This window comes from Manis javanica, chromosome 5, assembly GCF_040802235.1.
Source record: "Manis javanica isolate MJ-LG chromosome 5, MJ_LKY, whole genome shotgun sequence".
In the NCBI taxonomy this organism is placed as follows: Eukaryota; Metazoa; Chordata; class Mammalia; order Pholidota; family Manidae; genus Manis; species Manis javanica.
In genome coordinates, this window is record NC_133160.1 from 25,889,673 (window position 1) to 26,032,097 (window position 142,425).

Below are 142,425 nucleotides of genomic sequence, written 5' to 3' on the forward strand. Positions count from 1 at the left end.
TGCATGTGGCCAACACCCGTCAGGAACCTGTGCAGCCCCTGCTGTCCAAGCAGCCACTTTTCAGCCCTGGGACTCGCCGCACGGTGCTCACACCTAGTCGCCGAGTTCTGCCTGGCCCCGGCCGCCGGCCGCAGCTGGACCTGGACATTCTTAGCAGCCTCATCAACTTGTGTGACAGCCCTGTGTCCCCTGCAGAGGCTAGCCGTGTCCCCGGAAGGGCAGAGGGAACCCGTCAGGACCCCCCAGCCACCTCCCAACGCCCGCCGCCCAGTACGACTGCAGTCCGCCGAGTGGATGTCCGTCCCCTGCCTGCCTCACCTGCTCGGCACTGCCCATCCCCAGGCACTGCCACTGCCTCCAGCCCAGCTCGGCCACCAGGATTGCAACGCTCCAAGTCGGACCTGAGTGAGCGCTTCTCGCGGGCAGCTGCTGACCTTGAGCGATTTTTTAACTTTTGCGGCCTGGACCCCGAGGAGGCACAGGGGTTGGGTGTTGCCCACCTGGCGCGGGCCAGCTCGGACATAGTGTCCCTGGCTGGACCCAGTGCTGGGCCGGGCAGCTCTGAGGGGGGCTGCTCCCTCCGCAGCTCTGCCACTATTGAGGAGCGGGCCCGGGAGCGTGTCCCCTATGGGGTGTCGGTGATAGAGCGCAACGCCCGCGTGATCAAGTGGCTGTACGGGTTGCGGCAAGCGCGGGAGACCCCAGCAGCTGAGGGCTAGGCCTCCAGTGGACTGGGCATTAGCCACAAGGCCCGCCTTAGGCAGGCAGGTGGCCCCTTGATCTCTCCTGCGTCTGTTTCCTGGCTTGGGGCAAACCAGGGGCCGTGCCTTGTGTGAACTTGGTGTTGAGGTAGAAGCTCAGAGGCTGGACCAGCATCTACCTGACAAGGAATGACCCTGGAGACAATTGCCTCTTTGTCATGGACCACTCCCTACCCTTCACATGTAGGGGTGTTGACATGAGTGTACCGCTGCTTAGGTGGTCTCAGGGGTTTGGATTTAGGGCACTTAGCCTTCCCCTCTGAGAGTGAGGGCCAAGGGAATCTCACCAGGCCTGGCTCACCCAGCAGCTCTGTTTCCTTCTTCCTTGGCCTCTGTCCTTTGCTGGCTTCCTCTTCCTTACCCAGGAGGCCCTGTTTCCCCGGGAACTCACCCTGGGTTGGGGGCAGGGAGGAGTGGCCTGTCCACTGTATGTCCAGGGCCTTGGCAGCCTGGCCCAGATGGGTAGACTATAGGAGGGACTGATAGGAGTCTGCAGTGCTCCAGCTTCCCTCCCTTTGGTTAATAAACACAAATGCTTGTTTTTCAAAGGCTGGGTCATCAAGCTCTTCTGTGTTCATAAGGGGAAGGGGTGGGAGAAGTCCTGTGGTGGGGCCTTCAAAACTCCCTGTTTACCACAGGGTCTGGTGGGCATGAGGTCAGTGCTGGCCTGAGACTTGCCTCACAGGGGATCATCACAACCCCTCTGGGAGATTGTGGGCCTCCTTCATAGAGGAGGAAACAAGGTCTGGCCACAGAGTGAGTCTGGCTAGAGCTGGACCTGGGGTCTTTCCCCTGTACCAGGAAGCAGACCTGCAGGGGAGAGGCTTATGGGTACATGGACCTTCCCTCCCCCTTCTGCCCAGTTCCCAAGAGGGCAAACCCTCAAGTTGTGGTTACACAGGCTGTAGATTGGGGGTTGGAAGTGGGAGTTCTTGCAGGAAGAGGGAGTATGGGGGGAACAGTGCAAAACAAGTGGCCCTGCCTCCAACTTTGGGGGACCCTGGACAGGATGAGCTCCTTCTCTGGTTCTCCATGGGAGAGTTGGAGGCATAGACATATCTGGGTTGCAGGGAGGGGAAGGAGTAGGCTGGTACTGCGCTTTGAGGTTTCAACAGTTTCCTGTCTCCCTCTAGGTTAGTTACCTGCTGGGAGGCTCCACCGTGGCTGGAGCTAGGGCTAGGACTGGGCACAGTGAAAGCCTGGGTGGCCTCTGCCCACCCCTGGGGTAGGAGTGCAGAGGGCCTGGGTGGTGCTTCCTCTCTGCAGACTGCCTTGGCTCCAGCACTCAGTAACAGGAAGCTCTAATGGGGGCCCTGGTGACAGGTTTGATGTAGGTTTTATTTTAGGCATAAAGAGGAGATTTCCGTTGGCTGTTGACAAACATCCAGGTCAGCCCAGCTGCCTGTCTGTCTATCTGACAGTCTACCACCAGCCCCCAGGGAATTGGGCTGGGCCTGGGAGGTTGGGGGAGACAAGGGGAGATAGGGTTACGGAAGAGTTTGGTGTCCAAGCTCTAAGAATGGAGTCTACCCCCTCATGGTACATATGAGGAGACTGAGGCACAGAGAAGAAGATGACCTGCCCACAGGCACCCAACAGGTTTGATACTGCAGGAGCTGGGCCTCCTGGTCCTCACGTTAAAGGAGTCATATGGTCAGTGTGATAATCTGGGCAGGCTCTGCAGAGGCACTGGCCTTTGAAGTGTCAAAAAACCAGCAGGCAACCAATCCAGAATTCTGTGCTAAGCCTCACCCTGCCAGTTACCTAAAAACTGCCAGTTACCTAAAAACCCAAGAAAGTGGGGGTGTTGGCTGCATTTTACATGCGAAAAAATTGAGATTCAGTTCACAGGACTGGTGGGTGATGGGTCAGGAGACCCTTGTTCCTGGAGGAGGCTTCTCTGCCGAACTCCGACCCTTCACATGCATTCTGTCACTGAATACTCTAGGTGACCTTTTGAGGGTCACCTTAGAAGGCTATCTCTGTGTTAGAGAAGGAGGGTGGCTTGTGGGCTGTCACAGAGAAGGTCTGCACTCCAGCCTGGGGTCACACCCTGCCACTGGACACCCCACAGTTAGCAGCAGTCTACCTCCCTGATTCTCCCGACACAGGTGTTTCCTCCTGGTCACTTTCATGAGCACTTACTGGATTCCCAGTAGTGGGTAAGACAGTCATGGGTCTGTCTTGGAGGAAGAAAGGGCAGCTAAGAAGCAAGCACATAGTCAGGTAATCTAGAGCAGGTATGTTCAGTGACTCTGCCCTAACACCAGAGCTGTTCCCAGGAGCTGGGCTGGGGGGTCAGCTGAGAGGTCATGGGAGGGTCTGTTGGGAAGAGAGCCGGGGCGGGGAGGCGATTATCGGAGGTGGAAAAGGTGCCTATTGGAGCTTTGACTTCCCTGACAAGGGTTTCCTGCCTCCAGGAGGGCTTCCCCTCCACCAGGATTCTGAAGCTTACCAGCCTCCCACATGGAGATCCGTGAATGGAGCAGCTGGGGGCTTCTGCCATTCGTCACTCCTTCACCCAAAACCCCAGCCCGCTAGTCCCATCCTGCTAACCTCGGGGATCTGCAGAAACAGCCCCTCTATTGTTCTGCCTCTAGTTGGAGTGTGAGGGGCAGTAAGCGCAGCCGCTGCGTTTCAGCCCCTCTGAGGGCCTGCAGCTGCTGCCCCATCCCCTGGGGCTGCCTGGCCTCTGTAGCAGCTACCCCAGGACAGACTGGCCCCAGCTGCCTAGCCCCTAATTAGAAAGAAATGAGATCTGCTCCCTGATCTAGTTCCCACCAGCTAATTATATACACATGGGCTTGGGAGACCAGCGACCTGGCTGCTTGCTTCCATCATGAAGGTGTGATGGGTCCCTGGGAAAGGCACCTGTCCCCACCTGCCAGACCTCAGTTTACCTTTTAGGCAGAGGATGGGAGGTAGCCCTAGAGGGCCTTGTTCCTGTCCCTGGTGAAATAGTTCTGGTTCTGTTCCTGAGGCATTCATGGGGAGGCGACTCCCATCCTGCCTGACATCCTGTGTCCAGAGGGAGCAGTGAGGGACTGAGAAATTAGACTCTAGGGTCCCAGCTTGGAGTGGAGACATATGCGAGAGCATGGTGACAACTGCCCCAAGATGGATATGCACACAGGAGGGCTAGTGTTCATTCAGGCCCAAGACAGAATGCCCCATCCAGGTTTTTAAAAATGTAGTAGTATTTTTCAGGTAATACATTCATATATTTCACCCAATACTTTATTAAGAAAAATGTAAAACTTAAAGTTGAAAGAATAATACAGAGAACACTTCTGTACCCACCTATTGGATGTATGATTCTTAATATTTTGCTAGATTGCTCTATTAGGCATCTATCCATCCTATTAAGACAACTTATTTTTGAAGCTTTTCAAAGTATGTTGTAAACATCTATACCTGCCCCTTAAAGGCACCTCAGTGTGCATCTCACTTGTTAGAGTTCAATATTTGTTTACAGTTCTTTTTTCTTTTGCAGGTATAGAGGAGGTAAAATTTACATACAGTGAAATGCACCCACCTTAAGGGTACCATTTGCTGAGTTTGAACAAGTACATATTGTATCGCAAACCCCAATTAGGGCATAGAGCAACACCATTCCCACGGAATGTTCCCTGGTCTCTTCCTTGTCGCTTCCTGTCCCCACCTCATGGATATATGTATGTGTCTATATAAATTAAATAGTACTAGTACAAAAACATTCCCTTGCCCTGTCCTTCTCACTCCCAACCCCAAAAGCAACCACATTCAATTCTTTTAACTATTTCTTTTGATACTTTGATCTGTATTTCTAAGTAACCTGCTTTTCCTGCTGTTTTCTTTATTAATTTTAGGCAAATATTGACCAACTTTCTAGTCTATGCCTTCACTGCGTGGTTTCTGTAGCCTGACTGCCTGGGTTTGCACCCCAGCCATGTGACCTAGGGCAAGTAACTTAACTTCTTGTGCCTCAATTTCCTCATTTGTAAAATGAGAGTAATAAGAATATTTAAATTATTGGATTGTTATAAGGATTCAGCATGTGCCTGGAATAATGCACATTATCCAGGAAGTGGGCAAACCATTTCCTTTCGTAATTATTACTGCCAAGGAAGAATTAATTTTTCTCCCCCTTCTCTCCTTTCAATCTACATTTATTACAATTTGCCATTGAATAAATATTTAGCATGATTTATATTGTAACTTTATAAATCCTGTTTCCTGCCAAGCCAAATCACATGTATCACATATTATGGTTACATTCCCTTCTTTGTGAAACTCCTGGTTATTCCTGGAGTCACTGTCTGCTTTACCTGCTTTCCCTTAGTTTCCTGTTAAGCCATTCTTAATTCTCTGACATCCTCAATTTCCCCATCTTTCCACACAGAAGGTTAATTTATTGGTCCCAGTTTCCTTCCTGAGACCTTTTCAATGATTTTTAAACCACCCCCACTTTTTAAAAAGAAAAAGTGGAACAAATTTTAAAAATAGAAGCCCAGGCACAAGTACAATCTGTAAGATAATCATTTATGGGCACCCACGGTAAGTCCCTGCCAGCATGGGTCTCCAAGAGGGATGAAAAGTGAAGCTGCAGCCCCACCACCAGGCCTATTTACCCACAGGAACCCTCAGCACCCTCTGCTCACTGGGGCCAACCTATGGCTCCTTCTGTGCCCTTTGCTTTATTCATCCATTCATTCCACAAAAGTCTGCAGGGTCCTTCTCCATGCCCTGCACTGCACTGCAAAGTGCCAGGGACATAGAGCTTAGGTATTGTTGACCCACCCATCCCCAGATTGGCATTTACATTGACATGTGAGCAGCCAGGAGAGTGGTCTGAACAGGGGTGTGTGTGGGGTCGTGTGCATATGTGACCTGTGAGGAGCATGTGGGTGTCTGTGTGGGTGCCAACAGATTTTCTAGCAAGGCCATTTGTGTACACTTATGTGCATATGTGTATGTGTATGTGTATAGGTTTTGTCTGCATAGTGAGTGTTCACCAGGTAGTGTATCAGTTAGTATTTGCTGTGTAATAAACCCCCCTAAACCCAGTGGTTTAAGATAATAATTTATTAGTCCAAGATTCTATGAATTGACAATCTGGTCTGGCCTCAGCCAGGCAGTTCTGGTTTTTCTCAGACTCACTCATGTAGTTGCAGGTAGCTGGGTTTGGGTGTTGTAGAGGGCCTCACTCACGTGTCTGGCAGTCGACAGACTATTTGCTGGGGTGGCTCAGTTAACCTACACGAGGCTAGTTCAGGCTCATTCACATGGTAATCTCAGGGCTCCACATTTAGCAAGAAAGGACAAACACTAGTGTACAAGTGCTTTTTAAAGCCTCTGCTTGTGTCATGGTTATTAATGTCCCATTGGCCAAAGTGACATGACTAAGTTAGATTCAATGGGTTGAGAAATAGATGCTATCTGTTAGTCACATTGCAAAAGGGCATGAATGCAAGCATGGAGGAATTATTGCAGCCAGTTTTCAATGTACCACATCCTATGTGTGCCAGGTAAAGTATTGGGGAAAATTCCTAGCATTGGAATCAGAAAAAGCTGGATTTCCAGGTGCTACTACCTACATGCTCTCCAACTTTAGTCAAGTTGCCTCACCTCCCTGAACTTGGTAAACCGAATAAAATTGAATGAAATGAGATGATATTTATAAAGTGTCTATGCTGTTCCTTTGTTCATTAATATAACACATCTTTATTAGGGCCTACTATATGCCAAGCCCTAGGCATGTCCTGGGGATATTGTAGTGAACAAAATGTGCCAAAACACTTGTCCTTGGGGAGCTCAGTCTAGGTTGCAAGTAGACATTAATTAATTGATCATCCCAGTAATTTTATAGTTACTAACATTAGGTTCTGGAGGAAAGGATGAGTAGTTGACCTGGCCAGAGAAGTCTGAAAGCCTGAAATAATTGAACTGAGGTATTAAGGATAGGTAGGCATTAATAGGAGAAGAGAGGATAGGAGTGGAAAAGGATTCCAGATTGAAAGAACAGCATGTACAAAGGCCCTGTGGTGGGAGGATCAGATTCTAGGAACAGAGAGAAAATGGGTGAGGCTAAAGCTGGAGCACAAGGGCCAGACCATGTGGATTATGGGGTTATTTGTACAACATGAGGGTCCATCTTGTCAGGCAGCCTGAAATAAAGCACAAATGTCTAACTATGATCTATGAGGCCCTCATGACCTGGATTCCTGTTACTTCTTCCACCTTCCCTTTATCTGCTCTCCTACAGCCATACTGCCTCCTTGACATTTCAGGAGTACACCAGTCATATTCCTACCTCAGGGCCTTTGCACTTGCTGTTCCCATTGCCAATATCTATCCTACCCCAGACATCTGCATGACTCATTCTCTTACTTCATTCAGGTCTCTGGCCACATGCCACCTCCTCTGAGAGGTTTCCTCTGACCTGTCCTCTTACTGCCTCCCCAGCTAAACCATCAGCATCCAACAGTTGATACTTCCCCACCCTGGTTTAGTTTTCCTGATAGAAAAATATACACCATCCCCTGACTTACAGTAAACAGAGGCTACATGACCTGTTTCTTGTCTGTGTCCCTCACCAGAATGCAACTCCAGGAGACAGGGATTCTACTGTGCTCTGTGCTGTGTCCCCACCCTCTGTGGGGGGGAACAGTAGGTGTTCCATAAACGTTCATTGGATAAAAGAGTCAGTGAAAATGAGTGTGTGATTGGTATGCTGGAAGAAACGGGCTCCTGGAAATTAGGAGGTCTGGGTTTGAGCCCCAGCTGGGTGACCTAGATAAACTGTTCACTGTTCTGCTCCTTGGTTTTCCCGGCTGCGCTGTGAGGTATTGTGGCCTATAGGTAGGTTCTGCATTTGGAAAGGAAGACTCCAGGCTGTGCAGGGGACAACCTGTCTGGGCGGAAGGGACTGGGCCCCATTCCTGTCCCTTCTGGGGATGAAAATAACTAGCCCCTAGGCTGGCCCCTACTCTCACTGTGGCATCCAGCTGGAGCCGAGGGAGATCTGCCTGAAGCCTGCCAACCTGGCACTTGGCTGGGACCGAGGCTGCCTGACAGCTGGCCCAGCAGCACTGGGAGGGTGTTAAGGGCAAATCAGGCCTGTTGGATGCCCTCAGTCTCCACCTATCCCACCTCCCTCGGTGCCCATTGGTGGGATAAATCCCTTAATCTTCTGCATGCCTGCAGCCTCTGCAGCTTGCAGAGCTCTTTCTTGGCGTGTGTCTAATTTCACCCTGCATAGTAGCTGTTACCAGTGGGGACACTGAGGCTCAAGAAAGGACCACTGCCTCATTGGGGGTTACACAGCTGGGATGTAGTGTAATTACTATTGAACCCACGTCTGGCCCAGTCCTGCCCTGTGTGTGTGTATGTGTAAGTATTTAAAAATGTAGTTAAGCATTTAAACCACTGGAAGAATCACATACACAAACCAACTGATAAACATCTATGAGGCCCCAATCACCTACTGTGTGTCTAGCATGGAGCAAAATGCTCCCAGGGGAGCTCATTCCTGGGAGTGGGTACCATTGCCACCCCCTCCAACAGTCTCAGAAAGGTGAAGCCTCATGCCCAAAGTCACACAGCCAGTGGGGGTGAGGGAGGGCAGGAGCAGGGAGGGTGGCAAGTCGAGGTGGCTGAGACCTCAGCACTCACCCCTTCCTGAGACTCAGTGGCATTTATATAGGCAGATGTGTCACTTACTGTCTGGGTCTTTGTGTCCCTCTTGGCAAAATGGGGTGGGGCAGTGGTGAAGGAGATGCTCTGCCCTGGCTCAGAGACAGTGGGGGCCCTGTCCCAGTCCACTGCCACATCCCAGGAACATGGGCTCAGTAGGGCCAAAACTCCTGAGTTCTCATAAGAATCAGTACCTCAAAAAACAGTATGTTATTCTCTCACTGTTTAAATGTGGGTATGTAACTATTTAAATGTAAAAACACCCCCCTACAAAGTGTGTAATGTTATTTATTATGCCATTGTTTGTAATAGCAAACAACTGGAAATATCCATCAATGAGAGGTAGTTACATCAACTCCAGTGCAGCTGCACAAATGGAATCCCAGACAACAAGAAGTCTAAAGTAGACAGACAGACAGACATGAGGCCTATAGGCCCAGTCGGCTCCACCAGGGCTCTGGGGCGACCGCAGGCTACATTCTGGACTCTGCCCAGTTTGGTTTTGTGGCTCCACCCTCCATGGTGATATTTTGGTTTCCACATGCACAGCACCCATGGGAAAGCCCAGCCAATGGGCCTCAGGTTCTGGACTGGGCCGCCTACCAAGGTTAGTGGTGGGCATGACACAGGCCCAGGAACAGCGTCGTTCAAATGCCTGAGTGATGGCGCAGCCCTGGGTGGAATGATGACGCTTCCCACGGTCTCACAAGCCCTTCCATTCTGGTGTTTGTCTGGCAGTCTCCAGGAGGGTATATGGATGCTTCAAAACAGCTGTCCTTATCAACTGGCTGTGATCCTTCAGGAGCTGAACTCATCCATCCCTCCCTCCACCCATCCATCCAATATTCATTAAGCACCTACTATGTGCTAAATAGTCTTCTAAGTATTAAAGATACAGCGGAAATCAAAAAGAAAAAAAGGCACCCAAATAAAATTTCCTGCTCTTGGGGTGCTAACATTACAGTGGGGAGACAGGCAATACATACAAGAGAGTGGAAATGCTGTGCAGAAAAATGAAGCAGTGAAGGGCGGCAGGGACTCTGGGTTTCTCCTTTTTGTTGTGGTGTAAGTGATACACAGCAAGGTCTACCCATTTTAGGGATATGTTTGATGAGTTTTGACAGTTGTAGACATCTGTGTATCCACCACTACAGACAAGTTAGCAATCTCCATCACCCCATAGAGTCCCTGCATGCGCCTCCCCACTCCCACCCCATTCTCATCTGGGAAACTACTGGGCAGTTTTCCTTCACAGTAGACTTGATTTGTGTTTCCTGGAGTTCATACAAATGAAATCTGGCTTCTTTCATTCAGTATCATACATGTGCGATTCATCCGTGTTGCTGAGTGTTCTTCCCTTCTTAGAGCTGAGAAACAGTCCGTGTCCCATGTCTTGCTTATTCATCCAGACTGCTGATGAACAGCCAGGTCATTTCCACTTTTTGGTTATTATTACAGATAAAGCTGCTATGAACATTCGTGTACAACTCCTTGTGTGCACATATATTTTCATTTCTCTTGGGCAAATGTCTAGGAATGGAATTGCTGGGCCTAGTAGTGCATGTATATTTAACTTTATTAGAAGTGGGGAGTGTGCTTTTAAATAGGGTGGTCAGGGCAGGCTTCACTGACTGGGTGACATTTTAGCAGAGACCGGGAGGTAAGGGGAGCCTCGTGGATGTCTGTGGGCAGGAGTGTTCTGGGCAGAGGGAACGGGGCAGGGGCATGCCTGGTGTGTTTGAGGGACAGCATGGAGGCCAGTATGGCAGGAGTGGGATGAGTGAGGGGGAGAGGGCTGGATGGTGCAGGGCCTGTAGGTTACAGTGAGGACACATAGGAGGGTTCTGGGCAGAGGTGGGACAGGATCAGACCCCTCTTCCCTCAAGGCTGCCAAGCAGGGTGGTGAGGAAGGAAGCAGGGAGGTGAGGAGGCTGCTGCCACAGTCCTGGTGGGAGATGAAGGAGCTGGACCGGGATGGAGGGGTGGAGGCTGTAGGGTGTCAGATTCTGGATCTACTCTGCAGGTGGAGCCAACAGGCCAGGACTGGATGTGGGAGGAGAGGGAAACAGGGACATGAAGATGACTAGAACCTGAGGTAGCCTGCAGGGGTTGAGACTGACCCCCAGCCAGCAGCCAGCAAGGAGATGCACAACTCAGACCAGAAACCACCAGAACTGAACTTTGCTGACCACTGGAATGACCCTGAGCCTCCACAAAGGAACACAGTGCAGCTGACAGCTCCATCTCAGCCTGCTGAGACCCAGAGCAGAGAACCCAGCTATGCCGTGCCCCGACTGCTGACCGATAGAAACCGGCAGTTTATTGTTTTCAGTCACAACGTTGTAATAAACTTTTGCTCAGCAATAGATGACTAATACAGGCATCCTATAATCCTACAATGTCAGAGCTAACAGGATTCTTAGCAGCCATTGAGTCAAACCTCTTCATGCACAGATGGGGAAACTGTGTCCCAGAGAGCTGGCAGGACTTGGAACCCTGGTTCCTGCAGGGAGGCAATGTCAGGCAGAGGCTGTCCCAGCCCTAGAAGTCCTGCGAGGTCCAGCCTCTCATCTCCCGGGAGGCTGCAATACCAGCCCCTCTGCCGGCTCCTCCTCTGTTGGGGCCTCTGGCCACCTACTGAATACCCTCAGCTCCCAGGGCAGCAAGCTCAGGCAGGCTCTCCCTGGGCCAGGCCAGGTGGGTAGGAGTAGAGCCCTCGCCCCACAGCAGAGCAGAGCCCCTGGGTGCAGGAGCCAGGCCCGAATCTGGGACTTCAGAAGAGAGGGACAAAGTGCAGGCATTGGTCAAAGGGACCCTGGATGGGATCTCAGATGTACTCACCCGTTGTAGGACCCTGGTCAAGGGATGTCCCTTTGCTGAGCTGCAGCACCCACATCTGTGAAAAAGGAGCAGGCATGCTTTCCTCCAGATGGTCAACAGGCTAAGGCACATGAAATTTTTGGTGGGAGCTCTGTAAACATACAAGTGCATATCCCCAACTGTTTCCTTCATGTGGGCCTCAGTTTCCCCATCTGCTAGATGATCTTGTGCCCTAGATATGTCTTAGGGCCCTTGTAGTTGGCCATTTTAGGGATCAAATTCTGGCTTCTTGCTAGCTGTGTGACCTTGGCTAAGTCACTTAAGCTCCCTGAACCCCAGTTTTCTCACCTGTAAAATGGGACTATTAATGATACTCACTATTACATGAGAGATGCAGGTCAGGTAGCTAGTTGAATGCCTCAAAAAAAAAATGCCAGCTGATTTTATGACTGTCACTATCATTCTGAGTGTATGACCTAGAATGTGGCTGCTGGAAGAGGCAGCAGGACAGAACTTCCAAGGGAGCAAAGTTTGGTTTACTTGGAGATACATGTTTGTGGGATGGGCCAGAGCCTGCATTTCTGGGAAACAAATTAGTTCTTTGCCTCCAACCTTCTGGCTCTGCGCCTATCTAGAGCCACGCCCCAAGTGTCACTGTTTATAAATAGTAAGCCCACAGGCAGGTTTTAGGAAACAAAAATATGCATTTCTTTCTGTTCTGTTTATGGAACTGCCTGTAAAGGGATGGCAATAGCTTTGTGCAAATGGCTGGGGTGGGAATGTGTGTCATAGAAACACACTGGGGTGGATATCATTATGGTATCCCCACCAGCCACGTCTGAATTATGCATGTTGTCCTCTGAGCATAGCTGATTTCTCTGGTGGTGACAGACACCTGAATGCAGGCTAGGCCGGCAAAGTCTCTTCTGGGAATTCGAAACTTGAATGGAGGGTGCACAGGCAGAGACTGGCTGGAGATGCATTCCTGGCCTGTTGTCTAGAGAGCACAGCCATAGGCTGTGCCACTGAGCCTCCAGGTGTCTCTGAGGAATATTCATGTTGGAGTCTGTCTTCCCCCATCCTGGGAATCCCTTCCCATAAATCCCCCTTGGGCTCCTTGGTTAGTCACTTTCTAGTGTTTGCCATCCACCTCCCCTTGGCTGATGTGACTGGGGGAACAGAGCACTGTTGGGGGTTGAGGGCAGACTGTGGGATGGAGCAGTGGCCCCTCTGGTCTGTACAGGCAGCTGTGGGGTGTTTCTGTGCAGAAAGAGCACTGGACTTAAAAGTTCGGTTCTTCATGACTTACTGGCAGTGTGACCTTAGGCAAAGACAGCCTCTCTGTGTGGTCCAGTGGGATGGAACCAGGGGGTCCTCAATGAGCAGATGGGGAGACTGAGGACCACAGAGAGGAGGGACGTTACATAAAGCCACACAGCAGGTTAAAGAGATCCTGGAGGGCTGCTGAGTTCCCCTAATCCTGGCCCTAAACAGGGGTAATTCCTGGAGTTGGGAGCATGTCTCTAGTTAGTAGCAGAACCTGTTTCCCCCATATCAAGCTTGGGTCCCCAAGCAAGTCACAGATAACAAATTCCTTTCCCAACCAATTGTCACATTTGGCCTGGCAACAGTATCAATATCCCACTCAGGGGCTGAGCAAACAGCCCAGAGAATGTCAGGGACTTGTCCAAGGTCACACCATAAATTCATGGCAGAACTGGGGTCTGAGTCACATTTGAAATGCCTGTGTCTTTTGCTCCAAATCAGTGTTTCCCAAGGTGATATCTGGGGATGTACTGGGGATGGTGGTAAATGAGTTTGCCATAAGGATTTTAAAATTATTAAATAATTTTGTTTTGATGATAACCCTAAAAAAGTAACTCGGATGTATCATGAATCATCTGCATGACTATAAGTGAGTCCTGCTTGAGATTTATTTGGTCTTGGAATGACACTGGCACCAAAGAACAGCATTTATTGAAAATAGCATTTACATGGGCCGGGCACTGTGCTTTGCCAACGTCAAGTATTATTCATTTCACCATCATAACAACCCTATACGATAGGGACTGTTAACATCCTCATTTCATGGCTCAGGATGTTGAGGCACAGAGAGGTTAACTAACTTGCAATAAGGTCACACAGTGAGTAAGGGCTGTAGCCAAGGTTTGAACCCAGGCTGACTCCAGAAACTGTGGTCTTGACCACTATGCTTTTCCACTGTATCCAGCTCTGGGTGATGAGGAAAGGGCAGACGGTGCCTTGATGTGTACAGATGAATTCCTGGTAAGTGAAGCCCAAATTATGCAGGAGTAGAGGCTGGGAAGGAAGTTTTACTGTGAACATAGAGCTGAGTCATGGGAGAATGAGGTTAGTGCTCGGACTTGGGTTGACCTGTGTGACAGACCCGGAAGAAACAGCATGGTTGATTTTCCCCCATTCACACTGCTAGTGGCAATTCAGGTCTAGCAAAGCAACATCATCCATGTCACTAAAGTAATGTTAGTGATGCCAGGGCAGTATCCTTAGTAGTCAGGGCCACAGGCTTAAGAGCCATGATTTCCGAGTTCAAATCCATCTTCCTCCTTGCCTAGTCTTCTGACTATGGGCAAGTCACTCAACCTCTCTGAGCCTGTTTTTCTCATTTCCAAAATGGAATTATAATATCATATGAAAGCCTGCCAGTTGACTATGCAATTCCTTCCTCTCCATTTTCTTTGTTGATCAAACCCTAATTTTATTCCTGGTTGCAAAGTATGCACCTAAAAGACTACATTCCCAACCTGTCATGGCTATTCCCAGCATGGCTATTGGTGGCCAAGAAGTGGAAGTTGTTAGGTGAACTTTCTGGAAAATAGCCTTAGAAAACACTCATGTAGCTGGGAGGAAAGCTAATTTGCCCTTCTTTCTCTTTTTTTTCCTATATGGGACTCAGGCATTATGGCTAGAGCCTCAGCAGCTATCTTGGATCAAGATGTGATTTTGAGAATGAAGCTGCATGAACTAGAAGGAACCTGAGACATTGATAACATCATAGAGACCACCAGCTCCAGTCTGGATTGACATTTCCAGACTTCTTTTTAAAAATAAACTTTTTCAATTTACAGAATTATTGCAAAGATAATACAGAGTTTCTATATACCCCACACCCAGTTTCCCCTATTATTAACATCTTATATTAGTATGATATACTTGGCCTATTTAATGAACACTATCATTGTATTACTATAAACTAAAAGGTCCACACTTCATTCAGATTTCCTCAGTTTTTCCTAAATATACGTTTTTCTGTTCTGGGGTTCCATCCAGGATACTACATTACATTTAGTAGTCATGTTTTCTTGGCCATATCTTGGCTATGTCAGTTTCTCAGACTTTCCTTATTTTTATGACCTTGACAGTTTAAGGAGTACTGGTCAAGTATTGGTAACTGATAATATTTTTCTTATAATTAGAACAGGGTAATGTGTTTTAGGAGGAAAACTACAGAGGTAAAAGTAGCACTGTCTTCACATTTACTCAAAGGTAGATACTGTCAACATGCCTCACCAGTGTGGATCACTATCAGGTTCAACATTCTAAAGTTACTCTTTTTTTCTCTTTCCATTCTGTGCTCTTCAGAATAAGGTCACTATGTGCAGCCCACACTTAAGGAGTGGGGAGTTATGTTTCCCTCCTTAAAGGTGGAGTATCTACATAAATTACTTGAATTCTTCTGCATGGGAGATTTATTTCTCCTCATTATTTATTTTTCCTACTTATTTATTCAATCATTTATTTGAATTATATTCAAATATCCATATTTGAATATATCTATATTCCAGTATGGACTCATGGATATTTATTTTGTTTTTTGAGTTATAATCTTTTTTTTTTTTCTCAAATTGTTCCACCTTTGGCCATTGGGAGCTCTTTCAGTTGGCTCGCCAGGCTTCTTGATGTGAATCCAAGTAGATATTTTGCAACAATGGTCTCAAATTCCTCTCATTCCTGTAAGCTCACCCCTTTGCAGTGTGACTCTGCAGCTTCCCTCATCAACACCTGAATCTCCTCCATCCCCAGAATCTGGGCTGGACCATGTGACTTGCTTCAGTCAATGGAAACAGGCCAACTCTTGGAAAGGGCTGGGTGTGGGGCTTGCTGTATTAGGGACTCTGAGACCATCATGTGAGTAAGCCTGGGCTAGCCTGCTGGAGGTTGAGGGGCCAAGTGACTCAGTTACCTCGTACCCTTGCCTAGAACCAGACAACAGCCATGTTAGTGAGGCCTTTGACCACAGGTGACTGCAGATGGACGATGACCCTGAGACAAGCTATCCCCACAGAACCCAGTCCAGACTGCCAACCCACAGAGTACTGGGCAAATCAATGGTTAGTTTCAGCTAGTAAACTGAGGGGTGATTACACAAGCCACTTTCTTTTTAAGTCTGTGTTTAATTTTTCTTTTACATGAAATCAAACCCAATCCTAAATGGACACAGATTTCATTTTACAGGGAGGTTGTGAGAACTGAATGAGAGAGGCAGGGACATATGTATAACTGACTGGGTGGATTAATAATAACATAATAATAGTAGTTATTAGTATTAGTTTTATAGTGTGCTAGTATTTAATTTGTAGTTTCATTTCAAAAATTGAGCATTATAAACTTAAGGAGCTGAGATCTCATTTTATAAACGTACACAAATAAATTATTTTCTGTCCATGCCCTCCAGCCCAAGACCTCCAGGAGCACACTGTAGGTAAACAAGCTGGGTTTGTTACTCATTGCAGCGAGAGCGAATGCATGCCAGGGGGAGCCCTAGCTCAGTAAGGGGGTATTAGATAAGGCTTATTATAGGACTTGGGCTGTGTTGAGTGATTTTAGGGGAGTTTAAGGAAGTGGGATTCTTCTCTAGATTGGGTGTTGACAGGAAGCAGGAGTAATTAATTATATGGTTGGGATCTTGATAAATCTTCCCTAGAGAGAAGGGAGACTGGAGCCAGGCTAAAGCTGTAAGTGGTAAAGAAGTGGCAGTCATTGTATTAGCCAGATGGGAGGATGCGTGGTCATTTTTGTGGCTTGGAAATGTTCAGGCTTTTTGTTTGGAGTGACCTTGTTTCGGTCTTGATTCATCTGTCACAGAGTGCCTTGTCTGCGCTCGTGTTCTTTGCGCTTACGTTCACCAGAACATCAGCTGGAGCCTGTGAGTGTCAGGCTGGCTGACTGCCACCTGGGCCAGCTCCTGGATGGCACGCCTGCTCTTCTCTCCTCAGTTTAAGTCAACTCTGGTGGGGCTGGGGGGGTTCCCTGTCTCTAAAGACCTCCAGATATTACTCAGGTTGAAGCAAAAACCTCATTCCTGCTCAAACTGGGCAGGCAATTTCAGGTACTTTTCTTCTCCCAGAAGTTTTTCTTTTCCATTTAGATATTATATTAACAATATATTAACTATATAATTATAGTATTAGTTTTACATAAATGGATTATATGACTAATAAGATATAGCAATAATAATAATATTTATCCAGCACTTTTATGTACCAGGTGCTGTTCTAAGCATTTTATATGTAATTCATTAAAGGATTCTTAACCTGGGAAATACTAGGGGCTGAGATGGAATTTCTCTTCACTCACCTTTAATTAAATTCAGCACTTCCCTTCAATTACGAATGTAAGTCACAAGCCCCAGTACTATCAGCAATGCCTAGAACTTGGTCACTTAGAAACCATAGCTACTTTCCTGTCCCATTACAGTGGTTAGGGATAGCTCAAAATACTGTTAACCACTCATCATTACTTTGAAATCGCAGTACTTACTAAACCTACCACTAGATCTTATTTAAGTGTTGAAAAAGAAGCATACATGGTTCTTTATCAAAACTGTGTTCTCCACAAATATTTTGATGACCATGTTTTTTTTTTGAGAGGGCATCTCTCATATTTATTGATCAAATAGTTGTTAACAACAATAAAATTCTGTATAGGGGAGTCAATGCTCAATGCACAATCATTAATCCACCTCAAGCCTAATTCTCATCAGTCTCCAATCTTCTGAAGCATAACGACCAAGTTCTTACATGGTGAACAAATTCTTACATAGTGAATAAGTTCTTACATGGTGAACAGTGCAAGGGCAGTCATCACAGAAACTTTTGGTTTTGATCATGCATTATGAACTATAAACAATCAGGTCAAATATGAATATTTGTTTGATTTTTATACTTGATTTATATATGGATCCCACATTTCTCCCTTTATTATTATTGTTATTATTATTATTTTTAATAAAATGCTGAAGTGGTAGGTAGATGCAAGATAAAGGTAGAAAACATAGTTTAGTGTTGTAAGAGAGCAAATGTAGATGATCAGGTGTGTGCCTGTAGACTATGTGTTAATCCAAGCTAGACAAGGGCAATAAAACATCCACGGATGCAGAAGATTTCTCTCAAAACAGGGGGGGTGAGGTTCTAAGCCTCACCTCTGTTGATCCCCAATTTCTCACCTGATGGCCCCCCTGCGACTGTGCCTGTCTTAGGTTGTTCCTCCCTTGAGGAATCTTACCCGTCTCTGGCTAACCAGTCATCTTCCGGGGCCATACAGGGAAATGTAAAGTTGGTAGGTGAGAGAGAAGCCATATTGTTTGAAAAGGTTAGCTTTTTACTTCTTTGCAGATTTATGCCCTGTGGCTTCTATGCCCAACATTTGTCTTGAGGTATCTTTACCACTTGGAGGTATTATGATACTCAGTAAATTCGATATGAGGCACGAATTCTATTTAAGGGTTGTAATTAGGAAGGAAGAAGAAAAGCTATAGAAGTAGCAGGCAGAAGAAAACATGGGAAGATTGATTATTTCTTTGACATATCTTCTTGTAGAGTAACTTAAGCATGTATAGGTTTTAAACTACTAATTAAATTGCACACACACATTAACATAATAGGAATACAGTTACATAACCAAAGCAGATCTATAATTATCAGCCATCTCCAGTGAAACCAAGAAAACCAGTTAGGCATCCTAGGCATTTGTGAAAATTTATCTATGAAATGGTGGATATTGGATGACCATGTTTTTAATATAATTTGTTTCCTTTGTAATGCAATGCATTCTATTTCAAGCATTTGAAAACATGCTGAGAAAGGCTCCACTAGGTGCCACAGGGATCCTCGACACAGCACATGTGAAGACCCCCATGCGCTGATCCAATGCCAGCGACCCCATGAGCGTGTCTTATTACTGGCTTCTTACAGAGGGGGCATGAGGCCCAGCAAAGGTGCATAGTCTGCTTAAGGCCTCACAAATACTGAGGGGTTGTGCATTATGAAATCTGTCCGCTGGTTTTATAGCTCATGGGCTGCTGTGGGCTTGCTCTCTGTATTATCCATATGCATGAACACCCCAAGGTGGGTAGCAGGCTCCTGGATGTGTGTGTGTCTGTTTATGTGTGTGTAACATGTATGTGTAGAAAAGGGAACCACAAATACCTGTCCATCTTGTCTGACTTCTGGAGTCACTTTGTTTAACAGCCTCCCCACATCCCTTGGGCCCTGAGGGATGAAGGGCTGGGCTGGGGGAGGATGGAGGCCCAGGCAGGGGTGAAGGAGCAACCTGTGGAGAGGGGTAGGAGGGCACCTATAGCCCCAGGGCTCAGCCTCTGGTCTGAAGTTAGTCCTGGGACCTGGGACAGCTTGGGTGCAGGGTTGTCTGGGGAACAGGGAATACAGATTCCACAGTAAGCCCTTCCCTGGGGACTTGGGACTGAGAATACCTGGGACCTCCGTCGCTGCACCAGGCTGCCTGTGGGGAGCCGTAAGGGAAAACCGCACTCTGCTGCTCCCCTGCTCCCTGTCTCAGCTCAAACGGCTTCAGGGCTGGTGCCACACATGCGGGCTTTCCCCCCATCAAGTCTGCCACACCAGCCATATGTCCTACGACTCAGTTCAGACACTGTCTACCTGGGGTCAGCATCAGATCCCACAAGACGGCCCTCCCTCTCCTCACACACCAGTCTCAAGTTCAGGTTGTCACCTGTGCTTCCCGAGCCGGATGGAAGAGCTGCACCGGGCAAGGCGTGGGGGAGGGGCGCAGATTTCCTGCACACTCTGGGTGCGCCGCCCTCCCGGCACCTCTCTGTTCACCAGTCCAGATGCTCTCCACACCTCATCCTTTTGGGTTTTTATGGAGGCTTCCTTACATAAGCATGGCTGATTACATCATCAGCCTCTGGAGATCAATGCAACCTGTAGCCTGCCTCCCCATCCCGGGAGTCGGGGGTGGGTGTGGGTGTGGGTGAAGCTGAGAATCTAATCCTGGTTGGTTCCCAGGCAACCAGCTCCCATCCTTAGGGGTTTCCAATAGTCGCTTCATTGACAAAAACTCAGGTGAATAAAAATATATTCCTTTCTCCTTTACGGCTCTGCAGCATTTTCAGGAACCAATGACAAGAGACCAAATATGATAAAAGATACTCTCATTGTTCTTATTGCTCAGGAAATTCCAGGGGTTTAGGAGCTGTGAGCCAGAAAATACAGAAGAATACAGAAGACCAAATCTGTATATTTCTTATTATAATCACAATTTCACAGGAGCCTAATACAGCCTGCCTCCTACCTACCTGGGGGTCCTGGATTCTGTAGCCTGAAGGGAGGGAGTCCCGGGAGGGAGTCCCGGGAGGGAGTCCCAGGAGGGGTGTTGGGATGTGGGCCTTCTGAGCCAGAGAACTAAAGTCTCCTCCCACCACATGGCTCCTGGGACAGGAGTTTCCAAATGGGTGCCTTTGGTAGCAACTCCTGTCTCCCTCTCTGCTTTCCAGGTGTGCCTCAATATGTCTTTCTAAAAATGCCAAGTCTGGTTAATTGTTTTCTTCCCCAAGGTTAAGTGATGTCAATAAAAATAATACATATGTGGCACGTGGATTATTTGTGGTCCTCATCTGCTAAACCTCCTCTGTGCTACGCAGAATCAATTATTAATACTTTGTGATGTGCTTTATAAGGAACAGAGACAAAATGGAAAAATCAAGGCAAGTCACTTTATCTCACTTTAAAGAAGAGGAACAATTACTTGCTGAGCTGTGAAGATTAAATGAAATCTATTTCCTTGATTATAAGGAATATCTATGTCTGGTCGGTGCTATGTCTGAGGAACTTTGGGCACAAAGAGAAAATAATTACTTGTATCTTATCTAATGTCTAATTCAGTATTTTAAAAAAAGTTTTATTTAAGTAAAATTGACTTGCAATAAACTGCACATATTTAAAGTGAACCACTTGGTAAATTTTAACATATATATACACTCATGAAACCATCGCTGTAGTCAAGATAATGAACACATCCATCATTCATAAACATTTCCATCTGTCAATCAGAGTACGGTGTTGCCTCAGAGCAAGGGCTCTGGGAGCTGTTATTTGTCTGTGATTTTCAGAAAAGATGAGAACAGTTGTCTGGTGTCTGTCACCATATCATAGCTCAGTTGCTAAGCCTGGATAGACCTGGGCATCCTCCGTTGACTTCCAAAACCCTTTAGAGCTGTGCTTTTGTGCCATATGGGCTTCTTTAAGCTATAGGAGACAGAAACCCAACTCAGAGTTGCTTGACAAAAACAGAACTTTTACTGGTTCAAGGAGCTGAACGGTTCACAGTGACACTGGCATCAGCTTGATTCAAGCCTCCGGGCATCCTCTCTAGATGCCTGCCTTTTCCTTGGTGCTCTCGCACGGCAGACTCTTCAGGGAAGCAAGATGGGGGCAGCAGTTCCAGGCAACGTGGGAGATGAAGCTGGGAAGGGAGGGAGGGGTCAGACCCCTACTCTGGGGTTTTCTTCTTTACTCTGGAGTCAGGCGGCAGGGGGCAGCCCTGGGAGGGGGTTTTTAAGCATGAGAATTTTCTGATTAGAGCTCTGAGAAGATCAACACCAGCCGCGGCACAGAGCCAGATGGGTAATTAAAAAGAAAATATCCTTTCTTTAAAAAGCCTTTCTTTTTTTTTGAAAGATTCACAATAGGTTTACCACCAGGCAGCATTCTGGGCTTTTTTTTGGATCTCATATCTTCCCACAAGTCCCTGGGAAAAAATATATCAGTTAAGATTTTAAGTCTCAAACAACAGTGGCTTAAATAAGATTAAGTTTGTTTTTCTCTTGTTTAAGGTGGTCCAGGGCTGGGTGGCAGCTCCACGATCAAAAGAAATCCAGCCTTCTTTTATTGTTCTGTCTTACCAGGCCAGTTAGTGGCTTCAATCCTCAAGCTTACCTCATGGTCCAAGCTGCTGGTGCTCCTATCATCACACCTGCATGCCTCAGGTAAAAGGAAAAGGGGAGGGCAAAGTGGTTCATCTCCTGGTTGGGTCAGTTTCCCATTTTCCTGACATGACATCTCTTCTTACATCATTGCCCAGAATCTGGTCATATGCCATGCTTTAGTATCAAAGGAGTCTGGGAAATGTGACCTTTATCTGAGCACATACCATCCAAAATGGAGAGTATGTGTGTTTTTATAAGGCTGTACATTGTTTTACACTGTTCTCATTGAGAGGTGGGGTCTGTGGCACCCCCTCCCTGAATCTTGGCAGGGCTCTGTGACTGCTTTGACCAGCAGAATAGGGTGGAAATGATGCTTTTATAATGTGAGTTCCCATGTTAGGTTATAAAAGGCCATGCAGTTTCTGTCTGTTTGACTTGAAACCAGGACTGGCTTCATGGGCATATGACCCCTTAAGTTGCACAGAGCTTTGTATTCAGAAGGGTCATTCACTTGTTTTGATGCTCTGCTGTCTTGAAATTCTTAATGATTGCATCTTTGAACTTGCGTTTTGTAAGTGAAGTCTGGTAGAGCAATAGCACATGTGTCTATGCAAAGGATGCATGTGCCCCATTTCCTTGCCACCCTATTAATACGTGTGTTTGTGATGGCTGCTACACAGCTTCCATTACACATTTCCCTGTATGTAGGGTCCCATGCTTGGAAGGACTCCTCTCTTGTTTTAACCTGCTGTTACATCTTGGAATTCTTAATTTTATCTTTGAATTGTACATTGGAAGTGAAGTCCAAGGGGACAATAGGTCATGCATGTGAGTAGAAGACATACATGCAGTTTGGGTGTCCACTGCTCACATAGTGTTTATAATGCCCCATGAGCACAGAACTCTGATGAACCCACACAGCACAGACAGCAGCAAGACTCAAAGTAAGTTCAAGGTGAGCATGTGATGTCTATGATTGAGTAGACAGAGGCACAACTCCAAGAGGCCATCATTTCTGTTTGATCCAGAAGTTCTTTTGGTCACAGAAGAAAGACAATGGTGTTCTAAGAAACACAGACAACCAAGGAAACTTATATCCTTCTTATTTGTGTTGCCTTTCTGTTAGCCAACCTCTTACACCAAAAATGATGACACAGAAGGAAAGGGAAAGACAGGGTGCCCTTTCAGCTGTCCTTTCTCATCAGTAAGCAGGAAGTAGAGAGCGCTGGTAGAATATGTGGCTGTCAAGAAATGAAATAAGAGCAATTTATCTCTATTATCCTGGTAAGAATGAAATACGCATACATGTATGAGTTGTGAACCACTCATGTAATTTTGGTGATTCCACATGTGAGTTAAGTGCTCTACATTAAAGTGGTCATTGCACAGTATAAAGATTAATGGGAAAATTCATGCTAGTAAGTTACAATTTTAACTTTTCTTTACTTATAACAACATGAAGAAGTAAATAAAAACAGCATGACAAGTTGAGAGAGAGACCGTAGCAGAAGGAAAAAGCTTTGTACTTCAGTACCCCCACTGGTTCTTTTCCTCCTTACTTTTTGCTCAAGGGGCCCCACATTTTCATTTTGCACCGAGCCTTGCAAATTATGATGCTCGCCCTGTTTGAGAGGCTTGCTCTCAGATTGTTGCCTTTCAGTCACCATGTTGTGAGGAAGCCCAAGCCATACAGAAAGCCAGCCTTTGTGTCCTCCCAGCCCAGGTGAAAGAAATAAAGCCTCCAGGCAATTCTATTCCCACTGCTTCCAGCCATTCCCCAGCCTCAGCCAACTTCCAGACACCTCCATCCATCTGGGTCTTCCAGCTGAGACTCAATTCTCACAGAGCAGAGACATGCCATTCCCACGATGGGCTGTCTGAATTCCTGACCTACAGAATCTATGGGCAAAATAAATTACATAGTTGTTGTTTTTTGCTACTGAGATTGGGGTAGTTTGATATGCAAAAATAAATGTACCATAGTTTATTTGTTTGGGTTGGTTCCAATCTGTTGTTGATACAGATGAAGCTGCAATGAATAATTATGGCACATACATTGTATATATTCAGGGCAAGATTCCTAGAAATGAGGATTACTATGTTAAAGGGCAAATGCAAATATCATTTTTTTTAGCTCCTATCAAATTCCTCCCTAAACCCTTATTTTTTCCCAAATAGTTTTCTTTGTGTTTATAGTGTATTTGTAACACGTACAACTTTCCTCTCAATATCCCTATCTACATATGGAGAAACTTAGATGCAGAAAAATGCACAAATAAAGGTATAGCTTCAGGAATTCTCACAAACTGAACATGTGTGTGTAACTCTCACCCAGGTCAAGGAAAAAACAGTCCTAGCTTCCTAAAAGCTGTCCTAGTGTCCCTTCACCGTGAATACTCCTTTCAATGGTATGAGTTTTCCATTATTTATCCATTTTCCCCTTGACGTTTCCAGTTAGGGGCTAATATATTCTAAATTTCTTGGTTTCTGTTGTGTCATCAGAACCTGTTGCACACATGCCAGGTTTGTTAGCAACTCCTTTACCTTTCTGTTGGGTTACTCTTCTCAAACTAGGCTCTTGTGGAACCAGGGGTCCTTTCCCAAATGACAGGAGAAAACAAATGCATGGCTTGGCTTCTCTCAGTTTAAAATTTCCCCTCAAACCTCTGGGGTCCACTCCCACATGTCTGTTACCAAGTTTCTGTGGTGACAAATGTTCAAGAAACAGGAAATAATGGGAAAACCCAGAAAAACCATACACTGTTATATTTAGAATAACAATAGTATTGTTTATGGAGCAGGTTTTTCATGTCAGGATAGGTGTCCATTGTACAGTAGAGAGATTTTCCCTAATGCATTGGCAAAATAGGAATCAATCCCTATTTCATAGGGAGTAAGCACCCAGGTTCTGAGAGGGGAAGCAACTCAAGGCCACACACTCACAGGGGAGGATGGGAAAGACTGCAGGCTCTGGGCTGCCCCATGGCACTAGCTTTCTGCTGCTTAGACCACATCTTCTTGTGTCCTGTTCTCAGTCTGGCACCCAAAGCCCTGCCTACCTTAGGCCTTCACCAAATCTCTGGCTTCTTCTTCCTGAATGCACTGAAGCTTTACTTTGGACCAGCCCCTGGGCCTTTGCATGTGCTGTTCCCTTTTCCTGGAACCTCTTTCCTCTTCACCTACGTCCTCCTCATCCTGCACAGATGCCCTCCCTGTCTAAGTTGGTGTCCTTGCTCCAACAGCATTGCAAATTCCCCCATCATATACATTGTACTTTTAATTTTTGTTTAATTCCTACTGAATTTCTGCCTCCTTCTGCCCACTTCAGACAGCAAGCACCTTAAAACAGGGATCAGTCTGTCTTGTTCATGGCTGAGTACCCATGGCCTAGCACCTTGCTGGCACATAGTAGGTACTCAGTAACTATTTGTTAAGGGAAGGGACCATCTGATTTGATTCTCCCAGCAAGCCTGTGAAGCAAGCAGGGCTGGACTGCTCACTCCCATTTTATGAGTAAGTAGAGTGAGGCCCTGAAAGGGGAGGCACTGACCCAGTCTTCTGATCTGTGGCCATAGCCAGACTGTGGTCTTGACACCTCTCCCAGACACCAAAGGGCAGGTGAAGGCTGAGGGAGGAGACCTCAGCCAGCCAGGGGGCTTCCAGGCTCCCCAGATTAGAATCAACAGGTGTGGCCTGTCCCTGCCCCTCCCTGCTCAGGTCACAGCAGGGAGACGAGAGAGGTTGACACTGAAGAAAGCTAAGTCCCACTCAGACGTGGCAGGCCTGTGGCCAGGTGTTCTGAAGCCAGGGCAGGGCAGTCAGGAGGTCAGAAACAGGAAAGAAGGTCCTGGCCCTGCCCCAGGAGGATCTAACGGGGACCATGGGCATTTATCTGCCTATGTGTTTCAAGTACTGGCCAGCATGAACTTGGCAATTGCTTATGTATTTATTTTCCTCTAGCCTTGGTCCCAGGGAATGTAAGATCAAGTTGAAGCATGCTCTGGAGCAGGTGATTTGGGTCCAAAGCCATTTCCATAAGTTCCTGCTGTGTGACTTTGGCAAGGTGATTTCACTTCTCTGAGACTCAGTTTTCCCATCCATTGAAAGGGGATGATAATAGTACTTACCCCATAGGGCCATTACAGGGCTTCCATGGATAGTCTCAGGGAAGTTCTTCACGTGGTGCCCGACACAGAGAAATAACTGGGGATAACATCACAGAGAGTGGACTGCATACAGGCCCTGTCCTAGGGGCCTTACAATTTTCTGAGCCCTCACAGGGATTTTGGAGGCTCCAGCATTATCCTTTAAGGGGCAGAAGTGGGACTTGGATCCAGCTCTCAGGAGAGCCAGAGGGCTGAACCAATCCACCATGTTACTTAGAGCAGTTACTGCGAGCTAGGCCCTGTGCTCTGTGCCACAGGGACATACAGGTCAAGTGGAAAATGGGCAATTCTTCCAGGACAACCGACTGGCCTCTGGGACCCTTTCTCCAGAAGGAATGCTTCAGGCCCGAAGCCTCTGAACTCCAGTTTAAGAACAGAGCTGAGGTGGAGCTGGGGGAAGGCTGAGCTTGCGGGTGAGGAGCCCTGGTTGCAGGCTGAGTACAAGGTACTGGGAGCTGCTGAAGCCTCTAGTGACATGCCTGTAGGCCAGGAGGGAGCAGACCTGGGGCTGGGGCTCTATTGGGATGCTGCTGGGATCTTCCAGGCAGAAGACGGGGCCAGGGTGAGAGAGCAGGTGCTGGAGGGGAAGCAGTGCTGTGTCCTGTTCCCCTTGCTGTCCATGGGAAATGGCAGCTGCTGTTGAGCATGGCAGAGCCACCCACCAGCCATCGACTGCTCAACTCCAGACTTACATAGAAGAGAAATATTTAACCCACTGAGTTTCGGGGTCTTTTTGCTACAGCAGCTTAGCCTGTACCCTATCACTGTGTGATCTTAGGCAAGCACTTCACTTCTCTGAGCCTCAGTTTCCATATCTGTAAAATGGGGGTAATGATAGAACCTAGTAGGATTCAAGGATGGTGCAGGTAGGCCTGGCAGTGAGGAGGGGTACTCGATGCCCCGTATTCCTACCAGCTCCTCCTGGCTGGCCTCTTCTAGGAGAACTTTCAAACTCCCCACTCAACCTGAGGGCAGGCCCCAGGATTTCTCTTCCTCCTTCTGACCCCCACAATGACACCCAGCTTGGGCAGTGGACACAACAAGTCCCTTGACCCAGATTTATACAAATAACAGGATCTGGATGACTCTCAGTGATCCCTGTCTTGCATTTTACAGATTAGGAAAATGAGGTCTAGAGGGAGACAGGAATTTGCCCCAGTTCCACAGTGGCTCAGACAGAGCGGTGCCTGGATCCAGACCTTGGTGGGCATTGGGGAGGGGAGTCCATCTCTGATGTAGGTGCTCAGAGGGCACATTCTCCCACCACTCTTCTGTGTTTGCTGTGCTCCAGCTACACTGGCCTCCTGGTAGTTCCTAGTGACCACCTCAGGGCCTTTGCACTTGCTGTTCCATCTAGTGGGCCTGTTCTTCCCACAGCTCTTCCCTGGATGCCGCCTTCTCACCTTATTGGCCCTCAATTTAGGTATACCTCTTCAGAGGGGGTTTTCCTGATCACCCTCTGTTGGACCCTCTGTAATCTCTTATCTCTACCTCATGTCTTCTTCCTTCATTTGCAATGTATTAGTTTCTTAATTTGGTTTTTAAATTTTTTAAAATTTGCTTTTGGCCAGTCTCCTCTCTAGCCTGTTAAGCTCTGTGAGTACAGGACCACGGATGTCTGTCTTGTTCACTGTTCCATTCCCATCACGGAGCCAGGCCTTGGCCCAGGCAGGTCCTTAATGCTGACTTGCATGGATGAAAGGATGCAGATGAACAAATACATGAATGAATGTGCTGGGCCTGGATGCCCACCATGACATTGACTTGCATGACTTCCTTGTGAACTGGATCCAGTCTCCTCATTGTGCATATGTAGAAAGGGAGCGCAGAGAGGGTAGGGCAGGTAGGGCAGGAATGTGTTGGATGTTATTGGGTTTCCCTGCCCTCAGGACCCCTGAGAACCTCAGCTGTGCAATCCCATATTAATCTAACACTAGAAAGCAACACGTTTATGTTGGACACAGCCTGGACCAGAATCCTGCAGAAGGGCTATTCCTTCAAAAGGTGCTGATGCTGGTGTTGCCAAGGCAACACTGTTAGCTTTCTGGAGCATCTTTTATGAGAGACGTAAAGGCCCATACAGACACTGGGTGGGAGAAAAACCTGGAAAAAGGGGTCAAATTCTCTAGCTACCGAGACAAACCATCCTAATGCTGGCTGCCCCTTTTCCCCTGCAAGGGCCACTTTCTCCTATGCCCATGCTCATCATTTCTGGAGCATGCACAGAGAACTCTCTCCCCACTGTGGAAATTGTCTTTGCCAGGAACATGCAGAGATCTCAGGAACAGTGTGTTCTGCCTGGCTGGCTCCATCAAGATCTACAAGGTGCCAGCGGGAAAGGCAGAATGGTCCTTGGAAGGCTTTCCAGAAAGCTCCTTCAACCCATGATACAAGTGAAGGGGATACCACTCCTGCATTTTTTTTTGTGGTTGGTGCCAAGATGCTTCCAGAGAGCTCTGGACAAGGGAAGCAGCTCATAGGTGCAAGTGCACTGGATGTGGTGATTGTCTGTGCTGCCTCACGTTAGACTCCTTCCCTCTCTGAGCTCTATTTCTTCATTGCTAACATGGGGAGAACACTGGTCTGATGCAGGGAGAGGTGACAGGATTTTCCATAGGAACCTGTAGATGCAGGTGTCCCAGAAGCCAGTTCCCATAAGTAGCGGTCCTCCAGGACACCTGGCCAGGGCCACGACCACACCAGCTATGCCCACTGGAGGCTGTTATGCTACCCAGAGCCTTTCATCTGGTCTTGTCTGCAGCCATTGTGAGTCAAAGTCACCATCAGAATGGCTTTTATAAGTCAGCAGGTGGTCCATCCTTATTGCACAGACAGGGAATGGAGGCTCAGAGTGTCAGGGGCTATGCTCCAGGGCAGGGCCAGGACTGCAAACCAGGATTGGACATCCCTGGGCAGGACACAGCTGTGTCCTTGATAGGTTGGGGCAACTGGCGATGAGCCAGAGGCTGGGGCCAGGCCTTGGGGCAGGAAGGCTGGAGATGGAGCAGAGATGGAGAGAGGAGAGGTGGGAGTCAGAGAGAGAGAAAAAGTGATCACAGGTTTTTGCCTGCCCAGCACTGCTGCTTCCTGAGACAGCACCTCAGGTTCCCCTGCTAGATCCATGACTTGGATGGGACTGGCCCTGACCCTGGTTCTGAGCATGACCCTATGACCAGATCTGGTCACTGAGAATCACAGGGATAGGTGCAGGGTGGACACAGGGCCAGTCCTGGCTGGAAAGAATCATGCCTTTGCTGGAATCACTGGGTCAGGGGAGCTTTCTGTCTTAGGGGTGCGGAGCTGGGAGGACATGAGCCCAGGCTACTGCAGACATCTGTTAGGAGAGAACCTGACTGAGAAGTCTGCACAGCAGATGCAGGGCTGAGAGATGAAGAGGGACATCTTTTGAGCTCTTAGATCTAACTGCACCTGAATCCACCTGAAGACTTCCTGGTATGTGAGTTAATCCATTCCTTAGGCGAGGGCTTCTATTCCTTGTGCTGGAGAGTCCTGGCATGGAGGGGGCAGGCAGGCAAGAAGGAAGAATGGATATTTAAGAACTGGTGTCCCAGGGTAACCCAAATCAGCTTCTTGGCCTTTTTAAGGGAAACAAGTGCAGACAGAGATTTGGGCCTTCCCCACACCCAGAGTGGTGTTTCTGCAGGGCTCAGAGCTGTGTCCTCCTCTCCTCTGCAGCACGCTGCCAGCCTACAAACTGTAGTACAAAAATAAATGCTTACCTTACCTGGGGCTGGAGAAGGGGTGGCATGCACTAGACATCGATTTCCTCACCCCTCTCACCTCTTTGGGAACTAACATTTATTAGGCACCTGCTCCATGCCAGGCTCTGTTAAGAGGCTGACATACATGGTCTCACTGCCACAGTCCAGCGAGAAGGGAGTATCATCTCTACTTCTCCAGACAAGACAATTGAGGCTTTGAGAAGCTAGCCACTGGCCTCAAATTCAAGAGCAGGGTTGGGTCTTTCTTACTCCAAAGCTCTGCCCACAGCACCACTCTGCACACAGTAGGTGCTAAACCAGGGCCTGAGGAGCAAACACTGTGTAAGGCCATGTGAGCATTTTGGGCAGGAACCTGCCCTCCCTCCCTCTCCTCTTCCTGCCTGAAATGCCCATTAACAACCACATCCTTTGGTTTCCCTGAAGGAGGCCGGCATTGATGTGCGCTGGGTTTACTCAGAGGGTTGGCTGAGGTGGACCCGGGCCAGGCCAGAGCTGGCTGGGAGAAGGTGTCCTGCCTCCACTGCCCCAGCCTCATCCAGGAGGACATTTCAGGACAGAGGCACATCCGGCTTGGTCAGTCCTGGCTGGCCCAGGTGTCAGCTAGAGATGACAGGACTGTGGTGGCCTCATCAGGACTGAGGATGGTGACACCGTGATGGGGGTGGGTGGCAGAGGGTCTGTGGCTCCTCTCTTACCCGATCTTCTGAAAGAAGCTCAGAGGAGCCTCTGGTCTCCCAGGCTCAGGCAGAGGCCCAGTCTCCTTCGCTTCCACCTCCCATGGATGCCCAGCTGCAGTGCCACAGCTGGATGGGGCAGGAGGAGGGGCTGGGGTTCCAGCTGGGAGGCAGGAAGGATCTGGACCTGGGAACTGGTGTCCTGCCTAAGGCAGAGAGGCCAGGTGAGCTGGGGTTCCAGGGTGTGCTGAGGGGCAGTCCCCAGGTAGAGATCTGGTGTCCTAGGGTCAGAAGAAGCCTGGGAGGACACCAGCCAGCACAGAGAGGACACTGAGACCTAGACCTTCTTCAGGGATGGTGTGTGTCTGCCTTAACCCAGAGTTTCCTTCCAGTTGTTTCCAGAGGCTGTTTGAGGCCATCATTGTAGCCCTTGTAGCCAGAAGTGGTGAGTGCAGGTCGGGGTGGGGGCTGGGCCTCCTCATGACAGTGAGGACCGGCTGTTTCCAAGGGCATCCACAGCCCTAAGAGATGCTCTGGGATGAACGGGGCCCATTTTCAAATGAGTACATTTGGAGAAGGCTGCCCACTCTAACTCCTTCATGGGCGTTCACAAGGACCACATTTAAGGCTCTGACAAATCCTGCAGCTAAGACTGTTGACATTGATTTAACCTGGTGTTCCTCTTTCTCACTTGACCATTGTTACTTTTAGAAGGGAGCCTGAGTTATTTTTTCTGAAACAATTCTAGGGCATGCTGAGGGCAAAGGAATTCCTTTTAGATCTCCTGGAGCCCTTGAGATATCAGGTCTGAGCTCCAGATGCTGGGGCCTAGGAGGGGTGGATGGTGTTGGCTGGATATAATGATGCCCATTATGGGGTGGATGTAACCCCTTCAGCCTTGAACAGAAAGTTCAAAGACATCTCAAGGATGAAACAGGAGATGGCCTTCCCACCAAGGGACAGAATCTGGGCCCCCATCTGAGTAGTTGCCTGTTTGAAATACTTTACCACCTGCCTGAAATCCCGCCATTAGTCCTGTATTCCTCTGAGGGGCCAAATCAAGTTTGTAGCTCATTCAGGGTATTGTGACCCTCAAGCTGGCACATGACCCCTGCAGGAGACAGGAGGAAAGAAGAAAGAGGGATACTGCAGAGGCAGGGACACCAGATGTCCCCCCATTTCACAGCTTGAGGGGAAGGGAGGAGGCAGCTGACTCTTCTGGTCTCCGGGGTGAGGAGGGCTGGTTCAGGAGACCCAGTGTGTCCAGGACAGGGCCCTGGCACTGTGTCCTGTGTACTGTGACCATCTTGTCCAGGCTGCCAAGTCCTGGCTCCTCCTGTGGGTCCAGCCTCCGGGCGCCGCTGCTTGTTAGATGCCCACGGGACGCACCATCATGCGAGTGGCCCGCAGCGAGTAGCTGGGGCCCTGGAAGTAGTGCCAGCGGATGCCGTTGAGCTTGCGCACGTGGTGGCGAGCCGGGTAGTAGATGCCGTTGAGGTTTGAGAGGCCGCAGGCATCAAACCACCATCCTGGTGGAGGGGAGGGAAATGCTTTGGGAAGGTGGGGGTCCAGCCAGTGGGGTGAGGGCCACCCCCTACCTCAAAGACCAATCAGGGCTATTGCCTCCTCCAGGAAGCCACTTCCAGAGATGGTGGGGGCAGGGGATGGGTAGTGAGTGGGGGGAGACTCCCAGATCCTCTGCTCAGCCTGGGGCCTCTGGAGTGCAGCCCTCTGATGGTCTCTCTGTGTGTATCTCTCTGATGTCTCTGTCTCTCTCTTTGGCCTCCATTGCCCTGCTTTTCTGGGTCCCTGCCTCACATATTGCGTCCATCTGTCTTTCTGTGGTCTGCATTTCTCTCCATCTCTCTCTCTATACTTCTGGCCCCATGTAGCTCTCTGTCACCATTGCTCTATGTCTCTGTCAGTCCTGGTGTCTCTTGCATCTCCATCGGTCCCTGTCTCTGTGTCTCAGGAAGTGTCTCCTTCTATCTCTATCCTTGCCACTCTTTCTGTCCCTCACTCATCCCCATCTCCCACTCTCTGACCTCTGTCCCCCCAAGGAACACAGCCCAAGCAACAGTTGTGGGGAGCTGCCCCTCTGCCCTCGTCCCGGTTCCCCCATCCTGGTCCTGCTTGGCCTGGGTGTGGGGACTTCTCAGGCCTGGGGGGGACTGATGGGGCCTTGTGCCTCCCTCAGGTGCCTCCTGGGGCCCCACTCTCAATGTTCTCCAGCCTGGTCTCAAAGGAAACTGGTTGCCCCAGTTTTAGGAGGAGGTGAGACCCTGGAGGTAACCTGGAGGACCCAGTGGGAGAAGGTATGGATGGAGCACAGCCAGGCCAGCCAGTGAGTGGGTGAGACCCCGGCTGCACCCATGTCCTGACAGCACGAGGCTGCACAAGGACCTGGGAGGGGAGGGAATGGGGGCGTCCAGCTAGGTGGGCCTGTGGGGAGATGGTGCTTCTCCCCACTCCGCACCCACCTCCAGACAGCATCTGGGCGCACTTGCAGAGACAGTTGTCGTTGTCTGCATCACGGGTGCTGAAGTTGGTGCCTTGCAGGACCAGGCTGCTCTGGCGCCCAGCTGAGCCACTGTACCCACTCAGAGAAAGCCTGGAGGCCACCAGAGGTGGTGACAGGAGAGGAGCCCAGAGTCAGGATGGGGCTGGTTAAGGAAGAGCCTCCCAGGAGGCTTTGTCCCAGGCTGTTCTGGGAGCTGTAGCCGGGCGGTCTGTCCCTCCTGGGTTGCCCTCCTTGCCTCTGCCTCCCAGGAACAGAGCACCAAGTGTGTGCCAGGCCACCCTCATCTCACTGAACGTGAGTCTTGGACAGTAAGAATGATCATGATAATAATAATGAGGACAATGGCTAACATTTTTTTGAACGTCTACTATGTGCCAGGCATTGTTCAAAGTGCTTTATATGGGTTAACTCGCTCGTTTAATCCTCACAACACCCTATTATTCCAATTTTACAGATGAGGTAACAGAGAGCCCGAGAACCAAAGAAGCCTGCCTGAGGTCTCAGAACAATTGAGGATGACTGCCAGACCCCAGCCTAGTAGGCATGGCCTGACTTGGGAGCTGTGTGCATTTTGCATCCTAGCTGACCATCCTGCAGCCCCAGCCCCATCACACCTCCTGACACCCACCACTGCCTCCGGGAAGCCTTCCCTGATCACACCAACCTATATGGATCTGTGCCTCAGCACAGCCCCTCCCCCTGTGACGTCCACTTCTACAGCTAGCTGGCCATGGTTTATATTTCTCTGCCAGGCTGTGAGGCCCTGGTGGGCACATTTAAGCCTGTGGGATGTTTACAACTGTGAGTTTTGGGGGCAGAATGCCTGGATTCATTGCCAGTTTTGCCACTCATCAGCTGCATGGCCTTGGGCAAAATGATTCACCTGTCAGCTTCAGTTTCTTCATCTGTTAAAATGGTGAGGATAGTAACACTAACTGATTTGATGGCTCCAGCGTGATAAGCACAGAGCAGTGCAGCACGTGGTAAGTGCTCAGCCCAGTTAGTCCTTGTTATTCAGCAAGGCTGTGTTCCCAGCCCTCCGCACACAGCTGCCACAGGCTCCCACTGGGCCTGGCCCTAGAGGATGTTTGGCGCTTGTAGCAGGGGCGGGGCTGCACTGGCAGCGGAGGCGGGCAGCCAATTTGGAAGCAATTAAGGAGGTCCTATGAGTGGAGGCAAATGGACACCAGATGCAGCCAGGGGAGCTAGGGGAAGCTCTGGTTCCCCCAGGCCAGGACCTGGGAGATGCCCTCAGCAGGATCCAGAGGGAACATGGGGTCAGGGCATCTGTCCTGGCTCGGTCTCTGCCCCTTCCACCCATAAGTTTTCTATCTGTGGTGAGTCAGAGGCATGGCCCTCAGGGTCCAGACAGCTGTGGCCAGCCGCAAAGCCCCAACCATGCCCTTTAGACATGCCACCCTGTGCTCACATGACTGGCATTGCAAACCCCCTGCAGAGGCCCGGCTGGGGCTTCCTGGGGTGGGAACAGGAAGGCTGGCCCAACAGCTCAGTCCTTGTTTCTCTTTGTGGCCACTGAGTGCTCCCCTTGAGGTTTTAGTGATATTAGTTCAAGGCCAGGCTTGGGGGTCAGGCTGAAGTCTGGGGTCACATTCTGTCTGAGGCTGTGTGAAATCAGGGCTGGACAAAGTGGTCTCATGGGGTCACTCCAGCAGCACTGCCCCACCCTATTGTCCCCAGACTCCAGCACAGGCTCTGCCTCTCTTCCCTTCCCTTCTGGGGGATGGGATCTGTGACATCTGGGGCCCCTCAAGTTATGGACCAGGAACCCCCTTTGACCCATTGTTCAGATGCACTTCTGGATACAATTTTGCATTCCTGAGTATGTGTGTGTTTGTTCTGAGTTTGTGCTGGAATATCTGTCGTGGGTCTGAGCTGTGCTCAGGAATCTGCTTTGTGCCTGGGACTGTATGTGTGTGTTCACCTGTGAGGGCCTCTGTGAGGCCCATTTGCACATGTGTCTGGGTGTGTGTCTGTGTTTGTGCAGCAATGCTCCCATGAGTCTGTGTGTTTGTAGGCCCAAGCATGTGCCCCGGAGTGTGGTGAGCCTCTTCACATTTGCGTGTGTGTCTGCTTGTGTATCTACGTGTGCATCTTGCATGTGTAGTCAGATCTGGGTGTGTGGCACCTCTGGGAGGCATGTGCCAGTGTCTTTATGTGCCTGCGCCTTGTCTATGCCTCCCTCCATCCCTTTCCATGCACCACTTCCTCTGCAGACTTATGCATGCACCCCAGCCAGGCTCCAGAAGGCCCCCATTATTGTGTGTGCCAAATAAGGGCACCCCTCCTGCAGCAGCTGTTGACTGCCCATGCTTTGCCACCTCTGGGCTTCCCTATGACTCTGAACAGTGGGTGTACAGGGATCAGAATTTGCTCTGTCACTCTCCCTATGGCCTTTCTCTGGCAGCTTCCAGGGCCCTCTGTGCTTTCTAGGATCTCTACTCAGTCTCCCAAACTTTTCCTGAATAAGCGGGGACTCTTCCTTATGACTCCACCAGCCCTTGAAAGAGCTTTGGGGTATCTGTGGCCAGCTGGGTGGTCCCCTCTCTCTGCTTTTTTTCAAAACATCCCCACTCCCTGAGATGCCCTTCCTATCCTCTCTTTGTCTGGAGAATGCCTACTGTTCATAGGTATCACCTCCTCCAGGGAACCCTCTCTGAGGGCTCAAGCACCTCTTTGCTCCTGTACTTTCCCCTTAGGCATCTCCTGTCTCCCCGGGGGTGTGGGATTGCTTGTGGACATGCTCACCCCCAGATACACATGACACACTGGACTGTGAACAACTTTGAGGGATGGGGCCCAGGTCTGATTCTCCTCAATTGTTCTTTCCTGGTGCAGGACAAGGGTTCAATATACTGTTATTATTTAGGGCTCTGCTGAAGGCCAAGTAGCTGTTCCTTTGAGGCCTGGGAATAATAGTTTGGAACCATGGGTAGGAAGTGCTCCATGGCTCAGATAAAAAGCCAGAGGCAGCATATCAAATTCACATATGAGAGCATAGCAAGGGGTTTCAAAGGTCATAAATATGTTTGCATAGATGGACATAAATTACAGAGATCTACATAGATGAACAGATATTATATTTCTGTCTTGGAATACACTGTATATCTCTAACACTTATTTAATGTTTACTTTATGCTAGGTGTCTTTGCAAAGATTATCCCAATTATGACACAGATACTATATTTCACAGTGTGGAAACTGAGGCTCAGAGAGGTTAAGTAACTCCTTTAAGGTCACAAAGCCAATAAGTGATGGAGTTGGGATTCATGCCAGGCAGTCTGGCTCAAGCACTATGTTCTTTAGTGCAGTAAGGTACTTCTCCCAATATTTCTTCCCCAAGAAAGATGGCAGATCCTAGACTTAGGGTCACAGAAGCTACTACCTAAGAATTGGGTCAGGGAGATGAGGATTAACTACTAGGTATGTAGGAAAAATCCCCCAGCTTCCTGTTAATGCACTTAGCATGTAGCAGGCACTGGGGATGGGTATAGCAGTGAACTCAGAGCAGACAAGCCAAGTGTGTGGGGCTGCCCTGGGAGCAGCAATAACAATATTATTTGTTGAACATTTTCAGTCACTGTGTTAATGATCTATGAGCAGTATCTCATTCAAGCTTCATTAATACTTTGAATATGGTAGTTATACCTAGGACACCCATTTTCCAGATGAGAAGGTGGAGGGACTTGTTAAGGGTTACTCGAGGAGAGAGGGATAGAGTCAGGACTTAAGCCTTGGCTTAAGTGGTGGTCAGTCACTTAAATAAGAGTCAGCAGGGTGTTGTGGCTACTTACTGGTCTGCTTGAGGAGTAGGGGGACATCCAGCTCAGCCCTGTCTAGCCCAGACCCAGGGGACATGTCATTCAGCTCTGAACTTTGCAATTTAAGGAGAAATATGGTCAGATTGGGGTGGGTCCCCAAAGGAGGGATGTCAGAACCACCTAGCTGGAGGAAGCAGGGACATTTAAGAAGAGACGGGGTTAGGGGCCCAACATTGAAAAGCCCCCAGAAGTGGGATTAGTGCAGGGAAACAGAGAGTCATCAGAGATTCCTTGGGAGGAAGTGACCTTCCCATCAGTGGAGGCATTCCAGTATGGCTGGATGATGACTGTGGCTACGCAGGAGATTCTAGCAACATGTGAAGAACCAGATGACATGTGCAGTGCTTTGTAGCCCTGTGAGTGTGAGTCGATGAATTCAATTCTGTCCTGGTTCAAAGACACCCAGAACCAGGCATATATCTTCAAGATCCTGAGTTTATCAGAGAGGCAATGTCATGTAATGGAAACACCATGAGTTTTGGCAGCATGGAAACCTGAGTTCAAATCCAGACTCTACCTAAGTAGTAACTCTGGACTTGAGACTTGAGCTCTGTCTGTGCCTCAGTTTCCACATCAGGTAAGTAAAGCAATACTTACCTGAGAGTGTTGTGGGAAAGGCTGAATGGACTAATGTGCCTGGAGCATAGTAGGTGCTCAGCAAATGCTCATTCCTTTTTCTAAACAGAGCCAAGAGCCAGGTTGAGGGAGTGGGAGGGACCTAGATGATTTTATAATAAACTCATATTTAAGTGCATTCTGTACTTAAGAAGCAGAGGTACGGAGAAGCCAGAAACTTGATTTGTCTTAGTTCACAAAGCAAGTTGGAGCACAGCCAGAATGAGCCCAGGCTCTCTAATTCCCAGATCAGGGACCTTTCCACCTTGCCCCACAACATAGAACAAGCTGGGAAAGTCACCTCCCCATTCTGGGCCTCTGTAAAATAACTGAGTTGGACTTTGGAAAACAGTTTATCAATTTCTTAAAAAATTAAATATACATTTACCTCCTAAAAAAAAATGACTGAGTTGGGGTGATCAACCTTGGAAGGCCCTTGAGCTCCTGGGATGGCAGCATCAGTGACATTCCATTCCACCCAGTGGCTGGGACGTGTTGAGTGCTAACCAGCCCGCCTCCAGATCCCATGACGTTCACCCAAATGGGGGGCAGATGGTAGGAACAGGAGACGCCCAGGGACTGACCTTTGGTGCAGACTTTGTAGTCACTAGCCTGGAGACACCAGCCCACCCACCAGCTTGGGCCCCAAGCCCACCTGTACAGCTGCCCCTCGCTGCCCAGCTGGAAATGTTCATACTGGGCATAGGCCTCGTTGCCTTCCCAGTCTTGCAGCTCCACACGCAGACAGTAGGCTGTCCTGCTGGTGAGCTGGTGCACCACCTCATTGCCCAGCCAGTGCTCCCCGGCCGGGTCACCGAAGCCCTAAGGAGAGTGGAGGGTGGGGTGGGCTTCATGCCAAGGAGGGAGGCTATGCCCCTGGCTGAGAAGCTTGGCTGGGCCAAGCTCAGGGGCCACTAATCCAAAACCACTTTGCCTAATGATCAAGTTCATTCCACTGGCCTGCCAGTGGAAGCTTCCCAGCAACTAGAGCAAAAAGACTAAGACGTTTGTAAATGTAAAAGCCTGTTGAAAATAATTGAAATCACATTTCTTTGAAGTTCAAAAACAGGAAAAATGAATCTGTGGTGATAGAAGTCAAAATAGCAACTACCTTAGGGGAATATTGACTGGGAGGGGGCCCAATGAGGACTTCTGGGGGTGCTGGAAGTGTTGTATATCTAGCTTGGAATGGTGGTCACACAGATGAATACAAGTGTAAAAATTCACTGAGTCTCACACTTAAGATTTGCACACTTAGCTGCATGTATGTTAAACATCAATAAAAAAATTAAATATTTAATCAGCTGCATAAATTGTAGAGCAAACTGTTCAGTGACATGGCAGCCACTGCAAAATTTCGGCAACATAGAGAAGTAAAGCTAGGACAGTTGGGAGTCACCAGTATCCCAGGTTTAGGAGAAACAGATGCCTTTGCCCAGAACAACAATTCAGCACCAAGGACAGGGGAATACCTAAGCCCCACTCCCCATTTTAGTCACATTGTACCACTGATTGCTTAATAGTTAGTATTCAGTATGCTTTTGTGTATTTCTGCATCTAAGCACTCTTTTTCTCTTTACCATTCTTAATGATTTCTTAAAGCCCAACTGGTCCAAGAACACCCACAGCTTAATTTGGTATTTATTTTTAAATATTTATCAAATAAACAACAAGCAGACACAGATAACACTGCTGTTTCCATGTGAGTATCTTTTTCTATTTCTTTTGCTTTCAAAAGTGTAAGAGCTTTTGTCAGCTTGCCAAAAATCCTTTATTCAACATTTAATTAAAAAACGCTGTAAGAGAATTGTGCACTATTTCTCATTTTGTAAAATGCATGGGGTCTTTGAGCAAGTCCACATTAAAAACTCTCTCCTACAGATGTGGTCACAATGTGTGCAAAGACAATGCAGTCAAGGGTGGGGAGGAGATGACTTTTTTCTGTTCCCCTTTTTGTACTCTTTAAAAACCTTTAGCAATGTATGTGTATTATCTTTCCAAAATTAAAACAAAAATAAAGTTAAAATATCATTTTTAGGATATATATATCATAAATTGCAAAAAGAAGGTTCATTTTCAGGTGATGGAGTCCCTGAAAGTGAATGTACATGGGGCAAATCTGAAGGTTGTTGTTTTTCAGTGGGCTGATTTTTTTCTGGGAAGGGTTGAGGGCAGACCAATCCCCTGTCCACAACCCACTTCCTGCCCCAGGTTTCAGGGCTGAAAAACCCCTCTGTAGGGCAGCTGTGTTACCTGTTTGTAATCCTTCCAGTTCTGCTGGAAATTCACACTGCCATTCTCACGGCGCTGGATGAGGGTCCATCCGCCTCCGCTGGCCTCCATGTCACAGAACACCTGGAGGGAATTGAGGAGTAGGGGTAGGAGTTGGAAGCCCTTGGAGGCAGCCGGAAGCAAGACTGGGCTAGCCCAACTGTGATCGGCTGACAGAGCCCCACAGAGCAAAGGGAGCCTGGTGGTCAAGGGCATCAGAAATATTCAGGTTCAAATTCCCCACCTGTTGTCATCATTATTCTAAATGGTGGGCAAATGGTGTCCTCTCAGAGCCTTCCTTTCCTCCTTTGTAAAATGGGGATATTAATATTTAGCCTCTTTGTGTCTCAGCTTCTCATCTGCAAGCTGGGCTTATGAGAATGACATGTGTCATCTAAAGAACAAACAGATGGACATGCAGACGGCCGACAAACACATGAAAAGGTGCTCCACATCACTACCCACCAGGAAAATGCAAATCAAAACCACAATGAGGTATCATCTCACATCAGTTAGAATGGCCGGTATCAAAAAGAGAAAAAATAAAAAGTGTTGGTGAGGATGTGGAGAAACGGGAACCCTTGTGCACTGTTGGCGGGAATGTGAATTGGTGCAGCCACTATAGAAAGCAGTGTGGAGGTTCTTCAAAAAATTAAAAATAGAAATACCATACAACCCAGTAATTCCACTTCTACTTATTTACCCCACAAAAACAAAAACACTAATTCAAAAAAAGATATATGCACCCCTATGTTTATTGCAGTATTATTTACAATAACTAAGATGTGGAAGCAACCTAAGTGTCCACTCATTGATAAGTGGATAAAGATGCAGGACATATATTATATAGTGGAATATTACTTGGCTATAAAGAATATTGAAATCTTACTGTTTGTAATAACATGGATGGACCTAGAGGGTATAATGCTAAGTGAAATAAATCAGTCAGAGAAAGACGAATCCCAAATAATTTCACTTACATGTGGAATCTAAAAAACAAAATAAATGAACATACACAACAGAAATAGACTCATAAATACAGAGAACAAACTGGTGCTTTCCAGAGGGGAGGGGAGTTGGGGGATGGGCGAAATCAGTTAAGGGGATAAATAGTTACAAGCTTCTAATTATAAAATAAATAAGTCATGGAGAAGAAAAGTACAGCATAAGGTATATAGCCAATAATACTGTAATAACTTTCTATGGTGACTACACTTAGCATGGTGAGCATTTGATAATGTATATAATTGTCAAATCACTATGTTGTATACTTGAAATTAATATAATATTGTATTTCAACTATACTTCAATAAAAAGAAAAAATAAAGAACAGAGCCTGGACATACTAGGAACTAAGTAAATGGAGCTTTTCACTTGCTATTGCAGAGTTGCTGTAAGGAATAAATGCTGAGAGGTATAACATGCTTGGCACACAGTGTAGACTCAGGAAACATTATTACATTCAGTGGGCAAATGTTCTCTCCATACCTACTATGTGCCAGGCTCTATTCAAGGCACGGGGGATGCCAAGACGGATAAGACGAAAAGAGTTCTTTCCCTCAAAGAGCGTACCATCCATCGTAGTCACATCCTTCAGTCTAACTTTGTTCATATTATTTTTCCAGCCAGTTCACTACATGTTCAGTGTTCAATGAGGACACACTTGGTGCTTGGCTCTGTGCTAGATGAATCTGAGATAAGTCAGAGATAAATCAACCCCCATGCCTAGCTTGGTCTGGAGGAGGCTATGACAGGGCAGGCAGACTATTGATTATGAACATTTGGGCTGCTACAAAGATAGCTCTTAAGAAGGAGACATGCGGCAACTGTAGAAGGCTTCTCAGAGGAGGTGGCATTGGAACGGGGCCTTGGATGAAGACGTATCTGCCATGAAGAGACAAGTGGGAGTGGCATTTCCAGAGGAGGAAGCATCTCTAGGATGCTAAAGGCCAGGTCAGGGTGAGAAGACAGTAGCCTCTGTTGTGGGGGTAGCAGAGGGAAGGGAAACAGGGGCTCACAGACAAGGGACTTGCTCAAAGCAAGTGAGTCAAAAGTAAAGCTGAGGTTTGAGCCCATATCTCTTGCCTCCCAGGCCAGCTCTTGCCTCTCTATCAGCATTCCCAAATTTCAACCACTCACACTATCCCAAATTCTACCGTAGCTGAATTTACTTAATGTCATATAGAATATTTACTTAAAAAATAGTGTCCTTTTCTTTAAACTTATATACTTAGATTAAATGTATTTTAAAAGGAACTCGTATCTGTACCATAAGTGGAAAACTAGTAATACTTGCCTTTATTCAGATAATGTAAAGATAAATATAACAAAACCAAAATAGTCTACAGAATTCTAGCTAGAAATTGAGAGCCTGATGTCTCTCTGTCAAGAGTGGAGTCTAGCAGGTGTGAGAAGTGTTAAAGACAGTCTGGAAACAAACAGCCATTCTTCCTTATACATTCAAAAGGGCTGAAAAAAGAATCTTGGAGCAGGAAGACAGGCTAGCTGTTCCACATTCTCTTCCATTTCTGGGCCTGGCCCTGAAACCCTCTGGCCTGATATCCACGCTTTTCCTTAACCCCCCTATCCACCTGATATCTGGATCTCAATCCTCAGGGCAACCTTGGAAGCCACTCATTGAAGATGGTGGGGTCTTCATTAGCCCTGGTCCCTAATTTCCCACATGCAGCAGAGCCCCCACACTTGTATTCAACTAGACTATAGGTAAACAAGAAATAAACTTTCTGTTAAACCCCTGGAATGTCATAGTTTTTGTTATATTTGTTATTTGTTAACCAACACAGAACTTTTTCCTGCTTTCCAAGTAAAAGCTGCAGGAGAAGGATGTACTTCCAACTCTAGGAACTTCTGCCTTAACCCCATGATGATCCCTGACTGGGTGGGGGCTCTAGAAGGCAGGGCCACCCCACCTTCTCTGGTATCTCAGATGTTGGACAAGGCCTAAAGCTGGTGGTGGGGGGCTGCGCCTGTCTAGGAGGCCCTTGGCTCAGCACCCTAATAGCCTCAGCTCCCGGGGGGTCCCCTAACCTTCCTGGGCTCTGTCATATTGGCCACATGGATGGTGTAGATGCCACTGGCATTGGCCCCGAAGCGCTGGATCTCTGCACAGTCCTGGAACACCTGCTCAGCTGTCCTCATGGAGGCTGCAGTGGGACAAAGCAAAAGCAATTGGAGGTGAGCTAAGGAGAGAAGGGAGGGGCCAGGTGGGCACTCCTGCCAGCTCTGTGCTGTGTTCTGGGTTGGGAGGTGCTGGAGGTGGGGAGATGTATCAGACGTGGGAAGGTTCCCTAGGGGAGGTGACAGTGAGCTGGGATGTGGATAAGGAGCAGGAGTTACCAGGTGTTCCAGGCAGTGAGAAGAGCATATGCAATGTCTCCAAGGTGGGAACAGTCCTGGTGTGTGCAGGGAATAGGGTGAGCGTTAGGGAACTGACTGAGGCCAGGGATGCGCAGTAACTCACACCCTGAGAGCAGAGCTCAGGATCAAAAGAGCACTGGCTGCTTGCTGAATCTAAGAGGAGTAGGGTGAGGTGGCACAGAGGGGTCACCAAGGAAACAAACGAGCTGAGACTGCAGCAGGGCCCAGGCCCAGCCTGTGTCAAGGAAGAGTACTCTGGCCAGGATGTGGAAGAGACTGAAGGGGATGAAACTCAAAGCAGGGAGGCCAGAGATGAAGCTGCTGGAGTCTTCCAGGAGAGGTAAGTGGGGCCTGAACTCCAATGAGGTCCTTCCTCATTTCACAGACCAGGAAACTGTGACCCACGGGTGAGGTAATTGGTTCAAGGGCACACAGTTGGGCTGGGCAGAGCCTCCTCTCTCTCCAGGTCTTATGGGGAATTTGTTCTCAGAGCTCCCTTGGGCAGGAGGCCTGGGGCCCCCTCCACAGCCCACTCCTCCAGCCGGATATCCCCGCATCCCTGGAGGTGGGCCCCTCATTACATCCTCCTGAGATCTGACCACTGGTCTTAGGGGCCTGTGTTTCTTCCCTCAGGAGAATACTAGTTTAATGACTGAACCCCACCAGGACCCTGGGGGCCTCCAGGCCTAGCCTGAAAAAAGTGACTGTTGATAAGTGATCTACAGGGGTTTCAAATCCCCTATCTGGTTGCTTTAGTGGCATCCAGTTGGGAGGTATGGGCTGGGATTCCACCAGAATCCAACCTCTGTGTGGGTAGGGCTAAAGTTCTGGATGGACAGGTATCCTCACCAGTGAGGAACCAGAAGGCTGCCAAGGGGCAGGACTTCCTGTTTTGACCTCATCTTGAGCCTGGATCTTGGGTCCTGGTGCTGGAGCACCAGTTGGAAGGAGGCTGTTGTTCTCAGATCACAAATGAAGTGACTAAGGCCCCAAATCCATCCTAGCCCATGCAGAAACATTCCCTGGATAGCGTTCCTGTGGCCCCACCTGTCAGTCAGCCCCCTGGCCCATTGCAAAATGAAGTCCAGCCAAACATGGGGAAGGTGCTGGCCTAGAGGCAATCAGGACAGGTCCTGCTTCACCCAGCCAGGCAGAGGCAGAGCTGGGAGTTGGCCTCAGATTTTCAGCTCTCCTTCCCAAGGCTCTGCTCACTATTGTTTCCCTTAGTCAACAAAAATAATAACAATAAAAGTGAAATACCCACTATGTATTGTAGTGTTTCTTGGACAGGTACTGCCAAGGGCAGTTTGGACCCAGGAAAACTATTTTGGGTGGTGTTGACTAGGGATGGACCAGTATTGATATGCAACATAGTTTGGCCTCAGTCCAGACTCCCTTTAAATCTTTGTGCCACCTGTACCCCCTTTTGGCCCTAGGCACTGTGCTCAGTCCCTTCAGGTACCTGAACTCATGTGATCCTCTGTACAAGAAGTCTGTGAGATAGATGCTATTATTATGCCTATTTTATAGGTGAGAAAAATTGAGACATTAAATGACTTGTGCAGAGTCCCAGGGCTAGTAAGTGACGGGGCTGGAGCTTGAACTCTGGTCCATCTACTGGAGAGTCAGTACCTTGCCCTCTACCCACCTCCCCTTGGGTCTCCACCACTGAGCCTGTTTAAGGCTGGACAAAAATACTGAGTCAACGAAGTCTGCTTCTTATATTGTGCAGGGGGTTAGGTCTTTTCTACGTGTGTCCCTGTCCTTCTAACCTGCTGAGCACCCTAAGTTCTCCACCCTTGGCCAGCATACACCTGCCTGGAACAAAGCCACGCAGAGAGGGGGGTGCATGCTTCCTGCTAGGCTTTAAGGATGCCTGGTTCCTGGGCCTGTTTCTGTCCAATCTTCTGTTTTAGACCTGGTGACTAATCCTCTTTCAGTGTCTCTGTCTAGACGAGGAAGAGAAACAACTCTGTAGTGCCCTTTCCTGGTGTCACTGTGGCAGAAGGACAGGGCATTTGGGAAAAGGATACCTGAGGCGAGGTGCCCAATACGACCTCCCACCCAGAGTGGTGAGCAGACACTGGGCCACAGCTGGAAACAGCGCTGGGTGAGCCTGTGGGGAGAGGCCACATTGCCAGGGCCATGCACAAGCTGGCAATGGGTTCTGGTCACTCCACATCTCATGGTTTGGGATGTTTCCACCTCTTCTGCCTGCAGCTTCCTGGGACCTCAAACACCCAGCCTGCACAGCCTGCCTGCCTTAGATGCAGCCACGGTGCCATCACAATTGCTGGATTCCTTGTGCCTTAAAGGTTTTGCAGCCTCCCTGTGGCGAGCTTTTCTCACTCTTTCTCACCAAGCCATTCTCCACTCGCTGGTTCCAATCAAGCTTCCTAAAACATAGTCCCACTTGGTTCAAAACCCTCCACAGCTCCCGCTGCCCTCAGGTTCAAGTCTCCTTTCCTCAGCACAGCCTTTTAGGCCTCCATGGTCTAGAAACTTCAGGAACACTGCTAGCACATAATCTGGCACATAGTAGACACTCAACAGATGTGCTACAAACATCCTCCTCCTTCTCTGAGACTCACAGTCGGAGGCTTGGGCAAAAGAGGCAGGGGCCACAGCTATGCTCTTCACTGCTGTGTCCCCAGCATCCAGCACTGGGCCTGGCACACAGTGGGTGCTCAGTGAAGGTTTGTTGACTGAGTGATTGATGCTGAAACCAGGAATGCCTTGGTCACCTCGAGTGGGCCCTGTTAGACGGAGTCAGTGAACATGGGGACCCTGCCCAGGCACTGTCTTCTCTGCTCAGATGCCAGGCCCAGAGATGCCTCCTCACTGCTGTTCGGCTTGGAGGCAAGGGCATTAGGGTGAGAGAAGCCCTTCGGGGCGCTGAGTCCAACCTTTCCATTCTATCCATAGGAACACTGAGGCCCTGGGAGTGGGGTGCAGATGGACGGTGGATCCTGGAACCCAAACTTGTCAGTCTGGGCTCCTGGAGTCCTTGTATTAGGATCACCCCATTAAAGAGATGGTGAAACTGAAGTCAAGAGAGGCACAGGGGCATGCCCAAGGTCACTCATGGAGTCAGGGGGTAGAGTCTGGAGTGGTTCGTCTTATGGCTGTTGTCACCATTGTTATTATTGTTTGTTGCTATTCCTATTTCACAAGTGGTGGTAGAGGGGTGGGGTCTTTCCAGGGCCGGAGTGAACCCGGAGGGGAAGCGGGGTCTCCCTCCCCTCTTCTGCGTCCTCCCGCACAGGGCGCACGCCACTTGCTCACCCGGTCCATGGGCCACGACGCGCACCAGGCGCTGCACCGACTCGAGCAGCTGGCGCTGCTGGCGCTGCAGGAGGCTGGAATTGCTGCTGGCGGCGCGCAGGCTGCGCTCCAGGCCGGCGAGGGCGCCGCTCTGGCGGCCCAGCAGGCGCCGCAGCCGCTCCTTCTCGCCGCGGAGGCTGGCCAGCTCCGCCTGCTGCTGCGTCTCCAGGGCCTGCACCCGCGTCTCCAGGGCGCTGCGGGCGGGGGCGCACTGGGTGAGGCCGCTGTCCCCACAGTGCAGTCACGCTCGCTCGCTTTCCCCTGGGTCCCGTGGTGACTCCGCGTCACAGACCGGCGCTGGGCTCAGAGAGGTGGAGCGGCCTGCCCAGGGTTACACAGCTCGGAGGTCCGTGCACAGCAGTGTCTCAGAGTGAGGAAGGGAAGAGAGAGGGACCTGGCCCTGGAGTAAGATGCACTGGGATCCAGTAGAGGAAAGAGGTGGGGGTGCAAGGGACACGCCAGCAACCAGGGAACCATTATCAAACTGCAAACACTCCTACCCTTTGCCCTAGCAACCTTCTCTCAGGAGCTAACCTCCGAGGAGCAAGGCAAGAACGCCCCTTGGGGAAATGGTTGTAACAGGGAAACACCAAATGGCCTGGCCAGCCAGGAGCGGCAGAAGCTGTTCTGTTTTGGTGTCCCTGGCAATGTTCTGGAACCATGAAGAGGAAGGGGGCAGAGTGGGTTTGCACAGAATTGGAAAGATGCCCAGGACGGAGAGTGGGCTGACCTGGGAACATCAGAGCCTCTAGTCTAACATTGCACTTGGGAAGATAAAACAGAGAAAGAGAAGAGGTACTAATGTCAGTGTAGTACCAGTGAGCTTACAGGACAAGGTGCCGGGAGACAAGGGGAAGGACACAGTGGTGCCTGTGTGTGTGGAGGAATGGAAAGGCAATCCGCTAGGTGCTGTAATTTAGGCAGAGCAGGTTCCAGTGGATGGAGAGGGAGAGGAGGCAGTTTGGGGCAGGTGGAGGGGACCGACTTGCCCTCTCATTTTCCACAGGTCTCTATTGTCTGTTGAGGTAACAAGCATGAGGCATTTTTGTCATGAGTTAAAAAAAAAAGAAGAATTTTGAAAAAGAAAGAAGCATTTTCCTCAGCTCTTGCACTTTTGGCATTTCATCCTACAGACCTGCGCACATGTGTGCAACGAGATATGGGGACATTATTCATCGCATCACTGGTTAGAGTGGGAAAAGACTGGCAACAACCTCATGTTCCCTGGGGACTGGGGAAGTAAATGGAGGGACAGCCATACCACAGAATGTCATGCAGTTGGAGGAAACAATGAGCAAGTGTGACATGCAATTACAGAACTGTTACCAGGATAACTAAAAAAAAAAAAAAAAATATGTGGAAAAGCTGTCTGCTACATTTGGATTTAAAAAAGGCAAAAAAGGGACTACGCATGCATGTTTGTCTAAATATCTGTAGGAAACCCTGGAATATCAGCTTCGAGAACGTCAGGTCCACGAGGACAGGGATTTGTGTCTATGTGTTCACTTCTGTAACTCCAGCATCTGATAGTGCCTGTCGTTTGGTAAGTGGTAAGAGCTTCCAACAATAATTGTCAATTGCACACATGGAAGGACACACAAAAAACTAGGAACAGTGGTCACCCCAGGCTGTGAGTGGGTGGTGGCTGAGACATAGGGAGAGGAAGCTGACATTGTCCTATATATGAGATGATGATGACCTGTTTTTCAGACTAAAACAATGAGTCCAGCTAGGACAAAGGAATTTTCCTTGGACTCCAAATTATTCTGCAGAAAGAGAGAGAACTTGGGCACACTGGAATTCTAGAATTTTAGCTGTCTCCAAGGTCTGAGAGCTTATTGATGATCTCCTCCGATCTTCACTGGTTTGTAGGCACCTGGTGCCAATGCAGAGTGATTCAAAGTGTTCTAAGCCTTGTCCTCCCACACCTTAGGGTGGGGAATAAGAATAAGAAGGCAGACAAACTATCATTAACTGTATGCAGATCAGAGGGAGCTTGGCCATCCTTATGGCCTTATCTTGATCCAGCACATGAGCAACAATAACATCTCAGCCTGTACACGGGCCTGTGGCTGCTTCAGTGCGTGAGGTTTGTCTCCTCCAGCACCTTGACATTGGTAGTTTTTCTCCACTCAGCTTGAAATTGAGATGAAATCAGGCTCAGATGTCTGTTTATCTGTCTTATCTGTACCCCATGACTCTTTGTTTCTTTATAATTTAAGGGTGTTCCCCTCTTGCTTATTTACTTATAACTACAGAGATTCTTTGCTAGTGTAGACAAGAAACTTATAACTGTGGTTGCTTTTGGGATGGGAATTGGTGGATTAGATCAGATTTATTTATTTGCAAAATAGTCAATCAGATTAAAATTTACAGGGTGAATTGCATGATATGTAAATTGTAGATCAATAAAGCTGTTAAAATTTATAAAATAAATAAATGTAGGAAGGAAGAAAAGAAAGAATGGAGAAAGAATCAGGGTGTCCTGAACCTCAGGAAAATGCCTGTCCCTGTCCCTACCCGGTGTGGGTAGACAGGCTCCAGCCCCAGCCTGGCTCAGTGCATGTCCACCTTACTCCCAGCTTCAGTCTGGTCTCCAACCCTGGTTACAGTCCTTAGCTCAGCCCTAGCCAGGCCTTACTCTAGCTCCAGCCTTGGCCCCTGAAACAGTCCCTACCTCCAGTCCTATGCCAGGTCCCTGGCTCTGGCCCCTGTCCCCGTCTCAGGCACGAGCCCCAGTCCAGCCCTGGCTCTGCCGCCCATCCTGGGTCCCAACCCCACCTGGGTCCCAGCCCTGGCCCCAGCCCCTGTCTCAGCCAGGTGCCAGTGTGCCAGGGAGCCAGGGCCCACCTGTTGTGGTCCTGAAGCCGATGGAGCTCATGGCCCTGCAGCAGCAGCTGCTTCTCCAGCTTGTTGGTGGACAGCGAGGTCTCCAGCAGCTGGACCTCCATCCGTGAGGTCTGGTTCAGCACCTGTTCCGGGGAGCAGGAGGGCGTGGGGGGCTACCTCAGCTGCAGGAGCCCTGCCTAGCAGACAGATGCTCACCTGCCCACAGGCTCTGCTATTCCCGAAACTTGTTGACTTATTTCCACCCTCCAGTAGTTAGTTCTTGTGGTTGTTCATCCATTCATCCATTCATCCACTCACAGGCCCTAACTGAGCATGTGATCTGCTTCCTGAACTTCACTGCGTATAGCCCTTCCATCCCTCCTGCAGCTCAGGCCCTGGGAGGAGTCACCCTCGATCCCCACATCCAATCCATTGGCAAGTCCCATCAGCTCAGCCTTCCAATGGGTACCTAACCACCTCCCTCCTCCTCTGTGGTCCCCACTCTGGCCCTGGTCTCCATCGTCTAGGATCCTGTGTCCTGTGCCAACCTCCTCACAGGGCTTTCTATTCCCACCCACCCTTATCCCTGAAGTCCATTCTCTGCTCAGCAGCCTTTTAAGGTGTAGCTCCTCTGCTCAAAATCTCCCTGAGGCTCCTACCTCACACAGTGGAAAAGCCCCAGTCCTTACCATGGGCTGCCAGGCCCAGCAATGCCATCTGTCCCCACTACTCTACCCCTGGTCGTTCCAGACACACTGGCCTTCTTGATGTTCCTGGAGCTTGTCAGCAGGTCCCACCTCTGGGCGTTTGCACATGCTGCCCCCACTGTCTGGAAGGCTCTCCTAGTAAGCCTGGCTCCAATCCTACCTTCTCAGTGGTAGCCTCACTATCTAAACTGCAACTCATCCCTTCAACCTCTCAAAGCACACAGTCCCTATCGCTCTCTCATGCATGTTATTTTCCTCCTTAGAACCTTCATTATCTCACACACACACACACACACACACACACACACTATATATATAATTTATCCTGTTAGTTTTCTTGGTGTTCACTAGAGATGAAGTTCTGTGGGGTGGATTGGGATGCATGCCTGTTTTATTTACTGCTATAAACTAGAACCAAGCATCTCCAACAATGGCTGACACACAGTAGGGGTGCAACAAACACATACATGCCCATGTGTCATTCATCTTTTCATCCATTCATGGACTCACCCTCTCGTTTATACACCTGCTCTCCCACTCCAGTGCCCCCTCTCTCAGAGTCATAGGCTCCCCTGAGATCTGTCATTGGCTTCCCCTAGAGCACTGAGCCCCCTGAGGGAGTGGGGGAGTGTGCTGTCCCTCCCCCCATCCCAATGCCCAGCACAGACTTGGACACGGGAATCACAGAGGCAGAAAGGCCATACCCAGTGTCCACCCCCAGGGCTCATGGCCTGGTGGGTAGCAGTTTGGTGAGAGGGGCATCAGGGAGGGGCCCCAGGGGGCTGCAGGCCCAGAGGAGGCCCTAACTTACCCAGGGAGGACAGAGGTCAAGACAAGATGACCTGGGCTGTTAGCCACAGGCCCCCCTGTGTAACCCACCCATCCTCAAGTACCTGCGCCTCCACATCGGTCAGCTTGCGGGTCTGGGCAGTGGTCTGGTTCAGGAGGTTGGTGCCCAGCTCCAGCATGGTGGCTGTCTGGTTCTGGACCATGTGCTGCTGGGCCTGCGCCAGCTCAGACCTCAAGTTCAGCTGGATGTACCTTTCTAGCTGTGGGGAGACCATGGGCTAGGGGTGGGTAGGGGTTGGGAGAAGGCTCCTGTCCTTTCCATGTGTGATTTGAAGGACATAGAGAAACCAGGGGAGGCCTCCGTGCCAGGCCAGGCACCAGTACCTTGTGCCTGGAATATTCCAGTAGCTTTCTCCCTGGCTTCTCTGTCTCTGTCCTTGTCCCATATACAGTCCATCTTCTACTCTACAGCCAGAGGGATCCAGTTAAACCGAAGTCAAATCATATTTCTCCTCTGCTCAAAACCCTCCCAGGATTCCTATCTTACTCAGAAGAAAAGCCAAAATCCTCCCTATGACTGCAGCTACCTCCATGACCTGGCCTCCCACTATCACTCTAATTTCCTCTCCTGGTCCTTTTCCCCTCAGTTTTAGACGCACTGGCCCCTATGATATCCCTCCAACACATCAAGCATGTGCCTAACGCAGGGCCTTTGCAAATGCTGTTCTCTCTGCCTGGAAACCCCCCTCACCCCCATCTCCTTCTGCATGGCTTACTCTCTTATACCATTTCACATCTCTTCCTACCACTTATCACTCCTTACCTTATGTTACATATTTATCTATTGCCTGTTATACCCTTGAAATGTCAGTTGAATGAAGCTGGGGGCTTGGTCTTATTCACCACTTTACCTCTGTGTCTGGCACAATGCTTAGCGCACAGCTGGTGCTCAATACATATGTGTTCAATGAATTGATGGAAAAGGGGGAGCAGAAAGGGTCAGAGTACAGCCCCCAGTGTCATTCATACCTGTTAGCCAGCTTCCTAGGGGTGAGCAAGCCATCAGGGAGTGGGGACACATTTTTCCCCTTACAAGAGGTTACAGGTCCATCTGCCAAGCTGGGCTTTCTATTTTCTGCCAAAGGAGGCTAAAGCTGCCAGTATCCAATGGTTCTCTGAGCTGGGATGTTCTGGGATCCGACACACTAACATTCATTTTTTCACAGGCTGCTTTCTTTCCCAAGAGCAGGAGAAGCTGGTCTGGCTTGAGATCAGGATCAAGTTGCAAAGGTGAACAGCGTGTTCTCAGGGCTCAGGGCCAGTGGGCACAGCCGGTGCCCTCCCCCACCCCTCTCCATCCTACGCATAAGCTGGCCTCTCCCCACCATCCCTACCTCCTGCCCTGGCTCCTTGCCTCTCCCTCTCCCTCAGTCTTCCAGGAGGTCTGACAGAACAGCTCTCAGGGGCCCTGGGAAGACTGGTGCTCCCCAGGGAGAGGTGATGACCTTGGCTGGGGGGCCAGGCTTTAGCTGCTTCCTCCTTCACCTCCTCTTCCCTCTTCCTCCTGGACTGTCTGCTCCCCTCTCTTCCCTCAGTGCTTCTGAAGGAGCCCGTTCACTGCAGTGCACGGTCAGATCCTGAAGGGGGCGCCCTGGGCAGTGCTCGTGCTGATGAGAACGGACTCTCAGGTGTGGTCCCTGGAACAGCATCAGCAGGGCCCTTGTCTGAAACACGCATTTCTAGATCTCACCCCAGACTTACTGAATCTGAAATTCTGGGATGGCGTCTAGCCATCCAGGTCAATCTGATGCTTGCTCAGTGTGGCAGCCCGTGGGGCAGAGGTCACAAAAGGGACCGAGGACCAGGCAGACAGGATGTCCAAGCTTCTCAAGCCTTTGCCCCTTTGGCCCCTTCCTGCCTCCCCTGCCTCATCAGTTCCCCACCTCACTGTCCCCTGTAGGAGACAAATATGTTCCAACAGCTCCTACCTGAGAATTAGAGAAAACAACTCTTGATCTCAGAGACCCCTCCAGCTGCATCTCCAATTTCTTTCCTCTCAACAACAAAACGTCTTGAACAAGTCGTCTCTATTTTCTTACCTCCATCCCCACCCTCACCTTTAAAAAATTAGCATTAATTAGGGTATACTTCACACATACAAAAAATGCATAAAGAATTGTGTGTATTGACCACACTCAAGAAAAAATATAACTCCTACCGTTGAACCCTGTGCACCTCGGCCTGTCTCCCCAGACCAGGGAGCCCCTTCACTATTTAATTTGCCTTGCCATGGCCTCCTTGACAAGGGGCGGGGCAAAGGACACTTCCCTGTTCTCATCTTGCTGTCCATCTCTGCACCAGTCAACCCAGGTGACCACGCCCCTTTTCTGGAAGCACTTCCCAGATACCTGCTCATCACCTCCTAGCTTTCTCCTACCACCCACGCCGCCACCCCCTCTCTGAGTCCTCCTTTGTCAGGCTTCTGAATGTTGGGGGACTCTCCTAACCTAGTCCTGGACCCTCATCTTTCTGTTCATTCTCTCCCTAGGTCAAAGGTCCTTAATGGGGGACCACAAGTTCTGCGAAGAGATTTCGGGTGTCCGTGAACTTGAGTGAGAAAAAAAATCACATCTTTTGCTCACTAATCTGTAATTAAAGATGGGCATTTCCTTTAATTATGAGCAGAAGCCACAAACCATAACACTGTTAGCTATCCTGTGACTTCATTACCAATACAAATCATAAATATTTTCTTACTGCAATGCAGATGTTATAATATCTTAAAATATTGTTTTTACTCGTCATGACTTTGGAACTATGGACATTCCCAAAACCACCACTGGATGATGCCACAGCTACAGTACATCTAATTTTTAATATTTTTATTACAATTGCAATAGCACAGGGGGCTCTTATGCTTTTATTTTCTGTATTTAAAAGTATTATTCTGAAAGGGACTCCAGTAGCTTCCCCCAGGACAGATGCCAAAGTGTCCGAGAACCCAGATGGGTCAGGGCCTCCTGCAGGTGCTCCAGGGGGCCCCAGGACATTCGCAACCCTTACATGCGATGGTGTCATCTCCTTCTCCCACCCAGACTTCTCCCTAATGTCCCGCCTACTCACCCCCCTCCGGGGGTTTCCCCCAATCATCTCAAGCAAAAGCATCCAGCGTGGACCCCTTGATTCCTCAGCTCCCACTGGTTCTGTCCCTGCAGCCCCACCCTGTTCTCCCCTCATCTTTTCTGTTCCAGAAAATGGCTCCACCCAGTTCTTAAGCCCCAAACACAGACCTCACCCTTGACTCTTCTCTTTTGCTCATCTGCAGCACTCAGTTCACTAGTAAGTTCTGGCCTCTTATTGATGTGATCCCAATGTGAGTTTCAAATATGTTCAGTTTCTTCCACTCTGGGCCACGCTACTGCCATCCCCATGGGTGAGCCCCTTGTGCCCTCCCTACCACACCCCTGTCAGATCCCTGGGGAGTCTAACATGTGGCTGGCTGGGGTGCAGCAGGCTGATAAAGGTAAGCAGAGCCATACTAAGGCTGTTCTTGGATTTTCCTATGAGTCCCAAACTGCAAGGGACCTTGTTTAAAGTGCAGACTCCCATGCCCTGAGCTTCAGCTCCAGGCAGACAAATAGCAAGTTCATTCCTAAGGTGAAACCTTCTCAGGCATCTCCCCCTAGCCTCTCATTTGCAGATGGACAAACTGAGGCCCAGAAGATTTGCCCAAGGTCACCACCTGGCAGGCTAGGCTCCCTGATTCCTTGCCCAGGGCTGCCTTCAGTCTGCAGAGCTGGGCTGGGGGGTCATCTCGAGTGATGGGAGTTCCCTACGCGCCCTCACTGGTCCCCACCTTGTTCTGTGGCAGCAAGCAGCTAGGTGGGGGGATGGCTGCCACCCAATTTGCCACACCTGCCCACAGATGGGCCCCGAGATGGATAATCGGGGCCACATGAGCTCAGTTTAGCTAGTTTGGGGCTCTGGTGACTAATGTCAGCCTGTGTGGTGGACGCTGGGTCTGGCCCAGGACTCAGGCACAAGCTGGAAGTGTGGGGGAAGGAATGCCCTGGATGAGATCTGCCACTGCCCCTGTCCCCAGTGGATTAACCTGCCCCTTCTCTGTTGCCCTCATGCTGGAAGATTCTCAGGGCTGAGGTAGGAATTGTGGGCCTCATCTCCCACCATCCCTCCAGTCTACAAAGAGGCTAATCTTTGGCCTTTGGGCCACCAACCCTCTCCCTGGTTTTGAATTCTGGCTCTCCCGTACTCTAGCCTTGGGCCTCTAATAGTGGAAGGCTACATTTCTCTGAGGCTTGCTTCACCAGTCTGTGACATGGGGACAGTAAACCCTGCTCCTGTTGGGGAGAGGGCATTTGCAAAGGTTCTTGAAGGAAAGGAAAGGGAAGGGAAGGGAAGGGAAGGGAAGGGAAGGGAAGGGAAGGGAAGGGAAGGGGAGGGGAGGGGAGGGGAAGGGAAGGGAAGGGAAGGGAAGGGAAGGGAAGGGAAGGGAAGGGAAGGGAAGGGAAGGGAAGGAGTTTTGACAAGCAAGGGCGGGGGAGGAAGGAGGGTTTTGTGGACAGACTAGAGATGAGCATCTGAAGATGAATGGTCTCAGTGGCTAAGGTGATCTGCTCAAGTCTGGTTTCTCCTGCATCATTTATGTAAAAAAAGACTTCAGTTGGCAAACATATAAACAGCTGGGGTCCATCCATCCAAAGGACTCCACTCATAAATAAAAAGGAAGGAAGTATTGATGTACACAGCAACATAGATGAATCCCAGATATATCATGCTGAGTGAAATAAGCCAAGCTCAAAAGGCTATACATTGCAGGATTCCACTTATATGGCATTCTGGAAGTCAGAATCCATGGTTCCTAGGGGTCTGAGGGCAGGAATTGACTGCAAAGAGACATGGGAATTTTGGGGGTGTTGGCAAGTTCTGTATCATGACTGTGGTAATGGTTACATAACTGTATACATTTGTCAAAACTCGGAACTGTATGTTAGAAAGGTGAAATAGGTGAAGGGGATAAAAAGGCACAGAATGTCAGTCATAGTGTAAATTAGTCACGGGGATAAAAGTACAGCATAGAGAATATAGTCAGTAATTCTATAACATCCTTTTATGTCAAAAGTAACTACACTAATTGGGCTGAGCATCTGATAGTATAGTTAACTGTTGAATCACTGTGTTGTATACTTGAAATCAATACAATACTGTATATCAACTACACTTCAACTAAAAAAAGGTGAATTTCACTGCATGTGGATTATACCTCAGTAAAAGCCAAACTCACCAACACAAGGTTCTATAAAATGTCCTATATATAAATCTGTGTGATAATAATAAACATATTTCCTCAAACTAATCCCTCACCCTCTGAGTTTCATTCATGTATTTGCTCAGGAATTATTTCTTGAGTACCTACTATGTGCTATGCTAGAGCCTACTATGTGCTATGTACTAGGGACTAGAGAATCAGGAATGAACAAAATTGACAAGTTTTCTGATTACCAGGCACTTTCACTAAATCCATTGGTTAGATTCCAATAGTGATGAGTGTTATGGAGAAAAAAAGATAGGGTAACAAGTGGGGTTGGGGCAAGGTTAGCCAGAGTGGCAGGGAAACCCTCACTAGAGGGGGCCATTGAGCCAAGAGGATGTGAAGGAACCAGAGGTGGGAAAGTCAGGAGGAAGGGAATCCCAGGCAGAGAGAAAGGCAAGTGCAAAGGCCCTGAGTTGGGACTGTGTCTGGTGTGTTAGAGAATCAAAAGATCAATAACAGTTGACCTCTGCCTGTCTCTTCCATGGAAAATGGTGTATGTTGTTCATGTTTGGGAAAAGTGTTTTGTCAACTACAGGTAAACATTCTATAGAACCTTGTGTTGGTGGGTTTGGTTTTTATTGAGGTATTGGGCAGGTACCTCTGCCTTTCTGGGACTCTTCTTTAGAATAGAGATAATCACCCTCTTATCTACAGATTGTAGGGAGAGTTCCCAACATGAGCCATGTAAAGGCCTGGAACATGGTTACAGAATCAACACATGATAAATCCGGTATGCTTGTGTCATGGATTACTATGCAGCTGTTAAAAAGAATGGGGTTGACCTTCATGAGCTGCTGATCTAAAAAGATGAGCCAGATACACTGTTGGGTAAACAAAGCAAGATGCAGAACATTACTTACAGTGTGGATCCATTTTTGTGTAAGAAAGATCCAAATGATGTATTCTCATATGTACACAGATAAAGGCCTATAGGACACAAACTCTTAACAGTGGTGATTTGCTTCAGGGGAGAGGATTACAATGAAGGTGATGGTGATGGTGTTTTCTTTTTTACATATCCCTAAATTGTTTGGATTTCAAAAAATAGAATGAGAGTATATACAGATATGATTAATACTTAAAAGCCAGTATATAAACCAGGTCTTTTTAACAGATGTCCTTGGGCCCCTGAGGGATCTATGAATAGAATTTAAGGAATCTGTGAACTTGGATGGAGAAGGTTACATTTTATTTTTTTCCCCACTAATCTCTAACTGAAGTGAGATTTTCTTACAGTGATTAATATAGGCCACAAACAGTGGTAGTCACAACACGCATGGTTTTGTCACCAGTAAAAATCACAGATATTGTTGTGTCTTACCACAGAGTTGTAGACATCTACGACATATTGTTTACACTCATCACAGCTTTGAAATGATGGAAGGTATTAGATCCATCGCTAGATTTTGTCACTGAATGCATTAATATGGAAGCAATATGTGATCATCACAAATCAGTTTTAAAAAATATTTTGATATTTGTACCTCAAGGCTACTTGTTTCCTTTGTAAATGTATGCATGTAATCATGCATTTTTAAAAACCTTCATCTGAGAGAGGGTCTGGATTCACCAGATGCCAGAGGGACCCAGGGTACAGAAAAGGGCATGACCTTGGTTTCTGGTCCCAGCTCTGTATCTCTGAGCTACGTGACTGGTGAAATTATTTCATCTCTGAGCAAATAGCATCCTTCTGGTGCTGTAGGGCCCCTCTTCTCTCCTCTCTCTCACCCCCCATCCAATCTGTGATTGCTACTCTGGGGTCACACCCAGAGTCTGGCTGCTTCTTCCCCACCCCACCACTTTCACATGGGTCCCGGCCTTCATCAGCTCATCTCATGGGGGCTTCTCAGCCCCCTTGCTGTGCTCTCAGCTTCACTCCATGCTCCCTGGCCCCCAGTCTCTGCCCCACACAGCAGCCAGAGAGACCCCAGTACACCTAGGTCAGGTCACAGAACCTTCTGTTCAAAACCTGGCTATGGCTCCCATATCACTTAGAGACAACCAGGCTTTGTAAATTCCTTTCCAGGAGGAAAAAAAAGTCTTTGTTTTAGAAACAGGCAGAACTGCCCCAATAAGCATGGTCCAAACAGGGCTGCCTTGGAGGTGGGGTGGGAATTAATGTGAAGCGGGGCTGAACCCAGGCCCCAGCGTGAGGGGTGGAGATGAGAGCCTGGCCTGATGATCCAGGGGAAAGGGCCTCAGCAGGAGTCACCTAGGGCCCAGGGCCTGGGTAGGGAGGGATATGGGAGCCGAGATGTAGAGAGCCTGAGAGACCTGCAAGGACCACACAGCCCAGCCCCATTTCTCGTACTGGGCACCTGAGGCCCCTGTCAGGAGAGCTACTTGCAGGAGGCTGTACACAGGCACTGGTGGTCCACTCTAGCCGGGCTTGTGAAAATCTGGAAGGACAGCTTTGTGCATGTGTTTCAATTTAAACGTGAAATTTTGTAATTTTAATTATTTTGCAATGGGTCATATAAGCACACTGCTCAAAATTCCAAGGAACCAAAGGATGTAGAGTGATAACACATCTCCCAGACCCACCCTGGTTCCCCTCCCATTGAAGGACATTCCTGGGTTTTTCTCCCAGAGAAACTTGATGCACGCACCAGCAATAAGAATGCACACACACCCCGGCTTTGGTCTATAAAAACGTCAGCTCACTATTCTGCATCTTGCTTCCTTTCTCTTGATATAAATGTTGGAGATTGCTTCACATTCATCCAGACAGACCCGCCTTGCTGTTTCAACAGCCACACAGTCTTCCATCGATGGGCCACCATTGTTTGCTCATCTAGTCCCCTACGGCAGGACCTGTAGGCCATTTCCAAGCTTTTGCCATCACACCAGGGCTCCTGGGAATGTCCTTTTCCACTTATCTTCAGTGCCCCGCAAGGCTGAGTTGAGGATCAATCCCTGGGTGCAGAACCGCCAAGTTAAAGGGTGATACACCTGTGATTGCAACAAACTGCCCTTGGCAGAGGTGACGTCTGTGGTTTCCACCCTGAGTTTGGAGGCGGGGCCCTGAGGTCTGAGGTGGGGGCTGTGGGAGCCAGAGAGCTGCCTACCAAAGCCTCCCAAAGCTCACCTGCTCTCCCAATCTCACAGCACCTGGGCTTCTCCTGGCAGCCTCTTTCTGACTTTCAGGTCTCCCTGTTAATGTCACCTCATCTGAGAAGCATTCCCTGGCCACCCAGCAAAGGTAAGCCCTACATACCCTCCCTGCTCCACCGCTGTGACTGTCTGGTTTGTTCACAGAGCCTCGCAGCCATTTCTTATTTGTCAGTATCTCCCCACGGGAGTATCAGCCCCAGGGGCACAGGCCTGCCATTTTTAAGGCCACATCTTCTGTGCCTCAAACAGAAGGGGTGCTCAGTAAGTGTTTGTTAAAATAACAAATGGGTCAGTTTTATGTAAGGGGTGCCACATGTCCACTGAATAATATTTTGGCTGCTGGAAATAGGTCTGGACCTCCTGAGCTGGCCCCAGCTGCGGCTGGACACTGCAAGAGGTGAGACGAGGCCACAGAGGCAGGGGGCCGGAGAGCAGGCAAGGGAACGGTACAAGGGGAAGAAACGCTTCTATGGATGGGAGGGCTGGCAGGGCACTTACAGGAGGAGCACAGCCAGGCCCACATCACAGGAGGGGCTGGAAAGGGGTGTCTGTAGAAGTGTTCCGGAAATGAACATGACACAGTTTGGTGCTCAGTCATCTGACCAACACACTTGTTGAGACATGCCAGGACCTGTGCTGGGCGCTGGGGAGAGACAAGTGACCAGGCCTTCTTCCTGCTTGGGGTGGGCTGAGCTGTGCTCAGCTGCCAAGGCCTCCAAAGGCAGAGCTCTGAAGCACTAAGTGTGCCAGGCATGGCCCTCAGGGCCTTACAAATAGAGCCCATTTAGTTCATGTCATTGCCCCCATTTTACAGACTAGGAAAGGAAATACAGAGGAGATGAGCCCTTGTTCCGAGTCACACAGTTTGTGAGTGACAGAGGCTGGGAGGCTGGCTCGAAACACAGGCCTTTGGGCTCCAAAGACCACCACCCCTCGGTGGCAGCCAGACTGCAGGACGGGCCCAGTGATCCCACCTGCCGGGACGCATGCCAATGACTAGTCCCTCCCTCACTGCATCAGGACTGGCCAGTGTGACCAACAGGATACTGTAGAAACATTGGAGAGTGACTTCCGTGGCTACATCATTACATTTGGCTTCTGCTTTGCCACCTCTTGGATCACTTGCTCATGGGAAAGCTGGCCACCGTGTCCTGAGGACCCCAAGCAGCCCCATAGCGGGGCCCACCCACAGAGGTACAGTGGTCTCCCCCCACTAACCAGCAGCCTGTGAGTGGGCCACCTGGGAGGCCGATGCTCCAGCCCCAGTCGAGCCTTCAGGTGAGTGCAGCCCTTGCTGATATCTGAGTGTAACTGCACGAAAAAAAACTAAATTCAGAACTGCCTTGTTAAGGTGCTCCTGAATTTCTGACTCTCAGAAACTGTGAGAGATAATTACTATTTGTGGTTATTTTAAGCTGATAAATGTTTTAGAGTAATTTGTCATGCCACAACAGATAACTAAGGCACTGCTTTTGCAGAGGTTACAGAGGTCAGAACTTCTGGCTTCCGGGTTCTGCCCCACTTGCTTATCATATCACATCCCTGCCCTGCCCTTTCCCAGGCCTCAGTTTCTTTGTTCTCTAATGGGGCTAACTTTGTGGCTTGTGAGCTGGATAGCCAAGGGTTGGCTTCTCCTCCTCTGACTTGCTCCAGCCCCCGTGCACCCCCTCTGGGACCACACAGTCCCTGACCCTGTGGTTCAGTGTAGACTGGGGTTCTTAGTCTTGTTTTCTGTGAGCAGCCAGGCCCAGCCTTCCTTGGCTGTTTTCCTCCCAGCAACTCTTCTGGGTTAGGGCTCAGAGTGAGTGGAGAGAGTGGGCAGGCGGCCAGGGGTGCAGAGTGTCAGGGACCAGGGGGCTGTCCTGGAGGGATGTGTTTTTCAACTGGCAGCTGGGCCCAGAATTCCCGGCACAGGCCTGGCTTCTCCAAACTTCCAGCTGCAGCCCTGAGTCTAGTGTGGGCCTGAAGTGCTGTGCAGAGTCGGGCACTGGTTCAATCATAGCTTTGCCATTTCCTTTCTCTGTCAGTGATGTAACTTCTCTGGGCCTCAGTGGCCTCATTGGAAAATGGGGCTCATTGTTGCTCTTTCAGGGGCTGAGGAAAATAAAGGAAACAGGACTGCAATCTGGGTCCTGTGGGGGCTGGGATTCTTGCGGCATGGTCACTGCTGTAGTCCTGGGCCTAGCATCATGCTTGGCATGTAGTAGGTGCTTACCAATATTTGTTGACTATCTGTGACCATTCTGCCCTCTGGGCCTCACCTCCATGAGGTCAGGTGCTCAGGTCCGTCCAAGGTCAAGGGGCCACAGGAAGAAAACAAGTAGTGTGGGGAGGGAACCAGGCCTGCCTCTGCCTTCTGGGCTTGGGGTGCTTCTCAGAAGATGGGGAGAGGCTGCTGGTGCCTGGGCCCCCTCAGGCTCAGCTATCCATTTGTGGTCACCTGTGCTGACACCTCTTGGAAGGTTTGCCTAAAATGAGGCCCAGCAGATTAGCTTTCCTCATGCTCACTAGTGTTGAAACCAGGAGTTTACTTGAGAGGAAGTGAAGAAGCACATTTTTGTACTTGCTCACCTCACTGCCACCTGTTCATCAACCCTTGCATGGAATGTGGTGGTGTGTCCATTTTGCTTGGTTTATGTCTGTTGAACACTTATGTGCTGGACGCTGTTTTAACCACTATGTGTGTTAAATCCTGTTGCCACCCTCTGTGGTAAGATCTATTATCAATCTATTGTACAGAGGCATGAAGAGGCCAAACTACTTGTCCGAAGATGGGCAGCTTGTCATGGGCAAACCCAGGCTGGCTGGGAAGAGCCCTACTTGGCTGCACTTTGGCAAAGGCTTCTTGGTGAAATGACCATGGGACAGCACCCCCACCCCCGAACCTAGCTCCACCTTTGGGGAATAGAGCCAAGCGTGCCCTCAACAAAGGGAGCCTTGCTGGGCTATGTCCCACTGTGGCACCAGGCTTTCCTGCCTGCACAACTCCAGTGTGTAATTCTGCTCTCATCTGATCCCCAGTAGCCTGGAGGAAAAAAGTGATTGTTCCCCAATTGTCGAATAAGCAAACTGAGGCCCAGAGAGGACAATCACTACCCACAGCTGGTAGCTGAGGCTTTGGATCCAATGGCTGAGCTCTTTCTATACTCCCATCTTGCATCCTTGGTGTCTGAGCCCGACCCTGTAGATGGGGTAACAGACGGGATCAGGGTCAGACAAGGAGGGGGGGAGCAGGACCAGATGTCCATAGCCACTGCCCATCACAGAGCAGTCCTCTCTGGGGGTGGGACAGAAAGGTGGCCACATTGGTTCCCAGCGCTCAAGATACCCACAAGTAGGGTCAGGTGCAGGGGGGCCTGGTCTGGCTTCTGAGGAGCACTCCAGTCCCATCTTGGCTATACTCTCCTGGCTTTCTGCACTCCAGCCACATGGAACACTTACCACTTCCTCCACGGCCCCTTGCTCCATTCCCTCCCAGGGCCTTGGCACTTCCAGTTCCCTATGCCTGGAAATCTGTTCCTTTCCCTTCCTTGTCTAAGAACTGCCAATCTGCCTTCAGGTCTCAGCTCTGCCCTTCTTCCTGGTGTTCTCCATCAAGGTCGGCCTCCCCTGCCACATTACCCACTCCTCGCACAGATGAGACCCTCCTTCACAGCATATAGAATGGCCGATCACTACACAGGAGAAACTAATAGGTTAGTGTCTCTCTCACTGCTCCTGGAGGGGCAGGATGGAGTCTCTCTTGCTTCCTGCTGCACCTTCATCACCTGCCCAGCACTGTAAGCTCTCAATAAGCATTGGTAGACGGAATGGCTAAGTGACTGGAGGAATGACCACTTCGACCTGGCAGACTAAGTTCAGATCTCTGTGTGTGCGCATGAGCATGTGCACTTGTATGCCGGCACACAGCTCAGAGCTTAATAACTGAGGATGCTGGGAGTTGCCATGAGGTTCATGGCATGCTGTGTATCCTGTTGCTATGGGGAAGGAGATACAAGATGTCCTCTGCTGGGGGTCAGGGATTCAGTTCTGGTCCAATCCCTGCCACTGACCCTGGGGTGAATGCAGTCAAGGCACTCTCCCTCTCAGGGTCAGTGTACCCATCCATGAAATGGGCATAAAGAGGTGGTCTGTGTGGTGAGGTCTGTAGCCAGCCTGCTTGGGTTCAAACCCACCTTCCTTACTTCCTACTTATGTGAGCTCTCTGGACCTCAGTTTCCACACAATAAATGGGGATCATAACAGTCTTCACCTTGCAGGATATTGTGAGGTGTAATCAGTCAGTGTTTGTAAAAACACATATGGTAGTGCCTGGCACAGAGAAACCCCCTCTGTGTGTTAGCCACAGCAGCACACTCACCCAGAAGAGAGAACAAACCATATGAGCATCTCCTATTTCCTTGCCCGCTGGAGTAGTACCAGGCACATCCCCAGCCCTTGGCATGTGCTAGTCCTTTGGGCCTCGCAGCAAACTCAGGGGTGCACTTACCATTGGCCCCAGTTTTCAGATGGCAAAACTGAGGCTCAGACCTTTCCTACATTTGCAGTTATAAATCTCACATATATATAAGGTTGATTGAATAAAAGCAATTTGTAGAAAGATATAGGTAGTGTGACACCATTTATATAAGAAGCAGATATTACACATTGGTTAGGGAGGGACAGACAGGAGTAAGAGGTTATCAACAACAAATTCTTTGGTGGGGGAAGGAAGTCACAGAGCAGCAGGGACTTAATGGTATTGGTAGGGTTTTATTTCTTAAACTGGGTGTGGAAACAAGGCATTTTATTTCATTTTTCTCTTTTCATACTTCTAAAACATCAATAAAAAATTTAAATTCACAGAATAAACTGCAAATAAATTAACCAGGAGATGATCAGGGAATTGGGGAGAGAAGTGATTTTTCTTCTCTCTGTGTCTTCACATACTGTATTTCCTAATTTTTGTACACAGAAACTTAGCAAAAAGCTCAGAAAAGTGACGAGGCTGTTGGCAAGAGGTAGAGCTAGGACTAGGACCCAGGTCTCCTGGACGCTGGAAGGAGAGGTCCAAGCTCTGCCCTATTTGCAGCCCTTCTCCTGCTCATCTTTGCTCCCCATGGGCCCATTTGCAGCCCCTGCAGAGATTCCCTATGGAGGCTCCCCTCAGCTGCTTGGAAATCATCTACGTCATTCAGCTGTACTTGGTGGTCACACTGTAGACCAGCGTTAGGCTGGAGGCAAGAGGGAAGGGCCACAGGGCTCTGCTGGCCTGAGCTGCTGAGGCTCAGTCCCTCTGGCCTATTCAGCTTCAGGGGTCCCCAGAGACCCCACCAGATCTCTCTATGCTTTCCCTTGTTTTGTTCTTATCTGAGGGATTCGTTTCATGATCCTCACTTTGCAGATGAGGAAACCGAGGCCCAGAGAGGAGAAAAAGGACTTTCCCAAGATCACACGAGGCAGGATGTGAAGTTGGAGTTGGATTCCCTTCCCGTGCCTTCCAAGTGTGTTATGGAGCTGCCACTTACTGAGTGCTTACAGTGTGCCAGGCACTGTGCCCAGGCCAGAATGTGTATTAGCTCACCTTAATCAGCAGAGTGACTTCTCTTAGTATCCCTACTTTAAAGATAAGGCAATGGGCACAGAGTGGCAAAGTGATTGGGAACACATAGCCAGCAAGTGTGGAGCTGAGATTCAAATAGAGTCACTTGGGTCCCAAGGCCCAGCTTCCGTGGGATTTACCCCAGGCCCTGTGCCAAGGAGGCCCTGGGAGGGAATGGAGCAAGGGGCTCCCAAATCTTCTGTGGCAGAAGAGCTCTCGAGAAGCCCTCATTGGCTTAGGGACTCCTGGGGGAAGGGAAACACCCAGGAGCTGCGAGCTTCCTCTCTGGTGGATGGGCCCCCCCTGGGTATCCAGGCCCCAGGTCACAATGGATATGTCTTGTTTATTAACCAGGAAACTTGCCTAAGTGCTGAGAGCATGGATTCTGGCATCAGCCAAGCTCAGTGTGACTCTGACCTCACTCTTCCTGGCTGTGTTAGGCTGAGGCAAGTCACCTAACCTCTCGGTGCCTCAGTTTCCTGATCTGTTAATGGACAACGACCTTGCTTCATAGGCTAACTGTGACAATTAAATGCATTCATTTTTATAAGGCATGTAAGATAGTGTCTGGCACATAGTAAGTGCTCAATAAATGCTGGCCATAAATTCCGTTATCTTTCTTTATCTTACACTCTTTGTGGGAGGCAGGCAGTATATTGAGTTCCACTTTACAGAATGAATGCAAGTGGCTTCCCCAGGGTCCCATAATTGCTCAGTGACACCACTGGGCCCTGACCCCTGACTCAGGGTTCATTCCAGACATTTCAGAGCTGGCTGTGAGGTTAAGCAAACACTCAGAGGCCAGCGTCTGGGCCTGGGTGCAGGCTTAGGGGAAGACTGAGGCCTGTTTTCTCACATTTCTTGCCCAGGGAGAAAAGGGGGAGAGGGTCTGTGTGCATCCCAGCCAGCAGAGCTCTGGGACCCAGAAGAGAGCCAGGAACACACAGCCCCGCCCCTGTGGGCTGGCCCCACCACACCCCTTGAACAAATGAGCAAGTAAGCCTGTCCCTTTCTGGGGGAGCCCAGTGAGGGGCTGCTCCTGCGGCAGCTCCCCTGGTCAGCTCCGGGCTTGGGGTCTCTGTGCCAGCCATTTCTAGGATCTTTTCTTTTCTTGGAAAAATAGCCCCATTTCTCTGAGAGGCAGATGCTGTTTTCCCCACCCCATCCCCCAGCCTCAAACTGCTTAGAAAGCAGCCAGCAGTGAGGTTAGGAAATCAAACCCCAAGGCATTCTGTTCGGCAACTGAGATTCAGTTGTTTGGACAACCCAAGGCTGAAAATGCCAAGAATTTATGGGCAGCCTGGGGAGGCTGGGGCAGCTAGGAGTCCCGGGCCAGTTTGGGAGGGTCTTGGGCTGGGCTGGGACCCCACGCTGTGCTCCCGCTGGGTGCACTTTTGACCCATGTCCAGCCAGGCGGGGCCTCATGACCTCCAGGCTGAGGGGCTGAGTTATTCTGAGGTTTGACGTCAGGGACCGGAGTGAACGGCAGAGGCTGGGGGCAGACCCAGGTCAGGAGGCTCCTACCCAGCCCTGACCCTTCCTTGCTTGGCTTTGGGTGCCAAAGGGGAAGAGAAAGAGCCCCTACTGAGCAGGCCAGCTGAGGGGTGGGCACCAGCCACTGGGTCAGTGTGTCTTGGGTCCTCCAGTGTGGACAGAGCACATAGACACCTGGGGAGGGAGGGGCAGGAAGGATGGCTGGGCTGGCGGGGACGGGAGGAGGGTCTAAGAGAGGGAGACAGGGAGAGATGTGGGGAAAAGCCAGCCAGACAGGGGAGAGAACCAGAGAGTGAGACAGACGCCCACAGAATCGGAGCTGTGAGTCAGGGCCACCCTGAGACCCCAGGAGAGAGACCCACAAGAGGCAGAGAGACACAGAGGTAGAACGGGAAAGGTAGAGATGGGGAGAGAGGCAGAAAGGGCCAGCCATTGTTGGTACAGGTGAGATAACCCAGGGCCCCGCAGTTCGTGGTTTGGAGTCTGCCCTGCCCGTGGGGCCCCAGAGACTCAGAGGACCCTGTGCTATCCTGGGGTTGGGAGCCTGGGTGCCTGGGTGCTGGGTACTCTGGTCCTCCTCACTCTCCTCATCTTCACAGCGGGTCCCTGTGGGGGCCATGGGAGAAGGTGGAGTGTGGTACCCCCTGGCTGGGAGACCCGGACAATGGGGGGGATGAGAGTAACTGCGTGAGTCCTCACTGAGCACCTGCCGCAGGCAGGAGGTGCTCTCACTCTCCTGTCACACAGATGAGGCACTGGTGTCGGTGGGCCCAGGGGGCCGTGTGACTGACCACAGGGCTGCAGGGCCTAGCTAGGAAGGCCTGCTCCCCAGCTGGCTCTGTCCCCCACCCCCTCAACATTCCTGGCCATCTTCTCGCCTAGATGAGGGGGTGGAGCAGAGCCAGGAGCTGATGCGCAGCCCACCGATAGCCAACTCTTGATGTGAGTCACAGGGCAGAGGCTTTCCAGGAGGAGGAGGAGGACATGAAGGCAGAGAGGTGGAGGAAGGGCAGGACAGTAGAAGGAAGGGAAACAGGAGTGGTACCGGGGAGGGGTGTGAGAGACGGGACAGGGAGCAGCCCCCTCACGCCACCATGCATTCTGAGCACAGCAGGAGGACACCAGTCAGCTGCAAGCTGGGAGAAAGAAGTGGAGGTCCAGGGATTCAAGAATCCTGAGACGGAGGATATTGTTTTAGATCACGCCTCTCCCACCTCCTTGACACCCTCCATAGTCAGGAGAAACAACTTGGGGTTTGGAGTGGGAATCCGGGCTGGCTCTCAGTGCTGCATGACTCAGCAAGTCCCTTCCCCTCCCTGGCCTCGGTTTCCTCACCTGCACACCTGGGGGACAGGGGCAGAAGTTGGGAGCATGAGATGAGCATGTGTTGGCCACTGGAAACTCATAACAGAGAGGGTCTCCCCTGTGCCCACCCTGATGAGCGGCATCTTGCTGACAGCTCTGTCTGGGGGCCTGGTCATCTCTGTCTCTCCCTGCTCATCCCTGATGGCAATGGCGATGATGATGATGTTTCTCGATCAGAATATTTTGGAACTCATTTTTTTTCTCTTTTTGGATGTTACAGTAGAAGCCAAAAAGAGACTTTCGAGTCTCCCCCAGAGGGCATGGAGAGGGCACTCAACCCAGGGGGCCTTTCCAGGAAATGGCAGAGCAAACACTTGCTTGGACCCCACCCCACCAGAGATTCAGCAGGATTGGGGATCCCTTGAGAATGAGGGGATGGATGAATGACATTCACAGCCCCGAGGTTACCTGCAACCCTCGAACTGACTTGACTGAGATTGAGCTTCCCCCACCCAGTAGTGCAGGGCTTAAAATAGATTGTGTTGAATTATGTTCAACAAAGAGTCTAAGTCTTGGGAAACACCAACATTTTTGGGGTGTAGGGTGACAGGAGCCACTTGAGGGACTGGAGGAACACTCATGCATGTGTCCAACAGACATGTATTAAGCACGTACTATGTGTCAGGCACTGTTCTAGGTCCTGGGAACCCAGCAGGGAACAAAATAGACATGGTCCCCACACTCATGGTCTAGCCTTCTTGGATCTAATAGACCAAAAGACATGCTTTTAATAACTGGGAAGTGCTAAGAGAGAAAAATGAATCCAGGTGAAAGAATAGAAAGAGACAGAAGAAGGGTGTCTGTTTTAAATGGGGTGGACAGGGAGAATCTCTGAGGAGATGACACTTTCACAGAGACCTGAGGGAGGCCAAGGTGAGGCATGTGGTTGTTTGGGGAAGGGGTGTTCCACGGAGCAAGGATTTTTAATTTTATTCTGAAGAGACAGGAGCCTCGGGAGGGTTTTGAGCAGAGGAGGGACGGATCTAATTTAGGCTTTTAGTGGGATCCCTCTGTTTGCTACATGGAGAATGGACTGTGGGGCCAGGGTAGAAACTTGGAGCCCAGGTGGTGGCTGTGATGACTGTCCAGGCAGGGGATGGAGGTGCCGGGTCCAGGGTGGGGCTGTAGAGATAGGGAAAGTGGTCAGAGCTGGCATGTTTGTAGATGATGGAGACAGTTTCTGGAAGGATGGTGTTGGTCAGCAACATTCCATTGTCAGGTGATTGGTATGATGAAGACTGAGCTGTGGCCATTGGATTTGGGAAGTGGGGTGCAGGAGGGGAACTTACAGGAAGGAGTAAGTAGGATGTGGGAAAGTAGAGGCAGAGCATGTGGGTTTGTAAGAGCCAGGCCAGGAGCAGAGGGTCTGGGTTGGAAAAGAGGCTTGTTTTCTGTCCTCCTCTCCTCTCTCCTCTTCTTCTTTTTTAACATGGGAGATTATGAGAGGGACCAAAAGAGGGGAAGACACAGGAAGGGATGGTTTGAGGAGAATGACGGGCTGCAGGGGAATGGGACCTGCAATCTAGGAAGGAACAGAGGCCTTGGCCCAGGGAGGAGCCCCTCCTCTCTGAGTGTGAGAAAGGCTCTGGGGACTGGTGAATGCACAGGTGAATTTGCAGATGTGGAGCAGGCAGCTGAGGGGCATCTCTCCTCTTGGCCTCAGTTCTCATTGAACGAGGAGGCCCATGGTCTGGTGAGAGGACAGGGGAGTTATGTAATGAAGATGGAGACTCAGGGATGAAATGACTCTTATGTGACTGGAACTAGCTGTGTGAAGAGACGCATACAATATCAGGGCAGCTTGGAGACCCCTCTGGGTCAGGCTCCATTCTGTAAGACAAAGAGCTCCCTCAAGGGGGATCCAGGGATGGGGTGGTGGCATGTTGGAGGTGTTGTAGGGCAGGGGGGTGGGAGAGTGAGTGGGCAAAGGACTATGGGAAGATGGTGAGTGGGAGGCTGAGGAGATAGAGAAATGGTCGGGGCAGGGATAAGATAGGAGGTTAAGTGGGCATGAGCACAAGTGTGTATGCCAATGTGCATGAAGCAGGTTGGTTAGATTTGGGAGTGGAGAATGGACTGTGGGGTCCAGGGTGGGAACAGATAACGCTGGGTGCTCAAGGCCATCTTTTGGAAAACAGAGTAAACTACCAGAACTTCAATTTCCATGATTTCACATGTATCTTTTTAAAGTTCTATTTTCATTTGTGCTATACCTTGTACGTATTATGTTAACATGTACAGAAGTATTAAATAAACATATACATATCAGGGGAGTGGACACTGTTTGCTGATTAAGCATGTATTTGAACAATTTGGAGACCACTGGGTAAAAAGGGACTGCTCCTTGGAGAGGCAACTTGTCAGAAGCTGTCTGCTGTTTAATATATTTGAAAGCCCCAGGAATCAATCCCATGACCCCTCCATCTCATGACCCTACTCAGACTTTCTCCTGTGCTGGGGGCCTGAGGCCTGTTCTCTCTCTTGGCAGCACCTACTTAGGGGACCCTGCCAGCCCCATCTTGGACCCTGCATGACACCTTTCCTGCCCCGACACCCACCCAGAGCCAAGCCTGCCTCGTTCCTCTCTGTCTCTTGGACACAGTAGGTGCTCAGGATGTTTGCTGAAAGAATGAGGATTGGAGATCCTACAGCAGCCCTGGCCTTGGGCCAAAACATCTGTGGTGTCTTCCACTCCTGCTTTCTGCCGCCCATTAGAGCTGATTAGCTCCCCCTTCAGAATATACCAGAATCTGGCTGACCACACCCCCTTCCAGCCCAGCCTAGCTCCGGGCCTTCATCACTTCTTGTCTTGTGGCTGCAGTGAGTGGCCTCCGCTTTGAGCTGCCACCACCCACCTTGCTCCCTACAATCTATTTCATTAAAACTAAATCAGGTGTGTCTCCCCCGGCTCAAAAGCCTTCAATGGCTTCTGTGATGCACAGAGCAAACGCCAAGGTCCTCCCAGTAGCTCCAAGGCCAGACATCGTCTACCCTCCCCTCCTCTCTCAGTCTCTTCCCGCACCCCTTTCTCCTCTTCCTCCTCTGCCCAGTTACAGTGGCTGCCCTGCTGGTCCCAGGTCCCAGGTGCCCAACTGCATTCCCAGCCCTGATCTGCTGGTCCCTTTGCAGTGAATGCCCTCCTGGCAGACACCTGCATAGGTTGCTCCATCACATCACTTGTTGTCTGGGTTCAAACATCACCTCCTCTGAGAAGTCCTCTTGAATTATCTGACCTCAGCTAGCCACCTCTGGTCACTCCTTGCCCTCTTCCCTCCTTCATTTTCCTTTACCACCTGACATTGTAGTTGTTTATTGTTTCTCTCTTTATCACCTCTTTCCCCCATTAGTCCAGCAGGGGACATATTGTTCTGTTTACTGTTGTATCCCCAACACCTAGGATTGGCCAGACCCATGGTCTGTGCTCAGTCAATTTCTATCAGTTGAATGAATAAATGGCCTTTAGGGAGCCAGGTTTTCAGTTCTGACCTTGCTCAGTCTTGCTGTGTGGCCTTAGGCCCATCCCTGGCCCTCTCTGGTCCTCATTATCCCAATCTGTACAACACAGGTACAAGGGTCCCATCAGCCCAGCCCTCTGTGCCCAGGAAAGCCCCTGGGGTGGATGCTCCACCTGCCCAAAGCCACCCACTGCCCCCTCTGCAGGGCCAGCTTACCTTCTGCAGCCACTGTGTGTTGTTCTCCAGCACCTTCTCCAGCTGCCTCACCCGCTGGGTGGGCCAATCCTCCAGGTTCAGCACAGTGGCTGGTGAGTCCCTCTGGAGGCTGTTGGAGCCCCCGAAGGCCTCAGGCTCCGGTGGGCAGGGCTCAGGCTCAGGCAGTACAAAGGTGTAGCTGCACTGGCCGTGCTGGACTCTGTGTGCCCGGCGGCGCCCGCCTGCCTCTTGCCCCCTCTGCTGGGCTCCAGTCATGGTGGCCATGAGGAGGAGGAGGCCCCCCAGCAGCATGGCTGGCTGCAAGAGCATCCAGCAATGTGGCAACAGTGAGGAGTGTCTGGCCAGAGCTCCTGGGGCTTTTCTTGTACGCTGCCCAGCCCCTTGCCCTGGTTGTACCCGCTGTGGCCACCAGTGCACAGGGCTGCCCGCAGAGCCGGCGGCTGCACCCCACGCTGGCCGAGCTCTGTCCAGGCAGCTATTTATACTTGCTCCAAATACCACAGCTGCTCTGCTTCCTCCCCCAGCCTCTACTCCCGCCCCGACACCCCCTCACCTCTATTCTTCCCCGGCCCTTCCTCCCTTCCTTCCTCCTCACTTGTGCCCACTGGCTGCCCTGTGCCGGCCCTGCTCTGCCCACCTGGCCTCTGAGTCCTTTATTATCCAGTGGGGGCCTGGCCTCCCTGTGAAAGGGAAGGAAAGAAAACAACACACACACAGACACACACACACACACACACACACACACACACACACACACACACCAAAGCCCCGACACTACCCCTTTCAGAAAACCAAATGCAACAGCTCTCTCTCTTCCTGTCTCTCTCTGTCTCTCTCTCTCCAGCCTTCCCCCACCAAGGCTGAGATCTCAGGTTTCAGCCCCCATGCTTCCCCTTCTTTACCCCCTCCGCCTTCCCCACTCTGTTCCACGTTAGTGCTTGGAACACAAGCGAAGTGACCCCCAGAGAGAGCAGGGGAGGCAGGGGGTAAGGCTGGGGAGGAGGCAGCGAATCCAATCTGTTTCTAGACACACAAAATCTTTGCATTCAGGGAAGTGGGCACCCTGGCGGGAGCTGGCTCCCATCTTCCCTTTTCCCTTGGGGCCCTGGGAGACCTTGTGCTCTGGGTGGCCCCAGCTAAGTTGCTGTGGCAGTAATGAGAGGTTGTCCTCATTACTGGGGCAGATTGTTCTGGGCCTCCTTTGGCTGGAGTGGGGAAGTGGATTGTGGGGAGGATGACTTGGGGTGCAGAATATCTCTGCCAGCCCCAGGATCAGAGATGGCTGCTTCTAAACCCTGCTCCCCAAGTGCTGGCTGTGAGACCTTGGGTGGGTGGCTTCACCTCTCTGGGCCTCCATATCTTGATCTGTAAGCCAGGAAAACTCCATCTCTTGCATGAGGAATATATGTGAGTCCTCAGCCTGGGGATAGAGGCACTTTTTATTTCTTGTTTACATGTTTACTGGTTCAAATCCAGGCTCCATGACTTACCAGCTGTGTGACTTTGGGCAAGTCACTTAACCTCTCTGTGCTTCTGTTTCCTGTCTTAGTGAAGAGAAGAAAATAATACCAGCCACTTCACACGGTGTGAAAATCAGGTGAGTTAGAGTAGCACTGGCACAGGGTGAGCACTAAATAAATTTTTTTATTGTTATCAGAGGCATAGTTACTATGTATCCAATCCCCCAGCTGTCTGGAATTAAACCCCATAAGGGCAAGGATTTGCCCCTTGGGAGACATGGTCACTGGGCAGGAGGTGCCCAGGAGTTGGTTGGGCCTCTCCTGGGTGGGCTGCCTTCCAGCGTTTTCTGCTCATTTTCCCAGAGTGAGGGCCAGTCCAGCTGTTTGGTGTTTTTTTCTCTTTGTTTTCCCAAATCCTGATGGAATTTTGAACCGGGCAGCCTCACTGGGGGCAGCAGCAAGCTAGGAGCTCATCCGGGGGACTAGGAACATTAAAGCAGATGTGTGGGGCTCTGGCAGGAAAAGGAAAGGTGGCTGGTTCAGCCACCAGCATTCGCTGAGCTTCCCATGTGCTCAGAGCCCTGCTTGTCCACCACCGCCTCAACTGTCTCAACTGTGAAGGGGTCATAACACCTCTAGCCTTGTGAGGAAGAGGCCATGAGCTTATCACAGTGCCTGGCTCAGGTGAGCCCAGAATAGAGGTCGGCTGTCATTAGGATTGCGTCCATTGAGCCACACAATAACCCCAACAAGGGCAAGACTTTATCTACCCGATTTTACAGAGGAGGAGACTGAACACCAGAGCAGGAGAGAGATTCGCCTAGAGTCACACAGCCTGGGGTCCCTGACCTGGAACTGAGAAAAGAGGACAGGCTCGGCCACTAGGCTGGCCATGGAGCCCAGCCCCCATCCTACCACTCCTCCCTCAGGGCACTGGAGGACATGTGCCCCCTCAGCCTCAGACTCCTCATCTGTGCCCTGGAAGGAGCATTCACATGACCTGGTGGGGCACCGAGATGACAAAGGAAGCTCCAGGCACAGGAAAGGCATTGAACCTAATAAGATCAAGAGAATGAATGAATGAAATGTAATTCCCTTCCATGAAAGGGCTTAAATAGAGGGCCCCGAAATTACACTAATGGCTCTCTGCACAGAAGAGGAAACAGGATTACCTGTTCACAGGGAAATGTAGGTAGGAACAAAAGGAGAGTTCTGGAAAGCCCAGGAGATGGCCCTGCCAACCTCTGTACCTTTAATTCAGCACCTCCTTCTCACCTCAGGACCTTTGCATATGCTGCGTTCTCTGTGTAGAAACTTGTCCACCCACTCTTACACCCCACCTTTCATCAGTGTTCCAGTTACTGTGGCTGCCAACAAAATATCCCTACACTTAGTGGCTTAAAACAAAGTAATAACCATCTATTATCTCTCAGGACTTCTGTAGGTCAGGAATGAAGAAGTAGCTCGGCTCTGGGCTCTCAGGAGGTCGCAGTCAGATAACAGCTGAGCGAGGGTCATTCTGAAGGCTTCTTCCCTCATCTGTCAGCACATGGGCATGCCCCACCCCTACCCCTTCTTGGGCTCTTCAGGTGGTGTCCCCAGCTTTGGGAAGCCAGGCTTCTCACACAGCCACTTAGGGCCACAAAGGTGCATGTCCCCAGAAAGCCCTGTGGAAGTCACATTGCATTTTATGACCTAGCCTCACTGGAGCTTCGACCACATTCATCGGTTGGGGTCTGCCTAGTTCATGACTGGGAACACAGACAGCACCTCTCAGTCCGCGAGAAGAGCACACAGGAAGGGAAGCACCTCGATGCGGCCCTCTCTGGGAAGGGCTCCGGGAAGGCCCTGTCAGGGCCATTCCAGTCTTAAATCAGATCTTCCCTCTCAAAGTCCCGTTCCTTTTCTTACTGCTTCCCAAGGTACTAAGAGGTTAACTACTCATCTCTGTCCCCAGCATTTGATGCACAGTATTTTGTAAACATCTGCCAAAAGCATGAGTGAGTGAGTGAGTGAATGAGTGATTGAGTGAGTGAATGAGTGAGTGAATGAGTGAGCAAGTGAGTGAGTGAATGTGTGAATGAGTGAGTGAATGAGTGAGTGAGTGAATGGGTGAGTGAGTGAATGAGTGAGCAAGTGAGTGAGTGAATGAGTGAGTGAATGAGTGAGCAAGTGAATGAATGAGTGACTGAGTGAGTGGTGAATGAGTGAGTGAGTGAGTGAGTGAGCAAGTGAGTGAATGAGTGAGCGAGTGAGTGAGTGAATGAGTGAGTGAGTGAGTGAATGAGTGAGTGAATGAGTGAGCAAGTGAGTGAGTGAATGAGTGAGTGAGTGAATGAGTGAGTGAATGAGTGAGCAAGTGAATGAATGAGTGACTGAGTGAGTGGTGAATGAGTGAGTGAGCGAGTGAGTGAGCAAGTGAGTGAATGAGTGAGCGAGTGAGTGAGTGAATGAGTGAGTGAATGAGTGAGCAAGTGAGTGAGTGAATGAGTGAGTGAGTGAGTGAATGAGTGAGTGAGTGAGTGAATGAGTGAGCAAGTGAATGAATGAGTGACTGAGTGAGTGGTGAATGAGTGAGTGAGCAAGTGAGTGAGCAAGTGAGTGAATGAGTGAATGAGTGAGTGAGTGAATGAGTGAGCGAGTGAGTGAGTGAGTGAATGAGTGTGAATGAGTGAATAAGTGAGTGAGTGAATGAGTGAGTGAGTGAATGGGTGAGTGAGTGAATGGCTGAGTGAGTGAATGAGTGAGTGAGTGAATGAGTGAATGAATGAGTGAATGAGTGAGTGAGTGAGTGAATGAGTGAGTGAATGAGTGAGTGAGTGAGTGAGTGAATGGGTGAGTGAATGAGTGAGCGAGTGAGTGAATGGGATGCTTGAGCCAGGCTCTCCCTGTCAGCTGGATGAGGGGTGGGCGGCTGGCATGCTGTGGAGCCTCGTGGCGCTGGCTGCAGGTGACACAGATGTGCTGGGTGCCCTGGGCAGATCACTGACGGTTTGGGCCACAAATTCCTTCTCCTCAATCGAAGAGTGTGAAACAGGCTCTACCCATACCTCCCGGAGATCTCACAGAGTTGATCTAGGGAAAGTTTACAGAACTGGTAGGCCACTGAAGATCTTTAAACTCATGGCCGTGGTTGGCGTTGGTTGGGCATAAGTCTAGCCTGGAGGTGGATGGTTTACAAAGTGACCAACCAGCCCTCAAGAAAGTGGGGACCAGTCATTTCCAGAAAGGCAGCAGGTGCCATGGTGGTTGTAGGTAGGAGGAACAGGCTGGAGGCATGACCCAGACAGGGAACTGGAAAGGTGCCCTCTGGTGTCACTCAGCAAGCCCAGGGAGCCCATGAGCCAGGTCCAAAGGCAACACTGAACTTTGGGCCTGAAAAAGCCTTTGGTAACCTTTAGGCTGTGTGCACGGACACATGACACATGCATCAGAAGGGACCCAAGACTGGCTTTTTAAGTCACCCCTACCACCCAAGCCTGTCAATTAAGAGCCCATACTCCTGCCCCTGAATCTTGATTGCACTCAAGTAGTAAAGTGCAATTGAGTATTGCACAGATGAGACTCAGTTTCCTCATTTATAAAATGGGAGAACAGTCCCTCATCAGCCAGTTGTTGGGGGTTGTCTTACAGTTACCAATGCTGTGTAACAAACTACCCCAATACTTTGTGGCTTAAAATAACAGCAACACCTATTTTACTCATAAATGTGCAGTTTTGGCCAGGCTTGGTGGGGATGGTCTTCACTAGGCTCCATTCAGCATCAGCTGGAGTGCCCTGAAGGCCAGAACATGGAATCAGCTAGAAGTTCCTCCACTTACACATCTGAGCCCTCTATTGGGTCTATCAGCCAGAACTACTGCACATGGCCTCTTCCGGTGGCTGGGGTCTCCTCACAGCTTGGTAGCTGGGTCCTGGAGGCAAACATCTCAAAAGAATCAGACAGAAGGTATAAGACCTTTTATGACCTAGCCTTACAAAATCACACAGGGTTAACTCTTCTACATTCTATTCATAGAGGCAATCACAGAGTCCCACCCGAGTTCAAGGGGAGGAAGGATAGATTACCTCTTGATGGGGAGTGGCAAGTTTTCAGAAGAGCACGTGGATGGGAGATGTTGTTGTGGCCATTTTTTTGAAAATACAATCTGCCACAGGAGGGTAAGGATGAGAAAATGCCTTTGCAGTAGCCGGTGAGCGCTCGAGGCTTGGTAGCTGTTGCTATTACCCTTGCTAGTACTAGAAAGATCCAGCATCTCTTTGCATGAAAATGTCTTTCAGACACTGTAGTAGCTGGGATTATTTCCATTGGAGCTGCCAGAGAAATTGGGCCAGAAACAATCTTGGGTTTGTCCAAAGTCACCCAGCATATTGGCACCCAGGCCAGTCCCCCGAGATGGACCTTGGACACAGCTGCCTCTGCTGTCAGCAGCTCTGTCTTGCCCTGAGGTATCCACGCTGGTCTTGATTTCCTCTCTGAACAATGGGGATGTCCTGGCTCTGCCACCCAAGAGGCTGAGGGGTCCAGGGTGGAGGAATGAGCCCCCTTGGTTGTACTGCTCAGCCTGGGACACCAGCCACGCCCATCCTTTCTCAGGCCTGGGGACTTCGGCCACCTCTCAGCCCATGTCTGGCACTCACTCCAGGATGTGAAGAATGAGCCTGCCAGGTCAGAGGGCAGATCTATTTTGGAATCTGGGACCCCACAGAGGCCCAGAGGAGCCTGTGACCCAGAGAACCAACAAGCCCCTCTGTATTTAGTTTGTTTTTATTAAAGAAGCACAGCCTGTCCCTCATAGAAAAGTCAGAAAACACATATTAGTGAGATGGAAAAAAATAGATGTTGTCTGTGCTCTTAGCAGCCTAGGCAAAAACCCCAGCTAACATTTGGAGTGCTTTTCCTGATAATTACCCTCTCTATATAGATACATATATTTTTGGATGGGCTTTCTAGCCAAAAAAAAAAGAAAAGAAAGAGAGAGAGTGAGAAAGAGAGAGAGAAGGAGGGAAGGAGGGAAGGAGGGAAGGAGGGAAGGAAGGAAACTCCAAATGGGCATGTGTCAACATTTTCCATATTTGTCCTGGATTTTTTTAAAGAAATGAAATATGGTCATAGGTAAAGTTAGTGTTCCTCATATCCTACTTCCCAGTCTCATTTTCTTTCCCTCCCTGCCCATTGGCATATATATATATAATCTCCATAAATAATGTATATTATTTTTGTATTTTCAAAACTCAAACACTGTATATGATATTAAGCTATAAGTAATGCCCTGCTTGCACACTATGCTCTCCAGATCTCTCCAAATTACACATATAGATCATGTGACCAGGCTCATTTTCTTTGCACTGCTGTGCAGTATTGCACCATGTAATTATACTAATCTTTATTTATCCAGCCTCCAGCAGATGGATATTTGGGTTGATTCAATTCTTCTGTTATTCTGGAGGAGGCTTCTGTGGTTATCTTGTGCCCATGAGCAAGGGCTTCTCTAGGGTACTAATCGAGGAGTTCTCCTCTTGGCATGGGCATTGCCAGCCTGAGTAGATTGTCAATTGTGCTTCCAAGTGGCTGCACCGACATACGTCCTACCAGGAGAGCGGGAGAGTTTCCATTGCTCTGTACTCCTGCTACCCCTTGGTACTGTTAAGCTTTCCTTTTGTGGCAATCTGATGTCTGTGAAATGGCACACATATTTTATAGCCCACTCTTCCTATTTAGCAATAGATTATGAACCACTTTCCTCAGCAGAAGATTCTCCTATAAGCACATCTTGAATGGTGGTATAAGCCTCTGCTGGGGCACTGCTGGGATTTTCTTAACTGATTTTCTATTGTTGGACAATGGTTTTTTTTTCTGTGGCAGATTGCAAAACTGACCACAGATTCTTCCCATCCCTGAAAGCAAGCTCCTTCACAATGTGACTGCAGCTCCTCCAATCAGTAGGCAGAATCTATTTCACCACCTCTTGAATCTGGGTTTGCCTGTGTGACTTGCTTTGGCCAATGGGACAGTTTCAAAGGTGAGGTTCCTGAGGCTTGAAAGGGACTGTGCACTGGGGCTTGCTCTCTTTCTGGCCTGGGACCCTGGGACCACGGAGGGAGCAAGCCTAGGCTAACCTGCTGGATGATGAGAGACACCTGGCCAAGTCATCCTGTCACCCCAGCTGACATTGGACCAACTCCAGATTGGAGGATGGGTCCACCCTAGACCACCCAGTCCAGATCAGAAGCATTGTCCAGTTTACCCACAGAAACCTGGGGAAGAATAAATGTTGCTTTAAGCCACTAAATTTTGGAAAGGGTTTGTTATTAAGAGTTGATACAGCTCCTGTCAGCTTTTTCCTTTGCTCAGCTAATTACTGGCTGTGAACCTTGGGCTTTTTATCCCCTAAAGCCATTGTGAAGATGGAATGAGATGATGCCTGTCAATATGAGGATTCAATACCCAGGGGGTTCTCCTTCACCGACTGGTGGTCTGAGACACGGTTTGTGACCTTTCTTATTTCCCCTTGGTTCTCCCTCCTGTCCCTCTGTACCAACTTACTCACTTGCCAGGTTTTCTGGAAAGCATCAATGTTTAAATGTAAATGCAGTTGTGAGGACTTCAGTCTTTAATGGTGGTGGTGTGACGGTCCCTAGTGCTGGATTTCCATCGCTTTCTCCTCCCAGGACACTCCTTCTTGACCTCAGGCATGGCCTCGTGACTCACTTTGGTCCCAAAATGTGAGCGGTAATTTTTAAGAACAATTGTGTGATTCTCTGTGATTCCTCCCCTACTGCAGAGAATCAAAAGCCTTGTGTTGAGATAGCGACAGCATCGAATGGTTGACATTCTTGGTCCCTGTGAAGATTCCATGAGTCTACCTGATGATTCTCACTGGACAAGAAGCATACGAAAGGAAAGAAAACCCAACATTTTGTTATATTGGGCTGTTTGTTATGGCAATATAACCTATTTTGGGTTGAATTCTGTTCCCGCACAAATATATGTTGAAATCTAAACCCCCAGAATATGACTTCAGAATGTGACCTTATTTGGGAAAAAAGTTCTTGCAGATGTAATTAGTTAAGATGAGGTCCTGGAGTACGTGTGCCCTTCATCCAGTTTGGCTGGTGTCCTTACAAGAAGACGATGTGAAGACAGGAGGGCAGAATGCCATGTGAAGATGGAGGGAGAAATGGAGCATAGTTGCTGCCAGCCAAGGAATGCCAAGGGTCAGTGGCTACCACCAGAAGCCAGAAGCAAGGAAGAATTCTACCCAGTCTCAGAAAGAACATGACCCTGCCAACACCTTGATTTCTAGCCTCCAAAGCTGTCAGAGAATCAACTTCTGTTGTTTAAAGCCATCCAGTTTGCTATACTTTGTTAGGGAAGTCCCAGGAGACTGAAACCCTAATTTCCCTGGCTAATATGAGGGTGGACAAAGGCAGCTTCTTACAGTCCTCTCAGTGTCTGTTCAGTGAGAACTTCTCTGCACCAGGTGCAGTGCTCAGCGCTCTGCATACAATATTCACCCATTCATTTTTATCATTTATTATTTACTTATTTATTGTATACCTACTGTGTGCCCAGTGCTTCTCTTCAGGCAATGGACACAGTGGCCCCTGCTCTCACGGAGCTGGCAGACCAGAGGGGTGGACACTGGCAGGATGGTGAGGTGGGTACATGTGTGGCTTTTCTGAGGTGGTATTTGGACAGAGACCAGAAGGAGGCCCCATAGGTCCAGTCTTAGGGATTCCTCCAGAAGGGGAGCAAGAAACTGTAGCAAGTTCATGGGATGGAAAACCAAGGAGCTATTAAAAGATGAGGTTGTAAGAGAAAGATTCATGACACATTGTAAAATAAAAAAAAACAAAAACCCTTAAGCCAAAATTCCTTAGGTAGGATGCAAAAAAACATGAATCATAAGAGGAAAGATTGGTAAATTGAATTTCATCAAAATCAATCACTTTTATTCTTCTAAAGGCATGATCAAGAATAAAAAGGCAAGTCCCAGACTGTTAGAAAATATTTCCAAAACATATATCTAATAAAGGATTTATATCCAGGATATCTCAAAATTCAGTAACAAGAAAACATGGGCAAACTTTTTGAGCGAACTCTCAATGAAAGAGACACAAATGGCAAATAAGCACATGAAAAGGTATTCATAATCATTATTCATTAGGGAAATGCAAAAACCGTGGTGAGCTATCACTCCACAGTCACCAAAACAAGGATAATCAAAAAGACTGACCATGTACGCTGATGAAGATATGGAGCAACTGGAACTCTCCTTCATTGTGGGTGGGAATGCAGAATGGTACAGCCATTTTGGAAAACAATTTGGCAGTTTCCTATAAAATTAAACATAAACTTACCATACAACTCAGCAATTCTCCTGGGTATTTATCCAAAAGAAATGAAAATGTATGCCCACACATACATATGCAAATATTACTATGAACAGCATTGTTAATAATTGCTCAAAACTGAGAATGGCCCACATGTCCATTAACAGGTGAATGGATAAACTGTGGTACAGCCACATAATGGAATACTACTCAGCAATGAAAATAAACAAATGATAGATATGTAGAATAATATAGCTGAATCGCAAAAACGTTGCCCTAAACTGAAGAAGCAAAACTACAAAGAGACTTCAGATTGAGGGATTCCATCCCTAGGACACTCCAATCTCTAGTGACAGGAAGCAAATCATGGCTGCCTGGCCTTGGGGCTGAAGTTAGGGATTGGCTGGGAAGGGACATATAGGAAACATCTGGGGTGATGGAAAAGTTCTATATTGAATTCAGGTGTATAAATTTGTTAAAACACAATGAATTGTAAACATAAAATGTGTGAATTTTATTGTATTCAAATTATACTTTAATGAAGCTGATTAAAACAATGGGTAGTATCATAAGGAGGTGGTTGACTCATGGTGATCACCAAGGTGTCTGACCATTGCCTACCTGAGAGATCAGGTACAAGTCACTGCACCTCTTCAGCAAATGAGCATCCCTGCCTGCTTCATCGTGCAATCGCTTGTGAAGATTAGAAATGATGCAGGGAAAGAGCCCAAAAGATCATGGTATGTGATGGTAACTGTTAGCGTTAATTAGAATAAGGAAGGGTGAGTTCCTTAAGGAGCCTTAGCATCCTTTCCCTCCATCTACTAGGAATTCATCCATCCATGCCTCCATCTGCCCATACATTCCTGCCTCTGTCCACCCATACGTCCCCCAATATATCCAACACCTATCCACCAAGCACTTGCGACATGGCCAGCACTGTGCTTGGCCCTATGGATTCAGGAACAAACAAGAAGAAATGCTGTCCTTATTGGTTTACGTTTCAGGGCAAGACAATGATACCAAGACAAGAAAATGAACTTCAATTGTGACAGATGCTAGTATATAGGGTCTTAAGCTAGTCAGGGTTAGGGAATGCTTTCTTGGTAAAGGAACATTTGAGCTGGACCTGAGGGGTGGTGAGGAGTTACTTAGGCGTAAGGTCAGGAGGCACCTTCCAGCACCATGTGGGCAAAGGCTGAGCGCAGGGAAGAAGCCGTGAAGGAGGAAGGCTTCCCCTGTGCATGGGTCAGGAAGATGGGGACTCCTAGTGGGAGCGGAACAGCTCCTCTGTTGCTTCATTCCTCTGCAGGGCTGGGATCTGGGTGGACAGCTGGCATGGCTGCTCTCCAACTTTCTGCCCAAGAGCTCCCCAACCCCCACCTACCCTGGGAGAAGGGGAGTCAGAGCCGGGAAGGTCTGTGGAGTGTGGGGGCTCGGGGATCCGTGAGGCTCTGGGGAGATTCTTCACATGAATGAATTCCCCATCCCTCCGTGCCAAGCCCTGGAGGTGGAGATGACAACAGAGGGAGCCCAGCCTGCACGGGAGACAGCAGCTGTTATGCCATCTCTACCACAGGGGTCACCTATGCTACCTCTTTCTCCTGGCCCCTGGCTTCCTCCTCTCTCCACTCTGCTATCCTCCCCCAACACTGTAATCTGAAACTTCCCCCAGAAATCCTCCCAGCCCTTTGAACAGCCTGATTTGAATCACTTTTGTTTTAGGCCCTCCTCAAGCCAAAGGGTACCTGTGCTTCCTGACACAAGAGCTTCCCACCTCCAGCCCAGGTGAATTTGGCAGCCATCCTTGGGTGGAAACCGGCTTTTTACATGTTTATTTTCCCTGGCATGCTGCTGCCCATGCTGCCACAGCTGAGAGAGAGGCAGTGGCTGGCCAGGAGGCGCGTGAGCAGGTGCTTTCCCATCCTTCAAGACTCCTTCCTGCAGGAAGCCATGCCTGACTCCCCACTTCACAGCATCCTCTCTCCTGTTCCTCATCTGACATTGAACACACTGCTATAACTGCTGAGGATCTGCCTGCTGCTGCTGCTAAGTAAAAGCAGCACTGATAAGAATAACATTAGCAGTGGAAGATCCAGAGGATAAGAAAACAGCTCTGGAATTAGTTGGATCTGGCCTCTCTGCCCTCAGTTTCTTAGTCTGTAAAATGAGTTTAATTCCGAGCCTACCTACCTATGTAGCCGCTGGAGGATGACACTGGATCAAAATACACTGCCCTTAGCACTCAGGGCAGGGGCTAAACCTGTGATGACAATTGTTATTGTTGACCAAGGACTTACACAGGCCAGAGCCTGCCCCACTACCTCCACGACCACACAAGTGATGGTCTTATGGCACCCCTTCTGAGGCTGAGCAAAACTGAGTTTCAGTTAAGGTAAGGGATAGGTTCAAGGTACCACAGCAAAGCCAGCAGTGCGTTCACTGACATGTGTGTGACACCAAGGCTGGGCCCTGATGGAGCTGACTCTGAGTCCCAGAGGCTGGAAGGCCCGCCTGAGTCCACACTGCTGCGCGCACCAGCCACAGGAGGGCCCCAGGCTCACTGGGCTCTGGCCTCCGACATCCTGGGCTCATTCCTCCTTGCCACTGAGCAAGTGGCCCTGGGCAAGCCACTCCACCCTGAGCTCAGGGTCTGCCTTTGGAAGTTGAGATGATAGTCCCTCCGTAGCAGGGGTGGAGCAGGGATTAAGTGAGTACATGGATGGGAAGCTGGAGCCTAAGGCCTGGCACACAGTGGGGCTGACAGGGAAGGCAGAAGCAAGAAGGCCAGGCCGAGGCACATCTTCCCCCAGATTCACTTCCTTGGCAGAAATAGTCCTCTGAGAGTTGGCAGCATGATGAAGTTGTATGGGTGACAGAAACTCTCAAATTGGCCTGTTTTCCTAAGTGGAGTTTTTCTTCCTTCCACAGTGGGGTAAGAGGAATATTCTTGGCCTAGGAGTTGCTGTAATGGGTTCATTCATTTGTTTAGACATTTCCCACATATCGGTCAGGTAAGGCCTACTGGGTCTTTGGCCTGGATCCCTGTTCTCCCAGTTGGTATCTTCTTTTTCTCACTAGACTCAAATATCTGCCCTCAGGAGGTCTTTCCTGGGCACCCTATAAAACAAACCCTTTATCCCTTTCCCTATGTGGTGGCTCTTTTACAACCTGACATTGTGTTTTGAACTTGCCTGTTTGTGGTCTGTCTCCCCCATTAGATTGTGAACTCCTGAGAGCAAGACTGTATCTAAGGCATTCACTTCTGTATCCTGTTGCCTACAACATACCTGCCATTCAGTAGGTGCTCAATAAATATTTGTTAAATGGATGAATGAAGTATTCTATTCTCTAATTCAAGCATTTCCTGAGCACCTATGGTCTATGGGCTGTGGTTCCAGAAATAAATCAGACAGAGTCCTTGGCCTCAAGGAGCCCTTGGTCTAAAGGAAAAAGAAATTTTGACTAATGCCATAGCTAGACATGGCTGGGCAGTTCATTTGTAGCTCCTGAAAATGTCATGTAAGTGAATGGAGGGAAGGAGGAAGGCAGTTGCTGTTTGTGGTACATTTGGCTTAGTCCTCATAAAAGCCCATTTTACAGATTAATCATCAGAAATTCAGAGAGGTGAAATGACTTGGCCAAAATCACACTCACAGCAGAACTAGGGCTGGAAGCTTGGTGACTCAATTCTGAACTCTGAATTGCATTTCTTCTACCATGAGGTCCTTCTTGCCCAAGAGAAAGAAGTTAAGTCCAGCATAACAGTTACATAGTTTTATATAAAATAAAGTATATACATTTTATATATAAAATACTTTGTGAAGTGTTTTATAAAATACATATTTTTATATTTTAAAAATAGAAAATTTAAAATAGAAACATAATATATTATTATTATTTTTTGCTCATGTAATGGCTACAACCAAGTAGTGGCCTTCAGGTGTGGCTGGATCTAGGATCTCAAACAACATCACCAGAATTGGCTCCTCAGATGGCCTCTTAAATCATAGTGACAGCATGGCTGCCTTGGATCCTTCGATGCCAGCCCTCCCAGACCCTCCCACCTTCCCAAGCAATCTGATCCTGAGAGAAAAAGAATGTCTCACTGCAGGCCCTGGGGTTGATCATCCAGTGCCATGCCCTTCAGCATCTTCCCACTACAGAAGCCATGTAGCCCAAATATCCACCTTTTCAGCCTTTCCTACAGCTCGGGCGGAGGGTACATGACACAGTGCTGGCCAGTGAGATGTAATCAGCTGGCCGGAGGAGAGTGTTTCTTGCTCTGGTAAGCGGGGTAGCTGTGGCTGGAGCCGCCTCTCCCCACTTGGTCCAGCCTTGAACACAAGCAAGGATGATGGAGCATGCTGCCACGAGGGAAAGGCCAAAGCTGACGAGCTCCTACTTTCAGACTTCCTCCTAAGAGAGAAAAATAAACCTCTGTTGTTTAAGCCACTGCCTTACGTTCCCTGTTTCTTGCGGCTGAGAGCATTCCTGTCAAGTCCCCATAAAATCCCTGGGAAAGCATCACATTGGCTTCAGGGGGGGTCCTGTTCCCGCTGCGGAACTGACCGTGGTGGTCAGCAGTGACAGGACATTGACAGCTGACCTCCGCAGAGCTGCTCCTGCCACACAGGATGGCTCCCCAGGGGAAGAGTGGGGGCTGTCAGCAGAGGATGAAAATGGTGGCAACACTCTCTGCAACCCAGGATCTGTGGAGACAACAGACCTTGTTCTTGACCTAAGCTTTCTTCCATCACTTCCTGGAACATGGAGATACTGGCTTGTTTGTCTTCCAGACTTTTTATTGGGGAGGTGGAGGGAGGCTAATTCGGTGGAACTGTCCACTAGGGGATCTTCCTGGCAATAAAAGACAAGCCATAAAGCCTGCACTAAATGCAGTGTGCAGTGTCCTTTCTATGCCCAGGACCAGGGCATGACCTTGTCTGAATTCATCCTATCACATCTCAGTCCTTGCTACCAGGAAAGAAGAAGACAAATTTCTCCCTCTTCAGTCCTCTCCCCTTGCCCTGTAAGACTTCTGATTCAGACAGATCTGAGTCCTGACCTGTTTCCTGCATGCCAGAAGGTGGGCAGCCTCAGACTGTTACCTTCCCTCACCTGTATCTCTAATATGGGGGACAACGGCATGAGAAAGAGTAGGCCAAATGCCTGGCCCCTTGAGGCCCTGTGGCCAACAGCAACACAGAGGGCGATTTCTCTGCAAACACTTCCCTGACAATTCCAGGATCCCAGGTAGCAAATCTGCTCCCAGTGGAGGCAGCAGGGAGCAAATGGAGACACGTGGCTGGGCCATATTCCCCAGCCTCCCCTGCAGGTAGGAGTGGTCATATGACTGAGTTCCATTCCCCCCACACTTTCACCTTCTGTGGGCTGGATGCACACAGGCCTGGAGACCTCGGGAACCACGGTGGAAGATAGTGGGGCCATGAGATAAAAGGAGCTTGTGTTCTGAAATAATTTTTTGGGAGAGCCACTCACTCACTGGACACAGCTTTATTTGGCTTTCAGTGGGTGAGAAACAAACCTCTTTGGTGTCTGGCACATTGTGCCTTTTGGGCTTACTAATGTCCTAGCTTACCCACCACCTGGGGATGGCCTGTGAAGCCTTGTAGAATGGGTGATGGATGGCCAGTGAGGGAGGGCATTGCATGTGGGCATTGGCAAAGGCAGAGGATGGGAGGTGAGGCGGCCTGCAGAGCTGGTGGAAGCTACGCTATTTGGTGATGAGAGCCGATGCTCCTTGAGCCCTCTTCCCTTGACTGCTAGACGGCAGCCCATGAAATCAAGCCTGGAGTTGGGGGAGGAGACTAGTCATAATAACAACAATGATGATAGCACTGTTGCTCTGGGCGTGAGGAGCTTGCCATCTGTCCAGTGGAGGCTGGGTCAAGGGCATCCTGGACTCTGGGAGTCCAGAGGGCACACACGCCTACCCACTGCCTTCTTGTTCCAGGTTTGCAGCCTTCCCCCAACTGCCTTCTTCAGGGACCCAAGCTTTACTCTCCTGAAACAGATGGGAAGACAGGCCCAGAAATCATCCCTGAGACCTAATTGACTATTCAGGCAAGTTTTTCTTTGAGAGCCTAGGGGGAGCAGGAAGGGGGCAGGAAGGAGCCCGGGAGTAGGTGGAGTTGAGCCCCAAGCCCAGCTGCTACCTCCAGGGCAGGTTCCCTCACATTCTTGGGGCCTCCCTGCCCCACCCTGGCTCTTATCTCATGCTCCCACCTGAGAGGCTGCACCTTCTCTCCCCCAGCCCTGCCTCAGCCTCACTGGAGAGGGGCAACGTAGGCTGGTTTCTTGATGCCTCACTTGATTAAAATGCAGAAGGCGCCTCTGTCCAAAAAATGTGGCTAGGCCCTAATAGCTCCCAGCCTTCTTGGCTGAGCGACCACTGGCTGCTGGCTGCCCTCATCCAGCACTTGACCAGGATAACAGATGAGGGAGCAGAGACCAGAGTGGATCACAAATCAGGCTTCAGACTCCTGGTCCAGTGCTCAGGCTGGATGGGAAGGACTGGTAATCGAGGGAGTGGAGCTGTGGGCAGCCCGCTTGTCCCTTTCTGGGTTTCAGTTTCTTTGTTTGCAAAATGTGGATGATAATGGAAGATTTCGGGCTTAGAACTTTGTTGGCCCCTTATAAGTACTCCATAAATTATCAGTCCTCTCTATGATGTTAGCCCCTAGACTCGAATGGTAGGTTGCCTCATCTCAGTCTTCTGCCGCAGCCTGCCACCTCCAAGGAAATGCTCTCAACCAGGCGCTTGAAGTCACAGCCCAGGGAAGGGCTGCTGCCTGTCCTCTTTGCACCCTGCCCCAGCACTGAGCGGTCACCAGGGGCTCAAAACACCTCCACTGGGTTCAGTTGAGCCCCCTCCATGGGCTAGACATGCCGTGTGCTGCTCTCTTTTTCTTATTTTGATACAACAATGATTGATTCAGTAAAAGAAGTTCTAGAAGGATGTAAAGCAAAGAGTTAAAATTGTGTTGGGTCTGTCTGCTCACAGCCCCACTCCTGTGCCTCCTGGGCTCCCTACGCACATACAGTTCTGGGAACACGCCTTGCACAAGGCCTGGCATCTCCCTTTGTCCACCACACAGTGGGACCTGGACAGAGCCCCCGCAGTGCATGAGCCTTGTGTCAGGCTTTTCCATCACTGCATAGTTTGCCATGATGTGGCTGGGCCACCATCAGTGGATCCAGAGCCCCCAGTGGACCTCTGGGCTGCAGCCCGTTTCCTTCTGTTTCTAACAGGGCTGCAGGGAAAGCCCTCTGTGTGCCTGTTTGTCCACACAGCACTGTTTGTGGATGCCTGGACATGAAGCTGATGGATGGCATGTGATGTTTATGTGGGGGAACCGTCAAATCCCACCTCCTCAGCGGGCTGCTTTAGATGTGCACATTCGCTGTGCCCAGCCCATGTGTGAGGGTGCCTGTTACCCGACATCTCCATCCTGGCAGCCTCAGCCTGCTTGCCTCTCTTGTTTTCTTGTTCCATTCAAGGTGACTAGAGGCTCAAGCATCTTCTCGTGGCCATGCTGTTGGAGCTGGTCTTTCAGCCATCCAGCACTGGTTGAGATCTGTTTTGTCTCTATTTCAGGGGACACTGTCATAGGCACCCTCAGGAATGGGAATCACTGGGAAGAGGTTTGGGTCCACAGAGGCAGTATAGGGAGAGCTTTGGAATGGGTATTCTGGAGCTAGGGGGCCAGGTTCAAATCCTGGCCATGCCATTTGTTGGCTGTGTGACTTTGGGCAAGTTACTGAACATCTCTGTCTTGGCTGGGCCATCAGAAAAGCTGAGCTAGGAGAAGCATCCAGCTCAGATGGCTGTTGTGAAGTTTGCAAGTTTGCATGAGTTAGTACATACTCAGTGCTTCAAACAGTGCTGGACACATTAGCTGTTGATATTATTTTTGGGCACTTATCACACAGTGATGAGACCTGGAGGAATAATCAGGAGACAGGAACAGATATTGTTTATTGAACAGCTGACTGTGCCAAGTGCTTTGCATGAACTGTCTTATTTAGTCCCTGCAGCCAGAAGAACCTAAAGCCCTGAGAAGTAAAGTGCCCACCTGGAAATGGGAAGCCAATGCCTGCTGCGCTCGGGCCTGTGCTCCCTGTTCAGGTCCCAGTGAAGAGGATGGCTGGCATGAAGGTGACCTGGCCTTGCTGGGAAATGAGATGTCCAGGGCTGGGGCCTGGTCCAGAGTTCTTTGATGAGGAGCAGATGCACACAGAGTCCGGGCTCCCACCCACCCCTCCTCTGCAGCCTGGGGTTGAGGGCAGCAATAGATTCCAGATGGGCCCGGTTCTAAGTGGTGCCTTAAGTGACGCAGTCTGGGTCTCATGGAGCAAGACTCCAGGCCTCTTCCCTGGCTCTCACACCATCTGGTCCTGGTAGACACCTGACTAGTGACCTTGGTTTGATCTGATTGACTTTGGGAGTGTTGGCCCTGTTCAGAGTCTCAGTTTCCCCATCTGAGAAACAAACATTTTTTGTCACGTTGGCCTGGCAGAGCTATTGTGTGCCAGGAAACTTAAGAAGTATGGGAGGATTTCCAAAACCATGGAGGGCTGTGCACATGCGACAGAATCTCCTAGGCCAGGTGCCCATGGAGAAGTAGGGCTTTTTTGTTTGGTTTTTAATTTCTATTCATATTTATTTTCTGAATGTATAATACATATCCACAGCACAAAACCTCAAAGGTACGAAAGGAAGGGGACATAGTGAAAATGAGTCTTTCTTCCACCCCTATCCTCTAGACACCCAGATCCCCATTCCCTGGGGCAACCCCTATTATCAATATCTTGTGAATCTGTCCAGAGATATTTTATACACATATAAGGGAATACATTAGAATTTTTTATCTAGTGATGACAAACTTCACACACTATTCTGCACTGTCCTTTTGTTATTGAGCAACACACTTTAGAGGTCTTTCTACATGACTCTAAAAAGAGCACTTCATTCTTTTTTGTGTCTGACCAAGATGATATTTAAAACATCACACAACTATTCAGCATGGGCATTGACCAATCAGAATGGATCCCAGCAGTGCACGACCTCTGCAGCTGTACAGTGTGGATAGCTGCTGTAGTCCTGTGTCTGCACAGTTTTTTCCTTGCTTGGATATGTCAACCAAGGATGTACTTAACCAATCTTTAACTGATGGAAACTTAGGCTGCCTCCAAGGTTTACTTTTTAAATCAACGTTACAATGAATATCCATTTTTACATTTGTGGGAGGATACTTTTCCAAAAGGGAAATTGCATTCTACATCCATATGTAAAAAAACATTAATTTTTACCCATACCTCACACCATTCACAATTAGCTTGAAAGGGATCATATATCTGGATGTCAAATCTAAATATGTAGAACATCCAGACAAAAACACAGGAGAAAATCTTTGTGACCCTAAGTCAGGGAAAGATTTTCTCAGATAAGACACTAAAAACATGAACCTTAAAAGAAAAACAATGATAAATTTGATTTAATAAAAATTAAAACTTCTCTTCCTATGACACTTAAGAAATGAAAAGACAAGCCACAGATTGGGAGAATATATTTGCAAAAGTTGTATCTAATAAAAGACTTGTATCTAGAATATATAAAGGGCTCTCATAACTCAATAATAAGAAAACAAACAATAACAAAATATTTAAAAAATATACTTCAAAATATGGATATTGATGGCAAATAAGTACATGAAAAGGTACTCAGTATTATCAGTCATCAGTGAAATACAAATTAGAAACACAGTGAGACACCACTACCCATCTACTAGAATGACTAAAATTAAAAATACCTGGTAATACCAAGGGCTGGTGAGATCACATAGCGACTTGGAATTGGGAATACAATTTGGCAATATCTTATAAAATTAAACATTTACTTACCATATAACCCAGCAATCCTACCCATAGGCATTTACCTTAGAGAAATTAAAATAGTGAAAAACCTGTATTCAAATATTTATAGTGGCTTTTCTCATAATCACCAATAGGTGAATGGATAAACAATAGACTAGTACTCAGCAATAAAAAGGAATGAATCACAGATACAAGGCAAAAATATGGATAAATCTCAAAGGCACAATGTGGAATGAAAGAAGCCAGGCTCCAGAGGCTACTTACTGTATGATTCTACATACATGACCTTCTGGAAAAGGCAAAACCATATGGACAGAGAGCAACTGAATAGTGTTTGCCAGGGGCTGGTGGGTGTACGGGGAGAGGCGTCTCGCCAAGTGGTGTGAAAAGACTTTTCTACATCATGACTGTGATGGTGGTTATGTGATTGTACACATTTGTCAAGATACAATGAACTTTATATCTCAAAGGGGTGAATTTTATTAACTGTAGTAAATTATGTTTTGATAAACCAATAACAAATTCAATATTGAATATTTTAATATTCAAAAATATTTAAGAACATCATATGTGTGTTTGTAAGTTTAATAACTGTTTCCGAATGCCCTACAGAGGAAGAGGTGGCACCTGTTCATTGGTCCACCCTCGCAGTGCGAAACTGCAAGAGGGGCTTTGCTGGGCAAGTAGGGAGTGGGCCTGGGGGTTCAGTGACTGGGCTGGAGGCTGTTTGCTGGGGTCTTGGGGCATGGCTGGACGTTGATCCCCTGCAGCCTGTGGATGGCACAGATAGTGGTTGCTGCTTGTCAGGTGATACCATATCTCACTCTTGCCCAGTGCTACTTTGGGGTCATTCATTCATCCCTCCAAGAATGACTGGGTCCCCCCTTGTGCCAGACTGGGCCCCAGAGGTAAGTCAGACCCAGGCCTTACCCTCATGGGACTTCCAGGCAAGAGGTAGACACATATAGTCAGGGATGATTCAGTCATGTTGGTACCCAGCTAAGGGGAGAGGCATCTGGCCTACCTAGGGGGCTGCAGGGAAGGCTTCCAGGAGGAGGCAGAGTTAGGGCTGAAACCTATTCAATGATTGGATTAACCAGGTGAAGAGGAGGGAAAGGGGGCTCCAGGAGGAGAGCACAGTGAGGGAAGGAGGTGAGGGATAAGGCTAGTGTGTGGGTATTTGCAGGAGCTGGTTCATACATTCTGCATCCATGAGCCTCTCTCTCTCTCCCTTGCGTTTCCTCTTAAGAACAGGTTCTCAAGCGAGGGATAGAATCTCTGTGCCTCAGTTTTGTCTTCTGTGAAATGAGCACATTATGATCCCTTCTGCGCAGGGCTGTCGGAGGAGTGAGCTGTGCCTGCACAGAGGAGCCCTCAGAAAGTGAGTGATCTGGTAGCCCTCAGTGCAGTCCTTCCTTCCTCTTTCATTCATCCTGTAAATACCGACTGGGTGTCTAATGGGAGCAGGATGCTTGGGGTATGGCCGTGCACCAGACAGAGTCAGGTGAGTTGAGGCAGACATAAAGAGGTCAAGAATTAGATAAACAGCACCATTTAAAATCAATAACGGCTTTGAAGAAATTATTTTAAAAGGTGCTAAGTGGAGAATGATTTTGGGGGATTGGTGGGGGCCATGATGTTTAGATAAGGTTAGCAGGGAAGCCTCTCTGAAAAGCGGACCTTTGCACTGAGACTTAGAGGAAGGGAAGAGGGAGAGCATTCACACAGAGGGGACTGCAGGTGGGAAGGCCCTGAGGCCAGAATGAGATCGGTGTGTTCAAGGCGTAGGGAAGACCAGTGTGGGTGGAGGGGGCAAAGAGAAGTGGGCGGGAGATAAGGTCAGAGAGCTCGTGGGGCTGATTAGGCAGGGCCTTGTGACCACCATGAGGAGCTTGGGTTTTATTCAAGGAGTGGGGAAACATCTCGCTTGCACGAGCCCCGACATAATGCAAGGTCCCCTCGAGATCCTTGTTCCTACCAGCTCCTGGCCTCCTGCTTCCTCCTCTGTGTTTGCTGGTGGCCATGGGCAGGTGGGCCATCCCCAGATTCCTCCACTTGCCCCAGCCCATCTGGCATTGGGGACCCCTTCCCCGAACCCCCTTTGCACGGACTCCTAAGGCCTGACCACTGCTCCATTTTTACACTGTGGGGTTAACAAAGCCATTGCCCCAACCACAGCGCGCTGAGATCAGGAAGGAGCCACACCAGCCTGCTGTTATCTCCGGCTTCCACCCTAGAATTCAGCATTGCTCTTCTGGCTTCCTGGTCAGTGCTGCCCTCTCGTGGCCTAGAGAATCCTAGAACTCAGGCCACCCTCCAGAGTATCAGACAAAAGGGGGGGACAAAAGGAAGGGATGGAGTCACAAGAAGGGAACTTTGATTGGGAAGAGATAGTGGATTAGGTATGGCTTCCTGGAAGAGGAGTATTTAAGCTACAGCACAGATATGATTTGGATTAAGGAGACTGACAAGCCAATGAAGGAATGAATGGAGTTATAATATCCAAAGCTACCACTGCTAAGCCCTACTATGTGTTGGGGCTTTACATACCGCCATCATTTCATTCTCTACCACCCTTGAGAATGGGGTTTTTCCTTTGGCCTCATTTGCAGCTGTGGAAAGGGAGATGCAGGGGCTAAAATGACAGGTCCAAGATCATGCAGACTGTTGGAATGTTTTGTCATCCCCCACTTTGGGGTAGACCAAGGAACCCTCATGAGCTCAGGCACAATTCACCCCTGAATCTTGGTGTCTTGAATGTCTCATCAGAATTTCACACCAGATTTGTACAGGGGATGGAAATGGAATCTGAGTAAACAGGGGAAAGCTGGTTGGGGAATGCTGTGCAGGGACTCACCTTGACAGCTGGAGTCTGCTCTTTGGCAGGCATCTGGGAATTGCATTTGGGGCTAAAAGGTATCAAGGATGTGTCTTCAAGACAGTATATGAAAATTGCTTCATTTTGGCATTTACATCAAAGGCAGTTGAATCTTCATTAAGGGTATTTAAAGAACAGTTTGCAAAAGTCTCCAAAGGATTTTGTTTATTTTTTGGACTTGATAATATATTCCCATGTCTTAACAATCTAAAGGAACCAAAGAGAAAAGCAAGTCTCCTTCTACCTGTTCCAACCCTGGCCCTTGCCCACTGCACACTGTTCTGTGGCTTGTTTTTCTCACTTAACCTGGCACCTTGGCAATTGCTCTGTCTCATCACACAAAACCCTCCCCCACATTGCTTCTCAGCTGCATGACATTCCATTTATGCTAAGAGATTATATGTTAAATAGCTCTCCCATAGAGGTTTAAGATGTTTCTAGTTTTTTGAGATTATACACAGGCTGTAGGGACCGGTTATATACCATGTCCACTTGTCATTTTGCACATGGGTGAGGCTAATTAGGGGAGAAGCCCTAGAAGTGGGTTGCTGGGTCAGGGGACATGTACACTGTAATTGTGATAGATGTCAACTTGTGTTCTGTAGAGGCTGGGCCATGTCTTTTCCCCTAGGAAGGCAGAGAGTGTGCCAGCTCACCTGCAGCCCAGTCGGGGGACTGTGGTTTCAAAGTTTGGCTCTTTCCCAATCAGATAGGCGAAAAATGGTAGAGTGTGATTTTACTGCCCTTTAATTTGAGTGAGGTTGACCATCTTTTCTGGTATGTGTGTCAGAGTCATTTGGAGTTCCTTTCCAGATGAAGCTTCTTTGCTGCACAATGCTGAGCTGGAGGCAGCTGTGGAGCGCTGGGCTTTCTTCCACATGATGCTCACCAACCCGGGCTGAGAGGGATGTGCCCCTGTGGCTGCCTGTGCATGAAGTGGCTGCATGATGGAAGGTAAGGTTCTGAATTCCCACTCCACTCCTTACTTTCGGAGCCTCAGATTCCTCATCTGTAAAAAAAAAGTAGAAAAAATAATAAAATCCACTTCAGAGAGCTCTGGGGAAGATGAATTTAAGTTTTAATGTTAAATGCCTGGCACAGTTCCTGGCTCAGACTTTTGGCTTAAGAAATGTCTATTGAATGAATAACTGAAATATATGTAATTATAAAAACTTTTATTGAGACTGTATATTAAACCCTTTCTTATGTATTAACTTAATTAAACCTTACAGTGACATCATGAGAGGTACTCTATTTTTTAATTTTTTATTAAGGTATTATTGAAATACATTCTTATGAAGGTTTCACATGAAAAAACACTGTGGTTACTACATTCACATTATCGAGTCCCCCCCATACCCCATTGCAGTCACTGCCCATCGCCCATCAGTGTAGTAAGATGCCACAGAGACACTATTTGCCTTCTCTGTGCTACACTGTCTTCCCCGTGACCCCACCCACACCATGTGTACTAATCATGATACTTCTCAATCCCCTTCTCGCTTCCTCCCCACTCGCCCTTCCCCACCCCTCCCCTTTGGTAACCACTAGTCCCTTCTTGGAGTCTGTGAGTCTGCTGCTTTGTTCCTTCAGTTTTGCTTCGTTGTTATGCTCCACAAATGAGGGAAATCATTTGGTACTTGTCTTTCTCCACCTGGCTTATTTCACTGAGCATAATAACCTCTGGCTTCATCCATGTTGTTGCAAATGGTAGGATTTGTTTCTTTCTTACAGCTGAATAGTATTCCATTGTGTATATGTACCACATCTTCTTTATCCATTCATCTACTGAGGGACACTTAGGTTGCTTCCATATCTTGGCTATTGTAAATAGTGCTGCAATAAACATAGGGGTGCATATGTCTTTTTGAATCTGAGAACTTGTATTCTTTGGGTAAATTCCTAGGAGTGGGGTTCCCAGATCAAATGGTATTTCTATTTTTAGTTTTTTGAGGAACCTCCATGTTGTTTTCCACAATGGTGGAACTACTTTACATTCCCACCAAGCAGTGTAGGCGGGTTCCCCTCTCTCTGCATCCTCACCAGCATTTGTTGTTCTTAGTCTTTTTTGATGCTGGCCATCCTAACTGGTGTGAGGTGATATCTCATTCTGGTTTTTATTTGCATTTCCCTGATCATTAGCGATGTGGAGCATCTTTTCATGTGCCTGTTGGCCATCTGAATTTCTTCTTTGGAGAATTGTCTCTTCATGTCCTCCGCCCATTTTTTAATTGGGTTATTTTGCTTTTTGGGTGTTGAGGCGTGTGAATTCTTAATATATTTTGGATGTTAACCCCTTGTCAGATATGTCATTTACAAATATATTCTTGCATACTGTAGTATGCCTTTTTGTTCTGTTGATGGAGTCCTTTGCAGTACAGAAGCTTTTTAGTTTGATGTAGTCCCACATGTTCATTTTTGCTTTTGTTTCCCTTGCTCGAGGAGATGAGTTCAGGAAGAAGTTGCTCATGTTTATATTCAGGAGATTTTTGCCTATGTTGTCTTCTAAGAGTTTTTATGGTTTCATGGTCTTTGATCCATTTCAAGTTTACCTTTGTGTATGGGGTTAAACAATAATCCAGTTTCATGAAAAATGGTAGCGGTGTGATTTTACTGCCCTTTAATTTGAGTGAGGTTGACCATCTTTTCTGGTATGTGTGTTCATATTTTTCTATTTCTTTCTGGGTCAGCCTTGGAAGGTTGTATTTTTGTAGAAAGTTGTCCATTTCTTCTAGGTTGTCCAGTTTGTTAGCATATAATTTTTCATAGTATTCTCTAATAATTCTTTGTATTTCTGTGGTGTCTGTAGTGATTTTTCCTTTCTCATTTCTGATTCTGTTTATGTGTGTAGACTCTCTTTTTTCTTGATAAGTATGGTTAGGGGTTTATTTCTTTTGTTTATTTTCTCAAAGAACCAGCTCTTGCTTTCATTGCTTCTTTCTATTGTTTTATTCTTCTCGATTTTATTTATTTCTGCTCTAATCTTTATTATGTCCCTCCTTCTACTGATTTTGGGCCTCTATTGTTCTTCTTTTTCTAGTTTTGTTAATTGTGAGTTTACACTGTTCATATGGGATTGTTCTTCTTTCCTGAGGTAGGCCTGTATTGCAACATACTTCCCTCTTAGCACGGCCTTCGCTGCGTCCCACAGATTTTGCAGTGTTGAATTATTGTTGTCATTTGTCTCCAAATATTCTTTGATTTCTGTTTTTATTTGGTCATTGATCCATTGGTTATTTAGGAGCATGTTGTGAAGCCTCTGTGTGTTTGTGGGATTTTTCATTTTCTTTGCATAATTTATTTCTAGTTTCATACCTTTGTGGTCTGAGAAGCTGGTTGGTATAATTTCAATCTTCTCAAATTTACTAAGGCTCTTTTTGTGGCCTAGTATATGATCTATTATTGAAAATGTTCCATGTGCGCTTGAGAGGAATGTGTATCCTGCTGCTTTTGGGTGTAGAGTTCTGTAGATACCTGTTAGGTCCATCTGTTCCAATTGTTGTTCAGTGCCTCTGTCTCCTTACTTATTTTCTGTCTGGTTGATCTGTCCTTTGGAGTGAGTAGAGTGTTGAAGTCTTATAGAATGAATGTATTACATTCTATTTCCCTTTTTAATTCTGCTAGTATTTGTTTTACATACATAGGTGCCCCTGTGTTGGGTGCATAGATATTTATAATGGTTATACCTTCTTATTGGATTGACCCCTTTATCATAATGTAGTGTCCTTCTTTGTCTCTTGTGACTTTCTTTGTTTTGAAGTCTATTTTGTCTGATACAAGTACTGCAACTCCTGCTTTTTTCTCCCCATTAGTTACATGAAATATCTTTTTTCATCCCTTCACTTTTAGTCTGTGTATGTCTTTGGGTTTGAAGTGAGTTTCTTGTAGGCAGCATATAGATGGGTCTTGTTTTTTTTATCCATTTAGTGACCCTGTGTCTTTTGATTGGTGCATTCAGACCATTTACATTTAGGGTGATTATTGATAGGTATGTACTTACTGCCATTGCATTGCAGGTTTTAGATTTGTGATTACCAAAGGTTCAAGGTTAACTTCCTTACTATCTAAGAGTCTAACTTAACTCACTTAGTATGCTATTACAAACACAATCTAAAGATTCTTTTTTTTCTCCTCCTTTTTTCTTCCTCTTCCATTCTTTATATATTAGGTATCATATTCTGTACTCTTTGTCTGTCCCTTGGCTAACTTTGGGGGTAGTTGATTTAATTTTGCATTTACTTAGTAATCAATTGTTCTACTTTCTTTACTGTGGTTTTATTACTCCTGGTGACAGCTGTTTAGCCTTAGGAACACTTCCTTCTATAGCAGTCCCTCCAAAATACACTGTAGAGACAGTTTGTGGGAGGTAAATTATCTCAGCTTTTGCTTATCTGGAAATTGTTTAATCCCTCCTTCAAATTTAAATGATAATCTTGCTGGATAGAGTATCCTTGGTTCGAGGCCCTTCTGCTTCATTGCATTAAATATATCATGCCACTCCCTTCTGACCTGTAAGGTTTCTGCTGAGAAGTCTAAAGATAGCCTGATGGGTTTTCCTTTGTATGTGATCTTATTTCTCTCTCTGGCTGATTTTAATAGTCTGGCCTTATCCTTGATCTTTGCCATTTTAATTATTATATGTCTTAGTGTTGTCTTCCTTGGGTCCCTTGTGTTGGGAGATCTGTGTATCTCCATGGCCTGAGAGACTATCTCCTTCCCCAAATTGGGGAAGTTTTTGGCAATTACCTCCTCAAAGACACTTTCTATCTCTGTCTTCTTCTTCTGGTAAGGGGTACTCTTCTTATGCTCTTTTACAGGTGAGGAACCTGAGGCACAGATAGAAGTACAGGGCCTTGCCTCAGGACTCATAACTGTTCAGCAGTGGAGATGGGATTCGTGGCCTTGCTGTCTGGCTCTTACCTGCTTCACTTCCCTGACCCTCCACCCTAGCAGAGCTGTGCCTCTTAACCCCTGGTCCAGTTGTCCACTCATGCAAAACAAATCTCCCTCACCTTAGAAGCATAAACCAACAACCATTTTATTGTTCTCATGGGTTCTGAGGCTCAGGAATTCAGACAGGGTGGAATGGGAGCAGTTTATCTCTGCTGGTGCTTTAGCTGGGAAGACCCCAGCTGGGGGCTAGAGTGGTCAGTGCTGGAGGACCCACTTCCAAGTCACAGGTCAGCTGGATGATTTATTCAGCCTGTAGGTGGCAGGTTGAATTGAAGACTACAGGTAAGGCTGGAAGTCATGGAGGGTGGATGGGGCAGCCAGCAGACCCCAGGGCTGAGTCCCTGTGTTCCAGGTTCTGGCAGCCTGAGGCTTGAAAATTCTCTGTAGCTTCATCTCCAGGCTTTTGCACATGCTGATTTTGGCAGCCAGGACGCCTCCCGACCCATCTCATGACTGCCTCCTCATTCTTCAGTTCTCAGTCTGGCTATCTGGTCCTAGAGGAGCAGATCCCTGAGCCCCTACAGGCTATAGACCGATTTGCTATCCCTCCTCCTAGATCCTGTCCTCTGTGGAAGGCCTTACACACTACCCTAATCGACTTATCTGAAGACTGAAAGCTCCAGGGAAAGTCCTGGGTCTTTATCACCAGCACCCAGCAGGGTCCTGGGCACTTCATGTAAATTTATTGAATGGATGAATAGAATGGTTCGATGACTTTTGAAGGACTTTAACTTGAGCCTGAATTTCCTCTCTTATAAGTTAGCTTTCCTGGTTGCTTTGAAGGTAGAAGGAGTAAAAGGTATGAAAATGTACCTATATAGGAGGAAGATGGAAAAATGGTAGTTGTTATGACCTATATTGAGGAAAGAAATGCAAAAGAAATGAGATCCTGCCCCTCCAACACTTAGCAGTGTCTGACACATAATAGGTGCTCAATACATATGACATTCTTCTTGTTAATCATTATCATTTTTGTTATTATAAGACTGTTCCTGAGTCTGAAGGACCATAATGGTTTAGATTTTTCCTAGAAGTGAAAATAGAGAAGTATAACGTTCCACCGCCACTTGTGGCTGGAGGGCCCTGAAAAATTGCTGCAGTCGTGGTTGCTGGCCGTGGGATGCTGGGCTTGGGTCCTCCTCTGTGGGGGTGTCCCCTCTGTGCAGGAAAGGGCCGGAGCCCCAGACCTTCGAGGTCAGACACTGTCTGCACTGCTGTGAGCGCCACTCAGCCAAAGCCACCAACGCAACTTCTGTTGTTCAGCCTGAGGCGGGAGGCATCCTCTCCCTTGCGATCCACCCCTCACCAGCCAGTCCTGCTAGGAGAGAAAAGCATGCATCCTATTTCAGAAGAGCCCAGGTACAATCTGGGCGGCTGCCCTCTTTCTGGCTGTGCGGCGCCCTCTATTGGCAGAAGGTGGGAACGACAGGCGGGGGCCGTGGCGTGTCCAGCAGGAACGCGGACCGAGCGAGCGAGCGCAGGGGGTGGGAAGTCGGCCTGCGGAGAAAGCCCTGGCATGGCCCCGCTGGAACCAGGGCAGGAGGGCTCGGGCAAGAATTTCTCTGGTCGGGCGGAGTCGTTGTTCTTTCACTGGAATAGCATGCAGAGTGGAGCACTTGCAACTGCTGGGTGACCACGATTCATCTCTGAGCTTCGCCTCCAAGAGGCAGTTAGATGGGAGGGTCTCCTTCCCAGCAAGACGCCCCAGTCCTTGGGAGAATGTGAGAGAGGCTGGGATGGAAAAGAATTAGGAGGTGGAGGGGCAGAGAGGGAACCTGCAAGATCCAAAGATTATAGGAGGAGTTTAGGCCCTGAAGAAATTTCTCTCCTAATTTGAGAAAAACCAGCCAACCAACCAACCAAACAAACAAAAAACCCTTGTCCACTTGTCTGCAGCCCTCAGTTGGAGACAGAGGGCCAGGCCCCCTGAGGCAAAACCTGGCCAGGAGATTGCAGGACCCCACCTTCCACTTCTCTTAGAATTATGGTGTTTAGCACAGTCAGCTTCTGAGAATTTGAATCACATCAGAAAATTCTATCTAGGATAAACTCTGTAGAATCAGATTGTTGAGCTCTGATGTCAAAATCAGAATTGCAGCCTCCTCAGATTTGGAGCCCCAGTGCTTGGGGCTGGAAGTCATGGGAGAGCTGCCCTTTCCACTGAGCTGTACTGGAATGAGTAAGTTTGCTCTCATGCTCCTAAACTTGTTCACAATTAGCAGATGTGGGGTGACGCCCTGAAATAAGAATTTTTAAAAAGGATACCAGAGGATGCTGTAGGACCACCCAGATTTGGACAACGTTTAATCTAGACATGTCTCCTCTTCTTCCATCAACTGGGGGAACTGAGGTCCTGAAGGAGGAAACAGTTTGGCCTAGATCCCACCCACAGGTGGTGATAGGCCAGGACTCAAACCTGTGCCTCCCAATGCTGAGGCCACGCCTACCAGCAGCCCAGGGTGTGTAGATGGCTCCGTGGGATCATCATACTTCCCAGGTGTCCCTGGTCCCTCAGACGTGTCATCCAGCACACAGACAGGTTTCTGGGGCCACTTCTGTGATTTGTGGGGCTGAGAGGTGCTGGGGGTGGGGGAGCCCAGCATGGTTCTCTCCTGCCTGGAGCAGAGCCCCCTCTTGAGAGGGGCCTGAAGGGGCTGAGGGCCCTGCCCATTCCTCAACATCCCTCGTCCCAGACACACCCGGGCCGCTCAGCCCCGAGCATTCCAGGGAAAACCACCCCACATGGTTTAGATTCGGCTACTCCAAACTCATCAGCCTCATGGTTTTGTAAAACCCGTTTGATGCCCAAGGAACATCTGCAAGTTTCTATTTTCTTTTCCCTTTAATAAAAAAACAAGAAAGTTGGGGTCTTGAAACAACAACACAGCATTTCAGAGGCGCAGACTTTTGCCAAAGAGAAGCTGGTGGCCTGGCCAGGCGAGAAGGGGCTCTAGCTGTCCTCAGGGAGTTGAGGGGCAACTGAGAGTGAGGGTGGGCCTCGGGGGCCAGGCAGAGGAGGCCTGGGTGGGCAATCTTTTGTGGCAGGGGATATGCTATTTCCTCGCTCTGGCCTTTCCTTCAGCCTGCAGGCACCCCCTTCCCCAGGCTGCCCTGGGTCCTCGGCTCTCAGACTCTGCCTGGTCCTAGCTGCTGAAGCCTCTGAGTGCAGGCGGGCTGGAAAGGTCAGTGCAGACCAGGAGCACCCCTCCCTGGGGATTCTGGGCGCAGAGGAGGAAGGGTGGTGCAATGGCAGGATGATAGGCCGTGAGAACACACCTACTTCTCAGCGTGTCTAAAAGGAGACTCCTCCCACTGTTCCTCCTGCCAGTGTGGGGGGTGTCACCTGGAAATACAAATGCTCAGGGTGTCAGTGCTGTGGGGCAGTGTGGGGATCTTCCCTTGCTCCTGACCCAACAACTTCTTGTATCGCCTCCCCAGAGGCCCAGGTCCTACCAGCTGTGGACGTGCTGAGCGGGGCGAGCAACAGGCAGAAGGCTCAGCGCCTGGGTCCCTGGCTGACCTTGGGAAAGTCCCTTCTTAGGCCTGTTTCCCCATGAGTACAATAGACAGAGGCTCCAGGGCGGGGGATGGAGTGAACTGGATAATCTCAAAATTCCCTTAGCTTCGTTGGCCTCTTCTGGGCTGAGGGGGTGGCTCCCCCAGACAGCTCCACCTGATGCAGGGCTGAGGCACTGGGCATGGGGCACAAAGGACTTGGGGGGACAGTCAGCTTGGGGAGAAGGGGGCAGGGAAGCGTGAGAACGAGGGCAGTGAGGAGCTCTGATGGGGTGCAGCAGGCAGCTTGCAGGAGGGCAAACTGCTGCCACAGGCAGGCACGGGGCAGGCTGTCCAGGCTACCACGGCTCCCGCACTGCTGACCGGGGGAGTGTCCAGGCTGGGCACTGGGAGGCCCCAGAGCCTCTTTCAGGGGGTGCCTAGGGGAGCTGGTGGCTTAGGGCTATGGAAATGGCCTCCAGGGATTGGCCGGAGTGAGGGGTGCTTGCAGCCCTGGGTTCTGGGTCTCTTTGGAGCTGTCAGGACTCAACGAGCCTGCCTGTGCATGGCCTGGGTCCGCCCTCCCCCTGCTCCGTGAAGATGGCATCAGGAAAGGGTCAGGGAAAGGCCTAGAAAAAGATTTGCTTTCTTTAAGGAGTCAGAGAGTGGCTGGGGCCCAGGGCACAGGCAGCTAGTCTCTCAAAGTGAGAGACAGAAAGAGAGAACAGGGAACAACAGGAAGAAAAACAGGAGGAAAGGAAAAGAAAGGCAATGCAAAGAAACCAAGGCAGGAGAGGAAGGAGTGAGAGGAAGGAAGTGGAGGAAAACAGAGACGGAAGCAGTACAAGAGCTAATGGAGAGAAAGGAAAGGTAGGTTGACAGGAGAAAGAGCCTGGGTTGGGGAGAAAGACGATGAAAGCGGAGAGCAGCCGCTGCAGCAAAGGTGGAAGGACATAGGGGCGAGCGGCGGCGGGCTCAGGTGGGGGGCCGGGGCCTCACGTCCCCCTTGTGGTCCAGTTTGCGGTCCTTGCGCGGGCGCCGGTCTCTCCGGCCCTTCTTCTGGCTGGGGCTCCTCTCTGCAATGAGAGTGCAGGGCATTGTTTCCAGGCCGCTCAGGCCCAGGGAGGCTCCTCAGTCCCAAAGGATAAGGGGTCGCCCCCCACCTGCTCCCCAACAGAGGGGCTCAGAACATCATCTGGGCACTGACCTTACTTACCATGGCTGCAGGGTAACTCTCCTCAAACTGAACATTTCTCCCAGGTTCTTGGCGGGTGAGGTGGGGCCCTGACCTGCCAAGGCACCGGGCCTGGCAAGTCTTGGAGGTTTGCATGGTGCCTCCAGTCAGGACTTAGGGTGGCCTCCACGGGGTGCTCATGACCCTCCCACGTGCACGCACTTCTCAGTTTACAAGGCCCTTCACCAGGGACTCAACATCTTTTACCAGGGGCCCCACACCAACTCCCCGGCGCCGGCCTTGAAATGACAGCTGCAGAGGCAGCATTCGGCCAGTGGTCCTGCAGGCTAGTCACGGGTGGCCTGTACCTCACCCAGTTCCCCCTGGGTGGAGGGCGAGGCTCGGATGCAAGCCCCATACCTAATGTGGCATTTTGACTCCATGTGTCCGCTGTGGAGCTGGGATGAGTTTTTAACACACACATCTAATTAGTCCCATTTCTCAGATGAGGTGACTGGGCCTCCCTTGCCCAATGGCACAGCTGGGGCTGGAGTGCATGGTTTCACTTTCAAGTGGCTCCTGGCTCACCTGGAGGAAAAGACCACATCCTCTCCCTGGCCTGCCTGCCCTCTCGTGCCCCTGGCCTACTACCCCCAGCCCTTCCTCCTGGGCACCCCCGAGCTTGGGCTCCATCACTGGCCTCCTTGCTGTTCTCCCACCACCGTGGGCCCGGGCCACCCGCATGCCTCTGTGCTGGCTGTGCCCTCTGCCTGGAATGCTCTTCCTTTGTGAGAAGCACGAGGTGCACTTGGGAGCAAGGCCGGCCCTAGATTTCTGGTTTACAAAGTGTCTCCACCCCCAGGCTCTTTTCCACACATCGTTTGGACCCCACACTGTTCTCCAAAGGGAGTCGTGTGCCCACTTGAACACAAAAGAACTGAGGCTCAGGGAGTCACTTCTCAAGGTCACACACTGAAGCAGCTGGACGACTCCGAGCAGCAAGGGGACGGCCATATTTATTTCTCGAGTGTCAGCTGTATGCCCTTCTCCCCGGGAGTCAGGGCCCTCCCTTCTCAGGGCAGGTTCAGATCCTCTTGGATCAGGCTGCCCACCTCTGGGCCCCCTACACCTACTTCTGAGCCCTCAGGAGCACTTAAGCCAGCTCCGGGCTGACTGTGTCAGGTGGGCGAGGGGAGCCTCTGGGGGACAGGGTGTGGCTGCTGCCTGAGTGGCCCTTGGCCAGCCGTGAAGGTAGGGGTAGGAAGTGAACAGTGCTGGGCTCCCATCCCTTCCCTTTGCCTGCTTGTCATCTGCCCATCTACCTACCCACCCACCTACCCACCTCCCCTCCTTCCCATCCATGCCACCAACAAGTTGTTGACTGAGCACCTACTATGTGCTAGACCCTGTTCTAGGCACTACAGAGGCAGCTGTGAACAAGGCAGACACAGAACTTGCTCTCGCTGGAAAGCACATTCTGCTAAGGAAGAGAGACACTGAACAGGCCACCACAAGAATGCGTACATCATTTCAGGAAGATGCAAGTGCTGTGATGTGATGGGATGGAGCCGCTCTCGGTGAGGCAACTCATGGGAGGCCCGAGGAGGGGATATTTGGATGGAGACCTGGATGATACAGGAGTTCACAGTAGGGTTGTTGTGAGGATTCAAGGTGTCATATTTACAGGGCACTAAATACAGTGCTCGACACTTGGTAAGTGCTTTATGAATGCTTGCTGCTGCTTTTGTTATTAATTATTATTACCTAGGGGAAGAGCTTTCCTTTCTCAATCCCTCCACAATCACCGCCAGCTCTCAGATGCCATGAGAGGTATGGCCATAGTAACAAGTGCTATAAATAACTGTCTGTCTGTCCATCTGTGAGGGCACTTTTCCGGGTCTAGGGTCTCTAGTTTCTCTGGTCTCATCTCAACCTCACCTTCAGTCCCCAACTGCCCAGCAGGACTCCCTGGGGCCCCTTCTCTGCTATGTGCACCACAAACCCAGACACCACAAGTCTTTCTGAAGTCAGGGGTGTCCCGGGGTCCAAATCCTGGGTCTACCAAGTCCCAGCTGTGTGTGTGCCCAGGTGGCCTGGCTCCAGGTCCCTCACCCTTAAGTATAACATTAGATTCCTCTTTGCACACAGACCTATGCTTGAATTCCAGGAGCACACTTCCCTAGCTGTGAAGGTTAAAGTGACTCAACCTCTCTGGGCCTCAGTCTCTTCATCTGTAAAATGAGAATAATAACAAAACCAACCTCACAGTGTCATTGTGTAGATTAAGTGACATAATGTAGATAATTAGCACAGTGCCCAGCACAGAGGTTACACAGTTAATGTTGGCTAATTCCATGTTATCACTACTCACCATTCACATCTTACCTACCACACTCTACTTAAATCAGTGGTTCTTAAATGCCCCAGGGGTATTTTGGAACTCTGTGTGGTGATCTTGGTTGTTATAATGAAGGGGGTCCTAGTGGCATTCAGGGGATAGGGATCTGGGGATGCCATGTGGGACAGTCCCCCACAAAGAAGTCCCCACCACTTCCAGTTCTTTAGTGGCCTGTCCCACCCTCACATAACTGAAAAACCTGCTTGCTCAGAGCCAAGCTCTGTCTTGTATGGGCATATCCAGTATTTCTTAATACTTGTCCCCTTGTTCCAGACTCTGGATATTCGTGGACTGCCAGTGTGGTGTCAATCAAGAGATCAGCCAGTCTCGTTGGACTTTAGTAAGAGTTGGTCACCATTTGGGAAACTGAGTCTCTGATGGCATGTGAGGCCCTGGCCATGGTTATCACCTTCCCCGTGATTGTAGTTCACTAAATATTCTCTGTTGTGCTGGAGATGAAGGACCCAAGCATTGCCATAATGAAATTTCTTTTATTTCTCTTTTATATTACAGTTAGGGTACTATAATGATTAAAAAAAAAGACCTGTGCAAGGATTACATTATCCACGACTTTCAGAGTAGCAAAGAAGTGTTCAAAACCCTTGTTAGAAGGGAGGTGGTTGGTCTGAAAGGGTCAAAAACAACCAATGTAAAGGACAAGCTCAGTCTTCCTGTGTATCTGGGACTGACCCCAGCGAGGAAAAATTTCAAAAATTTCAGAAAGTCCTTTGAAAAGACACCAGGAACAGCAATGCTTAACCCATGGAAGTTATGGCCAATGGTGGACTGCCAGGCAGCCTTACTGGTGCTAATTGTGGGGGCAGTGTCCCAGGGCCACCTGGAGTCACCCATGGGCGCTGCCCACTGCAGCCCTGCGAGCCTGGCCTGGCGCTCACCTCCTGAGCAGAGCCTCCGAATGGGACATTTCCTTGATTCGGACACCACCTGGCAGTTTGCTGCCTCCTCCCACCCGGCCCGGCCGGCTTCCCGCACTCGGGTCTCCAAGCCCCAAGCCGAGCCGCAGGTCTTCCCGTTGTGCATGCAGGGGCTCCAGCTGCCCCAGGGGCCCAGCTCACACTCCTCTGTGGGGTGGAGAGAGAGACAGACAGACAGATGGAGTCAGCTGGCCATCAGTGTCCTTCAGATTCAAGGGCCGGGTCTGTGGGGTTTGATTCCTTGAAGATACCATGTGCCCAAGCAAGGGATTTGCAGGCAATTACAAGGAGCAGAGGGGACACATTTAAGTAGCCATTTATGAGAGCCTGAGAGGAAAGCTGTAGCGCACACAGGCTGCTGTGGGCCAGAAGCTGAGGGACCCATTTTGTGACTTTGAAGGGGAGGCTTCCCCAGGGAGCTGAAGGGAGAGGGAGGGGTTCACTGGGTGGAGATGGACGGCGGCACCTTCCAGGCAGGCGGGCACAGCCTGGGGCCCTGGCAGACCATGTTTGAGGGACAGGCAGCTAGACGGGGGGCAGGTTTGGAAGGAGAGAGGAGGGGCAGGAGGTGAGGCTGGTGGTCAGCTGGAAGGCCCTCAGGACCAGGGCACGGGTTTTGCACTTGTTTATGTGCCTCTGATCAGCTGTAGAAGGTGGAAGCTATGCTGGGCTGTCGTGAGGAAAAATGAGGTTGTGGACATACAAGTTTTCAGTAGGGAATAATTTTAAGATATAAATAAATAAATACATACATACATACACACTCTCACATTCAATTCTTCTAAGAATCCCTGAGAGGTGGGCAGAGAATAGGGCACTTCTTAATAACCCAATTCTGCAGATTAGACCCTGAGGCCTAGAGCAGAGCTTGCTAAGGGAGCAGAGAAGGGGCTCAGACAACAGAACACAGCAAGCGTTTAAGATCCAGTTGGAGCCAGGTCGGCCTCCCGGAGGTCACCGTCTAGAGAAGTCCAGCTGGAAGGGCAGGGTGCTCATGCAGAATGGGGGAATTGCAGCAGCTGTGGGAGCCTAGGGGCCGTGTGAGTCCCAGTCTGGGGACCTGGAAGGCTTTCTGGAGGACGAGACTCTGGACCTGGAGGTTGAAGTAGGGGTGGGGAGTAGCCAGGCTCAGGAGGTGCAGGAGGAAGAAGTGCTCCAGGGGGAAGGAATGACCCCACAACACCCCCAGGATGACTTGGTTCTACAGCTGGGAAGCTGGAGCATGGAGTCAAATGTGGGAGGAAAAAATGACAGGAGTGGAGAGGCTCGCAGATGGAGACCAGGCTGCTCTCAGCCTAGGAGGGCTCTGCCTGAAGAAAGTGGGTGCTGAAGAAGGGCCTTGAGAGGAGAGAAACCTGATCAGATTGTCATTTTGGAATAATTACTGTGGCTGCTGGGATGACAGCCACTGTGGGCTGGAGGCAGTGAGACCTGAGCCAGGTAGACGCAAGAGGCCTTGGCCATGGTCCCAGCAACGGGCAGAGGGTGTGGAGAAAGGGGTGGCAGGAGTGGGGCGGGTTTGGGAGCTTTAGTCTAGTTAATATTTTCCCACAAGTTCTTTTTGCCGCCTAACATCTGTATTTATTCTTGTGTGTCCCTTCTGTCTCCTCACTAAACTGTCACATTCACAAGGGCAGGGGCTTTGTCTATTTTCTTCACTAATATGTTCCCAGCTCCTCTGAAAGTACCTGGTGCATAGCAGATGCTCTAGTAAATATTTCTTGGGGAAATGAATGAACAGGTCAGATTGGGTGTAGGATGAGAGGGAAGAGTCAGCAATGATGCCCGTGTCTCTGGCATGTCCAGCCCTTTGGGTGTGAAGCTTGGTGATTGATAGAGGAAGCCCAGAGGAAGCACCCAGCTGGGGGTAGGGAAGGAAGGAAGGAGGCATAGAGGGAAGGTGGGGATGTGGGTGTGCTCAAGGAGGGATGCAGCTGAGGACTGTGAGCCAGCAGCATTCATTCAGCTTTTAGAAGAGGAACTCACATGGGAGTCTGAAAAGGAGCAGTAGGAAAACAGAGCAGTAATAATAATGACAGCTAATATCACATGTAATAATAATGATATGAGTTGAGCACTTACTGTGTGCTAGTTACTGTATTAAGTACTTCAAATTTGTTAATTTAATCCTCACAGCAACAACTGTAATTTTTTTAGCATTTGAAGGAATTGAGGGACAGACAGCTTAAGTGACTTGCTCAGGGTCACTAATGGGAAAATTTTAGAGATAGGATTTGAGCCTAGGTCTGTCTTATTCCAAAATTAATGCTCTTCTCCTGTACTCTGCTGTCTCCTTTGGAAGTAATAGTGGTGCTGATGTTGGAGGTAACAGCAATCATAAGGGTGCCTGTGATGGCTCTAGTGTATTGATAGGTTCCTATATGTACCAGACATGGTGATGCTAGGTCACCCAGCACTGTATGTCATTCTACTATGATCTCTTCCAGGTCTCCTGACACCCATTAGCAGCTTCTGCTCCAAGGAGGGAGGAGAAGGTGGCCCCCACTCACCCTGGCACTCCCGTGTGCTTGGCTGGGCCGCGGTGCCTGGTGGGCAGGTAGGCAGACACTTTCCCTTGTACAGGTAAAACCGCCTCTTGCACTGGATGCAGAAGTCCTGGCTGAAGCAGCTCTCACATGTGGCCCCACATTCTGTAATAGAGCCAGGGCCAGCCCTGGTAAGGGTGGCTGCCCAGGGAGGGGGCCCTCTGGGATTGCCAGAGGTGGGAGGTCTTTGAGCAGTCCCAAGCTCTGTAGCAGTAGGGTCAGGATTCAGAGTCTCCTTCAAAGCTCAGACTTGTCCAGGGTCAAACTGGCTGCATTTAAGAACTCCCTTTCTCATTTGAACTGAGGCTCAGTGGCGGCAGGTGAGGAGTCCAAGGTAACATGGTTATTTGGATTTAAAGATGGATTCCCTTTCTCATTTGAATTGAGGCTCAGAGTTGTCAAGTGACTTGCTTGAAGTCACACAGCAAATCTGGGCTGGGAGTGAGGACTCTGTACTCTATTTCCATCAAAGCTCAGAGATAGTCATGCTTTGTCTCAGGTCACAGTGAAAATTAGGGTTAGATGTTAAGACTCCTCTTCCCATTTGTGTTAGGCCCAGAGAAGGTGGGTAACATGTCCAAGGTCACACAACAAAGTAGGGTAAAGGTGAAGTCTCCCTGCTCCATTAGTGCTGAGACCAGAGAGGGCACTGACTTCCTTAGAGCTTCAGAGCCAACATGGAACCAGTATCTCAGAGTCTGGCCTCAGCCATACACCCTTTCTCTGTGGCTGTGTTGGGGTGAGAGGTGGGATGTGGGCCAGAAGTACTCAGGAGCCCAGTGCCAGTACAGATAAGGGAGGAACCACGTACTTTTGCACCTGTTGACCTCCTGGCCGCGGATGCCGAAGTAGCCCTGGGGACAGTCATGCACACACTTGCCGTACTGGCGGATACCTTCCCGGTGGATGAACAGGAAGAGCCTCTGCTGGCAGGTGGAGCAGCCGTTCTCCTCTGAGCAGATGACGCAGCCTGTGCAGTTGCCTCCCAGACCAGTGCCCACTGCCAGCCAGACCAGGGTGGAGGGTGGGGGAAAGGGAGAGAGAGAGAGAGTCAAACTATATGTGTGAACAGCTCAGACTGTCTCATTGGGGTATTAACTGAGCATATGGCCACCCACACAAATGACTTTATTTCCCATGCAACTAGATATGGTCACATGGCCAAAAGCTAGCCAAGGGGTATAAGGTAAAGCAGTGTATGTAACTTCTAGAAAGCTGTTTTAAATGACAGGTGTATGCCCTTTGTCATCCTCTCATCCTTCCTATTAGGTGGATTGTGAACATGATGGTTGGAACACAAGCAGCTGTTTTGGATCATGAGGCAGAAATCATGAGTTGAAGATGGTGGAGAAATAAGATAAAGAGAACCTGGGTCCCTGAGGAAGGCAGAACTTCTATACCAGCCCTGGACTACCTGCATAGTTATGAGAGAGAAATCATGTCTATTTTCTTTAAACCACTGTTATTTGTAATTTTCTGTCACAAACAAATGCAATCTTCACTAAAAAAGTGTGTAGTTTTGAGGCGGAGCCAAGATGGCGGCGTGAGTAGAGCAGTGGAAATCTCCTCCCAAAAACACATAGAGCTATGAAAATATAACAAAGAAAAATCTTCCTAAAATAGAGACCACAGGACACAGGACAACATCCAGACCACATCCACACCTGTAAGAACCCAGCGCCTTGTGAAGGGAGTAAGATACAAGCCCCAGCCCGGCGGGACCCGAGCGCCCCTCCCCCCGGCTCCCAGCAGGTGGAGAGAAACCGGAGCGGTTTTTTTTTTTTTTTTTTTTGGTGAGCGCTTTTTGGAAGCCTTAGAGGGACGGGCCCCCGTTGCTGGGGAGGCAGGGTGGTGGGACCGGTGAGGAGGTGCCTGGGAACGGCGCCGGAGGACAAAGAATATCCCGCGTTTCTCCCTGCGAGACCTGGGGGTGGGTGCCTGAGACCGGTGCCTGAGGACGGAGGAGGTCGCGCGTTTTTCCCCTTTTTTTTTTTCTCTTTTTGGCGAGCGCTTTTTGGAAGCCTTGAAGGGACGGGGACCCCAGTGCTAGGGAGGCACGGTGGCGGGACTGGTGAGCGGGTGGCTGGGACCGGTGCCTGAGGACAAAGAATATCCCCCGTTTTTCCCTGCGGGACCGGTGGGCGGGTGCCTGAGACCGGCACTTGAGGACAGAGGAAATCGCGCGTTTTTCCCCTTTTTTTTTTTCTCTTTTCTGCGAGTGCTTTTTGGAAGCCTAAAAGGGACAGGGACCCCGGTGCTAGGGAGGCAGGGCGGCGGGACTGGTGAGCGGGTGCCTGGGACCGGCACCTGAGGACAAAGAATATCCCGCATTTTTCCCTGTGGGACCGGTGGGTGGGTGCCTGAGACCAGCACCTGAGGACGGAAGAAATTGCGCGTTTTTCCCCTTTTTTTTCTCTCTTTTTGCCGAGTGCTTTTTGGAAGCCTTGAAGGGACAGGGACCCCGGTGCTAGGGAGGCAGGGCGGCGGGACTGGTGAGCGGGTGCGTGGGACCAGTGCCTGAGGACAAAGAATATTGAGCGTTCCTTCCCTGCGGGACCGGTGGGTGGGTGCTTTTTGGAAGCCTTGAAAGGACAGGGACCCTGGTGCTAGGGAGACAGGGCAGCAGGACCAGTGAGCGGGTGCCTGGGACCGGCACCTGAGGACAAAAAAAAAAAAAAAAAAAAAAAAATCGCTTGTTTTTTCCTTTTTTTTTCCTTTTTTTTTTTCTCTTTGTTTCTGTTCCCTCTCTCATTGTTGCTGCTGTTGTTTTGGTTTGGAGAGTGCTTTTTGGAAATCTTAAAGGGGCAGGACAGGTCACTTAGACCAGAAGCAGGGAATCTGGGGATCTCTGGGCACTCTAACCCCCTGGGCAGCAGGGAGCACAGAGGCCCCTTACGGAGATAAATAGTCTCCTGGCTGCTCCCCCTCCAACGGGGCTCCACCATTTTGGAGGAACAGCCCCAGCCAGGCCAAGCCCACAGCAACAGCGGAGATAAACCCCAAAGCAACTGGGCAGGAAGCAGAAGCCCTGTCTGCGCACAGCTGCCCAGCACAAGCCACTAGAGGTCGCTATTCTCCCAGGAAAAGGCTACAAACCAACAAGAAGGGAAGCTCTTCCAGCGGTCACTTGTACCAGCTCTGCAAACTATCTCTATCACCATGAAAAGGCAAAACTACAGGCAGACAAAGATCACAGAGACAACACCTGAGAAGGAGACAGACCTAACTAGTCTTCCTGAAAAAGAATTCAAAATAAAAATCATGAACATGCTGACAGAGATGCAGAAAAAAATGCAAGAGCAATGGGATGAGATGCAGAGAAAAATGCAAGAGCAGTGGGATGAAGTCCAGAAGGAGATCACAGATGTCAGGAAAGAGATCACAGAAGTGAAACAATCCCTGGAAGGATTTATAAGCAGAATGGATAAGATGCAAGAGGCCATTGAAGGAATAGAAGCCAGAGAACAGGAACGTATAGAAGCTGACATAGAGAGAGATAAAAGGATCTCCAGGAATGAAACAACACTAAGAGAAATATGTGACCAATACAAAAGGAAAAACATTCGTATTATAGGGATACCAGAAGAGGAAGAAAGAGGAAAAGGGATAGAAAGTGTCTTTGAAGAAATAATTGCTGAAAACTTCCCCAAACTGGGGGAGGAAATAATCGAACAGACCATGGAATTATACAGAACCCCCAACAGAAAGGATCCAAGGAGGACAACACCAAGACACATAATAATTAAAATGGCAAGGATCAAGGACAAGGAAAGAGTTTTAAAGGCAGCTAGAGAGAAAAAGGTCACCTATAAAGGAAAACCAATCAGGCTAACATCAGACTTCTCAACAGAAACCCTACAGGCCAGAAGAGAATGGCATGATATACTTAATGCAATGAAACAGAAGGGCCTTGAACCAAGGATACTGTATCCAGCACGACTATCATTTAAATATGATGGTGGGATCAAACAATTCCCAGACAAGCAAAAGCTGAGGGAATTTGCTTCCCACAAACCACCTCTACAGGGCATCCTACAGGGACTGCTCTAGATGGGAGCACCCCTAAAAAGAGCACAGAACAAAACACACAACATATGAAGAATGGAGGAGGAGGAATAAGAAGGGAGAGAAGAAAAGACTCTCCAGACAGTGTATATAACAGCTCAATAAGCGAGCTAAGTTAGGCAGTAAGATACTAAAGAAGCTAACCTTGAACCTTTGGTAACCACGAATCTAAAGCCTGCAATGGCAATAAGTACATATCTTTCAATAGTCACCCTAAATGTAAATGGACTTAATGCACCAATCAAAAGACATAGAGTAATAGAATGGATAAAAAAGCAAGACCCATCTATATGCTGCTTACAAGAAACTCACCTTAAACCCAAAGATAAGCATAGACTAAAAGTCAAGGGATGGAAAAACATATTTCAGGCAAACAACAGTGAGAAGAAAGCAGGGGTTGCAGTACTAATATCAGACAAAATAGACTTCAAAACAAAGAAAGTAACAAGAGATAAAGAAGGCCACTACATAATGATAAAGGGCTTAGTCCAACAAGAGGATATAACCATTCTAAATATATATGCACCCAATACAGGAGCACCAGCATATGTGAAGCAAATACTAACAGAACTAAAGAGGGAAATAGACTGCAATGCATTCATTGTAGGAGACTTCAACACACCACTCACCCCAAAGGATAGATCCACCGGGCAGAAAATAAGTAAAGACACACAGGCACTGAACAACACACTAGAACAGATGGACCTAATAGACATCTATAGAACTTTACATCCAAAAGCAACAGGATATACATTCTTCTCAAGTGCACATGGAACATTCTCCAGAATAGACCACATACTAGCTCACAAAAAGAGCCTCAGTAAATTCCACAATATTGAAATTCTACCAACCAATTTTTCAGACCACAAAGGTATGAAAGTAGAAATAAATTCTACAAAGAAAACAAAAAGGCTCACAAACACATGGAGGCTTAACAACATGCTACTAAATAATCAATGGATCAATGAACAAATCAAAATAGAGATCAAGGAATATATAGAAACAAATGACAACAACAACACTAAGCCCCAACTTCTGTGGGATGCAGCGAAAGCAGTCTTAAGAGGAAAGTATATAGCAATCCAGGCACACTTGAAGAAGGAAGAACAATCCCAAATGAATAGTCTAACATCACAACTATTAAAACTGGAAAAAGAAGAACAAATGAGGCCTAAAGTCAGCAGAAGGAGGGACATAATAAAGATCAGAGAAGAAATAAACAAAATTGAGAAGAATAAAACAATAGCAAAAATCAACGAAACCAAGAGCTGGTTCTTTGAGAAAATAAACAAAATAGATAAGCCTCTAGCCCAACTTATTAAGAGAAAAAGAGAGTCAACACAAATCAACATAATCAGAAATGAGAATGGAAAAATCACGACAGACTCCACAGAAATACAAAGAATTATTAAAGACTACTATGAAAACCTATATGCCAACAAGCTGGAAAACCTAGAAGAAATGGACAACTTCCTAGAAAAATACAACCTCCCAAGACTGACCAAGGAAGAAACACAAAAGTTAAACAAACCAATTACAAGCAAAGAAATTGAAACAGTAATCAAAAAACTACCCAAGACCAAACCCCGGGGCCGGACGGATTTACCTCGGAATTTTATCAGACACACAGAGAAGACATAATACCCATTCTCCTTAAAGTGTTCCACAAAATAGAAGAAGAGGGAATACTCCCAAACTCATTCTATGAAGCCAACATCACCCTAATACCAAAACCAGGAAAAGACCCCACCAAAAAAGAAAATTACAGACCAATATCCCTGATGAATGTAGATGCAAAAATACTCAATAAAATATTAGCAAACAGAATTCAACAGTATATCAAAAGGATCATACACCATGACCAAGTGGGGTTCATCCCAGGGATGCAAGGATGGTACAACATTCGAAAATCCATCAACATCATCCACCACATCAACAAAAAGAAAGACAAAAACCACATGATCATCTCCATAGATGCTGAAAAAGCATTTGACAAAATTCAACATCCATTCATGATAAAAACTCTCAGCAAAATGGGAATAGAGGGCAAGTACCTCAACATAATAAAGGCCATATATGATAAACCCACAGCCAGCATTATACTGAACAGCGAGAAGCTGAAAGCATTTCCACTGAGATCGGGAACCAGACAGGGATGCCCACTCTCCCCACTGTTATTTAACATAGTACTGGAGGTCCTAGCCACGGCAATCAGACAAAACAAAGAAATACAAGGAATCCAGATTGGTAAAGAAGAAGTTAAACTGTCACTATTTGCAGATGATATGATACTGTACATAAAAAACCCTAAAGACTCCACTCCAAAACTACTAGAACTGATATCGGAATACAGCAAAGTTGCAGGATACAAAATCAACACACAGAAATCTGTAGCTTTCCTATACACTAACAACGAATCAATAGAAAGAGAAATCAGGAAAACAATTCCATTCACCATTGCATCAAAAAGAATAAAATACCTAGGAATAAACCTAACCAAGGAAGTGAAAGACTTATACTCTGAAAACTACAAGTCACTCTTAAGAGAAATTAAAGGGGACACTAATAAATGGAAACTCATCCCATGCTCATGGCTAGGAAGAATTAATATCGTCAAAATGGCCATCCTGCCGAAAGCAATATACAGATTTGATGCAATCCCTCTCAAATTACCAGCAACATTCTTCAATGAATTGGAACAAATAATTCAAAAATTCATATGGAAACACCAAAGACCCCGAATAGCAAAAGCAATCCTAAAAAAGAAGAATAAAGTAGGGGGGATCTCACTCCCCAACTTCAAGCTCTACTACAAAGCCATAGTAATCAAGACAGTTTGGTACTGGCACAAGAACAGAGCCACAGACCAGTGGAACAGATTAGAGACCCCAGAAATTAACCCAAACATATATGGTCAATTAATATTTGATAAAGGAGCCATGGACATACAATGGCAAAATGACAGTCTCTTCAACAGATGGTGCTGGCAAAACTGGACAGCTACATGTAGGAGAATGAAACTGGACCATTGTCTAACCCCATATACAAAGGTAAACTCAAAATGGATCAAAGACCTGAATGTAAGTCACGAAACCATTAAACTCTTGGAAAAAAACATAGGCAAAAACCTCTTAGATATAAACATGAGTGATCTCTTCTTGAACATATCTCCCCGGGCAAGGAAAACAACAGCAAAAATGAGCAAGTGGGACTACATTAAGCTGAAAAGCTTCTGTACAGCGAAAGACACCATCAATAGAACAAAAAGGAACCCTACAGTATGGGAGAATATATTTGAAAATGACAGATCTGATAAAGGCTTGACGTCCAGAATATATAAAGAGCTCACACGCCTCAACAAACAAAAAACAAATAACCCAATTAAAAAATGGGCAGAGGAACTGAACAGACAGTTCTCCAAAAAAGAAATACAGATGGCCAAGAGACACATGAAAAGATGCTCCACATCGCTAATTATCAGAGAAATGCAAATTAAAACTACAATGAGGTATCACCTCACACCAGTAAGGATAGCTGCCATCCAAAAGACAAACAACAACAAATGTTGGCGAGGCTGTGGAGAAAGGGGAACCCTCCTACACTGCTGGTGGGAATGTAAATTAGTTCAACCATTGTGGAAAGCAGTATGGAGGTGCATCAAAATGCTCAAAACAGACCTACCATTTGACCCAGGAATTCCACTCCTAGGAATTTACCCTAAGAACGCAGCAATCAAGTTTGAGAAAGACAGATGCACTCCTATGTTTATCGCAGCACTATTTACAATAGCCAAGAATTGGAAGCAACCTAAATGTCCATCTGTAGATGAATGGATAAAGAAGATGTGGTACATATACACAATGGAATACTACTCAGCCATAAGAAGTGGAAAAATCCAACCATTTGCAGCAACATGGATGGAGCTGGAGAGTATTATGCTCAGTGAAATAAGCCAAGCGGAGAAAGAGAAATACCAAATGATTTCACTCATCTGAGGAGTATAGGAACAAAGGAAAAACTGAAGGAACAAAACAGCAGCAGAATTACAGAACCCAAAAATGGACTAACAGGTACCAAAGGGAAAGGAACTGGGGAGGATGGGTGGGCAGGGAGGGATAAGGGGGGGGAAGAAGAAGGGGGTATTAAGATTAGCATGCATGGGGGGGAGGGAGAAAGGGGAGGGTGGGCTGCACAACACAGAGAAGACAAGTAGTGACTCTACCACATTTTGCTAAGCTGATGGACAGTAACCGTAATGTGGTTGTTAGGGGGGACCTGATATAGGGGAGAGCATAGTAAACATAGTATTCTTCAGGTAAGTGTAGATTAAAAATTAAAAAAAAAAAAAAAGAAAGAAAGAAAGAAAAGGGGGATTACTCCTTAACAGGATAAAACTATTGGTAAATCAAAGATCAACGCATGCTTTAAATATCCTTAATGTTGATCACTTAAAGGGTGTCAGATGATCAGCTATGGAGGTACTCTTTTCTGATAATATTCCTTTCTCTTAATTTAAAAAAAAAAAAAAAAGCAGTTACTGTGTGCTGACCTCCAATGAGTTCTGCACAGTGGTATAGAGGGCATGTCAAAGTGTGGGCAAAGGGTCTGTTTGTTTCTACGCAGAAGATCAAGGCCTAGCTTGGATACCCAGAAAATGAACTAAGATACGATATGAGGAGGAGCTTCCGGCATCAGCACTCTCTGGAGGACTCGTGCTGGGGGATGATCATCAAAAAGCCTCCACAGGGATCCGGACGATGCTGCGGTTGTGGCTGCATCCAGCCCACCGTCTCCTGGACTTGCCATAAGAAGGAGGAGGGAGATGTCTAGGCTGGCATGTGCATACAGTGAGACAACGAATTTGACTGGATCTGTACTGTTGGAACTCAACCAGGAGTTGGGAGGGGTGCAAGTTGTAGCACCCCAAAATCTCATGACTATAGACTATCTATGGTTAAAAGAACATATGGGATGTGAACAGATCCCAGAAATGGGCTGCTTTAATTTGTCTGATGGTTCAAGTACAGTTGGACAATATCCATCATATCATAGATAAATTTTCACAAATGCCTAGGGTGCCTAAATGGTTTTCTTGGCTTCACTGGAGATGGCTGGTAATTATAGATTTGCTTTGTTTATGTCACCGTATTCCTATTATACAAGAAGATATGTCAAAGAAATAATCAATCCTCCCAAGTTTCCTTCATATGCTACATCTATAGCTTTTCTTCTTCCTTCCTAATTACAATCCTTAAATAGAATTCGTGCCTCATATCGAATTTACCGAGTATCATAATTCCTCCAGGTGGTAAAGATACCTCGAGACAAGTGCTGGGCATAGAAGCCACAGGGCATAAATCTGCAAAGAAGTAAAAAGCTAACCTTTGCAAACAATATGGCTTCTCTCTCACTTACCAACTTTACATTTCCCTGTATGGCCCCGGAAGATGACTGGTTAGCCAGAGACGGGTAAGATTCCTCAAGGGAGGAACAACCTAAGACAGGCACAGTCGCAGGGGGGCCATCAGGTGAGAATTTGGGGATCAACAGAGGTGAGGCTCAGAACCTCACCCCCCCTGCTTTGAGAGAAATCTTCTGCATCCGTGGATGTCTTGATGCCCTTGTCTAGCCTGGATTAATACTTAGTCCATAGGCACACACCTGATCATCTGATCATCTACATTTGCCCTCTTACAGCACTAAACTCTGTTTTCTACCTTTATCTTGCATCTACCTACCACTTCAGCATTTTATTAAAAATAAAAATAATAATAATAATAGGAGAAATGTGGGATCAACATATAAATCAAGTACAAAAATCAAATGAATATTCATATTTGACCTGATGGTTTATAGGTCATATTGCATGATCAAAATCGAAAGTTTCTGTGATGAATGCCCTTGTACTGTTCACCATGTAAGAATTTATTCACTCTGTAAGAATTCGTTCACCATGTAAGAACTTGTTCGTTATGCTTCAGAAGATTGGAGACTGACGAGAATTAGGCTTGAGATGGATTAATGATTGTACATTGAGCATTGACCCCCCTATACTGAATTTTATTGTTGTTAACAACCATTTGATCAATAAATATGAGAGATGCCCTCTCAAAAAAAAAAAAAAAAAGTGTGTAGTTTTGAGCGTGTGTGGGGTGCACATGCATGTGGGGGTGGGGGAAACCCTTGCCCTTATGCTGGGTTTCTGAACAATACTCATTCCTCACTGTCACCATCATCAAGGGCTCCCATCATCAAGAATAGCAGGTTGAGGGAAAGGAATTTTTTTGTTGCTCCAGAATTGGCAACCAGGACCCAAAGCTGGGAAGAAATAGGTGGAAAATACCTATAAAGAGAGCTTCTCCCAGGCTCATAGGGAGGGAGTCTCTGCTATCCTGACCATCACCTGATTAAGTTGCCCACTGACAGAGAGGGACTCATGGGAGTTAGGAGTTGTCACCCTAGGGAGGGAGTTCTGTGGCTTTGCTTCTGTTGCCCCCAAATCAATGAGGAGAGATACAAGGGTACCCCCCAAAGAGACAGGCAAGAGGTAGGGGAGCTGGAGGGGTGGGGATGGGGAAGGACTACATTCTTTCTACCCCCTACTCCTCCCAGCTCCCTTTCCCAAGCCCTGGCCCATCCTTAGGGTGATGTCCAGGGCAGGGGAAGGTGACAGAAATTCTGGGAAGCAATGCCCCTGAGCACTCTGCTAGCTGTCTCCATGTCCATTCTCTCCTTCCGCTTCAGTAATGGGACCCTGAGTTTCAGAAGAATTCATGCCCTCCAAGAATAAAGACTACATTTCCCAGGCTCCTTTGGGGCTGTATGTGGTCATGTGTCTACATTCTGGCCAATAGGCTTCACGTAAGCATGTCCTGCACAGGCAAGGAATGCCCTTCAAAGGAAGGGCCATGCTATTCTCCCCTTCTTTCTTCTGCCAGTGGGATTGAAGACTTGACATCTGGAACCGTGGCAGATGCAGGTGGCTGAAGGACCTGACAGAGAGACACCTGGCTCAGCCATACTATCCCAGGACTATCTACCCCAGATTCTTTTATAGGAGAGGGAGAAAAGTGTCCCTCCTGTTTAGGCCACTGGGCCTTTCCGACAGATACTGAGGACTACATCATAATGACTGATGATGACTGGTCTTCAGCCACGCAGGTGGCTGGACACAGAGGGATGTCTGTGGAGACCAGGGTACTCTTCCTTGGTGCCCGGGCACTACATATATATATATATATATATATACACTAAGCCTGCTAGACCTAAGATGCAACCCACCAACAAAGGGCAAGGGGCCCTCAATTTGCTTGAGGTGATCTCTGCCATCCCACAGAATAGTAGTTCAAATTACAAATTATGTTCAATTACAGAAAAACAACATGGTATTCCCTGAAGACTGAGTTTGTGGACTAAGACTCATACCTATTGTGCTGCCCATCTTGCAAATGAGGAAACAGAGGCTCAAAGAAGTATAATGACACAAGCAGGGTCCCAAAGACTCAGTGAGGACAAGGACCCACACTCACATCATTGCCCCCACACTGCCTTCTTGGAGCCCTTGTTTGGGGCCTCCTCTGTGTCAGGGTGAGCTGCACGTGGCCTCTTGGATGGAACCTCAACCTGGTGGGAGGACTGAAGCTTGCAGGAGTGATGGTGAGAGTAACACAAGAGGGAGAAAACAAAACTGTTACTAACCACTGTCTATAGGAAGAGCTTAGGGATCACTCAGCCCAAGCCCTTTAGTTTCTCTGGAAACCCTGAGGTCAGAAGGGGTAAAGCTTTCCCCAAGGTCAGGCAGCCCAATAGTAAAGAAGCCCCAGTTAGCATTATTCTGAATAGAATAGTAGAGTGCTAAAGACAAAAGAACTTGATAGGGACTCTGCCCTGACCTTGGAGGGTGCCAGGTTGCGCGCGCGCGCGCGCGCGCGTGTGTGTGTGTGTGTGTGTGTGTGTGTGCGTGTGCGTGCAGGGGATGGCTCTCAACCATCATCTTTCCAGTTCAAATTAGAAATCTGAATAGGAATTTGAAGAATAGTGGCTCTGCCTTCCGCCGCATCCTTGGTTCTGGTCGTTGGCTGGGGTGCCCTCTAGTGCCTCTACATTGTAATGGCACTTCTGATTTTAAAGTCTGCCCATCTTGCTCTAGCTTTTCATTTCTTCTCTCTAACTTGTTAGAAAGAACAATGCTATTCCCCATCACCCACTGCCCGAAGTCAGAAGTGTATAAATTTGAATGCCAATTTTATGACTAATAAGTAATAACAGCTAGAGTTTGTATAATCTGCTTTAGCAAGATCCAAATACTGGGTCTTAAAATGATGGTACTTAAGCTTGACTGTGTATAAGAATTCCCACAGAGGCTTGTAAAGTGTCTGATTTGGGCCCAGGAATGGGCATTTTAACAAGTCCAAAGTAAATGTAATAGATATTTTGGAAGTGTCTCTCTTTGCTCACAATCTTTCCTTGAGAACCAGTCCCAGCAACCATGCTTGTACTGCATGCCCCTGACCCTGGCCATGGTGGACAGACTGAACCAAGGACTGACAGCTTATCCACACTGCACCAGTCAGACCATATATCTTGAGAATTTTCACTCTGGGCCACAGACAATGGTCTGGACTGGCCTCTTGACCTAAGGAGATTTTCAGGAGGGCAGGTGGCCTGTTCCAATGCACATGGTGAGAAGCTCTGGCAGGACTAGCATCTGTGGTCCCTCTCTTTGCTAACAGAGGCCCATCCCTCCACACTCTCTGGCTTTGAGGTTCAGCTGGAGCCACCTCCACCCAGATGTGCGTAGCCTGGGCTTGGGCAGTCCGAGTATCAGGGCTCCTTGTCGTTGGTTCAAACCCAGGCATGTGTCTCAGTAAGAGCCAGCCTTAGGATTTTTTTGAGGGGGTTTGTCAATGGATGTGTGTGTATTTACATTCTACATGGATTTGGGAAGATGCAGGCAAGATCTGGTGGGCACCACATGCGGGGAGAGTGTTCAGAGAATGGGGGCCCCTCAGAGGCAGCAGAGCCAAGAGACTGTGCACTTGGATCCACCCCTGGGAGGGTCCATGAATTCTCTCCTTTTCTCAAGCCAGTTCGAGTTAGGTTTTCTGTCACTTGTAACCAGGGATTCTTAATTCAGAAGCAGGGAGAGAAAAATAAACGAATCAGATGAAGGAAGAGAAAAGCAGCCAGAGACCTCATGGTCCCAAAAAGACAGTTTCTGGCCATCTTCCAAGCTCAGGTTCCAGTCCTCCCAAGGCTTGGCTCACCCCATACCTCCAAACAAAGTCGCTCTTCACTTGAGCTAGCTCTCCTCCTGCCAACTTACAATCAAAATGACGTAGCTCACCACTTAAGCAGAGCTCAACAGGTAATGGTGGGGTAGTTTTGCTGCAGAAAGGCTGAGGGACCTGGAACACAACCCACCCAACCTGACCACCATGGCACCCCCAGTGTCCTTCTGGGTCCTTTTCCACCTCAGTAGGATCCTGGCCTGCATCACTGTCCTCTCCCAACTCAGAGGCACATTTCTAAATTGAGTTCTAATTGCAACCTTCCTGATTTTTCTTGGAGCATCAGAGAGGATGGAATTCCATGTGATTTCCCTTAACAACTGTCTCCCATAATCAAGACCATCCTCCCCTAGTCAAAATGCCAGTCAGCCCCAAATGGATGGCCCTGTATTCCTCCAGCAGCTGGAGGGCCATGCATGACATCTGAGTCACTTCATCTTTCCCCAAGAGAATTCCAAGTGGAACTGATCACATCAGGTTGGGCAGTTTACAAAGGGATGCAGGCTTATAACAACTCTGAACACATGCAGTAGCCCAGGGCTGAGTAATCCATTCATTCATTCACCCATCCATTCATCCAATAAATAGCTACTGAGTTTGTGTGAGGTCCAGTGCTAGGGGCTTGATGGTTGTGTGATCATGAGCAAAGTACTTTAACTCCCTGAGCCTCATTTCTTCTAGCTGTAAAAGGGGGTGATAATGCTTATCTTGCAGGGTTGTTACGATTAAAGGAGATGGAAAACTCTTAACTGAGAGCGCAGCACATTACAGGCTCCTGATGAATTGGAGCTATTGTTATATTGAAGCAGATCACCCATTTCCTGCCCTTGAAAATCTAAGGACATGTATTATGATCCAGTTGTCCAGGTTCAAATCCTAGCTCCACCACTTACTTAGTGACCTTGGACAAGTACCCTCATCTTTGTGGGCCTCAGTTTCCCTGTCTGAAACACCAGGGCAGCAATTCTTATTACCAGAGGACTTGTTAGGACATATAACAAATAAACCAGAAAATGCCTGGCACATAGTAGGTGCTTCTCCATAACCCTAAGTTCCTTTCCTGTTCCTTCACTGTCACCACACATAGTGGGATTGTCAACCAACATTTGGACCCTCCTCCCCTTTCACAGATGAGCAAACAGAGGTCAGAGGTGTTGGTGGACATCAGAGTCCAGGAGATGGTCTTTCAATCTCTGAAAGGTGAAGAGCTCAGGGCAGAGATAAGAGGAGACAGCTTTGGTCATGGGTGAAGGGCAGGTTTATTCTTACTGTTGGGATTTGTGTTCTTCAAACAAGCATTCCCAACCAGGAACAGTGACCCACATCCTGAGACTAATCCCAAATACCTTGTTGCAAATAGGAGTCAGTGTTTGTAAGTGATCCTTTTTTCCATCTGGGGATTTGGAGTGGATTCAGGGTCATCTCTGTGATAGCATGCCTCCCACCCAGCTTCACTCTGCAAAGCATTCCTTGATGGGGGTTAAAGGCACAGGGTGACATGTAGGTCTTTGAAAATTCATGTTTCTTAGGTTCATCTCTCCAGCAGCCCACAGTGAGTCCATCACTGAAATATTCTCAAAATCCTCCATACCCAAGTCAAGAACGTCAGCCCCACACATAAACAAGCAAATAAACAAACAAATTTGGATAGACTGCCAACATTAAAAAAAATCAGATTTCACATAAAAAGCTAGAAATCGGACTTCTCTGGAAAAAGTCAGAGTATCCGCCAACACTTGGCCTGCATCCCGCAAAGCAATAGTTAGTTGGCGTTACATAGATGGGGCATATGCTCTCTAGTTTGCCACAGTTCACACCACTCCCTATTATTATCTTGACACTGAGGGCAAAGGTCAGCTGCTGTATATTATCACTTTTGAGCTGCTGTTTATCTTATACCTACTACCCCTGGGAGACATTGGAGGCATTGTGGAGTAGGGGTTCCCAAACTTGGGCATGCATCAGATTCACCAGGAGGGCTTGTTAAAACACAGATTGTTGGGCCTCTCCCCAGAGTTGCTGATTCAGTAGGTCTGGGCAGGGCCTGATAATGTGCATTGCTAACAGGTCCCCAGGTGATGGTGATACCGCTGGTGCTGGGACCACACTTTAAGAATGGAGTAGGGTTAAGAGCCAGAGTGCGTGGGTTCACATCCCAGCTGTGCCTCTTATCCTTGCCTATGTGACCTTGAACCAGTACCTTAACCTCTCTGTGCTTGAGTTTCCCATTGTAAAACAGGAAGCAAACTGGCTGACCTTACAGATAATGTTGTGAGGACCTGAGCAGGCCTGACACTTACAAGGGTCTCAGTAACATCACTACGCCTCCGTGGTGTCTGTGATTCTGGACTTGCTTTGGCAATCAGTGTAGAACTTTTCATTTTGAATGTGAACGTTTTTTGGGGTAGTTTCTTCATAATTGGGGTGTGCCCAGGGACGTGTATCTTGCATGAGAACACTATGTGTCCTGGTGGACTGAGGATTTAACACAGCTGTCCTGAAGGGCTCCCTAGGGGTGAGGAGGCTGGGGAAGGAGAGAAAGAGGCTGCTGCCCCAGCCCCAAGGCAGTGTACCCTGAGGAGAGCCAGGCCCTGCCCTGGGTCCTGCTCTGTCCTTGGGAAGGGTCCAGAGCCATGTAGGGGGGCCCCATACAGAGAGTGCTGGGCAGCGCATCCTCTGCTCCTTGCCCAGCAGTGGGGGACGCATGTCACTGATGACCAAAGGAAATAAACAACATCTGGGCTCCCGGCTGCTTGCTCAGGCCGCCACATATGGGAGGCAGTGGCTGTCACTGTAGGCAGGCTCAGAGGAACCCCCCACACACTCCTGCCTGGGGGGCAGATTGCACCATCCCCAGCCAGAGATGACTCCCAGATTGGAGACTCCCAATGGGTGCAGGGCTAGTGGTCGCCAGCCCACCAGACTCCTCTCAGTACCCAGGGGGATCCTAGAGGGCCTCACATTCAGCAGAACATTGAGGTAGTCTTGGCTTTTGGGCCTAATAAACCACCATTTTCTGACTGAGTGATATTCAGCAAGTGGCTTCACTACTCTGAACCTCAGTCTCCTCTTCTGCAAAATGGGAACAATAGTAGCAACCACCTCCCATGCACTTGTCAGGATGACATGAACCCATCCATGCAAAGTGCTCAGCACAGCTCAGAGCAGATGAAGGAGCACTGTTTTGTTACTTGATTCATGAGAGGTGCATGGAAGACACCCTGAGATGCTCCCTGGAGGACTATGGCCTAGTTTGGCTTGTTCTTCAAATTTCTATAGCCTTACACATTATAGGTGCTATTTCTTGAATGAATGAATGAATGAATGAATGAATGAATGAATGAATGAATAAATGAGTGAATGGGTTAATAAATGTTCTCCAAAACTGTTCTCAAGGAACCTACTGTCTAGCTTCTCTTCCCTGGGGAGTTTGTGATTCTTTGGACCTCTTTCACTTATGAAGGCCTCTCATGGCTGTAAAAACTTCAGCACTGGCTGAGTAGAAAGCTATGTGCAGCTGTTAGGACCCTGGTGGACACAAATAGCCAATCTGGACCTTCAATGTATATGTCAAAGTTAGGGGTGATGTCCACTGCTCCAAATCAGGAGGTGCCCACGGGCCCTGGGGAGTATGTAAGTGCCAGGATTCCAGGGAAGATGGGGAAAACTTTCTAAAAGGAACCTCCATGATTCCTAAGATAAACAGACTGAAAAAGGCACCAGGTTTCACAGTTTGCTCTCCAAACCACCTCCTTTACTTCGTCCTATGCTTTGTTGAAGTCCTGCAATTATTGGACCTCAGGGCTGGGAGCTAGGACCCTGGCTCCTGTCTCACCATGGACTCAGACTCACTGTGGGACCTTGGCAAGTACTTCCTCACCCCAAGCCTCAGTTTCCCTAGCAGAAAAGCAAAGGACTTGTCTTGATAAAGGGCTTTGAGCTTTTTCAGCCAAAGAAGCCCCCTCATTCCCGAGATGGGATGTGATGTGGGAGCCTGGTTAATAGGGCAGGGTATGAGTTGAGCTGATTTGGTTTAGGCCTGGATAGGGGTGAGGGTGAGGATCTTGAGCCCAGTCCTGTTAGCTCTCTTCACTCACTTCTGGAAGCAGCCCCTGAGGGCTTGGATCATCTCTAAGGACCCTCCCAGTCCCAATGTCCCACAGTGCCAATGACGGTAGAAGAGGCGTGGAACATTGTGGATCGGTAAGAGCTCTGGCACTGGTGGCAGACAGCCTGGGTTCCAGTCCCAACCTAAACTTTCTAAGCCTAGGTTTCCCCATCTGTGAAATGGGGATAATGACTGTCCTCATATGTCGTTGGTTTAATAAGTTGGTGTGTGTGACATGCTCAGAACAGGGTTTGACAGATGGAGGTGCAAAGCAGTGCTATAGCTGTGAGCCATGGGGGCTCTTAAGAGGGCCAGAGTCTGTTGCAACAGCCCCATGAGGTCTTATTATCTCCTCTTACAGACAAAGAGGTTAGGGCACAGAGGAGGTAAATAAGTTGCCCAGAATCACACAGCTGATAAGTGGCAAGCTAGGATTTAGCCAGTCTTAGTAACTGGAGTTACTATTAAGTATTGGGGAGAACCTAGCCCCCAGAATAGGTCCAACAAAAACACCTTCCTCAACTCATAAAACTAAGCCCTAAGGAAGGTTTGGGTATATGATGAGCTCTCAGCCCAGAGAAACCCTGGGCCCCACTGCCTGTGAGCATCAGGGAAGGGGGCTGGGTCTGCCCGTCAGAGCTGGCTGAGGCAGGCCTGGGCCTGGCCCCCACACCGCACCCTATTGGCATTCCAGGGATCGCCTCAGTCCCCCTGGGGACTTGAATGTTCCAAGGGGTGACAGAGTCGAAGATCCAGGTTGGGTCTCCAGGCATGGGGTGAGCATCTTCACAGACCCTATCTGGATCTGGCCTATCCTCACAGGCTCCCTCCCCTCTCAAATCCTAGTAGAAGGGAGTGAGCCTCATATATGTGGGTCCTTAGGCAAGTCCCTTCCTCTCTCTGGGCTTCAGTTTCTCTGTCTAATGGATGGTTAAACTCAGTATTTATAAGGGCCAATATCCATCCATCCATCTGTCCGTCCATCCATCCGTCTGTCCATCCATCCGTCTGTCCATCCATCCATCCATCCATCCATCCATCCATCCATCCATCCATCCATCCATCTATCCATCATGCAGGTATTTCTTGAGTTCCAACAATGGACTTTTCTGGATTCTAGGAACATAAAGGTCAAAAACAAGAAACAAAAAGCCTCATTTCTTTTATTTGATTTATTAAATTAAAAGACAAATCACAGGGCTGCAGAAATATTTTAGAAAGGTGCACAAAATGATACTAGATGGAAGGTAACTTTCTCAGGTACTTTGTCTTGGTCACCCAGGCCTCCCAGCACCACACACAGTGTATAGTCCCAGGCACACTGGTGATCTGTAAAGGTTTATTGAATGAATGAATGAATGAATGAATGAATGAACAGGTCTTATCTTGCTGCTCTAAAACTTGTCACTAAGGGTAGAAAGTCTCTAAATTCTACTCTCTGTCACTGTGTTCTAAAGACAGCTGCCTTATGAATATGAAATTGGGGCAGATGCCCTCTCCAGGACTTAGTGAGAGGAGGCCAACAATCTTTGCACCCTCTATCCCTTCCTCCTCTTCTGCCTCCCCAGCCTGTATAACCAGATGTCTGAAGGGAACCCAGGAATCATTCCATGGGGGCTGGGACAGGGCAGAGCACTTCCCCACCTCCCTTAACCCAGATGTAGCGGCAAGAGAATCACTCATAGTTTAGAGGGGACCCGAAGGCCACAGACATGGGCATTTCATGCCCTGACTGAACACACACTTACTGATCCTCCCCAGGTCTAATGGAGGCGAGGGGAGAATGAATGAGGGACGCAGAAGGGGCAGGCCCAGTCTCGTGGAAGCCTACACTACCACCGTTTGGCCAATTCTCTGTGCAGGCCAAGTGGACACTGAAGGAGGCAGCTGAGCTTGATCCAAGCTTCAGATTCCCAACCCAAAGGGGCAAGAGACTATGGAGGGACTATGGGGATAGCAAGGAAGCTAGGAAGACGAGAAGGGATCGAGCTCATGCTCTACGCTGGCAAACCACACCCGTGCCACAGTTAGGGCACCTGCCATACACTGAGAGCATTGAGGGAGGCATAGGAATGTTCAGCCCCCCATCCCACCTTGTTGCTCACTGGTGATGGAACCTTGAGTTTTTTCAGAGCTGGGAGTTGTGAGGCCACAGCAGCACCAGAGAATTAAGAGACAGCTGTCCCTGTCCCCATTGCTTCTAGTCCCCAGCACAGGAGAGGGAAGGAAGGAGAGAGAGAACATGACACACCTCCCCACAGGGCAGATCAATGGGGTCAGGAGTCAAGTTAGTGATGGGGAAGGAGAGATCTTGGAATCAGCCCTACATTTTTAAAACTTAGCATTGGAGTGGGCTTTTTAATACCAGAAACCTCTGAGATCTGTCCAAAGTAATTAAGGACTGGGTTTTAAAGACAAAAGAGAATTAGAGGAAAAAAAGTACATGTCATATTTATAACCCTGTGTTACATGTTCAGTCTGATCATTAAGCCAGTTACACGCAAAGTAGGCCAAGGATTATCATCCTTAATATACAAAGAGATATTGGACATCAATAAGAAAAACAGGAACAACCCAAGGTGGGAAAATGGGCAAAAAGATATAATAAGTAAATCAAGGAAGAAAAACAAAGGTGCCAGTAACTGCATGAAGAGCAGTCCCACTTCATTAATAATGTTCAAAATGAAGATTAAAACAAGAATGAATTTTTACTTGTGACCTACCAGACAGGCAAACTTTAAAAGACTGGCATAATCTAGGGCTCCCTTTTGGGGAGAGAATTTGGACAGTGTCTATTGAAGTTAAAAATCTGTAGCATGGAAGTAGTAATGTAATGGTAGAAGTGGTATCCTGAGGTTCAGAGGGGGGCAGAGCCCTTCTTCACAGCCACCTGGGGGGGTACTGGAAAGCAGGACTAGAACCCCCATCTCTGGCTGGGTACCTTTGGCTCTTCATTTCCAGTCTCAGCTATTTCTCTCCATCTGGTCTTGTACAGCCTGGCCGCTGGCACCTGACTTGGAAGGCCAGGCCTGCTCTACCTGTCACTGTACCTGCTCTGGGGCTAAGATGGCTAGGGCCTTCCGTTCCAGGTGACACATCTCCTATGGTCACCCCTTCCCTGCCATAGATAAGGCTCCCAATCAGTCCTGCTCAGCAGTGCAGCATCCAGGGTAGAGGATCAGACAAACCTGCTCTTATCCCAGCTCCATGTGCACTCCCTGAGACAGTTATTTGATCTCAGTTTGCTCATATATAAAATGGAGACAGTCACCCACTCACTGAAAGCTTGTTCCTTCCACAAGTATTTACCGAGGGCCTGCTCTGTGCTGGGCACTGTTCTGAGCACTGGGGACATGTCAGGGAACAAGGCAGTCCTTCGCCCCATGATGTTGGCATTCTAAAGGAGAGAGATCATCTGAGGTCCTGACAGGGAGTGAAGGAAAGTTCACAGACTGTCAGGAGGGGGTCTGGGCTGCTGAGAAAGTCTTCACTGATAGACACAGGAAAAGCACTCTTGGCAGAAGGACCATGAAGTACAAAGGTCCAGAGGCTGGAAAGAACTTGGCATGGAAGAGGACAGTGACCAGGAGAGAGAGCGCCAGGAAAGGTGGATGGGCCAGACTGGATGTGTGGGCTTGTAAGGTGCTGGATCTTCTTGGAGGCAAGATGGGAAGGTGCTGCAGGCGCAGGCGTGTCTGCCCCGACTCCCACTGGTCATGAGGGAATGAAGTGTCAGGAAAGCAGTGGGACCTGGGGCAGAGGCTGTAGCCATCCAGGCAGAGGGTGAGCTGGTGGCTCTGAGAAGCAGGTAAGGAAGACAGACAAGCTTTGCTCATGCATCGTCATGAGAATCAAAAGATAAATGGCCTAGTTCATGGTATGGCCTGTGTCTGGTGCTTAGCAGATCTAGGTTACCTGTCTTTGGCTCTAAGAGATCTAATCCAAGAAACTCATAAGTCTCTGTCCCACAGAATCTTTCGTAAATGCCCAAATGCTCTGCTTCTCCCTCATCCGTTCAGGTCATGTCCCTTGACCTGTTGCTGCCTCTTGACTTTCACAGCCTGCTGGGACCAGGTACTTGTCCTGGGCTCCCTCTTCTTGTTGTCCTTAAGGAGCCTCACCCCGCATCTGCTGCACACCCTCTGCCCCCCAAGCAGGGGTGAACCCCAAGGCCCAGACTATGTGGCTCCCTAAGTCACTCTCAAAGTTGACAATAGGTGGTGAGTCACAGTAACATCTGCCCTGTCCAGGCCCACAGAACCACTGCCCAGTCCCAGGAAATGAGGAGACAGGAGGCAGCGCTGGGCAGGTGGGAGCCCAGGTCACACACTTCTGGGTATGAATCCCAGCTCTACCACCCTGACCCTGGAAGGCTCTTTGACCTCTCTGAGCCTCAGCACCTCATCTGCTGAATAGGAATAATGCTATCCAAGGGCTGCCTGAGGATAAAGGGAGGGAACAATCTGCAGAGCACATGGCTCTGTGCCCAGCTCATATGCCAAGTACTCAATAAACGGGAGCCAACCTTATCCTTATGCTCTGCCCTGGGTTTAGATAACCAATTCCTGGCACAGTGAAAAAGAGCTCTGGCCCTGGAGCCACAGCCTGAGTTTCAACCCAGACTCTCTGAAGGCTTTGGGAAACTGGGCAATTGACCTGACCCATCTGGGTTCTACTTTCTCTTCTGAAAAATGGGTCCCAGTCTCCTAAGGCTGTGAGTAATGCATACAAAACACTGGGCACATAGTAGATGCTCAATAAATGGCATGACACCAGTGGGGAGGAACTGAATGGAAGGGGAAACAGGCCCAGTATGTAGTGGGATGAGCAGGAGCACAGGGAGGTGGGTGCATCAGTGATCTTGGCTCTGCTTCAAAAGCCCTGCATGGCCCTGGGGTACTCTCTCCACCAAACAAACCCAGGTGGGCAGAGGGACCTGGGCTTGCACAGGCCTGGAAATTCTAGACCCACTGTCAGCAGGCTTCAGTTTCCTCACCTGCAAAATGGTAACAACAATCCTGCCCACTGAAAACCAGGATGAAAGGCTGGAACCAAGCTAGGCAGCCCAGCTGGAGATGGTGGTCCCTCTCGCCAATCCTTGAAGGGACCTGAACTGCAAGCAGGCTGAACCAGGCTAATGCTGGCTGTGTGCCTGCAGCAGGCAGGACCCTGTGCTACCTGGGTCTTTTTATTAAATCATTTCAAGCCCACCATAGTCTACAAAGCTAAGGCTAAACTCACCCCATTTTCAGGGAGGAGAAAATTGAGGCTCAGAGAGGTGAGGTAGTTGATCCAAGAACTCACATCAAGGAGTCAGGGGGATGCAAACAGCACAAGCTCCTAACTCCTAACAGAGCCATGCTCCCTGGTAGCCTGTCTGCCCCTCCCTGGTAGCCTGTTGGCCACTCCCTGCCGTCTCCTGCCTGGTGGCTCTCTAGAAGCAGAGAAATGCCACTGTAAGCCATATGTCTTTCAGGGCCCAAGGTCCACCTGCGAGGGGCCTGAGCTGTTTAAGAGGCTGACAGAGGACTTACTCGAGGTAGGAGAGAGGAGGGTATGGGAACAAGTAATTTTCAGTCTGAAACTGCTGCAGGATGGAGTCTGTAGCAGCAAACTCCCCAGACTATCAATAAAGTCAGCTTCATGCACAAAAAATGAACCAAGTAACTGCTTTTCATTCTTGGTGGTGGCAGGGGCTATGGGTGCAAGAGAATAAGGTGATCCACAAACTGAAGCCATTCAACCGAAGCAGCCCAGGAAAAAAGTCAGCCATTGGCTGGGATTGCTCAACCTGCAGGCAGCACCTGAGCCCCCAAGGAAGGCCCTTCAAGCCAAGTTCACTATCTCCAGGGGCATTGGTCTCCAGCTGATGTCTCTCCTACTCTGAATTAAAACTCATTCTGTTGGGCCTGACACCTCATTCATTCTGGGTATAGGGTCTGGCTGACAGCAAGTGTTCAACAGATGTGTGCTGACCAGAATGCGGTATCCCAGAGAACATTCCAGAACGAGGGTGAACAGCGGAGCATCACCTGCGTTTGAGAGTCCCAGGAGTGTCCCGGGAGGGGAAGAGAGCTGCGGCCCCAGGACTACCAACACTTTCAGGCAGGAGTCGCTCATGGGAAGGGTGGTTCGCTGGAAGGGTGGAGAATCGGGGGCTCATGCCCTTCTTATGAGACCTTATGAGCTACTGTAGGACAAAAAAGCCCAGACCATAAGGCAGAAGAAACTCCCTCCCCGGCAAAAAATCTGACCACATGAACAGTTTCATAAGTAATTTCAATTCTCCAAAGTTAGCAGCTGAGGAGTGGTTTCATCAGTTAGACTGAAGAAAGGTATCTTCAATGTCCAAATCAACAGAGGATTGACATGTAGATAATACAGGGAAGACCTATAAATTGACCAGAAAAATTCAGGAAGCCCAGTAAAAAAGTGGGCAAAATAAAAATGAAATATAATAAAAAAGGGAAAATACTAAAAAGTAAAATAAAAAGTGAGGGGAATACAAATTGAATAAGAATAATTATAATTAATAAAAATATAAAACAGCATTTAAAAATTAAATGATAAACAAAAAAATAACAGAAAAGGAAATGTAAGAGTAGAATAAAAAAATACATTTGTAAAGTCAATTTAAAGAAATTGCATTTACAGTAATAAAAAACTTTAAAAATAGAATTAAGACGTTTAAATAAAAATGAAAAATTTTAACGCAAAATAAATTTGAGAGTACAATAAAAAATTGGCAATTTATAACAAATTAAATTAAAACAATAAAGAAAGAAAAATAAAATACAAAACAAGAGCAGGGTCTTGCATGACTGACGCTGATAATATGCTATGAATTAAGAAATCTGATTGACTGAAATGCCTGCCAGAAGGCGGGCAAGCAGGGAAGAGAAGGAAAAGCATATCCAAAAGGCAGCATCTGACTGGGTTTTTCCAGCCTGCTGTGGGCAGAGGGTAGGCTATCAGGCCCCACCACGGCCTCTTCCTCACACACACACACTCACGCACACAAATCCTTCCATCCTCACTGCTGTCCTCTGAGGTCCAATTTCATAGGGAATGAACAGAGACTCAGAGAGGGTGAGTCAGTGTGCCACAGTTACACAGCACCACCTTATCCTTAAGTTAGGACCACCTTATCCTCTGAATCTGGGCTCCTCAAAGTGACCTTCTTTTGATGAATGTGGTCTGCTGAGGACTTTCAAATACAGCGAGGGGCATATCTGATAGCAGGGCTGGAATGTTCTAGACCCTAGGAAGATCCAATCCCCCATGACACACGACTGTTATCACCATTTATTGAGAATCTGTCTCCCAGTGGGTTGCATGCATAATCTTCTTGACCTTCAAGATAACCATATGATATAGATGTTATTATCATCTCCATTGTGTTGACAGACAGCACTGAGATTCAGGAGTGAAATATTTTCTCCCAAGCATAGTGGTAGCAGAGCTGGGAGCTGAGCCCAGGCTTACCAGAGCCCAAATCTCACCTCCCTGCATGGTATTGGACCCTTTTAATTGTCACTGACTGAGCACTTCTTCTGTGCTAGGAATGTGTTTCATGCTCCATTTTGCAAATTAGCCAGCAGAGGCACAGAGGGGGAGATGACCTCCCCACCGTCACTCAGCTAGTGAGTGGCAGAGCCCATGGCCTTCGTGACAGCCTGCTGGCTTCCCACTGCTCATCTGGGACTTGCTAGAGACAGCTGTGCCCACTTGCCAGCACCAGAGCAGGCTCTGAAAGGGCAGTCGTGACACTCTTTCTCTGTGTGTCTCCACCCCTGCGGATGTGGGCACTGCTGTCAGGCTTCAGGGAGAGTGGAGGCTTTGGGCAAAAGGGAGAAGTTTCCCCATGTGGTCCGGGTCCCCTAGGCTTCGGGATGCCTTGCTTTTGAGCTGGTGAAACAGAACCCCCATTCACAATGGCACATTGCAGCCCCCAGCGTGGGCCGTGGGGCCAGAGCCCTGTGAATCACACGGCATTACTCAAGAATCATCCGAGGGCAGGCGGTGGTGGCCTGGCCCGAGGCAGCAGTGCCCAAGAGGAGTTAGGTTCACACACTGGTGATGAGAGCCAGACCATCCCCTAGGTGATCCCTGGAGGGCCACCGCAAGGCTGGGGCTGAGGGCGTGTATGTCCGGACCGCTGCACAGGGCTGAGAAAGGAGGCTCTGGCCCATGGAGACCAGAGGCACACCCCAGCCTCCCCTGTCCTGGCTGTGTGCCCTCGGCAAGTCAGTTTTCCTCTCTCAGCTTGGAGGGCCTCCTCTGTAGAATAACAGGATCAAACCGCCTCACTGGATATTATGTGGATGAACTGGGAGAAGGTCTGGTGGGGTGTTGGTGGGGGTTATGCACCCAAAGTTTGGAATCAACTGTCTGGGTTTAAATCCTGGTTTTACCAAACTTACTTTGCTGAGCTATAGGAGTGAGATAGCTGAAACTGCTAATACTTGGCTGTTTTTAACCTATAAATATGGCTATTTCACATATGTCAACTAATGCTCCTCTCTCTTAATTTAGTTTCCTCCTCTGTAAAACATGGATAAAACAGTCCCCTCACAGGTTGCTGTGAGGACTAAATAAGGCTGGGAGGCAACTGAGCTCAGTAATTAGAGCTTGAACCTTGGCTGTGTGACCTTGCACAAGTTGTGTAACCTCTCGAGCCTCAGTTTTCTCATCTGTTAAATAGGAGGAGTAATAAGACCCATTTCATAAGCTTATTAGGAGAAATTAACCAATTCACACATAAAAAGTACTTAGAACAGTACCTGACATCGTTAAACAAAATAAAATAATATAGGTAACATAAAGTAAATGCTCAACCATAAAATTAAATAGAGACTTTTAAAAATGTTTGATGTTAATGAAAGTTAAATATTTTTAAAGAAAAAAATATGTATTTTTAGGAACATACATGTGTGTGTGGAAATACAGGTAAAGAGTGTGCTCCTGGGTGTCCACTGAGCCTGGGGCCATTCTGTGTCCTGACAGTGTCCACAGCTTGAGGCTCTGAGAGCAGGGCTAGCCTCAACACCATGAGGGCTCTGTGCCTGGGTCAGGCCTCAGCCAGGTCCCTCTCATGGAACCACATAGGCAAGCTACAGACCCTATGGGGTGCATGGGTAACTCCAGAGGCTCAGACAAGGCTCGTGACCCCAGGCTGGCCTCTGGTGACTAGGCAACCTCAGCAAACAGCCCTCGAGCAGTGAAAGCCCTCTTAACTCCATCCCTCATCTGACATTTACCCTAGACCTGGGAGAAAGGCAAAGCAGGCCCAGCAGACCCAAGTCACACAGAGGGAAACTGAGGCTCTGTGAGACCCTGAATCAGGGATTTCAGGCTCTGGAGCAAGCTGCCTTCCTCTATCTATCCAAGCCACCCCACCCCTTGCCCATCTCTCGTGCACCCTCACTTCCACCCCCAGCTAGGTGGCTTTGGGTGAGGTGCTTCCCTGTTTGAGCTTCCAGTCATGTATTAGTTTCAAAGGCCTTTTCAGCCCTAATATCCTATTATTCTATGATCCTTTTCCAGATCTCCAGATAGAAAATGAAAGTTGAACAGCCTGCAAACTATAAAGCATGGTAAAAATGAGCGTTCATGGCATTAGATGGGTTTTCTGGAGAAGTCTATGGTAGTCAGGATTTGCTCCTGTGGTTCTAGAATCAGGAAGACCCATGTCACACACACACTTGCTGTGAGACCCTGGGCAAACCAGTTCCCTTCTCTGAACCGGCCTTCCTCTTCCATAAGTGGAGAGGGAACAACCATCTCTCTTGGGCAGGACTGGGGTAAGATCAGTGTAAAAGGACCATGCAGGGTCTGGTGTACACTGGCCAGCCAGGGGTGTCTGATGCAGGAGGATATTAACTCCCTGACAGACTATTCTACCTTTTGGGGCTGAAATCCTCAAGCCTTGGGAAGAATGTGGGCCAGACTCAGGGCCTTTAGAAACAAGCATATGAAGCAAGGACCTGCAAAACATGTTGGGGACTTGCTTCTTTTGGGAGCAATTTGGTTGAGAACTTGGAGCTCCAGAGCAAGATTCTCTGAATTTACATGCCTATTACTGTGTGACCCATCAGGTCTCAGTCTCCCCATATATATTGGGATCCTCCTAAAACCTGCCTCTTAGAGATGTCATGAGCACTGCATTGGGCTCAGCTGATATAGTAGCTTCTACACTCTCTTGACAACAGTAAAAATTACATTTTTTGTATCAGCACATGTACAGTACATGGATTACACACACTAGTACACAGTCTCATTCACACACTCTCACACATACCCACCTCTGTGTGCACACACTTGCACACACATGCATGCTTACCTCGTGTACACATATTCACCTGTGTAAAGCGAACACATTTCTCAAAATAACATTTAATCTGAACACCTGCAATGCGTTCTGATATTTTCCAAAAAGGAGGAAGGCCAACTATAGCCTATGGGCCAAATCTGGCCCACAGCCTGTTTTTTATATAGCTTGTGAACTAAGAATGGATTAATATTTTTAAAGGCTTGTAAGAGAAACAACAACAAAGAAGAGTACATGACAGATCATCTGTGGCCTACAGAGCCTAAAATATTTACTATCGTGTTCTTTACAAAAAAGTTTGCCAACTCCCCTGTTTTATTCTATTCTATACCATTCTGTTCTGTTCCATACTGTTCCACTCCATTTCCTTCCAAAATGCTGGGTGTACTTACTAAATTTATTTCTATGATCTGCTGATGGCTTGCAAACCTCAGTTTGGAAAACTTGAATTAATGCGAGCTTCTGTTTTTATCCCTAGATGGAAGGATGACAAATAAGCAGTGGATGGAGAGATGAGCAAGAAGAGGCAGGAGAACAGTACGAATAGGCCACCTTATCCATGTGGTACCTCAGCCCGGCAGTGTCCCCTCTTTGAGTCTCAGATTCCTTGGCTGAGACTGGGAGTGCGCGCTGCCCTGCCTCTCAAGGCTGTGTTGACGGAGCACGTTCATGTCATTCTTTCTGATGGGCCCCTTACTGACATCCCGTAGAGACACTGGGCCCTCTGCTAGCAGGGGCGGTGGAGTACATCTCTGCTGTTCTTAACACCTCATCCAGGGCCTGGCCCAGAGGGGGGATCACTCAGTATTTCTTTGTGACCATGGTAATAGGTGAATGGCATCCAAGACCCTCTTGGCTCTAGTCTGGCCCTGTCTGTAGTCAGACCTCTACTTCCTCTGGCCCCATAGCCCCTTTGGGCTCCCCACATCCCCCAGACCCTCCCCTCGTCCTGCCAGAGTCCCCAGCCCCTACCCTTCCTGACAAAATCCTAAATCCTACCCCTCTGATGAAGCTCCTCTCTGCTGCCTCCACTTGCAGCCCTTGGCAAGTCACCAACAGGACCCATTTCTGTTTCTCTGAACAGGCTTTGGAGCCTCCAAAACTCTGGGTCCAAGACACAGCTCAGCTGTTGGGAGTTCCGGGACAGGTCACCGTCCTTCTCTGAGCCTCAGTGCCCTTGTCTGGGAAATGGGTTTAGCACAAAGTGGTGCCATAGGGAGGACTCACAGCCCCATACACAGAGCACCAGGGGAGAGAGGCCTCACTAAGCAGCCTCAAAGGCCTCCTTTGAGGGCTGGGTGGGGATCAGGTGGTCTCCATCCATGGGGGAGGGAGGTGGGCTGCCCCTGGAGGTGGGAGCCATGTGTGGTGAAAGTAGCATCTGCTTTGAGCCCAAATTTGGTTTCAGAACTGGCTGCAGAGGGAGAGGGCAGGTGGGCAGAGACAAGTTCATGGAGCACCTACTATATACCAAGCATTCTGCTTTCCTTTTCTCAACCAGCCAGTATTTCATGAAGAAACCCAGGCCCAGAGGGACAGAACCACCTGCCCCAGGTAGGGTTCTCTGGACTCATAGTGCCATTCCCAGGAGCTTCGCGCTACTATCGCCCCTCCCTCTGCCCTTCAGGAATCGGTTTCCCCTCCAAGAACTGCCCCGGACAGGCAGCTTCACCTGGTTTCACCTGGACACCAGCGCTACGGTGGGCACACCTTGCTCTGTGCCTGGCCACGGCCCGGACCCAGAGACAAGAAGACCCCATGCTCCCAGAGCTCTGCCACGGCCTCAGGCACCCACTTGCTGGGTCTCAGCTTCTGTGTCTATGCACAGGGTTGCCTGCCTGGCCAGCCACACAGGACACCACTTTATGCAGAATTACTGTGTTTGCTCCACCTAGTGGGCCGTCACGGGCACTGCCACAGCCCTTTCATGGATAAAGAAAGAGAGGCTCATTGAGGGGAGAGGGCAGAGATGAGATTCAACCCTCCCAAGAGGCCCCTTCCCCTGGTCCACTGTGCATCCCATTCTGCTGTAAATGGGAGCGGTGGAGGCTTGAATCCTTATGAAGCACCTACGGTATGCCTTCAGACACTTCCCTCTGGGGCTGTGGTGAATCTTAACAACTGCCAAAGAGGTAGGTACAATTGTTCCCATTTCACAGATGTGGGACAACTGACTGAAGAAGGCACGTGACCTGCCCAAAGTCACACATCTAGGGCAGGAGAGGACTTAGGGTTTGAACCCAGGGTGACTGCATTCCAGCGCTCCTGCCTCTGTCCCTTGCTGCCTCAGGTCTAGAATGATCTCCAAGCACATGTGAATGTGGGGGACCCTCCTGCACCAGGTCCTTCCCCCACAGGCTTTGGACATCAGGAAAAGCCAGTGTGGACTGTCTTCTCCTCATTGCACAAATGAAGCTCCACATTGGGCTTGGAGGCTGCAGACCAGAGCCCCCTCACCGTGCCTGACTGACCCATTGCTGGGACACCACAGCACGTTTCAAGAGAAATGTCCCCATCTGGTTCTGATTAATTTACACTTAATTAATCAATATGTTATTTTGTAAGAGACACTGGAGACTAAGCCTTTTCTTTCATCCTTTCTTGTCTTCGAAACAGAAAAAATTGGGTTTCATCAAAAAATGGTGACGCCAGAGCCCAAGGAAGTGCCAGGCCCCGAGGCAGCTCAAACTGGGCTGCTGCTGGGCCCAGCACAAGGTTACTCCTGACCTTTCAGGGCAGCCCTAAGTTTGAGGCCAAGGACCAGGGCATGGAGGGGAGGCTGGGGGAAGTCAGGGAAAGGGTATCCCTCCACACTGGCAGCTGCTCAAGGGCAGACCCCAGGTCTGTTTATTTTGGTTTCCCAACAGAACCTGGCAGAGAGGCTGCCCTGGAGCACCTGTTGAATGAACAAGTTCAGGAATGAATGAATGATGCTCTGCCAATACCCAGGTGCTTTCAAGACATTTTCCTGCCAAAGTTAGACCAGAATGTGAAAGCTGGAGGACCCTCAAGGATCTCATGTGGAATTTTCCCAGCAACTGTCATGAAAAATGGCCTCTAGTGTGTAATTACTTTGGGAAAGGACCTATTCTCTAGTCCTACTTCTTCACTGTCAATGTTCTGATAAGTCCTGCAGTCAGGAAGTCTGCTAAACTCAACATTTTCCAAACCTATTTGTCCCAGGACCTTGCTGAGTATGCCACAGAAAGAGCTTTTCTATCCCCACCTCCACCCCAGTGCCAATGGGAAAACCAAGGTTGTGGGTAGGAAGGGGAGGGATCCACTCACTCAGGATCACACAGTACAAAGGAGTCAGGGGTGGGACTGAAACCCAAGGCTATCTCCATTGCACCTGACTGATAAGTGGAGTCACAAGCCTTTCTCTTGAAGATACTAGGCCAGGCATGCCTGTGTCCAAGATGCAAGAGATCAGCTACTGTGGGGTGGGGTACTCAGAACCTCCTCACCCATCTGGGGCAGTGTAGGGGCAGCCATGCCCAACCACCTCACTGAGCAACTGGGGGTAGGGGAAGGGACAGGAATTTGTCTTTTTAAAAATTCTTTATGTGTATGTGTGTGTGCCTTTTTTAGAACTAAGAAGCATCTGAAAGATCTTCTAAACCAGCTCCTCTTCAGATGGAGAAACAGGTTCTGAGAAGGGAAAGCCAGCAGAAGTCAGGAGGTATCTTCTCAGCATCCTGTCAGACAGTTTGGGATTCAAGCCTGTGTTGTTACTTGCCTCCTGTGCAACTGTGGACAAGTCAGTTGCCCTCTCTGAATCTCAGTTTCCTCATTCAGAAAATAACTGTCTCTCTGACCCCCAGGCTGCAATCAATAGCCAGGGACACAATGGACAGGAAATGAAAAGAACTAATACTTACAAGTGCCCACGAGGAGCCTGTATATTTAGTTACTCACTTAACATACACAGTAACTCATTCAGTCTTACCCACACCTACCTGTGAGTTGAATACTTAAGATTATTATTCCTATTTTAAAGACAAGTTAATGAAGAGAAAGTTTTTGTTATTAGTAGTTTTTGCCTGCTTTAGAACTGAGAAATATCTTAGAGACCTTCTCAAAGACCTTCAGATGGGTTAAACCAAGGCTCAGAGAGGTAAAGTGACTTCCCTGAGGTCACTCAGCTGGTAACTGGGAAACCAGGATTTGAACCCAGGCAAGCTGACTCCAGAGCCCATGTACTTAACCACTTTACAAGAGCTGTTCATGGAGGAGTGTCTCCACACAGTTCCAACTCTTCCTGGCTCACCTGAAGCCCACCCACCTCTCCACATCCTGGATCCCTCTGTCCCATCACACAGGTATTGTGGCCCTTTGGACCAGTCTCCCTGCCCCACCCAATCCCACCTCCCAATTCTCCACAGCCCCTCTCTGCTTCTTGCTCTACTCCAGGAGTGACTGTGTCCATGCAGGACTTTTCACTCAAATGTACTAGAAGTCCCCAGAGGGCAAACTCTTATTCTCATTCCCATGCAGCCTGGCACAGACCTAACACCAGAGCTGCAAAGAAAGAAGACATTGGGTCATCTGCTCACCTGCTGGACAACTTAGCAAAGTTACTTAACCTGTTTGAGCCTTTTGAGTGGTATGTCATGAGATGTGGGGATTCTCTTAGAACACTGAACCCCTTAGCTGGTATCCCAATGTTGGCACCCAGCTCAGGCAGGAGACTTGCTCACCCGCTTGCCTTCCTGGGTACCACAGGCTCTGCCAACCCTACTCTACAGGGACAGCCTCAAACTCACCACCTGAGGGCATTCTGACTCTTGCAGCGAAGGGCTGTGGCATCGGACCCTGAGAGTGCACGGGGGCCCCCTAGCTTTGTGCCCGAGGCACATTTATAGTCTGAACCTTGGTTCATCTTCCTAGTAGCCCTAGGAGGTCAAGATGGAAAAACTGATGCTCTTGGAAGCAATGGACTTTGTCCAGTCATCCCAGAATAAATGGACTTGGGGTTATGCCTCAAGTCTACCTAAGCTTGCGCAGCACATGCCCTCAATAGAGGGAGGCCCACCAAGGATCGCTGTCTACTTGGAAGTGGCTCGGTGAGTCAGGGTCAGGGACAGGGCTGCGACTGGGGCATCTAGACTCAGAGCCCAGGACTCTTTGTTGCCTCCTGGCTCAAGCATGGATCTCGGATGGACCCTAAGCCATTATCTTTGCCCTTTCATCCCAGTGCCCTCCAATCTAGCACCAGAGGTTCCCTTCTCTGCACAGAGCCAGGCTCCTGCCTCCCAGCAAAATTCTGCTACCATAGGGAGTGGGGATAGCGAGACAGCCTTACCAGTCCCTTCCCTCTGCCGAGGGCCTCCTTGGTCTTGCTTGCTCACAGGAGGATCCCTTTGATCCTCCCAGGATCGGGAGCCTCAGTATCCCCATCTGTAAAATGGGACCGCTGCTCTCTGGAGGGGTTAATGGGCGAGGACGCCAGTCACCATGCAAATGCCCCGAGGGCCGTGCCCCTGGTCTGCCCCACTGCGCCTGCCAGCTACCATGCTCAGCTGCCCCTCATACCTTGCTTCTTCCTTCGGTTCACTGGGAGCGTGTCCACGGCGTGGGCCACGAGCAGCAACAGGCAGAGTGGCGCCCGCATCTGGGCAGCTTGGTCCCGGTGGGGCGCGGGTTCCTGGCACCCAGGCGGC

The 142,425-nt window shown here is 48.8% G+C and overlaps 3 protein-coding genes and 1 long non-coding RNA gene across 9 annotated transcripts in view; 2 read left to right on the forward strand and 2 right to left on the reverse strand.

Moving 5' to 3' along the window:
- FAM110A (family with sequence similarity 110 member A) overlaps positions 1-1,309 on the forward strand; it is a 10,748-nt gene extending 9,439 nt beyond the window's left edge. For all 3 annotated transcript variants that reach the window (XM_017668168.3, XM_017668169.3, XM_073236765.1), the window contains exon 2: positions 1-1,309. This exon is cut by the window's left edge and continues 253 nt beyond it. In XM_017668168.3, the coding sequence (XP_017523657.1) occupies positions 1-719 (719 nt within the window). In that variant the 3' untranslated portion in view covers positions 720-1,309.
- A 20,224-nt stretch (positions 1,310-21,533) lies between these two features.
- Positions 21,534-71,401, reverse strand: ANGPT4 (angiopoietin 4). Of its 2 annotated transcripts, XM_037004645.2 has the most exons (9): positions 70,894-71,400; positions 50,441-50,596; positions 48,862-48,983; positions 45,973-46,205; positions 42,358-42,473; positions 39,292-39,393; positions 37,694-37,860; positions 32,544-32,674; positions 21,534-31,592 (listed from the first exon to the last, which is right to left on the reverse strand). In XM_037004645.2, the coding sequence occupies exons 1-9, from the start codon at positions 71,200-71,202 to the stop codon at positions 31,432-31,434; spliced, it is 1,497 nt and encodes a 498-aa protein (XP_036860540.1). In that variant the 5' UTR covers positions 71,203-71,400; the 3' UTR covers positions 21,534-31,431. The 2 variants fall into 2 exon arrangements, with proteins under 2 accessions (XP_036860540.1, XP_073092865.1); XM_073236764.1 differs by lacking the exon at positions 50,441-50,596 and having other exon boundaries at positions 70,894-71,401.
- LOC140849486 (uncharacterized) lies at positions 58,080-83,966 on the forward strand. Its single transcript, XR_012131403.1, has 3 exons — positions 58,080-58,870; positions 78,751-78,841; positions 82,416-83,966. It is a non-coding gene; the product is annotated as an uncharacterized lncRNA (long non-coding RNA).
- A 9,697-nt stretch (positions 83,967-93,663) lies between these two features.
- RSPO4 (R-spondin 4) overlaps positions 93,664-142,425 on the reverse strand; it is a 48,889-nt gene continuing 127 nt past the window's right edge. The window contains exons 1-7 of one of the 3 annotated variants that reach the window (XM_073238095.1): positions 142,298-142,425; positions 109,781-109,969; positions 108,934-109,074; positions 106,385-106,570; positions 102,916-102,992; positions 101,698-101,764; positions 93,664-94,477 (exon numbers count right to left, since the gene is read on the reverse strand). The exon at positions 142,298-142,425 is cut by the window's right edge and continues 127 nt beyond it. In XM_073238095.1, the coding sequence (XP_073094196.1) occupies positions 101,714-101,764; positions 102,916-102,992; positions 106,385-106,570; positions 108,934-109,074; positions 109,781-109,969; positions 142,298-142,376 (723 nt within the window). In that variant the 5' untranslated portion in view covers positions 142,377-142,425 and the 3' untranslated portion in view covers positions 93,664-94,477; positions 101,698-101,713. Of the gene's footprint in view, positions 94,478-101,697; positions 101,765-102,915; positions 102,993-106,026; positions 106,571-108,933; positions 109,075-109,780; positions 109,970-142,297 lie in introns of those variants that run through there. The other 2 variants (XM_073238096.1, XM_073238094.1) reach the window with 2 other exon arrangements.

Bases quoted from the DNA above. Each gene is read 5' to 3' on its own strand.
- ANGPT4 (XM_037004645.2), bottom strand. From the start codon at position 71,202: ATGCTCTTGCAGCCAGCCATGCTGCTGGGGGGCCTCCTCCTCCTCATG. The intron at 46,206-48,861 runs GTGGGCCCTGGC...CCCCGCCCGCAG, and splicing joins CGGCTTCAGGACCACAACAG to CGCCCTGGAGACGCGGGTGC. The intron at 42,474-45,972 runs GTGAGCAAGTGG...GTCCCACTGCAG, and splicing joins CGTCGTGGCCCATGGACCGG to CCTCCATGAGGACAGCTGAG.